Raw genomic sequence first — 144,179 nt, forward strand, 5'->3', positions numbered from 1 at the left:
CCAACAAAGTGGCGTAGTGAAAGAAGAATGTTTCCGTCAAATTTTGAGTTGCATGTAGGCAAGAGAAAGATTTTCTGCCTGCAGTCACCATTTCTTTTTCTCAATTTAGACATCCACGATTTTTTACTCTTTTTGATAGCGCACCTGTATATCACGAAAATATTTCTTGGTCAACTTTCGGTATGACAGGAGGATGGCATGTAACTTCTTAGTGTTTAGATTAAGAGCTTGAGTCCATGAGCATACAGGCCAAACGTCGTCGCTCTTACCTGAGACGGCAGCAGTAATATACCCTCATATCCATAAATTAAGGATGATGCTGATACATGGTGAAACAACTCTCTGGCGAGCGGTTTTCTGGTTTAAATCCCCTCGGGATATGTCCATGCGGTGAATTTGACCTGCGGTCGTCGCACCGTGGAGCTGACAGCAGTCCACATACGCAGAGGTGTGTTGATGCATGCAGCTAGTAAGTGTGCAGACGTTTCCAGACATGCTAATGGTGACTGTGTGTTGAAAATGGCTCAAAGAACACACACTGATGACGTTTAGAGGGGTAGAATACTATGGCGACTGGAGGCTGGTCAAACACATAAGATCGTAGCACGGGCCCTCCGTGTGTCATAAAGTGTGATCTCAAGATTATGGCAACGATTCCAGCAGACAGGAAACGTGTCCAGGCGCTACAGTACAGGATGTCCACGTGTACACCACAAAAAGACCGATATCTCATCATCAGTGTCCGCAGACGGCCACGGAGTACTGCAGGTAGCCTTTCTCGGGAACTTACCGCAGCCACTGAAACAGTTAGCTCCAGACACACAGTCTACAGACGACTGAACAGACGTTATTTTTACGCCCGCAGACCTGCAAGGTGTATTCCACTGACCCCTGGTCACAGGAGAGCCCGTAAAGCTTGGTGTCAAGAACACAGTACATGGTCATTGGGAGAGTGGTGCCAGGTTATGTTCACAGACAAGTCCAGCTATAGTCTGAACAGTGATTCTCGCCGGGTTTTCAACTGGCGTGAACCTCGAACCAGATACCAACCTCTTAACGTCCTTGAAAGGAGCCTGTATGGAGGTAGCGGTTTGATGGTGTGGGGTGGGATTATGATTGGTGCACGTAAACCCCTTCATGTCTCTGGCAGTAGAACTGTAACACGTCAGGTGTATCGGAACGTGATTTTGCACAAGTATGTCCACCTTTTCAGTGGTGCAGTGGGTCCCACCTTCCTCTTGATGGATGATAACGCACGGCCCCAGCGAGCTGCCATCGTGGAGGAGTACCTTAAAACAGAAGATATCAGGCGAATGGAGTGGCCTGCCTGTTCTCCAGACCTAAACCCCATCGAGCACGTCTGGAATGCTCTTGGACTACGTATCGCTGCACGTCTTCAAACCCCTAGGACACTTCAGGAACGCCGGCAGGCACTGGTGCAAGAATGGGAGGCTATACCCCAACAACTGCTCGACCACCTGATCCAGAATATGCCAACCCGTTGTGCGCCCTGTGTACGTGTGCATGGTGATCATGTACTATATTGATGTCCGGGTACATGCGCAGGAAACAGTGGCGTTTTTGTAGCACATGTGTTTAGGGACGGTTTTCTCAACTTATCATCAATACCGTGGTCTTACAAGTCTGTGTCGTGTGTGTTCCCTATGTGCCTATGCTATTAACGCCAGTTTTGTGTAGTGCCACGTTGTGTGCAATTATCCTTAATTTATGAGCATGAATGTACTTTGGGCTGTTGCTGGTTCTTAGAAACGTCTGGTTATTCTCAGCACATACGTCGTAGTTAGGTTGCATGTATGAAACATCATTAATGAGTGTTGTTATAGACTGTCGTATGCGTTTGACGGCGGTCTTAAGTTCGAAATCTGCAACATTTCTTTCCGAAAGGAAAAGCTCTCTTGTGTACGTCACTACTGCGATTAGTAGGCGGCTCTCGTTTGAACGCCGGAGATGCAGTAACAGAGGATAGGAGAGTGGCGAGAAAAACAGCACATTCGCCGGTGAAAGAGAAAGGTGAAAACACGGGACCGGGTGCGAGAAGTAGGACGCAGTTGCACGCCAGGAGCGGCCGGTCGGCGCAGAGCATCCGCGGGAGCCGGCGAGAGCGCTGCCAGACAACCAGGTGAGTGTCTGCACCACTGCTGTACTCGCGAGGACCGCCGTTCGCCCGCCCTCTGGTGGTACACCTCTGTTATAGGGCGAGCATCAACTTGTAAATGACCCACGGACTTACATCTGCATCTACATGATTACTCCGCGGTTCACAGTTAAGTCTTGATCACAATTTATTTATTACGGTGACCGGTTTCGACCACTACGGTGGTCATCTTTAGACCTACAAGTCGTATACAAAGCTTTAATTAGAGGGGTACATACATTCAAGAAAATTCATACAGTTATAAAGTTATAAAACGATGAATTACCAATGATAAAGGACCTCCTTCTGCTGGAGAATCACTACTGGAGAAAACAATGCACGTCTTGCTATATATATAATGGAGGCTCCGCCCACTTCTGACGGAATGATGTCATTACTAACCGATGGGTTATAGGTCGAATAACAATGTAAAATTTCTTAGTTAAAAGAACATTGTCAAGAAAGGGAAATAAATACACACTAAACTTAGCTTATTGTCAATTAAGAAGCGTTAAAATATTTATGCATGTAGGATAAATGAACTTCGTTTTGATAGTATATGGGTTGCCCCCTCAAGGCCTGTTAGTGAACCATTTTGAACCACCGGTTGCCATGGTGAAGTTGGATGCTGTTCCAAAGATGTGGCAGCAGACTTCTTTTCACTGGTCAGACCAGTGGTTGCCATGGTGTGGCTAAACGCCAGTGCAAACATGTGGCAGCAGGCTTCTTTCTAATGAAGTTGTTGCGAAAGTGGAATGGCAAAGACTGTCACGTCAGAAGATGTACTATTGAGCAGCAACATGTCTTTATTGAAAGGATTTTCAATGAGTAGGCTGCAATAATCGTTAACTGACATGTATAGTACATGCTGCACAGATACGATTTACTGGTGTAATAAGAGACTTCCATGTACATAGATTACAAAATAATTCATTCAGATCAATACTAAGGGAGAAAAGTCGAGAGGGCACAGTAGTTGTGCATATTTATCAAATATTGTCTATGAAGTTCATATGTAGATTCCTTTTTTTTTACATGTGACAATTTTTAAAAGGCATTGTTATGTCTTATGTTGCATGCCAGTCTTATAAACAAATAAAAATAATGGAAATGGAAGGAATTTAAAATTATGATACTTTGAACCGTAATGTCAAAAATAAAGGGATGTGAATTAGCAATATGCAGTGTTAAAGCATATAAGCAAACATTCTAAAAAGAGATAGCCAGTCATAAAATAATGTTTGGCGGAATAAAATTACAAAGTAAAGATAAAAATTTCCTAAGGGTCTTAATAATTTTAAAAACGAAGGACAGAAGAGTGAACATTCTAAAGCAGATCGTCGAACAGCGCAAAGAAATGTTTTTCTTTGAATTCAAGTTGTTCGTTTAAAACAGTTAACGGATTACTTTTGTGAAATGAATAGATTTCAATTTATTCTAAAGTATTTAGCAGTAATCCTTTTGGCACAGTATGTAATATTTTCAAATTGTTAGAAATGCAGCCGTCAGAATGCTTGTATCCATCAAGATGTTGACCAAATATTGATTTGGTATTTGCAGTAACAGTAGTATGTTCCTTAAAACGTGTTAGGAAGTTACGACCAGTTTGGCCAATATGCTGTTTCTCACAGTCATTACATAGTATTTTGTAAACGCCAGACTTTTGGTATATATTTCATTCCCCAATTGTGCGTTTCAGTTTCATCTGTAGTGGGTTTGCTTATATGCTTTAAGACTGCATATTGCCCCTTTACAACAAGATATTCAAAAGTAATCACAGTTAAGCCATTGGCCCTTTCAGACTACAGAGGCTGACGGAAGTACTCAAATGTCACCTGTAGACAACTAGAAGAAAACTTTTAACTACCAAAACATACACAGTAAAATAAATAATATTCTTCTCTGCTTCTAACACATTTGTATTTCGTTCGTATTTACTTAAGTTGAACATAACTACAATTTCGTAATGAAAATCAGAAAATGTTCTCCCAACAGTAGGACGTGAGTACTCAAACAAGCGAAACATCCTTGTACGTGTATATCATGCCTTTCCTACGAATAATTGCAGGCAAACGATTTGGCACAGAATATGCGTGGTTGCTGGTTACGTCCGAGTCGGTATTATTGCATTCCTGCGGAATAAAGTCTATCAATCATGTTTTACTTGTGTTGTCGTGTTTTCTGATCCTCCCGTGCAATTTTCTTTTCCATATTGCCATCAATAATAGCTAGCTCACTCTCACCAGGTGACTCCATAAACTAGCGTACTACTACGCTGCCGCCCCCACATCGGCGTATATTGCCCTTGCTTTCATGTGACCATGATACACGATTCCAAAACTCATTTTTCTTCGTCAGTTATTCATTGGAAAATACTAAACACTTGTCCTTGTTTACTTTATGTACATATGGTTTTCTTCCCGGTCTTTTGGAATCGTATCGAGTACTATTCTTTCATTAACGAGCTTCTCAAGACGTTCATCCAGAAGTGCTCCAATTTGTGTTACTGTTATTCAGGGGTTGTGTTTCACCATTCTCAGCATTTGACTATTATCCTTAGAAGTAAATTTTGGCGGAACACATGTCGTAAACTCATTCACTAAGGTATTCCTCGTTTTATAGTGTTTTATGAACCCCACACAGTGGATGGACGTCTGTGAACAGCTTCTCCAATGAATTGACGTGTCTTATTTTGTTCATGCATATTGTAGTTGAATGTTCTCTCCCTTTAACACAGCTTTGGGCAGTCCGGCTCTCTCCGGGTCCCAACATTGAGCTATTCAGAATTATTAAATAGTAAATTACGACGGTTGCGTTATACGTTATTCGACAGTGGAGCGAAAGAGAAATACAGAGGCGGACCGAAATATTCATCGATGTACAGCAATAAATGCTGAATTAGTTGGCACAGAAGGGGGAATTATTTATTATTTCGTGATCCCATTGACGCGTAATCTTATCTTTCATAAACAGAGGTAGTACGTAAATGATAAGGGTACTTGCTTCTTGCCGGCCGGGGTGGCCGAGCGGTTCTAGGCGCTTTAGTCCGGAACCGCGCTGCTGCTACGGTAGCAGGTCCGAATCCTGCCTCGGTCATGGATGTATGTGCTGTCCTTAGGTTAGTTACGTTTAAGTAGTACTAAGTCTAGGGGATTGCCCAAAGCTGTGTTAAAATGAAAACGCTGCAGGAATACACAAGCGTAGAATCATACCTTTGCGTGTGTGTGCAGATATAAATTGTTTAAAGAAAAAGAAAAATTGATTATCGCTGACGTGACAAATGGACACTTGTACTACAAAACATAACAACATGGAAAAATATAATTACATGGCAAATAATAATAATAATAGAAAATTCATGCACACACGTATTCACTTTCACAACAGTTACTTCTTTTCTCACAACAGGTTCTGAGAAGAAATGTTACAAGAGGAACTCCATTTTCATTGAAATTACTTTTAAAGTCAAGATATGATATAAAAATCATAGGTGCACTGCACTTTGCAACAAACTTCTTTGTAAATTATCAGGCCGATGCATTGTTGACAGACGTCGCGAATTTTGTGACAGCTCTGTGAGTGTCTTATACATCTCGTCGAAGAGGGCGACTGACTACTCCTTGCCTCCTTAATATATCATCACCGCTATTATGAAAAGCAATGCTTTTCTTCCACGTAACATGTTTGCACACCACTGAATTACAGGCATATACACCGCCACCTTTCCAGCCATCCAGCCACAGACTGGTATTAATCGATGCCGCCGCTGTTAGAGTGTACCAAACATGGCAAAATGGCGGTAGACAAACCGTGCTCCGGAGCAACTGTGGCGCACCAAGCGCCATAGATGACAGGGGTGACGCTCCTGGTGTTCTTGCGCGGTTCGAAGAGCGCCAGGATGATCTTACCGTATTCTCCTGGCCACCAATATCACCGGATCTAAACCCAGTCGTGGGTCTGTGAGACAACATTGATCGGACTGCTTGCGTCATGGACCCTCAACTGAGAAACCTAGCATAGCTGGTCACGGCAGTGGATTCGACATGGCTCCCCATCCCTGTCAGTAGCTTCCAGAACGTCACTCACTCTCTTTCTGCACGTCTCGCGCAGTGTAACGTGGTTATTCGGGCGGCTTCTAACAGGTTATCACATTAATATGACTGGACACTATAATAACGCGTAGCCCACTCTATCAGAAACATATGCCGAAGGTTTCGCAGGTAAATTTATTAAATTTACCAATTTGAAACATGAATAAATTTCTGCTTCAATAAAACAGTAACAAAAAGCTACATTTTGTAACTAGTAATGAAGTGTTATAGAGTACATGAGGTTAAAACTAAGATACGTTATACCAATAAACTACGGTTAAGCGTATCATAGATCTGCGATAACAGGTGTTTGGGAAGTTGAGCACCTACAACACATGGTGTTAGGATAATCCCAAAAGTAAGGTCTCCTATGTTTTTATAAGTACATTGACCTTTTTATTTCTACAGTAGTTTACGTCAGTTTAAAGCTTGAACATTTAGCTATTTTTCGACATAATCACCTTTTCTGCAGATGCATTTTTGTAGACGCTGTGGCAGTTTTTGTATGCCCATGTCGTACCAGCTCGCCGCCATGCTGTTCAGAAAGTTATGAACCTCTTCTTTCACCTCGTTGTCGGAGCTGAATCGCTTTCCGGCCAAATGTTCTTTTATCCTAGGGAACAGGTGATAGTCACAGGGCGCCAAGTCAGGACTATAGTGTGGGTGGGTGAGTATTTTCCAGTGTAACTGTGGCAGGAGAACAACGTTTTGTGAGCGAGCGTTGTCATGGAGAATGTGTACGCCCCTGCTCAACATTTCCCTTCTCCGGTTCTCAGTTGCCCATTTGAGTTTTTTGAGTCTCACAGAACCTGTCAGTGTTGTCGTCCCAGTGAACATAAAGTCGACCAACAATACCTCTTTCCGATCACAAAAAACGGTTGTCATGAGTTTATCGGCAGACTACAAACTCTCTACACAACTTAAGAACATTTTTGACATCCATGCACGACTGACCACACACTTCCGTCAATTGACTATGGATTTCAGTCGCGCAGTGCCCTTTGCGTTCAAAAACCGAATAACTGCCGCGCAATTCACACTTGGCGGTAACATCCAACGGGAACTCCATTCTCAACAGCTGCCAAGCCAAGACTAAGCTCCTCAGCGAAGCGTACGCATGTTTACACAGAGCGCTTGAAGCACTCTTCATAACAGTGTGACCAACTGCCACACAAAGCTCTGTACTTATAAAAAAAAACAGGAGACCTTACTTTTGGGATTACCCTCGTATATTTATTGAACTTACTTGGTTAAAAATGATAAGTACATGTTGACATATATTATGAATGTTTATGTATAACGCAATATAGCCTTATTCGTGAAACTCTAGGAAATAGTTTATTCTCTTGTTTAGGTAAGTTACACTTACTATACATGAATATTTTCTGTACAACTTGGTCTTTTACATCTTTGCCTTGTGTCTCTAACCTGAGGCCAATGAGGTATGGCAACAGTACTGGTAGATTTTTCTGGAGCGGCGTTTGTTAGACCCTGATGCTTCTTGCACAGTAGTTCTGCCTCTGTTCTGGCCTGTCTGCCTCATTATTCGTCATGTCTTTTTTTGCTTGCAGAGTGTTCTGATATTCCGGATTTCAGTTCTAGTAGACCATTTTGTTTATTATGGCGTAGTCTGTAATGTGTCAGTGTTCGTATGCGAGCTCTGAATGATCGATTTGCATTCTGTAGAGCATAAAACCGCAGGGACACATCGCTAAAAAAATAAAAGCTTCGGAGAATTAGTAATTCAGAAGAATCTCTACATCGCAGTAAAAGTGAACTGTAATCACCAAAAACAGTGTAGAGGTAGAATGTTCGTAAGAACTACTGGAAACGTGTACGGAAACTTGTTTTTTTATATTAAAATGTGATTTACGTCAGCTCACGGATAGTATAGAAGCAGCAAAAAATTTTCAGAACTGAACTTACCTCTGTATCTAGCTGTAGTTTTCCAAATAATGACGATAACTTTCAGTGTGTGCGTTGTGAACAAAGGCGCAAACAGAAAGTCGTTACAGAAATACCGAAACCACTCAGGAGCCAGAGGCACATGTCAGAGTCGTTGGCAGTTTCGTGTAGAATCTGCACCTATTGTCATAGGTACTCATAATGATTCACCTTCCATTTATTAGCATCGTTTTGGTATGATACGAATTTGCGACGCTTGAGATTAAGAGGGTAAAAGAAGTAACGCAAGAGGTGGAGACGAGTAAGGTGTTAATATTTATAGGCAGCTCTCCTAAATTGCACTGTTGGTGTTATAAATCGTACCACCAAAATATTACCAACTGTAGCAAGAAACACAGAAATTTGGTATGACCAATATTTATTTTAATTTGTAAGACATTAGCAAACAAATCTGGATCCTCAATACATGTTTACTGTATAAAATATTGGCTATTTATGGACTTACACTGAACGGTTTCGACATTAGCTACCGTATTTACTCGAATCTAAGACGCACTTTTTTTCCCCTTTTTGTAATCCAAAAAACCGCCTGCGGCTTAGAATCGAGTGCAGAGTAAACGGAAGTTCTGAAAAATGTTGGCAGGTGCCGCCACAACTAACTTCTGCCGTCAAATATATGTAGCGCTACACACGCAAGCTTGTGCAGACTCAAAGATAAATACTGGCGCCAAAACCTCTGCGCCAGTAAATAAATTAAAAGAAAAGTTAGAAGAATGTAAACATTATGCCATATATTCTCTCGTGTTTGCTGCTATCTCATTTAAATCCTGTCTGCCTAACAACTTACGAAACTAGAGTGAGACAACAGCAAACGCGGAAGAATATACGTATCGGGTCATGTTTATATTCGTATTATTCTTATGCCTAATAGTGATACAGTCAGAAGTGAAGCACGGCAACTGACTAGATTTTTAAATCTAAGATGACTCTAATTTCTGTGCAGAATGTTATGTACTAAAGAGGCCTCTACAAGGATTTTCAAACGGAGCAAACTTTTCGCTAAACTCTCGTTCAGAACATCTATGGTATGCACTCTATTATTTGGTTCTTGTTGATCATTATCAAAGAAAGCACCAGTGTAAGTAACAACAAATAACAGTCTCTTGTCATTGTTTCGCTTATGAGACAATTCCTCTCTTCTATTTATTGTTAAGTGGAGGTAGCGCGCACAAAAGCAAGCCATGCCTCGAGCGGCGATAGGTCGTAATCACTCATTATAAGAATGCGACAAACAATGCATGACACAGTACAATAATGCATTTTCACGTGACGTAAACACCTATAACAAAGAGAACAGCACTGATCAGATTAAAGCAAAATAAGAAATCGATTCAAACCAGACAAAACATGTGAAAAAGGAACGCCATCCTATAAATACGGACTGAGCGCCTGACACATAGCAATGGCTACTTGGTAAAGCTTAAATGTTAGGCTTACGGCTCCAACCAAACTACTGTAGCTGTATCTTCATCCATTCGACCTAAATTGCGTCTCATGTTACAATGGACCAACTATGTTTCGATTTGGAGGTACGGTCTAATACTTTTTTCTCCCCTTGAATTTCGAGTCTCAAATTTCAGGTGCGGCTTAGATTCGGGAAAAAAAATTTTCCTTGATTTCGAGTCTCATTTTTCAGGTGCGGCTTATATTCGAGTGCGGCTTAGATTCGAGTAAATACGGCCATTCAGATTTGCAGCTATCACAACAGACTACCTTTTTCTTCCCATTCAAGTTTCGCAACCGGGTATGGAACAACACAAAACGTGGGAGGTAGTCATTTCTTCGTCCTTCTCAATATCTTGAAGGTTCAGCTTGAAGACGTGTCGCCAGTTTTAGTTTTGTTGGGCATACTTTAGATTTTCTCTGATTATTTCTGAAGGAAGAGCCTATTGTAAGGACTACCGGTGATCCCAACAGCAGATGACATTGCTCTGCTTCTTATTCTTATATGTAGATCTTCAATAGGAGAGGTTCCTTGTGTTCCTATTGACTCACTCATACTAAAGGTTTGTTTTGTAGAGTTGAAAGAGCCAGTAGAGCATACTTTCTATTAGTTTGTCTAGATTTTCCTGGGAGTTTGTGTCTTGTCTGTTTACTCATTTCCTCTTCCTCGTTTCTATCTTCTGATTATGATTTGAATTTAGTCACCAAGAAGTCTGAATGCTGAAAAACATGTGGACCCAATGGACAGATTCCATTTTTGAGAAGTCACTGATAGCATTCATACGGTCACAGCACTGCCATGTGACACTCCTAACAGCAAAACAATCCTTGTGTGTCTGATATTGCTATCAGGGTTCGTGTGAAGACATTTGCCAGCTAGTTGGTTGTAATAAGCTGCAAGTGACTTAAAAAATGCAACGTCTTGTGGCTGTAGTTTATGAGTGGTGTGTGGAGGCCGGCAAAGTATGATTACAGCATTATCTCTAGCTTAAGTTATAGCAGGCAACACATACAGCAGTAAAACTATTAGATCAATTATTACAGCAAATCAGACATTAAAATATGTCTAACCGCACTGGCACAATATATGTGAAAGGGAGCTGTACAATTTACAGGACGACGCCCTGTTTATTAAACTATTTACTGCAATGATGCTAGAGTGATTTTAAATTTTTACTCTAAATTACCACTGAATAACTATAGTTACACGCTTGCTTCACAAGCAAATATTTACGTCCTGCAAATCACAAAATAAATTTGAATTACAGCAGCCAAAGACTATCGACAGTCTGTCGAATGTCCTCGACAACAGATATGTACAACCGAGTACACATTTTGGATCTTCAAAGCTGGCATAGGGCTGATCTACGAGAACGCTCGCTCGTATCATTTTTGGCTCAGCACACATACATTTTGTGCAGACGTTTTCCTGTGCCTTGGTTCCTGTAGCGTTGATCCTACGGACACTAAATTGTTTTTGATACTGTGAAAGGAATTTATGTCCAGGTAACACTTTCACAGTTACGAAAAGTTGCCGAATAACTCATCGGATGCTATCTCAGAGTGCAGATTTCAATGACACAGTGGTATTAAATGATTATGTATACATTAGAGAATGATAAACTTTTTGACTTAGGCAGACATGACATCGGTCACTTGAAAACGAGACTAAGGCGGTTATTGCGATTTTGGTGCAATAACGAGAAACATGTTGTCCTTCAAGAGGGAATAGCATGGTGATTTCTCTTTGACAAGCACCCCATTCCTGATGGTAAAATTTTGTTGACAAGTAAATTAGCGACTTCAGTATATGTTTAGCGTCTGTTTCCAAGCAATTTTTTTCTGTCTGCAAGCACACGGAAACATATTTTCAGGATTCCTTTTCTGTAAAATAATATAAATGTTTGCAAACTCTGTACAGTGTCCTTCGTTCTCAGTTAAAGTACGCCATCATCTGAGAAGTGCCTATATACCTGCTGATGAAAGGTTGTGTTTTTTTTATCTTTTCTTCAATGTGTTCATCACACTTGTGACAGTTTTGCACTATGGTTGCCGTTCAAATGGTTGTGAAGCGACCACACAGTAAAAACGGAAGAGTCAATGCGTAAAATACGTCATATCGTCTATAGTCGCGGCGTTATGCAGGAATATCGGTTGATAATCACCTTATAAAGGCTAAGACCTGTTCTGAAATATCCCTTTCCTATTTTATGCTGTCCTCATAATTTTTTATACTTCTGTCGTTTTGGTACCATCAATAGATCTTCAATTATTTTCTTTCCTGGCATCACCTTGTTTCTAATGTGTTAAAATGTTACTGTGTCTAAGTAAATGCCCAAAAAGTTTGGTTTTCCTTTCTTGGATACCTGCTATGAGGTTTCTCTGCTCATTTACCTATTTCTGAAAGCCTTCAGGGGATTTTCCTTTTGTTCATTTACGCCTCGTCAGTGTTCTTCAAAGCCAAATTCCCATTGCTTTCAAACGTTTTCTGTTTGTCTTCAAGATTGTCCGTCTTTCACATCCATTTTCTTTGGAGTTATTAGTCTTCTTACTGGTTCGAAGTGGGCCGCCACGTATCCCTCTCTGGTGCCTACCTCGTCCATTATTTCTTGAATTTATTCCAATCTGCCTTGCCCTAAATTTTGTACCCTCTGCTCCTATTAGTACCACAGCCGTTATTCCCTGATGTCCTAACACTTGTTCTGTCACCTGTCATTTTTCTTGTCGCTGTTTTCGGTAAGGTCCTTTCTTGGCCGATTTCTCGGACAGCCACCTCATTCCTTATCGTATCAGTCCACCGAGTTTTCAACACATCCTTCTACAGCATCACGTGTCAAATGCTTCGATTCTCTTCTTTTACGATTTTCATACGGACCATGGTACACTACCATCTAAACTGTGCAGCTATCTTACATTCTCAGAAACTTCTTCCTCAGATTAAGACTGATGACTGATGCTGATGTATTTGGCCATTAATGCCCTCTTTGCCTAGACTGCTCTGCTTTTTCTGTTCTCCTTTCTTAGGCTATTATGTGTTATTTGGCTTCCAAGATCGAGGAATTCCTTATCTTCGCCTACATCGTGGCCCTCAGTTTTGATATTGGTTTATGGGCAATATCATTTGTTCTGCTCATAATTACTTTCGTCTTTTTCGGTTTTTTAGCGCTCGATAGTGATTCGGACTCCACGCCAGTCTTGATTTTTGATACGGAGAACATGCCGACCATACTCAGGCTATAGTGTGTGCAAAATACCGTGGCTGCTAGATATTAAGTGGGGCCCCTCCACGTCCACACTTGCATGGCGCCGGCCGCGGTGGTCTCGCGGTTCTAGGCGCGCAGTCCGGAACCGTGCGACTGCTACGGTCGCAGGTTCGAATCCTGCCTCGGGCATGGATGTGTGTGATGTCCTTAGGTTAGTTAGGTTTAAGTAGTTCTAAGTTCTAGGGGACTAATGACCACAGCAGTTGAGTCCCATAGTGCTCAGAGCCATTTGAACCATTTGAACTTGCATGGCGACCATTCAAAACAATCTACCATCACTTCTGGTTCCTCTATTATCTAAAAAAGAATTCCGCCGAAAATGCATCGATTTATTTTCGACTGGTCTGTTAACCATTTGTAAATTTGAGAGAAGCGTCATGAGTGGCGAATTTTGAGTAAAACTTACACGTTTCTCTGGTTGCCACGTCAAAATTTGCTTCTTTTGCCGAAACACAGCGGAGTTTACACTGCCGCACTTCACTAACAGGTTGTGAAGCCACAATTGCCAGAGAATTCTGAAACAGTGGTTCATTAGGTTTGTTAGGTGAGGAACTGAGGAAAAGTAAAGTCACCAGCTTATAAAAAAACATATCCTTGGTACAAAGAACATATGTTGTTCCAAAAGCCATAGCATTTCTCGTTTCACTAGCTATCGAGGCCCTTGAAAATGAAATTCTTTCACCGGAAAAGTCTGTAGTTATTGGAATAACACGGTAGATAATGAAGTTTTACGTAGTAACGTTATGGTAAAATATTCTCCTCTTTGCATGCTATTGATTGCCAAAATCTAATTTCGATATCCGGAACTGGTTATGAAATATGAGGAACGTTGTGAATATTTCACTCTGGATTTATTGCTGGCGCGGCGCGATTGCAAATAAGAGTTCTACATCAGTTCAATTTTCTCGAGATTGGATACCTCTACCTCAGGTCTAAAGAAAAATTCAATATTTTAGCTAAATTTCATACGCAACAATATATTACGTAATATGCGGCAAACAAAAAATCATAGCGACCTCTATTTTTCATTGTGCACTTTTCCTAATCTCGCGCAGTGCCCTACTTTCACGTGAATATCACAACAATTATGATCATTAGCGAAATGATGTGAACATCACCACGAAAATAATATATAAACATGTAAGTAAAGCAAAAGTTATTTTTTTCACCGAATAGTTTCTGTAAAATCTTTTGAGAAAGACTGCAGAGTGCGCACCTCGATTACGTCATCGCTGACCGACCGTAAGGTGGAAAACAGTCACCGAGCACTCCTACCGAACAAACGAATGAACTCGTCCAGCGCTTTGGTTGAAAACTGGTCACTGAGCATCGGCCGTCGTATCCCGCGGGAGCTGTGTGTGTTCCAGCCACAGCTTGCTCCAGCGAGAGACTGCCCTGCAGCAACCATGAGCACTCCTACCGAACAAACGAATGAACTCGTCCAGCGCTTTGGTTGAAAACTGGTCACTGAGCATCGGCCGTCGTATCCCGTGGGAGCTGTGTATGTTCCAGCCACAGCTTGCTCCAGCGAGAGACTGCCCTGCAGCAACCATGAGCACTCCTACCGAACAAACGAATGACCTCGTCCAGCGCTTTGGTTGAAAACTGGTCACTGAGCATCGGCCGTCGTATCCCGTGGGAGCTGTGTATGTTCCAGCCACAGCTTGCTCCAGCGAGAGACTGCGCTGCAGCAACCATGAGCACTCCTACCGAACAAACGAATGAACTCGTCCAGCGCTTTGGTTGAAAACTGGTCACTGAGCATCGGCCGTCGTATCCCACGGGAGCTGTGTATGTTCCAGCCACAGCTTGCTCCAGCGAGAGACTGCCCTGCAGCAACCATGAGCACTCCTACCGAACAAACGAATGAACTCGTCCAGCGCTTTGGTTGAAAACTGGTCACTGAGCATCGGCCGTCGTATCCCGCGGGAGCTGTGTATGTTCCAGCCACAGCTTGCTCCAGCGAGAGACTGCGCTGCAGCAACCATGAGCACTCCTACCGAACAAACGAATGAACTCGTCCAGCGCAATGGTTGAAAACTGGTCACTGAGCATCGGCCGTCGTATCCCGTGGGAGCTGTGTATGTTCCAGCCACAGCTTGCTCCAGCGAGAGACTGCGCTGCAGCAACCATGAGCACTCCTACCGAACAAACGAATAAATTCGTCCAGCGCTTTGGTTGAAAACTGGTCACTGAGCATCGGCCGTCGTATCCCGCGGGAGCTGTGTGTGTTCCAGCCACAGCTTGCTCCAGCGAGAGACTGCTGTGCAGCAACCATGAGCACTCCTACCGAACAAACGAATGAACTCGTCCAGCGCTTTGGTTGAAAACTGGTCACTGAGCATAGGCCGTCGTATCCCGTGGGAGCTGTGTATGTTCCAGCCACAGCTTGCTCCAGCGAGAGACTGCGCTGCAGCAACCATGAGCACTCCTACCGAACAAACGAATGAACTCGTCCAGCGCTTTGGTTGAAAACTGGTCACTGAGCATCGGCCGTCGTATCCCACGGGAGCTGTGTATGTTCCAGCCACAGCTTGCTCCAGCGAGAGACTGCCCTGCAGCAACCATGAGCACTTCTACCGAACAAACGAATGAACTCGTCCAGCGCTTTGGTTGAAAACTGGTCACTGAGCATCGGCCGTCGTATCCCGTGGGAGCTGTGTATGTTCCAGCCACAGCTTGCTCCAGCGAGAGACTGCGCTGCAGCAACCATGAGCACTCCTACCGAACAAACGAATGAACTCGTCCAGCGCTTTGGTTGAAAACTGGTCACTGAGCATCGGCCGTCGTATCCCGCGGGAGCTGTGTGTGTTCCAGCCACAACTTGCTCCAGCGAGAGACTGCCCTGCAGCAACCATGAGCACTCCTACCGAACAAACGAATGAACTCGTCCAGCGCTTTGGTTGAAAACTGGTCACTGAGCATCGGCCGTCGTATCCCGTGGGAGCTGTGTATGTTCCAGCCACAGCTTGCTCCAGCGAGAGACTGCGCTGCAGCAACCATGAGCACTCCTACCGAACAAACGAATGAACTCGTCCAGCGCTTTGGTTGAACACTGGTCACTGAGCATCGGCCGTCGTATCCCGCGGGAGCTGTGTGTGTTCCAGCCACAGCTTGCTCCAGCGAGAGACTGCGCTGCAGCAACCATGAGCACTCCTACCGAACAAACGAATGAACTCGTCCAGCGCTTTGGTTGAAAACTGGTCACTGAGCATCGGCCGTCGTATCCCGTGGGAGCTGTGTATGTTCCAGCCACAGCTTGCTCCAGCGAGAGACTGCGCTGCAGCAACCATGAGCACTCCTACCGAACAAACGAATGAACTCGTCCAGCGCTTTGGTTGAAAACTGGTCTCTGAGCATCGGCCGTCGTATCCCACGGGAGCTGTGTATGTTCCAGCCACAGCTTGCTCCAGCGAGAGACTGCCCTGCAGCAACCATGAGCACTCCTACCGAACAAACGAATGAACTCGTCCAGCGCTTTGGTTGAAAACTGGTCACTGAGCATCGGCCCTCGTATCCCGCGGGAGCTGTGTATGTTCCAGCCACAGCTTGCTCCAGCGAGAGACTGCGCTGCAGCAACCATGAGCACTCCTACCGAACAAACGAATGAACTCGTCCAGCGCTTTGGTTGAAAACTGGTCACTGAGCATCGGCCGTCGTATTCCCGCGAGAGCTGTGTATGTTCCAGCCACAGCTTGCTCCAGCGAGAGACTGCGCTGCAGCAACCATGAGCACTCCTACCGAACAAACGAAGGAACTCGTCCAGCGCTTTGGTAGAAAACTGGTCACTGAGCATCGGCCGTAGTATCCCGTGGGAGCTGTGTATGTTCAAGCCACAGCTTGCTCCAGCGAGAGACTGCGCGCCAGCAAGCATGAGCAGTCCTACCGAACAAACAAATGAACTCGTCCAGCGCTTTGGTTGATAACTGGTCACTGAGCATCGGCCGTCGTATCCCGCGGGAGCTGTGTATGTTCCAGCCACAGCTTGCTCCAGCGAGAGACTGCGCTGCAGCAAGCATGAGCACTCCTACCAAACAAACGAATGAACTCGTCCAGCGCTTTGGTTGAAAACTGGTCACCGAGCATCGGCCGTCGTATCCCGCGGGAGCTGTGTATGTTCCAGCCACAGCTTGCTCCAGCGAGAGACTGCGCTGCAGCCAGCATGAGCACTCCTACCGAACAAACGAATGAACTCGTCCAGCGCTTTGGTTGAAAACTGGTCACTGAGCATCGGCCGTCGTATCCCGCGGGAGCTGTGTATGTTCCAGCCACAGCTTGCTCCAGCGAGAGACTGCGCTGCAGCAAGCATGTACTTGGAACCGTCCACTCATGCGAGACTGCCTTCAAATATCGCGGCCTAATACTTGCCATTCTCTCTAGTTCACTGTAGCTTGAAGTAAGCCCCATTAATCGGTAGTGTTTTGACCTTGTTTGGCTCACGTTTCTCATGCTAGCAGCTCCCTGGACATTTTGTATACGCTCAAGATGACTTCGTTGCGTTCCGTACGTGTTTTCGGCCAACCGTTCACTTTGTGAACTGCTCGGTCACTGACCTCAGGAACCTTTTTTTATCAACCAGTCTCTGCGTTACCGTATGGCAAGTAATGGTAAACAGTGTTGAGTATTCTCAGAGTAGGACAGAAAAGGTTTGCTCTCAACCAGTTCCGTACTTATTAACCTATTTATTAAATTTAACAGGTCCTGAAATTCTTCATTTTCACTAAGGTTAGCCTTGTTATCAGCGCAGTTTATCTTTGATCCTTTCATCCTGAATTTTAATCCCACTTTTGAACCTTCCTTCCCGTCATTACTTATTCTACGTTTCGACTGAGCAGTAGGAGTGCAGGACCACACCTCTCTCTTACACCTTTTTTAATTCAAGCACTTTGTTCTTAATTTTTCATTCTTACTGTTCCCCCTTCTTTCTGGTACATGTTGTATCTTATCCGTCTTTCCCTATAGTTTGCCCCTATTTATCTCTGAATTTAGAACACCTTGTTGCATTGCATATTGTCCAAAGCTTATTATAGGTCGACAAGTGTTTTGTATGTTACTCCATTGTTCATTAGTCTTGCTTCGATTACCAATGCGAACATCCTCAATTTTTCAAAAGGCAAACTGATAGTCATCTAACAGATTCTCAGTTTTCTTTTCCATTCTTCTGTACTCTATTTTTGTCAACCGCTTACAGGCGTGAGCTGTTAAGCTGATCCTGTCCATTACTGGCTCCCCTATTTCTCTCCATCACCTCGGCCTCTCTTCTCTCTCCACGTTATCACACTCACAAACAGGAGGCTGATGGTGCGAATATTGTTTGAAAAATGTGTCACAAATTCATTCTGTAGTAAATAAGTAATAAATTAAAACGCCATGCTTCACGTGACAGTCTTACTGCACCAACATATTAAACGTAGTCAGCGACAGCCTTTAATCATTTTGTGGAGGTCATGGTTCTGCGAGAAAAAGTGCCGCATAGTTTGTCGCAAGTGCTCACATTCTCAAATACTAGATAACTAACGCATGGGTATTCTCTCGGCCTGGGCTATACTGCTTTTTACCGCCAACCCCCTTACTTACCCCTTCTTACCTTCACAGCGATTTTTTACAGACAGCAAACGAGATGTGTATCAAGTTTGGTTAAAACCTGTCCAGTGCTGGAAGATATGCACATACGTAGATACATTCTTTTTCATTTGTATGGACATAATTTGTGTTTAACTGTTAAATTATTTTATATTTGGAAGAGCCGAGGTTTTGCGTTAAACTACATGAAAATTAATTTGGGAGATTAAGATATTGGCAGTCGGAAAATTGGCGGCTTTAATCCCCATTCGGACGTCGAAGGTTTAGATTTCGTTTGATATCCCTAAATCACTGTATGCAGATGCTGGAATGGTTTCTTTGAGAACGGCAAGTCTGATCGCCCATCCTCTCCTCCACTTCAAGTTGAGCCCCATCTCTAATGACCTTGTTGTCGATGGGACGTTAAAAACTGATCCCAAATGACTTAAAAATCTATTTGCACTTTGCATGTCATTACGTGTTTATCAGATGGTACACAACTTTTGTGGAAAGTACGTGAGAAGAACGAATGGTGTAATTACTTATAATTACAGGCCCAATTTATGTGATTGTATCGTCGTGGTCATTACGCAAGTCTTGTGTGAGAGAAAGTAGTACGTCTCCCGAGTCGTCTCGGAACGCGAGCTCTTGGAATCTTAACAGCAGGTATTTCCGTGAGAGATGTGAGATTTCTTGTATGAGCTATCGCTCAAGCTTTTTCAGCACTTCAGTGATGTTCTCGTGCTAATAACGCAACTCTGTTGTGAACGTTTTATCATCATCATCTTCTTCTTCTTCTTCTTTTGCACTTCATGGATTAGGCGTCCTTCCCTGTTTCAAATTCACAGTTTTTTCCAGCTTGGACGGTGTTGTTCTTGGTCTCTTCTTCCCCCGCTTTGGAAATTCTGGTATTTTCCAGTCTTTGTAAGTGATCGGTCCATCTTTGTCTATTATTTATTTATTTATTGTGTGCAGATTCCGTATTAAGTTTTTCCTAAGATCTTCATTTCTTATCCTACTCATCCTCGTATATCCTTTAACAGTCCTTAAAAATTTCATTTCTGCATCTACATCTACATCATACTCCAAATGCCAGTTACCACTGTCCGGCACCACTACCTGATGCCCCCTTCACTGTTCCACATGCGAATGGCGCAATGGTCGTTTCGCGAGATATGTGTGGCAGAAACCTTACCGGAAGATGCTCTCTCCAAATTTCAATGATGAATCTCTCCATCATGCACAACGCCTCTCTTTTAACTCTTGTACAATCTACCACTGAATTTTGTTGACCATCTCTGTAACGCTCTCGCACCGACCAAACGACCCAGTGACGAAAGGCACCATTCTTCGTTGGATTTTCTCTATCTGTTTTATCAGTCCTACTTGATAAGACAGGGCTGTAGTTTTGCGCCCCTACTGTTCAATCTGTACATCGAAGAAGAAATGATGGAAATAAAAATTGCTATCATAAGCGAAAGTGAAGGAGAATTACATAATCTGCTGAACGGAATGAAAAATTTAATGAATACGGAACACGCATTGAGAGTAAATTGAAGAAAGACGAAAGTTATGAGAGGTAGCAGAAATGAGAACAATGAAAAACTTAACATCAGGACTGATGGTCTCGAAGCAGATGAAGTTAAGGAATTCTGATAAAATAACCAATGACGAACGGAGCAAGGAGGACATCAAAAGCAGACTAGCAATGGCAAAAAGGGCATTCCTCGCCAAGAGAAGTCTACTAATATCAAATATCGGCCTTAATTTGGGGAAGAAATTTCTGAGAATGTACGTCTGGAGTACAGCTATTGTATAGTAGTGAAACGTGGACTGTGGGAAAAATGGAACAGAAGAGAATCGAAGCATTTGAGATGTGCTGTTACAGGATAATGTTGAAAATTAGGTGGACTGATAAGGTACGGAATGAAGAGGTTCTGCGCAGAATCGGAAAGAAACATGTGGAAACCACTGATAAAGAGAAGGGAAAGGATTATAGGACATCTGTTGAGACATGAGGGAATGACTTAAAAAAGTGTTCCAAAGTTCTACAACAGACTGACGTCAACAATATAGTACTGTAATTATGTTCATCTATCCTGTGGCCTTTCTTGAATACGGGATCGACTTGCGCTTTTTTCCAGTGGATAGGACCCGTTAGTTGCTTAAGCGATCTGCGATAAACTGCTGCTAAAAGGGAGCAGTTTCTTTTACAGTCTTATAGGTATCTCATCTGGTCCTGCTATCTTTCCACTACTACTTAATAATATTTACTTTCCTATTCCGCTATCTGTTTTCTCAATATATGCCATTTAGACGTTCCGAGTGTCTGTGTTACGAGGTTTCGCGGTGTGATAATTTCAGAAGACCTAATTGAGTATTTCGGCCTTCTGTTATCTTCTCTTTTGGTGTCAGTACGGTTATTGAGTGAGTGAATAGATGATATAGAACCCCTTACTGATTTACACAAGACAAAAAACTCTCAGGGTTTTTACTCGGATCGGTTGACAGAAATGTACCTTACCTCATAGCGCTTGTTGACCCCATGTGCACACCGAACGTACTCTGCTACCCTAATAACCGCTTCCTGCATGTAGTGCACGCCTGATCTATTAAGGGGAACCCTACAGCTTTGCAGACTATAGGAGGTCGAGAAATACCGTCTGAAAGTCGCCCGAGTCTCTGGGTTAGACACTGCACTCAGCTCCAAACCACAGGTCCAGGATCGACACTGGGTACAATGCTCCAAATAGTCGGCTTAGACTGCACCGCAAATGCTACGGTAGTTGCCTTCACCAAATCAGCCTCCCTCCGAGAGCAACCGAGGATAGTTTTAGAACTCCGGCGGCAGGCGTCGTTAGTGCTGACATGTGCCACTATTTACAGCTGGTTGCATCCAGTGCGCTCGGTAGCCACCGGGAGAACCTCCTCCACGTCGCGGACGAAATCCCCCGCCAAATATATCGAGTGGAAACTGTCATTCTGAAACGCCCTGCATGCTATATCACTGGAGAGTCTCCGTTACCCACCTAACGTTGGAGCTCCACGTGACTAACATACCTGCACTTGCCCAAACTGGGCAGAAAAATCGGCCGCTGGCTCAGAAGTAGTGCCGGTCGATGTGGCCGAGCGGTTCTAGGCACTTCAGTCTGGAACCGCGCGACCCCTATGGTCGCAGGTTCGAATCTTGCCTCGGGCATGGGTGTGTGTGATGTCCTTAGGTTAGTTAGTTTAAGTAGTTGTAAGTTCTAGCTGACTGATTACGTCAGATGTTAAGTCCCATAGTGCTCAGAGCCATTTGAACCATTTTCAGAAGTACTATCAAGACTGGCTGCCACCTCGCAGCTGCTGATAATGTGTAAGGAGACAACCATGTACCCCATTCCATTTTTCGTCTTCTGGCCAGTGATATGCCAGTCTACCACTGCCCGTCACTCACTCTCCAGTGAAGACAAAACTGTTCCCATGTTGAATATCAGAAGACACAGCGTCAGTGATGTCACCAGAGGATTTCAACGGCACCAAGAGTCTTGCAGGCCTTGTCACTAGCGCCCTGGTGTCGCTTCAGCTTTGAGTAGGAGACAGAAGTATGAAGACCGTGGCCAACAGCGCCTTCACGTGCTTACAGACGTCAGCCAGACCTCCTTGTCTTAGCTCAAACCAAACACGGTCCCTATCCTTAATGAACTATGTAAAAACCTGAATAACGTCTCAAAAATACAAACAAAGCAGTGGGTATCAATTGGAAAAATACACTGGTGTCCAAAATTAAAGCAACAAATAGCTATTTGCCCGTCCTGTGTCTAATTCACGAATAATCACACAAAAGATGGCATTACAATCAACTGACAAGTATGCCAACAATGACGTCAGGGCACCTATTGAAGGTAGCAGTGTTTTCCGGGTAGTCGTACATCCATAATCACCGTGTACACAGGCACAAACGCCTACCAGACCCTCTGCGGTGGAGAGCCATAGGAAGAATGGAAGCAGGACAGTCACAAACTGATATGGCCTTATGGCTTAACGTGAGTCGTTCTATTGGCTCTTCGGATGTGGAGACAATTTATAGAGACCGAAACTCTATCCTAAAAATCACCTCATAGCTACCAGTATGAAATCAGAAAGAGATGGCCCTTGTTTGGCTGTAAGATCACGATGGTACCGTAATAGTACTGCACGGCAACTGGCATCTGACCTAACAGCATCCACTGGACGTGTTGTATCCAAATGGTGTACAGAAGACTTCAGCAGAGTGGCCTTTGTTGTTGGAGTCATGCTTTGTGTCACGGATTGCGCGGCCATTCTGCCGGAGGTTCGAGTCCTCCCTCAAGTATGGTTGTGTGTGTGTCGTTCTTAGCATAAGTTAGTTTAAGTAGTGTGTACGCCAAGAGACCGATGTCCTCTGCAGTTTGGTTCCTTAGGCATTCACACAGATTTGAGCATTTGACATGGTTTATGTGTACTCCTGCCGCGTCTTCTCAGAAGGAAACGTCTAGAGTACAGTCGTCAACATAGTACTTTGATGGTCGAATATTGGGCCAATCTTCTTTTCACAGATGAGTCCCGATTTGGTCTGGATAATGATTCTAGACAGAGGGAACTTCGAACATGAGTTCAGTACTCAAACTTTGTGGAAAGTGACTAATATCGAGGAGAATCTCTAATGGTGCAGTCAGCGATTACGTTGACTATTCGAACACCTCCTCATGAAATTGTGCAGGTGAATCGGTAAGGTTTAACTGCTGTCAGGTATCGTGACGAGCTTTTGGGACCTGATGTGCGGTTGTTGCGAGGCCGAACTTCGTATTGGTTGACGATAACGCTCACTTTGTTGAAGACTCGTGGTTGACGTTTTCTTGAAAACGGAAGATATTGCACTCATGGTGTGGCCTGCTCGCTCTCGCGATATGAATCCCATAGAGCATATTTGGGATGCATTAGAGAGATTGACTGCACCAAGTCAGCATCCATCAACCACTATCCAAGACTTGCGAGCAGCTCTGGCCGAAGAATTGGCGTTATTGCCTTAACATGAGAATGATGCCATCATTCACAGCGTTCCCCGTAGTTGTCGGGCCTGTTCTGCTGCCACAGCAGGACATATCCCGTAATGAGTACATTAACCAGTTGTCGGTATATGTGTGCAAATCCTTAAGTCGGAGAAAACGAAGAAGATTTTTGTCTACCGTTATGCACGTTGCAGTGGTTTACGTTCCGTATCCTTTACATTGTTTCTACTTTATTATCACCTGTTTATTCTGTTTTGTGGCAAAATGAACTAGAACTTGCAAAATTTTCGTTTGTTGCTTTAATGCTGGACACCAGCCTACAAACAGACCTACACAAAAAAGGAAATTAACCAACTGTAACATTTATGAGGTGAAAAGCTTAAACTGCTATATAAACAGTAACTCGCTGCATACAACGGCGCAGTACACAGGAGGACAACAACCCCCCCCCCCCCAAACATATCTATTGTATAAACTAGCACTCTAAACCTTCAAACTCCTCGACTGTGGCGCTGCAGGCGGAGTGAATCTATACTAATAAAACTACAATACACACAACAATATATGCAAGAAAACAAAGGCTATCTCTGGCATCTCTTAAACGGCACTGAAGGCAGTGTTAATAATTAAAGTCAGAAAATGAAAAGTTCAGGCTGCTGTAAAACACTAACTCACCAAACACAACTGCACAGTACACAGGAAGACAAGAAACTGATGATAGTATTTTACTCACTCGCTACTGAGTTGACAACCAGGCTTCACCGTGTATAAAATCAATACTTTATAAAATTTCACTTTCGTTTCTTTCCTAACTTTTAAAAATGAAGTTCTCTAAATGGTCTCACATACATCCTGAAGTTTACTCAATGTATCTGAGTTACAAAACCACCCGAGGTATTTAAAATTCGGTACTTATTCTAAAATGCTACTTTATAGCATAACTTTTCATCGGAGTGTATCGTTTCCATTAAAAACCTTAATTTTCGTTTCATTTACTGATTTTTTTGAAGTTATAAACTTCACATTGATTATTCAAAATATAGATGGATTTCTGTACCTGTGTCTCATTTACTTTAATCATGATTTGATCGTCTGAAAATAGACGTTGTTTAATAATTTAATTCCTTGATCTATTAAGAATTTCCATTTCTTTTAGATATCGTCAATATACAGTGTTTTAGGGGTGTAAGTGCAGATATTTTTATTGATGACTAAGGACGGAGGAGAGTGACAGAGAGAGGGGAGGGGAAGGAGGAGAATTGCTAATGGAAGTGAAATAAATACATGTCCAGGCAATGCCGGGTACCCAGCTAGTATTTCATAAGTTCCATATCCACTCCATCTAATGCAGGTGCCTTCCTACATTTTACACATTTTAACACTGTTCCTAATTCTTGTCACAGGGCCACAGCTGGAACTTCATTTCCATGAGAGACGTTTATTTCTGTTTAATTCACTTACTCATTATCCTATAATTGTTTGTAATGTTTTCCACTGTTATTCGCTTATTAGGATATATTTCGCACTATTTATTTCTTATTTATTTAAGTGCTTAGTTAGTTTATATGCAATTAACTGCTTCCAGTTTACATCATGCTCTACCTTATAAACGTATTCTACGCTCCCAGTTAGCCTTTCTGATGACTTCTCTTTTCTTTAGATATGTAATTGGCATGTATTGCACAGTAGGGAATGATATTTGGGATTTCGCTGGACGAGAGTTCTCCAAATAATTTAATGGCTTTCTTCCAATATACCTTTGACTGTCACTCACATTACTACAGATAAAATAATTTATTTATTTCACCTCAAACTTTTTAATCTGTAATTTGCACGTAAATATAAAGGAAAAGTAAGATAATGATTTGTGAAGTAGGTGAACATAATGGATGGCTAAACTTGGAGAAGAGACTCTTGGTGAAGAGGACGCTTTCTGCAGTCTAGAAAACAGAATATATAAAGAAGGTGTAAGTAAGACAGTGTCAAAGAAGTGCAGATGTTGAAATGGCTTTCTGTGAAAAGAAACAGCTGCTAATGTACCTGACTATAGTATTTGTAATTAGGAAAAGGTAAAAGAAAAGAGCAGCTGTGTAAGGAAGAATGTAAAATGTGAATTTCACGTTTCGTCGACGACGAGTTCATTGTAGATGAAACAGAAAGTCGGTCAGCTGAAGGTTATGGATGGAAATTGGTCATGTCCTTTCAAAATAGCCATTGTGGTATTCATCGTAAACGCTTTATCCAAACAGCGAAAAACTTATCTAAACGGCCGGGCGGCCACCTGAGCCGCCGTTCTCCCGAATATCAGTTCCATTCGTTGCCTCGACTTTGCTAGGTAAGTGTGGGGGTGTGAAAAACGGACAGTGGGAAAGATAGGCACGAAACATTGAGAAGCCTATTTAACATGGTTTTGCAGGAGACTAATTAAGATCGGATATGTCGATAAATTAACGAATTAATATACTCTCAAACAATATAACGAAAAAAATGCTAGTAAAAAGCTCGACGTATAGAAAAGGCAGAATGATCAGAAACATGTTACGTCAGTACGTTTTTGCTGATAAGTGTATTTGAAGAGATTGCGGATGGGAAGAACCGCAGAGACGGCCATGTATAAAGCAAACTGTTCATGATATGGGATCTGTGATTATGCTGAATCGAGAGGACTGGAGATCCCCATGAAAGACACAGTAGTGTTGGTGAGTGAAGGAAAAACAACCAAACACCAACCTAGATCTGTTCAGATAGCTACCCTTAGATATCCACTCTTGTGTGACGGATTCTGACGATTGGTCTTCACTGGCTTAATGAGTGATTGACACAAACAAGTACGCTTCAACTACTTGTGGAAGTTTATTACCAAATTTAAATCTTAATGAGAGCAGGAATTGGCGGCAGAAGAAACAGCGACTTTTGAAATACAGTTTTTAGGGCAGCCACAGGTCCCACTCAGTTCGTTTTATTGACTGGTTTAGTTCAGCTTAACTGGAGAATCACCAGGAACTCTGGAATTAAACAGCAGAACAGTTCCAGAAATTCAGCAATTTAACACACACTCACTGACTCAACTTCACTGTCATGATTATTTGTAAACAATATTTTTGCACAGTAGAATCCAGTAAATTCCATTTCCTTCTCTTCATGGGGACCTGGCAGTCGTTGAACCGAATACGGATTAGTTTGATAGTTTTGTGTCATTTGCGTACAACCTTTCAACTATTCCGTAACTGCAGCTGAGATAGACCTTCGAACATGATTTAACACTTTCACTTATATCTTGCCCTATCACACTTTTTTTATGCACGACCTACGCTATTTGCACACGAGGCTACATCTTGTCAGTGAGAATAATGTACTACGTTCAATACATTCATAACAGAACATGGTCCAACATTCTGTCAGCATACATTCCCATTACACTTTGATAGTGTGGGACCAACGGTTAGCGCTCTAGTCTCCACTATCTAATCTTTGTGGATCTGGGAAAAGGAAAAGGGCTGAGTTGGTTTCACTGATTCTGTCATCATACTTAAAAAGAATTATCTTGATCTACGAAAATGCAAGCATTGTGTACAGTCCACAATTTTACAAGAAACTGGCAGGAATTTCAATATCAAGTACGAATGCACACTTCCGTGGCTACTGTTCACTCTACACATCGACGAAACACTGACGGAAATAAAAGAAAGTTTCAACAGTAGGATTAAAATTCAGGGTGAAAGAATATTCATGAAAATATTTCCTGACGACATTTCTTTGTGGCAGCATAGTTCCTTTCTGTGACAATGTCAGATTTAAACCAGAATAGCGAAGATCATCCTTTCTTCTAGTGTTGTAGCTATGCACTTCGCTGTTATTTTTGAACTGGTATGTGTTACTACTAATAAATTCATAACTGAAAATATATATATATATATATATATATATGAAGGTCCTGCGAATATTCCTAGTTTCTTAAATAAATGTCTGTATTCTAATTACACGCATTTGTGCAATGAATATTTTTGCTCTTAATGATGAAAACCCCAAAATATGATTGCCATGTGAAAGAAGCAACCAAAAAGGCACGGTAGGCTAATTTAATGATATTTTTATCACCAAAATTTGCAAAAACCGTAATAACATAAGCCTCTGAATTCCAAAGTTTCAGGGGATCGTCAGCCTGCTTCTTCCAGTTTAATTTCTTATCAGTGCACAAATTCGGAAATTTTGAATATTCTGCCATAGCAACAGACTTCTGTTCAGAATCTATATTTACCAATAGTGTTATGCCGTTTGCTATACTGAACGGTATATACTGCGTTTTCTCAAAATTTAGTGAGAGTCAATTTGCAGAGAACAACTTAGTTTTCTGAAAGGGATTATTCACAATTTCCTCACCTAATTCTTGTTCGTTGGGTGTGCTTACTATGCTTGTATCATCAGGATAAACAACTAGCTTTGCACCTTCATGAATATGGAGTGGTAAGAACGTAAGGTACGATGACTGAACCCTTTGCGGTACCATTCTTGATAACTACTCAGTTAGAGGAACCTACTGATTATTGTAGACTCTCTTTATGGTTAATTTCAACCTTCTGCATTATTCCAGTTAAATATGAGTTAAATCATTTGTGTACTGTCCCACTCAATGCCACAATACTTAATTAAGGTTCCCTAGAAAAATTTCATGATGCACACAGTGAAAATCCTTTGCGAGACCACAAAAAATCCCAATGGGTGATGCTCGGTTATCCAAAGCATTTAATGTTTCACCAGTGAAAGCATATATAACATTTTCTGTTGAAAAGCCTTTCGGAAAATCAAACTGGTCTTTTGTTAGTACTTCATTTTTACAAATATGTGAAGTTACTATTGAATACATAACTCTTCCAAGAATTTTGTATAAAACTGTCAGAAGTGAGATTGGGCAGTAGTTATTAGCATCAGACCTATCTACCTACTTAAATTATGATTTAACAATAGCATATTTCAATCTCTCCAGACAAATGCCTCGTTTCAGTAAGCTTTTACATATGTGGCTGAGAATCCTAGCAAAAGCTTTTAGTTCTTGTTGGAAATGCCACCAGTTCGATGCCAGTGAAACCTGGTAATTAAGGAAGGCAGGATTTGGTTACGATTGTAGACGGGGCCCGAATCAATTACTATTGGTTTGTTTAGCAATTTCACTCATTTATTTTAATAAATAACTTTGGAAAACAAGCCAATGACGTCACAATCAAACTCTTAGGACACGTAACCAAAATGACGGCTGAAGGCGTTTAACGTGAAAAATTTCAATTATTAAAAATTTAACAAATACATAAAATACAGACAGCCAATAATTTCGAAGACAAGCCAGAGTGGTCGCAATCAGAATTTTAAGGCAAGTAACCGCAATCACGGTTGAAGGCCTTTAACGCCAAAATAACAATTTAAAAAAAAAATTACACTTATACTGTCAAATGGTGAATACCATAGCAAAAGATAATTTTAAGAAAACAAACAACAGATCACCAAACAGGTGAGACAAATGATGGTAACTTAAAAATACAATAATAAAGTTAAACACAAGGGTCAGTGACAGACGGTGCTCCAGGACTCGACCTCTGAGTAGGTCACATCAAAAACGCTTTCGCGAGCGAGGAGAAAGGGAGCCAAGAGTTGCATTCAGATCACGAGCTGGTAACAGCCGCTTACCGCAAGTCGCTAGAGAAACAGAAGGTTCCAAATGATTGGAAAAGAGCACAGGTAGTTCCAGTTTTCAAGAAGGGTCCTCGAACAGATGCGCAAAACTATACGCCTATATCTCTGACATCGATCTGCTGGAGAATTTTAGATGTGTTTTGCTCGCGTATCATGTCATTTCTGGAAACCCAGAATCTACTATGTAGGAATCAACATGCATTCCGGGAACAGCGGCCGTGTGAGACCCAACTCCCTTTATTTGTTCATGAGATCCAGAAAATATTAGATACAGGCTCTCAGGTAGATGCCATTTTCGTTGACTTCCGGAAGGCGTTCGATACAGTTCCGCACTGTTCTGCTACCTAGGCAGTGAAATAACCAATGATGGACGGAGCAAGGAATACATCAAACGCAGACTCGCTATGGCAAAAAAGGCATTTCTGGCCAAGAGAAGTCTACTAATATCAAATACCGGCCTTAATTTGAGGAAGAAATTTCTGAGTATGTACGTCTGGAGTACAGCGTTGTATGGTAGTGAAACATGAACTGTGGGAAAACCGGAACAGAAGAGAATCGAAGCATTTGAGATGTGGTGCTATAGACGAATATTGAAAATTAGGTGGACTGATAAGGTAAGGAATGAGGAGGTTCTACGCAGAATCGGAGAGGAAAGGAATATGTGGAAAACACTGATAAGGAGAAGGGACAGGATGATAGGATATCTGCTAAGACATGAGGGAATAACATCCATGGTACTAGAGGGAGCTGTAGAGGGCAAAAACTGTAGAGGAAGACAGAGATTGAGAGATTGGAATACGTCAAGCGAATAATTGAGGACGTAGGTTGCAAGTGCTACTCTGAGATGAAGAGGTTGAGGTTGGCACAGGAAAGGAAATCGTGGCGGGCCGCATCAAACCAGTCATTAGACTGGCGAAAAAAGAAAAAAAAACTCAAGAAAAACTGCAGCCAGTGACAATTGACAATTATTGGATGATTTATTACGCAGTCCCCAGCGTGTGCCTGATCATATCATCGCAGTGAAGTTTTGTTGTACAGATTTTCACATTTTTGTCCCATAATGTAAACAAATGTTTGGTTTTTGTTGTTTACAAAGGTTTTTACATTACATACCAGGTCTTTACATTTTACTTACTTAAGGGAAGTTTTTGATTTCCGCATTACTACATAGGAGTCTGCATAACTGATATGTGATATGTTGCACATAAGTTAAACTAAAGGCAAGATGGTGGACACGTGTGTTCACATGTGACGACGTGTCAGTTATTGATTTGGTTGGCTGTGTCAAAGAACAGACTGGTTCAATAATGGAGTACTTCTACAACTACGACGAATACTATTTCAGCGATTCTTGTTCTTAAAATAGATCCTGGAGCTTTACATTTTATTTCTTTTGCAACAACCCTTTTTAGCTGAGTAAACTACGTCAGGATAAATAGTTCCACTATCAGTAAAATATTATGGAAATTGGATGAAATTTTATGAGTACCCTTCGTTTCTTAACTCTACATGGCACTTCCAGATGCAGATGGATTTGTTGTGAATGTGGGTGTATATTTCCATTTCTTCGAATAAAATCATCTGTACAGCCATCTCAATCAAATGTATTATTTCTAATTCAAATGACTGGAGGAATAAGTAAGCACAAATATGTTCAGGTAAAGACAGAAGTACGCCAAGCTGTGTCACTTAGGAAAAAAATCAGTAGAATGTTCTGTGGAGCCAAGCTGAAATTTCTGCATAAAAAATACGAAGAAACAGAAGTACGAGTGGTCGTCCTAAGGTCTGTTTCACCATACAGAACATTCAGAGGTGAATTTAAAAGCAAAGTCGTCAACAATAAAAGAGAGCTTTCACTGTTAAAGGCAAAGGAGAGAGCGGGTAGGTGGGAAGAGTACGCTGAAGGTCTCTATGAAGGAAAGGAACTGTCTGATGATTTTATAGAAGAAACTGGTGACAACTTGCAAGACAAACGGGATGCATTATTAGAGGCAGTCTTCAACAGCGATTTAGAAGGCTTACGATCAAAGAAGGCGGAAGGCATGGATAACATTCCTTGGAATTTCTAAAATCACTCGGGGAAACGGCAATCAAACGACTCCTCAAGTTCAAGTTTAAACATCTACGAATCGTATTGTCGAAGTTGGTATTAAGTATGATAGGAGATAAGCTACATCCTTACCTATCTCCTTCGTCTGTTGCTACAAAGTTAGTCGGTTTTCCACCTGGATACAACAAAAATCAGTTGTTTTTCTACAATCTCTATATTACTGATATCATTATGTAAACGGTATCATGTATACGTTAGTACAATGCTCCAAAATTCTCTTAGAAATTATCGAAATCTTCTTTCTGTTAAATTATAGTTCTTTGTAAGTAAGTTGTATGCTAAGCGTTCTGCAGTTATTGCGTACGTGGTACATGACCTGAAAAAGAAGGAAGACAGCTCCAAGTAGTTTGTCTTGACATGCGAACTGTGTCCTTGAACTATTAAAATTTTCATAAATTCGATTATCCAAATAAAAGTGTAGTTGAGCTTCAACGAAAGGCAAACGTCAATCTCACCGAAATGACGCACAGGAAATATTTTGGCTGCTGGAAATAATGAATACAGTTGATTGATGAGTCAGGGCCTGCCTCCACGAGAATGTGGTAGTGTACCATTATAAGTGGCTGAGACAATATTTTTATGGCAAGAGTAGAATTATGTCTATGTCAAATAAAACATTGAAAAGTTTCAGAGATAGGAACAAGAGTGAAACGGAATCAGCAAGAACAGAAGTTGTAGAGGAAGGTGGTTTGCTTAAGTGTTACAAAGGCCTGAGATGACAGCAGAGAGAACTGGACGACTTCTTGGAAGACTACGAAGTGAACTCCGGAACGAACTTTGTAACCTTAATAGAATATGAAAACTGGTAGCCAACTGAAATGAATAAAGTAAATGGGATATCATTCAATTACGGAGTCATGATGCAGTACTAGCTAACACAAAACTGGAGAACTGTGAGATAAGTGTTGTATGTACAATGCAAACGTGATCAATGCAGACACGTTATTAATGCGTTTCTGTATGCAGACACCACTTGATAATGCTATCAAAAGCGATGCAGGCCTGTAGTACATGTTAATACAGAAATATTTTTAATTTAAGGAAAAAGTACACAGCCTTGGTTGGAATGTAGTTTCAACGTTTAGTAAATTCTTAGCGTCTGTGGAATCCAATATAAAAAATTACTTAAATCATATTTTTACTGATTTGCTACTCATAAGCTAAATAAGCAAGTGCGACAATAGAAACAGAAACAGGAAGACTGTTTTACGTGATTTATTGTGTCTGACTAGTCGAACAATAAATAAATCCGATAGCAACCTGTAAATAATCTGAATGTAGAGAAAAAAGTTAGGAAATATCGCGACAGACATACAGATGTCTAATACTTCACCGTGGACCAAGAAGAAGCAGGAGTATAGGCTTGGAAGGAGGCAAATACAATTCCGTGGCTTTCTTGGTTAAGTGAAAACGAGGGAAATAAGTCAAACATCAACGGGAGCTTTAATTTTCGTTCGCTTCCATTTAGACATTTCATTTGTTAAGTATGTGTATTATTTGTTACGTATAAATTTTTAGTGTAGAACGAAAAGGGTTGTTATACAAGTGTTTCGTCTATGTTGTGACGGAGGTAGGAGGACGGGCAGTCGTACAGGCAAACTGCTACTCGTCTTACATAGCATCATTGAATGAGATGACGGTATGGTAAGATACTGGAAAGGAATACAGAATATAGATACGCCCGGCGTACATTATGTTGGAACTAATGCTCCTTTTCATGACTGACTGAAATCGTTCTTTATTTCAGAGCCTCCCTTTCACGAATCAAATTGTTTGTGCCCTTTAGAAAATATTCAGATATGTGTGAAATCTTATGGGACTTAACTGCTAAGGTCATCAGTCCCTAAGCTTACACACTACTTAACCTAAATTATCCTAAGGACAAACACACACCCATGCCCCAGGGGGGACTCGAACCTCAGCCGGGACCAGCCGCACAGTCCATGACTGCTGCGCCTTAGTCCGCTCGGCTAATCCCGAGCGGCTAGTACTTCTTCTACTTTGGCCACAGTGACCCTGGAATCTCCGTCCATGATTACCTTTTAATGTATATGGTCATCCGAACAAGGGTATGAAAGTAAAAGTAACAGTATTTGCGTCTTTTAACTGCCATCAGTCTTATTCATTACCGGAAGGACTTTTGTCGATACAATGCGAGTCACGTCTTGTCTGATAGCCCATCTAATGCACAATGTTATTGGCTACCGTTTAATCTACACCTATACCACCGCGGAACAAAGTTTACAGTCACGCTACACACCATTGTGTAAACCTAAATGGTTCAAATGGCTATGGGACTTAACATCTGAGATCAGCAGCCCCCTAGAACTTAGAAATACTTAAACCGAACAAATCTAAGGACATCACACACATCCATGCCCGACGCAGGATTCGAACCTGCGACCGTAGCAGCAGCACGATTCCGGACAGAAGCCCCTAGAACCACTCGGCCACAGCGGCCGGCTGTGTAGACCTAAAAGCTGATGAAACAGTAACTACAGGAAGCTGTACAACTCAAGATGGATGTTTTATGACTGAAACTGGGTTTGTGTTTAATACATTTTGTGTGCTTGAAGGGGTTGTTTGATTTGGAATACTAAAAGTCTGAAAACTCCCACACTGTACTCATACTTACGCTCTCTTTTGGATGCGAAGTGTTCATGCAGCCTTCCCGGACTGTTTACATCTGTTTCCGCGTCCTTCATGTCAACAACTTACATCCGCGGTCAGAACGGATCACCGCAGGCGCGTCGCCAAGAGAACCTTTCGTAACACAGAACTGCGCGGCAACTTACAGACCTACTACAGCGACGATGGTAAATCCCCTTCCAGTGCACACCATTGTCTCCTTGTGCGAGGCTGTAAACAGTATAAAGCTTCCTCCGCGATTCACAGTTTGCTCTACAGATTTAAGTTAAAACAAAAGGCTGTCCGCCACGTCCAAAGTTCGTAGGCAGTAGATCAGTACCCGTTACAATAGAGGGCAGGTGGAAGTTAGCACAGTATCAGAGTGGCCGGAACACTGGGCTGGCGGTCAGGAGAAGCGAGTTTGTATGTAATCTTGGTCGCACTATTCTGCTGTGATTTCACTTCAGGCAAATGCCGGGATGGTCCCAAAAATGTTCAAATGTGTGTGAATTCCTACTGAGGTCATCGGTCCCTACATTTACATACAACTCGAACTAACTTATGCTAAGAACAACACACATCCATGCCTGAGGGAGGACTCGAATCTTCGGATGTATGGTCCTCGGAATCCGTGACATGGCGCCTCTAACCGCGCGGCTACTCCGTCCGGTGGGATGGTTCCTTTGAAAGGGCACGTCCGACTTTCTTCCCCATTCTTCCCCAATCCGATGGGCCTGATGATCTCGCTGTTTGGTACCCTCTCTCAAATAAATCAAACAACTATTCTGGTTCACATATCACTCGGAACGAGGGGCAACTACAGCTGTGGTGAAATGTTTCCAGTGCTGAAAACCGCAACAGCTGCGTCAAGATGATTTATTAATCAGTAATAGCCACATCATCGGGCAAAAACATCATGTATTGAAAAATCAACATGGCACCTAAATATATAGCTATGATGTGAAACTAGTCCTGTTGCGGTTTCCATCAGTGTAAATATTCTAATTCAGTTTTTTCATGGTTCTTTTAAACCGCAGATGGTGAACGTCTGAGTGGTTCTTTGGATTTAAAAAAATGGTTCAAAGACAGCAAAAGAATTGGAGTAGCAATTGAATGAAATGGACACTGTCTTGGAAGCAGGATATAAGATGAGCATCTAAAAAAGCGGAACAAGGATAACGTACACAACGGTGAGGAGAGGTGTGGGAACTGCCGTCGTAAGAAAGCTGGTTCAAATGGCTCTGAGCACTATGGGAGTTAACACCTGAGGTCATCAGTCTCCTAGACCTATAACTAACCTAAGGACATCACACATATTCTTTTACGAGGCAGGATTCGAACCTGAGACCGTAGCGGTCGCGCAGTTCCAGACTGAAGCGCCTAGAACCCCTCGAGCACAACGGTCAGCGAGAAGGTATTCTGACACAAATCAGAAAATAGACCGCGCCGCTCGAATTGTCAACACAACTGCACTGCTAAGAGTATCCTACGACTTCCACATCGCTGGCAACGAGTTATACACAATGCTGGTGACTACTTTGAAGGTCAGTAAAACTTTGAAATACGTATCTGTTTTGTACGAGCAGTAAATAAATAGTGTCCACTATTAAAGTTCCAACCCTCGTAGAAGGCAATGACCTGGCTTATCATTACCCAGTTCCAGCCATTACGGACAGAAACTTGAAATTTGGAGAGGTTATTGATCTTATACTCCAGACATCGTTTAAGAAGCGATTTTTCAAAGTTCCATCCCTAACGGGGTGCAATAGCAGATTAAAAGTTTTTTTGAAAACATATCGCTGCTAATGCATTTTTGAAACTAGAACAACGGAAACTGGTATTTGGTTTCTCAGTCAGAAATAAAGAAAAACATGTTTCAGCATTTTTGGAAGTTTAACTCCAGTGGAGATGAAATAATTAGTCAAAGCTTTTTGGTAAAAAATCATTGTTAAAGAACTACTAAACGATTTTTAAAGCTTCTTCTACGAAAATTGGTATTTTACTTGTTGGTTAGAAACAAAAGAGATATGTGTTCAAATCACTTAAGAGAATGCAGCCGTGCGACGACGCTGACAATCGCGAATTTCGTGAGAAGATTCCGCCGCAACTAAAAATGCCTTTCTTTTAATGACGTCCAGCCCAAATCCTATATCATTTCTGTGACATTTTCTCCAATATTTCGCGATAATACAAAACGTGTTGCCTTTCTTTGAACTTTTTCGATGTACTCCGTCAGTCCTGCCTGGTTAGAATCGCACACCGCGCAGCAGTATGTTAAAAGAGGACGGACATACGTAGTGTAGGCAGTTTCCTTAGTAGGTCTCTTACATTTTTTAAGTGTCCTGCCAACAAAAGGCAGCCTTTGGTTAGCCTTCCCCACAACATTTTCTATGTGTTCTTTCTAATTTAAGTTGTTCGCAATTGTAATACCCAGGTATTTAGTTGAATTTACGGCTTTTAGATTAGACTGATTTATCGTTAAACCGAAGTTTAACGACTTCCTTTTAGCACTTATGTGGATGACCTCACACTTTTCGTTATTTAGAGTCAACTGCACCCTTTCGCACCATTCAGATTTTTTTTCTAAATCGTTTAGCAGTTTGTTTTGATCTTCTGATGACTTTATTAGTCGATAAACGACAGCGTCATCTGCAACCAACCGAAGGCGGCTGCTCAGATTGTCTCCCAAATCGTTTATATAGATAAGGAACAGCAAAGGGCCAATAAAACTAGCTCTGCGAACGCCAGAAATCACTTCTGTCTTACTCGATGACATTCCGTCAGTTACTACATTCTGTGACCTCTCTGAGAGGAAATCACAATTCCTGTCATATAACTGAGACGATAATCCACAAGCACGCAAGCACCTTTCTTGGATATTGGTGTGACCTGTGCAACTTTTTAGTCTTTGGGTATGGATCTTTCGTCGAGCGATCGGTTGTTCAAATGGTTCAGATGGCTCTGAGCGCTATGGGACTTAACATCTTAGGTCATCAGTCCCCTAGAACTTAGAACTACTTAAACCTAACTAACCTAAGGACATCACACACATCCATGCCCTAGGCAGGATTAGAACCTGTGACCGTAGCAGTACCGCGGTTCGGACTGCAGCGCCTAGAACCGCACGGCCACCTCGGCCGGTAGTGAACGGTTGTATATGATTGTTAAGTATGGAGCTAATGCATCAGCATACGTCGAAAGGAACCTAACTGGTATATAGTCTGGACCAGAAGACTTTCTTTCATTAAGTGGTTTAAGTTGCTTCACTACTCCGAGGATATTTACTTCTTCGTTACTCCTGTTGGCAGCTGTTGTCGATTCGAATTCTGGAATATTTAGTTCGTCTTCTTTTGTGAAAGCATTTCGAAAGGCTGTGTTTGGTAACTCTGCTTTGGCAGAGCTGTCGCTCTGTAGTATACTGTATCAGTTCTTTCTATAGATAATGTCGGAACTTCCATGCACAGTTTCGCGGATGATGCTGTAGTATACAGAGAAGTTGCAGCATTAGAAAATTGCAGCGAAATACAGGAAGATCTGCATCGGATAGGCACTTGGTGCATGGAATAGCAACTGAACGTTAACATAGACAAATGTAATGTATTGCGAATACAAAGAAAGAAGGATTCTTTATTGAATGATTATATGATAGCGGAACAAACAATGGTAGCAGTTACTTATGTAAAATATCTGGGAGTATGCGTGCGGAGCGATTTGAAGTGGAATTATCGTATAAAATTAATTGTTGGTAAGGAGGTTGCCAGGTTAAGATTAATTGGAAGAGTCCTTGGAAAATGTAGTCCATCAACAAAGGAGGTGGCTTACAAGACACTCGTTCGACCTATACTTGAGTATTGCCCATCAGTGTGGGATCCGTACCAGGTCGGGTTGACAGAGGAGATAGAGAAGATCCAAAGAAGAGAGGCGCGTTTCGTCACAGGGTTATTTGGTAACAGTGGTAGCGTTACGCAGATGTTTAGCAAGCTCAAGTGGCAGACTCTGCAAGAGAGGCGCTCTGCATCGCTATGTAGCTTGCTGTCCAGTTTTAGAGAGGGTGCGTTTCTGGATGAGGTATCGAATATATTGCTTCCCCTACTTATACCTCCAGAGTAGATCACGAATCTAAAATGAGAGAGATTCGAGCGCGCACGGAGGCTTTCCGGCAGACGTTCTTCCCGCGAACCATACGCGACTGGGACAGGAAGGGGAGGTAATGACAGTGGCACGTAAAGTGCCCTCCACCACACACCGTTGGGTGGCTTGCGGAGTGTAAATGTAGATGTATGTATGCTCCAAGTTTCATCGAGTTATGTTACTTGGCATTGAGACGTCACACGAAGGCCACATTCATATTTAAATTCTCCACACCGCTGTACAAGCTAGAGCATCCGTTATAGAATTAGCAATGTGTAGTCTCTTATCGAATTTTGTAACCTACGTAGGTGCGCCACCATGGCAGTACGAGCAGACTGGAGGTGCCTCGCAGCGTCTGTTTTAATCCTGGCGTCAGCAGCTTCACCAGTGGCCGCCAGCTCAGAAGCCGCGACGGCCGCCCGCAGCCCGGCCATAGCGACAGCCGCAGAGGCGACGCCCCGCCCCGGCGGCAAGCCGACGCCGCTGGCATCCGCTGCACAGTGGGCCACGGCGCGCCTCTCGTGGCTGGCGGACGCAGCACAGGATGCTGCCGACGCCGTGCTGGAACTGCCGCGGCAGCTGCTGCTGCTGCCCATCCGGCTCGGCTACTACCCCGGCCTCAAGGTGCGTGAACGCCACTGCACCGCATCCGCGTGGCGAAGCTCACAAGAGGGTCATCAGACCTCGTAGCCACGGACTTATAAATCTTTCGTATGTTGTAGAGCAGGGGAATGCGGCCCGCGAGCCATGTTCTGGTTCGCGATGCATAGTGCTCTAGTGCTCAGCTAGGCTGCACACTCCTCCCACCACCAAACCACGCTGTCTGAGTGACAGGGGGGGGGGGGGGGTGCGGAAAGGAGTGTCGGAACATCAGTGCTGTCGATGACCTTCCCGAATGTTTGTTATCAGCTCAGCAATGGTTCTGGGGTTATTGCTACACGCCTTGTCTTTAATATAGTCCCTCAAGAAGGAGTCGCATATGTTCAAATCCTGAGAATACGACAGCCAGTAGAGGTCCATGCCAGTGACTTCTGGGTATCCTAGAGCCAGAATGTGGTCCCCAGAGTGCTCCTACAGGACATCAAACACTCTCTTGCTTCGGTAGGGTCCACCTCGGTCTTGCATGAACCACATCTTGTCGAAATCAGCATCACTTTGGATAATCGAGGTGAAATCATCTTCCAAAACCTTCACGTGCTGCTCGGTACTCCACCATGTCGTAAAGGAATACCGTGACTGGACATTGCACACCACAAAGTCACCTGTTGAGGTTGAAGAGACTTGTTATCGCGAAATGTGGATTCTCAGTCCCCAAAATCCACCAATTTTGCTTATTGACGAACCCATCCAAATGAAAGTTGGTTTCGTCGTTAAGTCAAACCATATTCATATCAAAGTCATGTTCGTCAGTTCTGTGGCCCTGGAGCTTAATGGTCAATGGGTTTGAGTTTCGTATGGGAAGAGATACAGGTCTTCAACAACAATCTGTTGCAGTGTCTCCCAGTTTATTCCCACCTCTTGCGCAGCTCATCTGATCGATTTCCTGAGGTTGGTTTGAAAGACAGCGCGTGTCTTCTCGATGTTTTCAGGTGTTTTGACCCATTCTGGACGACCGATACTGCCTATACTGCCATCATGAACACTACCTGTTCTCTCAAACTTGTTAATCAAATTCCTGGTTGTTAGCACTCTTGCACCGGCTGTCTTCAACTTCAACTTGGTCGCAAACTTCCTTTGAGCCGAAGCTGGGCTGTTATTGTTCGCATAGTAGGCCTTCACAAGCGCTATATTCTCAGGCACGATGTGCCGTGACATTTTCAAATGCCAATTGGTGACAACATCAAGACGCTTGCGCATGTGGATGCTAGATCCCATTATGCCCCGCGGCCAACCATGCAGTTTGAACGATCTAACGCAAACCATTCAGAAGTTATGGCGGTTTTATTTCGTGTAACTTAGTAATTGTCACCCTGTATGAATTAATATTTTTGTAGTCATAGATTGTAAACTGCAGCTACGATACGTTAATCAGTTGTGCGTCTAGCCATTCACATGGGTTTTTGATCGCAAACAAATATTAAATTATAAATTGCACATGTTGCTGGATGCGATCTGATCTTTATTGATGAATATGAAATTTGGTAGCCAAGGTAGAGTGTTCAAATATTTTTATTACCTCAATGACATGTTTCGACGGGTCTATGTGTCATTTTCGGGTCTTCTGCAAATAATATTACTCTGCGTAACTCGTACAATCATGAAAAGAGCTCACTGGACATTGATATCAGCAAAAGGAGCTACAAAGGTAAATATCCAACATGTAGACATGACGATAACATACATAGACTTCCGATTTTTAACTTTTGATTTGTACTGAAGCACGATTTTCGTGGTACTCCGCTTGATAATGGCAACCCAGCGAAATAAAATAGTGGATTTTATTAATAAGTAGTTTTACCTTCAAAGATTAGAATGGTATACTTCAACAATATCTTTTGACTCTGAACCACCGGTACGAAAAGTTAATACACAACCGAGTTGCAAGCCCAGATGTTTCTTATATGCAGTGTTTCCATGTGTACTCTCTAGTAGTCGTAGTAGTAGTAGTAACCGTAGTGGTAGTAGTAGTTTTATTTATCTATTGTTCTCTTTTACAAGGGTGCAGGTTATGTCCTGTTACTACAATTTAAGTTCAACGAAAATAAAGTAATTCACAGATGAAAATATTTACATAGTTGCAGCGGAGTAAGTTTTTACAGAAAAGAAAAAAAATGATGGAAAAATATACTGTGAAGGTGTTATTTATAACGATGAATGTTTTACTATCATTATTTATTTGTGTTACATTTCTAACCAATTATTTACTCTGCGCCATATAAGTAATTCTTCAAGTATAGGCTGTATTGCCTATCAGTGCTTTTCAACTCCCATTTTAAATAAGTTTATTTTAGAAATTTCTTTACTGTCTTTTGGTAATTTAGTGTCAAGTTTTATTCCTTGGTGGAAAATGCTGTTTGTGATTTAAGTTTATTCTTTCTTGGTAAATATAAGTTCAGCATAGAGCTCGTTCTGTTGTAGTGGACGTAATAACTGTATGGGCAGCAATTATCAATGTTATTTTTAATGTGTACAACTGATTGGTAAATGTAGTCGCATAGAGCATTTAAAATCCCCACTGTTTTTAGAAGATCTTTAAAATCTACTCGACTTCTATTTTTCGTTAACTACTTTTATGGGTCTTCCCTGCAGTTTGGAAATTATATTTATGTTCTGTGCATTTGTTCCTCAGAAAAGGATGCCATAGCTAAGAACTGAAAGTACAGTTGGTACTATGTAACTAAAAGACAGTGGCTGCTACACAGTGATGACACGTCTCTAAGGCCGTCACGTACTTTTGTCATTCGGTTTGCAAGTATTTTTGTGTTTCCACACCGCTGAGAACCCTAGAAATGTTTCATTTGCTACACCGTCTACAGAGGTATTATCGGAAGTCATTATCTAATCTTCTTATTCTTAATTCTTCTAGCTTATATGATAGAATCTTACAGTGAACAACCAAAAAACTTTAGAAAAATTTAAAAATATCCCTGTGACACACTCAGCCTTGTAAGAAGCTTAAGGTGCCACTATTCTGAATTCTACAATGGAGAATCCTGTGGTTCCACCACTTCAGAAAGCAAACTGTGATTACTTAAAAGGTTGTATTTATTGAAGTAATTCATTACGGTGTCTTTCGTTACTGAGTCTATTACTTTTAAGAATGGTGACACAAAATAAATAGGCCGGTGATTTTCTATGTATTCTGTATTACCTTTCCTTACCAGAGGTGCAACTGTCTCCTGTTTTAAATATTATGAAATTTACCTGATGTGGATGATTCATTTATTTTGTTTGTTGAGGGAGCTTGTGTAATCTATATTCATTGTGCCAGTATACACATTGGTATTTCATCTCAATTTTTTATCATTTGCAGTGCTTTACTGATTTCATACAGTATGGTCAGTAGTAATTTCATTGTACGTAGTGTATAATTACCTACAGGTATTTTTGGGAATTTTTCTTGTAATTTTCTGTAATATTTGGAACTGTTCTTTTATACAGTTTGCTGCATAGAGTGCATTATTTATTACTTTAAATTCCCTCTTTTATCAACGTATTATTATGTCTTTGCTTGTCTCTCCTTGCGTGCTGTTTTATAACATCTCAAACTGCTTTTCATTTATTCTCTGCAGTCTGTATTATTTATGGCATTAAATGACTTTTTTGCAGCAGTTAGCATCTTTCTATAAAGCTTTTTGTACCTGTGATAGAATTTTATGAACTCTGAATGATTATGATCCTTTTTCTTAGAACGTAATTACTTAAGGCTTTGGGAGGACTTCTTAATCTCCGCTGTTATCCATTTATTTTTGTGAGACATTCCACTGCCTTTGATACATTTCAAAATGTATTCCCAAAGTTCAGCTTAAATAATATAGATAATTCAGAGAATTTCACACTTACATTGGTTTTTCTATACACTTCACCCAATTTGTGTTTGCTAGTTCTTTCGAAAAATGTTGTATTTTTATTTGTGATATAGGTCTTTCTTCGGTCTGTGGTGTAGTAGATTCTACTATACCTTTACTGCTGCCCCTTACCAGGGCAACTTAAAGAAAACTGCACATCATCTAGCGCACAACAGCCTCAAGGACTAAGTTTATTTACGTTTAATGAGACTCGCGTCGACTTATTCGGTGTCATCCCCTTCGTCTGTGAGAAACAACTGCAAACATTTTTTTTTTTTTTTTTTTTCGGTCATCAGTCTACTTACTGGTTTGATGCGGCCCGCCACGAATTCCATACCTGTGTCAACCTCTTCATCTCAGAGTATCACTTGCAACCTACGTCCTCAATTATTTGCTTGACGTATTTCAATCTCTGTTTTCCTCTACAGCTTTTGCCCTCTACAGCTCCCTCTAGTACCATGGATGTCATTCCCTCATGTCTTAGCAGATGTCCTATCATCCTGTCCCTTCTCCTTATCAGTGTTTTCCACATATTCCTTTCCTCTCCGATTCTGCGTAGAACCTCCTCATTCCTTACCTTATCAGTCCACCTAATTTTCAACATTCGTCTATAGCACCACATCTCAAATGCTTCGATTCTCTTCTGTTCCGGTTTTCCCACAGTCCATGTTTCACTACCATACAATGCTGTACTCCAGACGTACATCCGCAGCAATTTCTTCCTCAAATTAAGGCCGGTATTTTATATTAGTAGACTTCTCTTGGCCAGAAATGCCTTTTTTGCCATAGCGAGTCTGCTTTTGATGTCTTCCTTGCTCCGTCCGTCATTGGTTATTTTACTGCCTAGATAGCAGAATTCCTTAACTTCATTGACTTCGTGACCATCAATCCTGATGTTAAGTTTCTCGCTGTTCTCATTTCTACTACTTCTCATTACCTTCGTCTTTCTCCGATTTACTCTCAAACCATACTGTGTACTCATTAGACTGTTCATTCCGTTCAGCAGATCATTTAATTCTTCTTCACTTTCACTCAGGATAGCAATGTCATCAGCGAATCGTATGACTGATATCCTTTCACCTTGTATTTTAGTTCCTCTCCTGAACCTTTCTTTTATTTCCATCATTGCTTCCTCGATGTACAGATTGAAGAGTAGGGGCGAAAGGATACATCTTGTCTTACACCCTTCTTAACACGAGCACTTCGTTCTTGATCGTCCACTCTTATTATTCCCTCTTGGTTGTTGCACATATTGTACATGACCCATCTCTCCCTATAGCTTACCCCTACTTTTTTCAGTATCTCGAACAGCTTGCACCATTTTATATTGTCGAACGCTTTTTCCAGGTCGACAAATCCTATGAACGTGTCTTGATTTTTCTTTAGCCTTGCTTCCATTATTAGCCGTAGCGTCAGAATTGCCTCTCTCATGCCGTTACTTTTCCTAAAGCCAAACTGATCGTCACCTAGCGCATTCTCAATTTTCTTTTCAATTCATCTGTATATTATTCTTGTAAGCAGCTTCGATGCATGAGCTGTTAAGCTGACTGTGCGATAATTCTCGCACTTGTCAGCTCTTGCCGTCTTCGGAATTGTGTGGCTGATGCTTTTCCGAAAGTCAGATGGTATGTCGCCAGGTTCATATATTCTACACACCAACGTGAACAGGCGTTATGTTGCCACTTCCCCTAATGGTTTTATAAATTCAGATGGAATGTTATCTATCCCTTCTGCCTTATTTGACCGTAAGTCCTCGAAAGCTCTTTTAAATTCCGATTCTAATACTGGATCCCCTATCTCTTCTAAATCGACTCCTGTTTCTTCTTCTATCACATCAGACAAATCTTCACAGTCATAGAGGCTTTCAATGTATTCTTCCCACCTATCTGCTCTCTCGTCTGCATTTAACAGTGGAATCCCCGTTGCACTCTTAATGTTACCACCGTTGCTTTTAATGTCACCAAAGGTTGTTTTGACTTTCCTGTATGCTGAGTCTGTCCTTCCGACAATCATATCTTTCTCGATGTCTTCACATTTTTCCTGCAGCCATTTAGTCTTAGCTTCCCTGCACTTCCTATTTATTTCATTCCTCAGCGACTTGTATTTCTGTATTCCTGATGTTCCCGGAACATGTTTGTACTTCCTCCTTTCATCAATCAATTGAAGTATTTCTTCTGTTACCCATGGTTTCTTCGCAGCTACCTTCTTTGTACCTATGTTTTCCTTCCCAACTTCTGTGATGGCCCTTTTCAGAGACGTCCATTCCTCTTCAACTGTACTGCCTACTGCGCTATTCCTTATTGCTGTATCTATAGAGTTAGAGAGCTTCAAACGTATCTCGTCATCCCTTAGAACTTCTGCATCCCACTTCTTTGCGTATTGATTCTTCCTGACTAATGTCTTGAATTTCAGCCTACTCTTCATTACTACTATATTGTGATCTGAGTCTATATCTGCTCCTGGGTACACCTTACAATCCAATATCTGATTTCGGAATCTCTGTCTGACCATGATGTAATCTAATTGAAATCTTCCCGTATCTCCAAGACTTTTCCAAGTATACCTCCTCCTCTTGTGATTCTTGGACAGGGTATTCGCTATTACTAGCTGAAACTTGTTACAGAACTCAATTAGTCTTTCTCCTCTTTCATTCCTTGTCCCAAGCCCATATTCTCTTGTAACCTTTTCTTCTACTCCTTCCCCTACAAGGGCATTCCAGTCGCCCATGACTATTAGATTTTCGTCTCCCTTTACATACTGCATTACCCTTTCAGTATCCTCATACACTTTCTCTATCTGTTCATCTTCAGCTTGCGACGTCGGCATGTATACCTGAACTATCGTTGTCGGTGTTGGTCTGCTGTCGATTCTGATTAGAACAACCTGGTCACTGAACTGTTCACAGTAACACACCCTATGCCCTACCTTCCTATTCATAACGAATCCTACACCTTTTATACCATTTCCTGCTGCTGTTGATATTACCCGATACTCATCTGACCAGAAATCCTTCTCTTCCTTCCACTGACCCCTACTATATCTAGATTGAGCCTTTGCATTTCCCTTTTCAGATTTTCTAGTTTCCCTACCACGTTCAAGCTTCTGACATTCCACGCCCCGACTCGTAGAAAGTTATCCTTTCGTTGATTATTCAATCTTTTTATCTTGGTAACCACCCCTTGGCAGTCCCCTCCCGGAGATCCGAATGGCGGACTATTCCGGAATCTTTTGCCAATGGAGAGATCATCATGACACTTCTTCAGCTACAGGCCACATGTCCTGTGGATACATGTTACGTGTCTTTAATGCAGTGGTTTCCATTGCCTTCTGCATCCTCATGTCGTTTATCGTTGGGGCAATTTCCCACCCCTAGGACAAGAGAGTGCGCTGAACCTCTATCCGCTCCTCCGCCCTCTTTGACAAGACCATTGGCAGAATGAGGCTGACTTCTTATGCCGGAAGTCTTCTGCCGCCAATGCTGATTATTTATCAAAATTTAGGCAGTGGCGGGGATCGAACCCGGGATCGAAGATATTTTTGATTATGAATCAAAGACGCAACCCCTAGACCACGGGTGCAATAACAAGTAGAGATTATTGAATTCAAAAATGGTTCAAATGTGTCTGAGCACTACGGGAATTAACATCCGAGGTCATCAGTCCCCTATAACTTAAAACTACCTAAACCTAACTAACCTAAGGACATCACACACATCCAAGCCCGAGGCAGGATTCGAACCCGCGACTGTAGCAGTCGCGCGGTTCCGGACTGAAGCGCCTAGAACCGCTCAGTCACCGCGGCCGGCTGCAAACTACATCCACAATCATTTTTAGCATATACTAGTATGCCATTCTCTGTCTTCCCCAACAGTTTTTACGCTCTAGAGCTGCCTCAAGTACCATGGAAGTTACTCTGTGATGTCTTAACGTAAGTTCCATCATCTTGCCCCTTCTTCTTACCTTGTTTCCACATGTTCCTCTCCTCATCGATTTTGTAGGTAACTTCATCATTTCTTGTCTTATATAACTAACTTTACATCCGTCTATACCGCAACATATGAAACGATTCAGTTGTTTCCTAATTCTCCCACAATTCATGATTAACATTCATACGATGTTGTGTTCCAAAATTACATTTACAGATGTTTCTTCTTCAGATTGAAGCCGATATTTGATACTAACACAATTCTTTTGGCCAGCAATGTCTTCTTCGTCTTTGCCACTCAGCTTTTAATGTCGTTTTCGTCCATGAATCTTTGTATTGTTACGTTTTCGCTCTGAATTTTAATTCTGCTTCTGAACTATTTTTTTGTTTTTTTTTGTTTCAGTCATTACTTCTTCGATGTATGGTTTGCACACTAACGGTGAAAGACTACATCTCTGTCTGTCTAAGTTTTTAATGCAAGTACTTCATACTTGGGCCGGCCTAGGTGGCTGAGCGGTTCTAGGCGCTTCAGTCTGGAACCACGCGACTGCTACGGTCCCAGTTTCGAATCCTGCCTCGGGCATGGATGTGTGTGATGTCCTTAGGTTGGTTAGGTTTAAGTAGTTCTACGTTCTAGGGGACTGATGACCTCAGCTGTTAAGTCCCATAGTGCTCAGAGCCATTTGAACTTCATACTTGGTCTTACATTCATATTATCTTTTATCATTGGTTTGCATTTCCTGAATCCAGAGCCGCGCGGGATTAGCCGAGCGGTCTAGGGCGCTCGCTGCAGTCATGGACTGTGCGGCTGGTCCCGGCGGAGGTTCTAGTTCTCCCTTGGTCATGAGTGTGTGCGTTTTTCCTTAGGATAATGTAGGTTAAGTAGTGTGTAAACTTAGGGACTGCTGACCTTAGCAGTTAAGTCCCATAAGATTTCACATACATTTCAACATTTTGAAGCCAGACTTATCGTCATCTAGGAGATGCTCAATTTTCTTTTCGATTCTAGTTCATTTTATTCTTGTCAGCTACTTCGATGAGAAGTTAAACTGATTGTGCGATAATTCTCGTTTTTATATGCACTTGTTATCCTACTGATTACATAGATAATAGTCTTTTAGAAGTCTGATGGTATGTTACACGATTCACAGGTTTTAGGTAGCAGCTTACACAGACGTTCAGACGTTTGGCTGCAGTTTCTTCGATGATTTTAGAAATTCAGATGGAAAATTATTTGTGATTTCTGCGAGCCTTCCGACGTCCTGTTGAATTTTGACTCTAATACTGGATCTCCTATATCTTGCATTTCGACACCTGTTACTTCCATAACGTCACCAGATGATGTCTCCCTCTAGTAAGGACTTTTAATGTGGTTTTTCCACCTGTCCGCTCTCTCTCCTCTGTGTTTAACAGCAGAATTCCGCTCTTACGCTTAATGTTGAAGTATTGCTTTTCACTTCACGGAATGCTGGTTTCGCTTTTCTATATGCTGAAATGGTAATTTAGACTATCACTTCTGTTTCGATTTCCTTGCACTTTTGTGCAGCAATTTCACCTTTCAAATTTACGTGACTTACATTGTTACATTCCTGTCTTTCCCTGAACATATTTGTACTTACTTCTTCAGTCGATCAGTTGATTTATTTAGTTATCCTTGATTTACTCACTGTTATATTTCTTGCATATATGTATTTGTTTGTCCAGTAGCTGTGATATCCCATTTTACAGATTCCCATTCCCGTTCAACTGCACTGCCTGTCGTAATATTCGCTCTCGCAGTGTCTACAGTTTTACGCAACTTCAAACGTACCTCCCTATTCGTCACTAATTCACTATCCCACTTCCTTCCACAGTGATTATTCCAGACGATTCTCTTAAACTTTAATCTACTGCTCATCATTACTGCATTGTGATTTGAGTTGTGTCTGATCCTGGGTGCACCTTACAATTCAATATTTTAATTACGGAATCTATGTATGACCGTCTTGTAATCCAGCTGGTATCTCCTGTGTAGCCTTATCTTTTCCGAGTACAACTCCTCGTCATTTAAGTTCCGGACAGGAGATAGAATCTGTACAGAATAGCAGCCAGTCAAGGAATATTGTAGGGAATTAGTTTAAAGAAATTTATTTCAAAGGCCTAGTGGAATCTTTACAAGTTTTCTCCCAAAGTAATTCACGCCGTGTCTACGTGACACAAGTCGCTTACCTTTCAAAACCGAGGTGGTTGTGTCCAGTTAAAGCTGCTGACAGGAGACGCCGTGAGCCCTCTGCTGAAACAGCTAGCGAATTCACGCCATTGATTTTAGCCAGTAGCGTGCGCGGGATACCGATCACGTGTGTGGACTGTGGAGTGTTCCGCGGTGCAGAACACACTTGCTTCTCTCACTTGTAATCCAGACCTCGAGCAGAACAGACATACGACCGGCCATCAACGTAAGTCAACATGAACCGCTTCCCCTTCCGTTGCCCATTTTAATTAATTGTTCGACCTGCTAGACTGGCCCAAACATGCTAACTTCCGACCCTAGGCGCACCTGTTATACTCCGTATATCGAAATAAATCCTCTTTATTGTACTTAATTTCTTGTTTTGTCACTTAAATGCAGCCCTGGATGCCTACTATCAAACCCTGACCGCTCGACCCCCAGCACACTGCCGCCACGAGACATATTTAACAACCTTCTTCCCCCTTCCCCCCTTCCCTGCCATTTTACACATTAAAATTGGTGGCAGAAGTCTCTCTCCCCATCCGCAAACCACGTACTCTTTCACAGTTGGTGTCGAGAAGTGGCATGTAACAATTATATCCCCACTTCCTGGCACGAACACTTTTACAAAGCTGTTGCTCTCGGAAACTCGAAATTTTTTTGTAATCTCCGACCCGTCTTGCATCGAGTATCACACGACATTCAGATTCGATTAACTCTTGTGGTTGAACCGTGGTAAAAAATTTGCTCTTTTGAAGAGCGCGCCGCAGCGCGTTGTGTGAAGCATCGCCCAACGTTTCTGGCGGTAGCGACGCTGTGGTAATCGCAGGTTTGGTGTCTCCCTATGGTGGGAAAGCGGAAAAGTTGCCTGTTCATGCGCATCTAAGGGGCGCTATGAGCTTTGTAGACGAGAGTCGGTCAGTTGAGGCGAGTCTAAGCAGTTGGTCAGCCGGCTCAGTGTGTGGCACTCAGTGTCTGTCTGTCGTCGGAGTGCGAGTATGTCTGTCGTCTGGATCAAACTTTAAGCCAGAAAATGAGAGTCTTGCCGCTCCGCCAGTAACAGAACTCAGCTAGTGGTCGTCCGGTCGACGCTTAGTTCCTGCATCTGAGTCTGCGCGTTAGGCCGCCAGTCGGCTCGAGTTGCTCGGGCAACGGTCATTGGCGGCTGGATTGGTCGGTTGGTTGGTCGCGCACTGAGAGATGAGATGACTTGTCCGCCTTGAGCGTCGGCGCATGTGAGGTCTCCACGTGAGTCCAGTGGGCCGCGCCGTATAGCGAGGGGTAGTGGCTTCGCGGTTCACAAGAGAGCAACAGGAGCGGAACCGCGACACCGGGCTGGCCGAGGCGGGCTGCGACGCCGTGCGACGGGAGATCGGGACGACTTCCTGCGTCCGTTGAAGCGGCTGGCGGCGGACGATTCAGGAGAGCGTTGGGGATGCTGCGCCAGGTCCTCGCCTGAAATCGCAGTTTATTAGAAGTTAAGCGGCTGGAGATATGTTGTTTCATTTACTTGTTAAATTCTACTTGTTTTCTTGGTGAGGTCACCAGCCGCTTTGTTTTGGGGTCGTCCCACCATTCTTCTCCGTTTGCCCACGGTGGTTATTGTGAATTGGGTGGTCCGTTTTTCCCTTGTGGAATTGGGGAGGTCTAGAGCAATCTGCGGTTCGGTTTGTTTAGTAACCCGCCCCCCCCCCCCCCCTCCCCCATCAATCTGCCATACGTTAGTAGCTGACTCTGTCATGTTTGTCGGATTCGGTGTAACGAATTTATAGAATTAAGGTAAGGGCTGAATAACTGAAATAGTTTTTATCTTGCCTATCATCTTGCGAGGTGGTATATGTGTAATGTAGAGCATGTTGTACACTTTATGTAAGTCTGAATTTCATGGGTTTTATTTAAATAGTCATTCTTTTATAATGTTGCCACCCTTCCACCGTAAGAGCCCTTTTAAAAAATAAATTGCACTTTTGGTGGAAAATAAGTTGTTAGTGTGTGTGTTTGTACTATTTCCATCCCTCTTACGGGGAGCATAATTAATGTGTTTGTGTGAGTTGTTAAAAATTTTAGTTTAAAGTAATCTGGTGTGTTGCAGATTTGCACCAGTGTAGGTTTTCAGAGATCGTTGTGAGCGGTCGTGACTACGGCCGTGTAGAAAGGGAGCGGAAGCTTCTCAGCCAGGAGGATCCTACTGTAATTTTTTTTTAAATTCTGCTTCTGCATAATTGTAACTTGATATTTCGAAGGTGCTTTTCTGTTTATAATTTAAAACTGATTTGAAAAAGCTTTCAGGAATAAAACTCACATTTGCGTTAAATTGTAACTTGATATGTCGAGGGTGCTTTTCTGCTTATAAATTTTAAATCTGTTTTGAAAAGGCCTTTATTAACAAAATTTCCATTGGTTGAAATTTCATTTGTTTCCATCAGTTACTCCTTGGCTACTACTTCCACGCTCACATAGTGTGTTAATGTTCTTGATGAAGCGCTAGTAAATAAAGTAAATTCTTTAAGGAAAGATTTTGAAAGTAAATTTTCGCGGTTCAGTGGTGCTGTCAACTAATGGTAAAGATCTGTCTGAAACAAACCGCCAAGCCGCCACAAAAGCCACATGTAGCTGTAACGTCCGTTCGTCTTACACGGCGCGTCTCCATATGGAACGACCCTTCCCGTGACTTCCGGCCACTCAGTCTAACGGCAGCGTGCGCTTTTACAGAGGGAGCAGGACGAGATTCCGGAGCTGGTGCGGTTCCCCTGCTGGCGGGAGGTGGCGGCGGCGAGGAATTCCTCCGGCGGCGATGTAGCGGGCAGCGTACACCGGCTGCGGCCGCAGGACATCGCCGTCATCGCCGCGCTGGGGGACAGCATCACCGCCGCCAACGGCGCCATGGCCTACACCGAGGACGAGACGCGCCTTAACTACAGGGGCGTCTCCGCCATGGGAGGTATTGTACAGTGAGGAAGAGCCTCCTCCGTAGCAGGGCAGTCAGTTCATAGGTAGCCGCTTCGAATCTTGGTGGGGAAGACTTCATCACAAGTCTTCTTCTTTCTTCTTTCACTGGTGCCATGTCCCGCGCTGCCGCAGGGTCGGCATTGTTAGGAACGGATTTTGCAAAGTTAGTGGAAGGGGATGGCCGGATGCCCTTCCTGCCACCACCCCGTACCCCCCGGGACGGAATTAGTGTACCCCTGCTGTCTGCGACTACTGTAAGTCCTGGAATAGTGCGAACGTGTTCAGATGTCGGCGAATCGTGTAACTGACTCTGAACGTGGGAACCAGCCCGGTATTCACCTAGCGGGATGTGGAAAACCGCCTAAAACCATATCCAGGCTCCAGGCTGGCCAGCACACCTCGTTGTTAATCTGGCGGGCGGATTCGATCCGGGGCCGGCGCGCCTACCCGAGTCCAGGAAGCAGCGCGTTAGCGCGCTCGGCTACCCTGGCGGGTCGTAGACTTCTCATCACTAGTATTTGCCTAAAATAACGGAAAAATGATCGGGTCTTGTTAGTTACATGCTCAACATATCGTATTGACAGCAAAAGTCACAATGTGGAAAGTGTCAACAGAACAAACTTGGAACACATATAAAAGAAGTGCTAGCCATTTAGAGATTTTTTTTCAGTATAAGTGACTAATTATTTCTGTTTGAGGAATCAGTGGTACAGAAGTAGTAGAGGAGAAAAATCTTCAATCGACATTTGGAAACGCTTATCCTGAGTAGATTATCAAAATGATCCATAGGCATATACAGTGAAGCGCCAAAAAGACTGGTATAGGCATGCACATTCGGAAATAGGCTATGTGATGAAAAGCATCCGGACACCCCCTAAATCATACTTTTTAATTTTAGGTGCATTGTGCTGCCACCTTCTGCCAGGTACTCCATATCAACGACCTCGGTCTTCATTAGACATTGTGAGAGAGTAGAATGGGGCGCTCCGCAGAACTCACGGACTTCGAACGTGGTCAGGTGATCGGGTGTCACTTGCGTCAGACGCCTGTACGCGAGATTTCCCCACCCCTAAACATACCTAGGTCCACTGTTTCCGATGTGATAGTGAAGTGGAAACGTGAAGGGACACGTACAGCACAGAAACGTACAGGCCGACCTCTTCTGGTGACTGACAGACTGCCAACAGTTGAAGAGGGTCGTAATGTGTAATTTGCACACATCTATCCAGACCATCAGAGAGGAATTCCAAAATACATCAGGGTCCACTGCAAGCACTATGACAGTTAGGCAGGACGTGAGAAAACTTGGATTTCATGCTCGAGCGGCGGCTCATAAGCCACTGATCACATCGGTAAATGCCAAACGACGCCTCGCTGGGCGTACGGAGCGTAAACATTGCACGACTGAACAGTGGAAAAACGTTGTGTGGAGTGACGAATCACGGTACACAATGTGGCGATCCGATGGCAAAGTGTGGGTATGGCGAATGACGTGTGAATGTCATCTGCCAGCGTGTGTTGTGCCAACAGTAAAATTCGGAAGTGGTGGTGTTATGGTGTGGCCGTGTTTTTTCATCCAGGGGGCTTGCACACTTTGTTGTTTTGCGTGGCACTATCACAGCACAGACCTACATTGATGTTTTAATCACCTTCTTGTAACCCACTATTGAAGAGCAATTAGGGGATGGCGATTGCATCTTTCAATACGATCGAGCACCTGTTCATAATGCACGGAATGTGGCGGAGTGGTTACACGACAATAACATCCCTGTAATGGATTGGCCTGCATAGAGTCCTGACCTGAATCCTATAGAACGCCTTTGAGATGTTTTGGAACGCCGACTTCGTGCCAGGCCTCACCGCCAGACATCGATACCTCTCCTCAGTGCAGTACTCCTTGAAAAATGGGCTGTCATTCGCCATGAAACTTTCCAGCACATGATTGAACGTATGCCTGCGAGCGTAGAAGCTGTCATCAAGGTTAAGGCTGGGCCAACACCATATTGAATTCCAGGATTACCCATGGAGAGCACCACGAACTTGTCAGTCATTTTCAGCCAGATGTCCGGATACGTTTGATCACATAGTGTATGTAAACAGGCAGAATACGGCACTGCGGTCAGCAACGCCTATGTAAGACGACACATGTCTGGAGCAGTTGTTAGATCGGTTACTGCTGCTACAATGGCAGGCCATCAAGATATAAGAGAGTTTGAACGTGGTGCTATAGTCGGCGCACAAGCGACCGGACGCAGCATATTCAAAGTAGCGATGAAGTGGGGATTTTCCCGTACGATCATTTCACAAGTTTACCTTGAATTTCAGGAATCCGGTAAAACATAAAATCTCCGACATCACTGCGGCTGGAGAAAGATCCGGCAAGAATGGGACAAACGACGACTGAAGACATTCGTTCAGCGTGATAGAAGAGCAACCGTTTCGCAGATTATAGCAGATTTCAGTGCTGGATCATCAACAAGTGTCAGCGTGCGAACTGTTCAACAAACACCATCGATATGGGCTTTCGCAGCCGAAGGCACACTCGTGTGCCCTCGATGACTGCACGACACAAAGCTTTTACGCCTCGCCAATGCCCGTCAACACAGACATTGGATTGTTGATGACTCTAAATAAGTTGCGTGGTCGGACGAGTCTCGTTCCACATTGTATCGAGCGGATGGACGTGTGTAGGTAAGGCGACAACCTCATGAATCCATGGACTCTGCATGTCAGCAGAGGATTCTTCAAGCTGGTAGAGGCTCCGTAATGGCGTGCGGCGTGTGTAGTTGTAGTGATAAGGGACCCCTTATTCGTCTAGATACGACTCTGACAGGTGACACGTACGTAAGCATCCTGTCTGATCACATGCATCCATTCATGTCCATTGTGAATTTCGACGGGCGATTCCAGTAGGACGGTGCGACACCCCACACGTCCAGAATTGCTACAGAGTGGCTCCAGGAACATTCTTCTGAGTTTAAACACTTCCGCTGACCACCAAACTCCCCAGACATGAACATTATTGAGCATATCTGGATATTGGGCATGGCTCTCTCTGCCGGCCGGTGCGGACGGGATTGCTGTAGAAGGGGAACGGCGCGCTCCTCGCGATCCCTATCTTATGTGATCGGTAGAATGTTTTTTTCACCAGATGTGTTTAGTGGAACATTGTGATGGAGGAGGAGGGCGTTCGAGCCCTCAAATATTATACATTATACCCCCCGAGGACAGCACAAATGTAGAATTAGAGATATTCGAATGCGCACGGGGGCTTTCCGGCAGTCGTTCTTCCCGCGAACCATACGCGAGTGGAACAGAAAAAGAAAGGTAATGACAGTGGCACGTAAAGTGCCTTCCACCACACACCGTTTGGTGGCTTGGGGAGTATAAATGTAGATGTAGATGTTAACGGCTATGAGGGAAAATGAACACAATGTCATACACCTAATAGTAATGATGGAACAATGTACATCTGATAATGGTACTATAATTACGTAAATGCATAGCTGAGACGGTTTTTGGATCCGATGATGGTCTGGTAATAGATCTAAATCGGCTATGTGTTATAAAATATACCATTACAGATGTTTTCGGTATCTTCAGCCTTTATGAGATACTGTGGATGTTATGAATAGTTCTTTAAATTAGAATTGGATGCCCCTGGAGGCAGAAGCGAGTGCACCACGTTCATTCTCTCCGGATTGGAGGTATATAGAAATGTCTCGTAAGTTTAAAGAAAAAATTAGAATGGTAACTACATTTCACATCTAGCAATGCATAATTTAACATGCACGAAATCTAACTCATAGCAACTCCCATTATTTATTACAAACTAGTCGAATTTCGTGCGGTGGCTTACTTAATTTCGTAATATCATTATAAATATAGCCGTTAACGGAAAGATAGGCAGTTCACTGTGAATCTGATAAATTACTCTATAAAATGTGAAAAACATTTTTTTCATCGAATAAAGTCTTTACAGTTGTGTGAGAAAGATTGCAGAGCGGCCAGTGCGTGTGTTACTTTCTTCTAATGCTGGTGCGTTAAAAGATCCCTGATAGTTGTTATGGGTAGGACGCGGCAGCTTTGCGCACCTATCTCAACCAGCCATTTACGCATCGAAGTTGAAAGCTGTGAGGGATCACCTTACATCATCTTGACTAACTGAGTATCATTTTCCTTCTGGTGTTGTATTTATGACTATCTATGTTACGTTCTAACTCATCTGGATTGTTGACAGCAAATTTATAAACAAATGTACTGAGTGACTTTGCTTAATTCTTCCAGCCGCTTAAGGATAAGCCTGCAGAATAATGACTATTTAATGTCATATTATCACATTCGAATCATTTTCTTTTGTTCGATGATTACACTTTCCTTAACTAAAATGTTATCCCAGAATATTATTTCGTAATGTACCATGAATGAAAATATGGGAAATATGTTAACTGACTTCTACATAATCGAAGTTGGCAATTGTCCTTCTTTTGGCAGAAGTATCCGAATCCACACACTTTAGCAGGTCTACTGTGTGATTTTTCCATCAATGAACACACCTAAGACCTTAGAAATTTCTAACCCGTTGTTTCTTGTTCGTATATTAGGTTAATAGCAGGTGGGATACGTTCCACATTGTAAAACTGGACGAGCTATGTTTTTTCAAGTTTTAATAGTAGCACTCTTGCGCGAAACCATCCAGTAACTTTAACAAAAACATCATGTGTTAGATCTACAACTTAACTTCTGCCTTTTTTTTCTTGAAGTTCGAGGCCTTATGGTAAGAAACCTACGAGAAGTTTACCATTCAAAGTATTCGCCATCGCTAGTCACTACGTTTTCTCATATTTCCGGTAGCATGCGAATCCCGCGACGGAAGAACCGGGCGTCTTTGAAGAGTCCATGTACAGATTCAATTCTGCACTTGTTAATATGACCGTAAGTGCTGGTCAGTTGGGCCGTGTGTGTCAACGATTGATAAAGGTGGTAGGAAGAGGTAGCAATGTCTGGATAATATGGTGGATGGGATAGGACTTCTCATTCAAGGTTTCCAAGTATGTTTTGAGGGTTTTGAGAGACGGGGTCCAGCTTTGTCATACTGCGAAATCAACTTTTTATGTTAGTCGCTGTATTGTGGCCGTTTGTCTTTCAGTGTTAGGCTCAAACGCATAAGTTGCTTTCATGTCAGTCGCTGTATTGTGGCCATTTCTCTTTCAGTGCTTGGCTCAAACGCATAAATTGCTTTCGATAACGATCTCTTGTGTTTCAGTAGCTTCGGAAACCGTTCTCATGCCGGTCTTCTACGCCAGAATTACCGTTAGTGAACCGTTTAAAATATTCTCTGCACGTTCTTTTAATAATAGTTGCCTCACCATTGGTCTTACCCAGTAATTTATTAGCCCCACCTGCAGGTTTCCTCATGTTAAACAACAAAATTAAAACTTCCTGCAAATGACGCTAGAATTGGGCTCGTAAGTTGACATACTCAATCGAGAATAGCTTCATTATGAAGTCATAAATCGACTAATACTTCGATGGAGCTATGTTTAAAAATGTATGACACTTATGATCTACCAGTTGAACCACCACTTGCCGCTACTGCCATTTATCGGAAAACGGCAGAAGAGAAGTTGTAGACCAAATACTACCTTCACTATTGATTCTTCATTGCTTGACTACACCACAATGCGCCTGTCATCGATGGAGAGCAAACAGGACTAATTCTACCTCGTCATTCAAATAAAATGGAAAATTATTAATGTAAAGCAAGAACGCTAGCGATCCAGTGATCGAACTCTTTGCGACTCTCATTGTAATATGCCCCCTTTTTTGTGTTTCTCGAATAACCTACGACAACTTTCCGTATTCTGTTTCTGAAATAATTCATAGACAATGCCTATGCTGAACTATATATTCCATAAAAACTTAACGTATTTGATAGAATATTATTTCCAACACAAAAGTCTTCGGTAAACCACATAAAGTCTCAACTGGTAATGTATTATCATTTGAAGATAGTATTATGTGCTCAGCAAATTTACTGTTGTCTCAGTAGAGTGACTACTTTAAAACACAGATGATCAACACACTTCGTGCAATTGTCCAGCATTAAGACCGAAAGACATGTGTAGAATCTTGTAGAGAAGGCACGTAACACTGTCGATGATGATCCTAATTGTTGGGTGGGGACGTTAAGGTCGGCAATTCCTTTGATAGAATTCGAGATGCATAGGCTACGTGCGGGCACAGTATTTCACAAACACAACACTAGAATGTCTGAACACAGATAATAGCCGCCAACACAGATAAACAGTTGATACTTCTTAATACATTGGTAGAAGGCTAAGGCAAATCACCCAGGACGCACCAACGCCCATTTGCCGAGTACAGGACTGACGTGGCTTTAAAAGCACCTGTTATGCGAATATGTAGTCAATGGTTTCTGGAAGGTTTACAGCCACGAAAGAGCTCGATGGTTCCCTGCGTCTTGCTCCGAAGGGGACACAGACATCGTTCGCTAAGCCGTGCAATATAGTGTACTCACTTTTAATGCTTTGACTTAGCGAAATTGCTAAGACGTTGCAGTTCTGCGTGCAGCGTCAGGATGGACATATGTACGTGGAGTCTTTAAGAACGAACGTTGCGGATTTGGCTTTGTCCTCATCGTACGAGCCCAATATCTCACGTAATGATACAGGTGCTACTGGACACGTGTTACGGTAACATACAATTTATGTAGCCGGTAATGTGGACAGCTGCCATTACGTTTCTCACTTAACAAGGACGGCGGCTATGTGTTGCCCATGGGGTCTCCATGACGATGCCTTTCAGCAAGACATCCGGAGAGCACATGTTGCCCGTGCTGCCCTGCCTAACATAGATACAGAGTGTGTTCGACTACTGTTGTGGCCAGGACGTACTGCAGATCTCCCAGCAACTATAAGCACTTAGACACGCCATCAGTCACCATCTAGTATGACTTATGAACTTTGACATGAATCTGAAACAGCACTGAAAGAAGTATCCAAGCTCAATTTCACATGATGCTCAGCGCGGTTAAAGCTATTTCGCTCTCTCTACTGAATTTCGCTAGGTTTGTCCAACAGTCATCTCAAAATTAAGTGATGGATTCTTCCTACTGTACTGTGTACAGAACAAGAAAAATGGTTAATATTACCCTTCCTGGTGTTTTAATGGTCAGCAGAGACAATATTTTAAAGCACTTCATTGCTGAGAAACCCAGACTAAAGTACGAGCAATGAGCTTGAAAAACCCCAATGTACAGAGATTCTAGAAGCAGTTTCAAAATATTGTAAACTTTGGTTGATTGGGGGGGGGGGGATGTAACAGCAAGGTCATCGGTTCCATCGGATTGGGGAGGGATGGGACGGAAGTCGGCCGTGCCCTCACAAAGGAACCAACCAGGCGTTTGCCTGATGATATTTAGGGAAATCACGGATAACTTGAATCAGGATGGCCGGACGCGGATTTGAACCATCGTCCTCCCGAATGCGAGGCCAGCGTGCTAACCACTGCGGCGTCTCGCTCTGTCCTTGTAAAGATAATGCAGGGTATGTTATGCTGAAAAACAATTGTTAAGAAAAAACATCTTTTCGTTTCCGAGCTAATTACCACTGAAGTTAACAAATTCAAGTGTCAGTCGTTCTCATAGTATAGAAGACAACTCACCAGACTGTTCAGCCTTTGGCTCTGGTTCAGTCCATACTACCGTCCCATGTCTAATTTTTTTGTTCGGTTTTCGGAAACCAAAGGAAGAACACGTTTGGAGACACCGTCTCTGGCGGGCCGCTTGAACTTAAGCGCGCAGCGTCCTGAAGTATAAATGGCTCTGAGCACTATGGGACTTAACACTTGTAGTCATCAGTCCCCTACACTAAGAACTGCTTAAACCTAACTAACCTAAGAATATCACACACATCCATGTCCGAGGCAGGATTCGAACCTACGACCGTAGCAGCTGCGCGGTTCCGGACTGAAGTGCCTAGAACCGCTCGGCTACATCGGTCGGCCAACGTCCTGAATGGCTGACTTTCAATGCTAATTAACTCCGAAACCGCGCAACGTACCAATATTTTTTCTTAACCTGCAACACCTTACAAACTTTCCAGACTGTTTCTGACCACCCTGTATATAGGATGTTTCAAAGTTTTGGATGAAACGTCTAAGAGTGATGGATTACATCATGGGCAACAACTTTTGTCAGAGATAAAAATGTTAGCTGACGCTCGCCCGAAACGCTATGTGTCCTTAGGTATTCATCGGCCTGAGGCGACGAGATTCGCCGAACTAGCAAAATCAACTATTTAGGTGTGCTACATAATACCAACCCCTGTAAACCCATACTGTGATTTTCAGCAAGAAAACCTTAAGAATAATTGTTTATAAGCAGAAAAAGATATTGTAGTAGCGAATCAGGAACTGTATATTTTTAATAAGCCTACTCCCTTACATAATGAGCAGAAGACTGGACTAAAGGCAACACACGAGGTATACGAACACCGCAGAATCCCTACGCCCTGCCGCCTCTCAGGGGCATTACATTACACAGGGCCACCTAGTCTCAGCGGCAAGTGTCAGGTACCACTTTGTCTCTGATAAAAATTGTTGCCCGTGGCATTATCCATCACCCCCAGGCGTTTGTGGCAAAGACTTTGGAACAAACTATTCACATCACCAGGAAGGATAGTAAATAACGTTGGAGGTAAACATGCAGATATTTTTAGATGTTGTACCTTAATACACATATCCGCGCTAGTTGTCTTTATCTGCATCTAAAAGTCTTCCCACAAACACGTCACAGTTTACCACCTGATGTTTGCTGCACAGTAGTAACTACACCAGTAAGTGGACTACGCCTGTCAGTATAGACACCTCAACATCTGACCACCTGTCCAGGGGAAGATGAACGTTAATAACTTTCCCCTGCCACGTGTAACTGGAGATGCTGAAGTGTTGACATGTAGTCACAAAACGGTTGTCTATACTGACAGGCGTACTCCACTTACTGGCGCCATTACGACTATGCAGGCAACATCAGACTGTTCGATGAGGAGAAAATACAAACAGCACAGTGACGTGTGTAGCTATTAAGGTACACCATCCGAACACATCTGCACTTACACATTCAACACCATGCATATTAGTGCATTTTTGTACTGTTTTCAGAACACGCCTTGTACGGGGTACTTGCTGTTCATTTATTTGTTTTTACTCATTTAAATGCACAATTTCTATACTTTTTTCACTATAGTTTCTATCAATCTTCTTCTTTTTCCAAGACTTATCCCCAGATCTTGATGGCTCAGAATTTGTTTTATTTGCCGAAGTTAGGTGGAAACTTGCATCTGTCTGCTGCACACACCCCATCTCCCCTCCCCCTCCCTCCCCCTCCCCCCTTCCGAGCACCTGACTAATAATATACGAGTAGTGCTTATTCAATTAATCGTCACACTTCCACGTTTTCATTCAAATACACTCATGAAATAAATCCTGCCATGGAACAAACTTGAACATATATTCTTGAATTCCACGTTACGGACACTGTGCCTAGGAATTCACTGCCTTCTCCTTCTTCTTCTTCTTCTTCTCCTTCTTCTTCTCCTCTCATCATGATCTTGGCCATGGGCCTGTTCCGTCTTCTAAGTATGCAGCCATCTTTTTTTGGTCTTCCCACTGATCTTGTACCTATAGGTCTGAAACTTAAGGCTTGTTTTGATAGGTTTGAATCTCGCATTCTTTGTAGATGTTCTAGCCAGGTTTGTCGATTACACTTCATCTTCTCGTTTACAACACATGTCCCATGCCTTATTCTTACGTTTTCGTTTCTTAGTCTATCTAACTTCGTACAGATCTTAACTCCTCTTCGAAATCTCACTTCTTCCGTTTTGATTCTACTTTCTTTCGATAGCTATGCTTCAAATATTTCCGTGAATATTAAAATGAAGTGCATTCAAATAAACTAGTCTGGCTCAATTAATATCTTTACGGAATATTATTACGTCAGTCCGTTGAGTATATGAAGCAGTGACTGCGTTTTACAAAGTTTAACTCAAGTCTTCAATAAACGGACGCTCCATGCCCTTAGACCAATTGTGATGCTGTTGTCTCCACGAACGCTGCTGCGGCTAGGAACTTTTTCCCTCAGCGAGTCGAATTACTGCGTGGCGACGCGTTAATTTATTAAAATAGGTTTGCAAAAATACAGTGCTCAAAAAAATCTATCCCTTTTTCGAAACCCTGTCATTGTCTCCCGTTGGGACGCATAGGTTTGAGATTTGGCTTAAATACTCCCACAACCGTCCTCTGCTGTGGTGCGTAGGCGTAACTTTCTGTGACGTCACCTTCGGGCTCGGCGTCGTTTAAAACAGCATGGTGTCGGCACATCCGCAAAAACGCCCGTAGCACAGATGTTCATGAGATATTTAAGGCGTGTTGGGGATGTCGTATCGGCAACAAATATCCACAATTCTGCACACAGTATGGCGGATGTGTTACGCGATGAGAAAGTCGTCACACCCCTTCTTACCCACGTTTCAGCAGCACATAAGGGGTGTCGAAGGGGCTACCTGCCCTCAGGCGCTAGAACAGCGGCGACGCACCACTAAGCTGAAAGCATGTCGACGTCTCTGGCAAGAAAATTTTTGATGTGATCAAGAAAGATACGTGGGTGGCACCGAGGGTGTTGCCGAACTGCTGGGTATCCTTCGCTTTTTATTCATGCAAATGTCAATGTTGCACCCCACCGTGATCACGCCACAGGTGGAAGCGAAACGGGAGGGATTAAAGGATATAAAATCCCTTTGCTGTTTCGGATCACTTTCAAATTTCGTAGAATGATTTTGAACGATTCCTTTTGGGTCTACTACGCTCCAAAGGACTCAGACCCCGATAAATAGGTGTTGCAGTCCCACGATGTCCTTAGAATGGGGCTGAATCGTCCGGGGGGCTGTCAGCAGTGTCGAACGTTGTCAAGAACGTCGGCGCGTTGCTCTTCACACTGCGAACTGTCATTTTGGAGCTCGAAATATGTGGAAATCAACGCCCCAAGGCAAGGAGCAGTGTCAATGACGCGATGGTTTTGGCCTCTGTCGCAGAAGCGTCAAACCAAAGGGTGAAATGTGGGTATGAGAAGGTGTGGCGATCTTTCGATCGTACGACTCGTCCACCATGGCGTTGGACAGAGTTGTGGTGAAATTTAGTGCCAATGTGACATCATTAACGCACATTACAACTGACATAATCTTCTGGACTCTGGCCTTTCTTTCGCATCTTGGTGATTGAAGCACCACACAAATCGAGGGTGACGTCACAGGGCGCTTTGCACCATTATAGAGTAAGGTTGTAAGCATCTTCGATCCAAATTTCAAAGTTTTGCATCATAATGGGAGACAATCACGTGGTTTTGAAAGGGTGATACTTTTTTTCATCGGTGTATTAATAGATGTTTTACCCACCGTCTTTAGCCTAATTCTGTTACTCGCAAGATTTCTCCAAACCACCTTGGCCTTATAACACAGAGGAAAGAAAACAGGAGAACGGAGAGCCGATATGAGTGGACAGCCACACTGGCATGTCTATTTGGATTCGGCGCATTTTCATTTTTGGCCTCTCTTGTCACTATCCTTCCCCCCTCTTCCTCCCAGTCATGACCGGAATTTGTGTACCCACATTTGTGCTCTAGAGTCATCACATGAAAAATAGTATGAACGTTTTAGCAGTACAGCTATGGGGAGACGTGGTGACCAACCTGTTGTTCGCCTAAAAACCACATCCAGTCTGGTCGCAACACCGGCTCTGCTGGACGGATTCGATCTGGGGATGGCATCTCAGAAGTGGCGTGGTAAGCCGCTCGGCTATACGGACGGGTCAAAATAATTGATCTCAGTATCTGGTTACAAACGTCTCTTAGCACTTAAGGATAATGTACGGGGCAGAGAAATGAAAAAGAGATGGATGGGGAAAAGCAACCAGACGGTCACGAATGTCTTTCTTCATGGGTCGAAAGAACCTGAGCAAAATGTGGATGGAGTATTAAGTTACCAAGGTTTTTTCGACTGCTCTCCTTAAGATTCAATGGAAACGCTTACATATCTTAATACAGTCCCGATTTCTCCCTACACGATTACCATATTACTGGGGCCCTGTAGAAATACATGCGTGGCTGTCGATTTACTTCGAAGAGATGGATGCCTGGGTTCATTGACGGTTCCGCAGGCTACCGTAAACATTTTTCCATGAAGGGATGGACTGTCTTGTCTCTCAATGGACTAATTACTTTTGAAATACTAGATAGCTTACTTACTTTTTGTCCGTCTGTCTCGTACTCATTTAGCTGCCCATTGTAATTTTCGTGTCAGTTTTCTTTTATAAATAGTACGTAACAGTACGAGTCACAGTTAATTTTTGTTCTGCTAGAGGTGACAACCGCTAAAATGTAAAATAATATTAACGCCAGTCCGAGATAGCAAAGAACATGAGGAACCAGTGAATGGAGCTACTTCGTAATGACATTACGTTTCCGTCACGAACAGCGGAAACATTTTACCCTTCAGTAGAAACGTAAATAAATTGTGATTTGTGCTATTTTTATTTCAATAACTCAAGCAACAACAAGATGCTAAAAATTCTTAATACGCCTCTATCTGTAGATACTTGTGGGAGAAGATTTCTGTTCACTTTTCTGACACCTGCTGCTGTCATGTTCAGGAGGTCGCGGCACTTGGAGGCGCTACCTGACGCTGGCCAACATCCTGCGCGAGTTCAACCCGCGTCTGAGGGGCTTCGCGCTGCGGCCGGCCGAGACTGGCACCCCGCTGGCGGGGCTCAACCTGGCCGAGAACGGCGCCCTGGACGACTCGCTGATCCACCAGGCGCGCCGGCTCGTGCTCATGCTGCGCAGGGACCCGTTCGTCGACATGGGCAGACACTGGAAGGTACCTCCAACACCGCAGCGCGGCACTTGCTGTGCAACGCAGCGAAACGACTGAGTGTCTCTGCAGCCCTCTATAAATACTAGTAAACACTATGTTTCCCTCTACACGACACTGATTTAGGATCTATGTCTACCTTGGTGGTTTGCATGGTGACCTCATACTACCACTTAGAATGCGCTCTTTAGTATATCAATTGGACTGATATGAGAATCTTTTACTGTCCTAAATACTCATATTTGCTGTCTTGTTTGATAAGAATGCATGCGAGTGGAAGGTTTTAATACGGTAGAGTGCAACAGCTGCTCCACTTTCTGTTCAACTGGTCGGTGTCCAGCTTCGATAAATGATCCTGCTCACTGAATCGGAGGTTGAGAATTACCGTTGCCAGACCAGTTTCAGTTTATGTTACTATAAAAATTGGGAACTTAGTTTTAGCACTGATAAATTACCTGCATAAGTACATTAAGGCACTTTATGCTTTCAGTTTCCTAAATCAAACCGATCAGAGCCGACACAATTAATTGTTTTTGCACCCGTCAGTCTTCGGGTAGGTTCCTGTGCCAGCCTATCCACCTAAATTGCCAGCTTCACCGAATCTTCGCAATTATTTGTTTCATACAAACTGCGAGCGAAAAAAGAAAATGCAACAGCCTCAAGGCCAAGGTCATTTCATTGGCAAGTGAAGTGACAGGTAGTTGATCATTGTAGGGGTACCTGATAATAAATTCCGACCAACTGAGAAACACATACCACAGTAAAGAGTTACTAAACGGCCGCATCATTACAGTGTATCGCCCTTTGGCAGCAACCCATGTAAACGATCATGAAGGTGCGGAACGGTGCCCTTCGATAGATCCTCCAACACATCTCCCGTCTTTTGTTGCAATGAGGCACTGGTTCTTCCAAGCCCTAGAGAACGGATAAGTAATGTCCCATACCTGTTCAATTGGCGAGACAGCTGTTAACCTTGGTGGCCAGGGCGGTTGTTGTACACCACGAAAAGCAAATTGCGTCATAGCAGCACTATTTTGACGTGCATTGTCTTGCTGAAAAAGCATATCACCTTCCTGTCGAAAAAGTAGTAGTGGCGCCTTTGCATTCTACCGGGCACTGGTAACTTCACTCCGCAGAAACACCAACAGTGACCGCGAGACGTAACTGGTGACCCTCTCCCACCACCAGCCATGAAGACTATGCATGACACCTTTGTGTCGTGCCCATTGTACTCTGGAATAGGCAGCTCGTTACGTCCACGCCGTTATGTATCTATCACTCACTTACAAACAGAATGTATTGGTTCAAATAGCTCTGAGCACTATGGGACTTAACTACTGAGGTCATCAGTCCCCTAGAAATTAGAACTACTTAAACCTAACTAACCAAAGGACATCACACACATCCATGCCCGAGGAAGGATTCGAACCTGCGACCGTAGCAGTCGCGCGGTTCCAGACTGTAGCGCCTAGAACCGCTCGGCCACCCCGGCCGGCAAACAGAAAATATTCTCATCACTGAAGGCAACAGGGCGCCATTTCACTCTTCATTCAATTCCTTCGTTGGTTCTGTGATAGCCTGGCCAGACTCACATGAGTTCTTCGTCCTAATGCAATTAAACAGTTTCCAGTGGTCCATGATGACACAGGAGGCGCGACATGTGAGCAGATTTTGTCCCTGGATGTTGTTCTATCGACTAACGCTGTTCGTACATTGCACCGATCTTGGCGTCTGTCTGCACGACACGGACTGCAGAACCTGTTCTACAGATGTGGGACTGTGCCACTGACCACTGTTGAAAGCAGTGACACACCACCGATACACTGTGCCCAACATGTACAGCAATCCGTCGATACGACCATTCACCTTTCCACAGGCCCACAGTACGACCTCTTTCAAATGCCTGAAGCTATTCAGTAGTAATATGTACTCGTCGTTGGGGCATGGTTGTACGCTAAAATGAACGTTGTAAACACAGTTCACTTCTAATCTCATCACAGTTACTGCCTGTAGAGTTGAAACAGAGAATGCACAGACATTCCCATCAGTTGCGCCTCATCGCGAATGACCATGAAAGATAAATAACTAACACTACTACTCTTCAGTACGTATAACACTTTGATGAAGCTGTACACTGTTCTTGAGGATGTTGCTTTTTTCCGACAGTATGTTACAATATCTGTCCTCCCCTACAGATTTTATCCGCTAGAACTCTCTTACGTAAGAGGGATGTTACTCACTGATGTCTCAAAACATCAATCAGCCTGTTCCATTTTCTTGTCAAAGTTTTCTATAAGCTCTTCTCCTCGCCTATTCTGTGTGGAGGCTCCTCTTCTCTCGTATAAGATTCCGTTTGTAGGCGTTGTTGCAGCGTATATGCAATGTAGTGAGACTCCAATGCGGGTATAAAAGCACCAACAGATGGGTAAGCGATTAGTGTGGCATATTACTTTTCAACTTTTCTGTATATTATTTTGCCACAAATCTGACTCACATAAACTGATTGTACAAGAGTTATCAAACTTTTACCTTCCCTTTCTATCTTGTGGATGATATACTCGTATTTACGATCATCTGGCGCTATGTTTCAAGTCTGTTTACATACCGACTTAAATAGTCGTTTCGTTGACCCTTTCGTCATTGATTTTAGAAATTCTGAAGGTGTCAATGCATTCTGCCGTGTTTAATCGCCAGTACTAGCTTACCTATATTTTCAACTATCATTTATTCTTCTGTCATGTCATCAGACAGTTCCTCTCACTCCCAAGTGTCTCCCATGTATTGTTTCCACCTATTCGCTCTCTCCTCTGCCTTTAACAGTGGAATTGTTCACCTAGTCTTAATTTAGACGGCTTCGGTTTCAGTTTCACCGAACGTTGTTTTGACTGTTCTGCACAATGGCTTGGTTCTTCGATGAAAGTTTCCTTTTCGATATCTTCATATTTTTATTTCAGTCGTTTTACCTTAGCTTCGCTGTGCTTCCTTCTTATTTTATTCTCAATTTGCTTATATTTTTCCCCTCCCGTTTATTTTTCCTGAACGATTTTGTACTTCTTTCTTAGATAAGTGAATTATGTATTATTTTATTCAACCTTTCTTCGCATTATCTTTCTTGTACCTATTAAGTCTGCTCAATTTGACCTATTGTCCTTTTTAGAGATATCGATTTCTCATCAACTGAACTGCCTACAAAGTATTCACTAACGCAATATCTACAGCCAAACAAACCTTAAGAAACCGATCATATATCAGTAATACAGTATCCCACTTCCTTCCACGTTGATACTTCCTATTTATTCTCATACGATTATCAAATTGTAATCACAGTCAATACCTATTCCTGGGTACACTACAATCCAGAATGTCTCTGTGTCATAGCGCCGTAATCCAGCTGGAATGTTCTCTTGTCGCCAGGCTTTTTCCAAGTATTCCCCCTCTTCTTGTAACTTCTGAATAATATATTTACTATTAGTCGGTAAAATGCTTGCTGAATTCAATTAGCTGCTCATTCCTGCTTTCTAACGCATATTACTCTTGGCGCTATCTTCTGTTTCAACTCGTAGTAAAGGATTCCATTCGCCCACTATAATGTTTTCATCTCCTGTTACATACTGCTACACAATCAATATTCTCAAATATTATCTTTTCCTTTCCTCATTATAGTTGTGACCTAAACTACTTTTTTAAGTGTTATAATCTTGCCAGGTAAAATAAATGCATAAAAATAAATATAATTGAACTATTTACAGGAACTCACTCTTTGCCCTAAGTCGCTATTCATGACGAAACCTACTCCGTTACATCATTTTCTGTAGCTGTTGATGATACCCCATATTTGTCTGATCAGGAATCCTTGTCTTCTTTCCATTTAATTTCACTAACCCTCATTATATCCAGTCCGAGTTTTTGCATTTATCTTTTCAAATTTTCATGTCTCTACCACAAAGTATGGTACGTAACGAATAAGAAAAGGGGGGGGGGTAGCGCAGAGAATGAGTTAGTGTGTGTGGTTCAGGGAGTTAAGTGATAGGAATAGTATTATTCTCATTGAAATCGACAGCTAACCATCGCCACAAAAATACGTCACGCATAATTGCCAACGTGAGAAGCAAAAGACGAAGAGATTGCAGGTGTGGGAATAACTCAGGATGCAAAGGGAAATTAAAATCTAATAATTATGTGAAAGAATCGCTGTAATTGGAAAATGAATTAAGAGAGAGTTGCGGGAGTATATGGGCTCAACAACAGTAGTAAGAAAGGCTAATGGAATTCTCTCAAAATTTCAGCATTTGTAAGTTAATACATTCGAAAGACGTGTATGACTGACTACCCATACGTAGTGATAATTGAGACCTGTTACCTCCAAGATACACAAAAAGTAGAACTCTCATGCCAGAAAATGACCTGAAAACGCTGTCTGACACATAAAATTTGATACAATGAGTCACTCGCTTACTCACTCACACACACACACACACACACACACACACACACACACACACGTTCATAATACAGCAGAACTGAGAAAGATGGACTTCCGTGGTGTTGTTTGAATACTAAAGGCTATTTGAACTATCTCAACCAAAATGTAATTAATGAAAATCATTTTTACATAAGACTACAGTAGTGTGCAAGATTATGCTGCATGTTATCCGATAACAGCAACGGTGAAATAGAACGTGTCCACCTACCTTATCAGCACCTATAACCTGATAGTATGCAAAGAGGAACTACTTATTACTAATGTCTCGTGGCTGCAACCCAGTATGTGTGTGACTGTAAATGCATCACAGTTTTTATGGATCGTGAGGATGACTCACAACATATAACAGATGCTTGCTGTGCAGCGTGGTACGATACTGTGTCTTAAAATCAGAGAATGATGAGGTGTATATCGAGATAGATACGAAACAAGTGTATTGATAAACAATTGTATTGTAAATGAATATAAGGACATGATTTTACAAGTTTTCACGGCTACACAAACCTATAAGATTCAGATTCATGACAATCAGTCGCAACATAGGGTCTCATCTCACATTTTTGGATGAAGCAAGAACTATTTAATACTACAGGGAAGGGTGACAACTTTGATTTACAGCATGACGCAGCGGAAATATAATGTACAGCGCTATAATCAGCTTCCAATCAGTATGAGCATCCTATGAGCTTCGATTTTACTGTTTGCAAGCACGAGTCCCCACCTCTGCTCGCAGATTAAACGTGGCCAATCATTGCCGATACAGCCTCGCCTCTTTAACTAAGCCACCTTGCTGGGTGCCTTGCGTCCGTTATTGCCTGTAGAAACATTGGACAGTATTAATAAAACAATACATAATCACGAAATGTTTAAGTTTCTAGCAAGAATAGCACAGACTCTTCGCTTTTTGTTAAGGTAGAAAATTCTTCTCAGCAGGACTCTGCAACAAAAACTGAGTTGAAAAATTTTTTTAGTTTCATCATTTTTTTCTGTCCTGCAACTCTCCTCCGCTTCTGGAACCCTTAATAAGTGGAACAAGCATATCGTCTGCAATAAAGTACTGAAAAATACAAAACTCGTAATACATTCAATACTGAAACAACATAAACTTTACATACAAAATCATTTAAAATGCCACATACATACATATGTTCCAAACAACATATGAAAAAAGATAAACAAATTAGCATTTTAATAATGGTCAGATTCATGTGTCTTCTTTCTCAATGATTTGTGATTTTTTTAGCTTGTATGACGATTTAATTTCCTCACGGTCTTGTCCAAGTTTCTCCTCTTAACATCCTACTCTACCTCCTTTTTATCCTTTCCTTCCTCCTAATTCCATCTTCCACACCCATAAGTTTTCCACAGTTTCTCCTTCACTTATTCAGATGTAAAACATGAACATAGATTTACTGATCTGCAAATATCAAGATGCATTAATCAACAGTTCATATGACAATAACCGTGATTCCAAAGTCACTTCATTTCAGACAAATTATCATTCTACATGTGTGTGTCTGTGTGTGTGTGTGCGTGCGTGTGTGTGTGTGTGTGTGTGTGTGTGTGTGTGTGTGTGTGTGTGTGTGTGAGCTACTTATTTCTTGACCCTTCTTCCACCAGATGTTTTAGGCATCCATTGAGTTTAGGTGGACAACACGCTTCACTTCACTCTGTATGGTCCTAGGTACGCAGCAATAACACTTGTACATGAATGAGTGCCTTTTGCCCAATTCTTTATTTGATCTCAGTAACACACTCTCACTCGCTCTGAAAGATTTCACTAAACTTTTATTTTATGACTTTTTTGCATGTCTCCTGATGTCTTCCTGATACTTCTCAATGCTAATCTCACTACATTACCATGCCTCACTTCGTTGGAAGCTGGCAGTGATGAATTTTCCTGTATGTTGCCCGTTGAAGCTGATTGTTAAATACTAAAACTGGTAGCAAAGATTTCAAATCATTTGGCAGTTTATTCATGACTTCTTCAAACAAACACATATATTAATCTCAAGATCTATAACAACTACAGTCTACACAGTTTACCAAGCACTTTACGACTCACTCAGAGGTACTGGATGCTGCATGGTATTATGACATGTAAATTGTCTTTATCCTTCCATTGTATAAAGCGCATGCCGAAACTACTGACGTACCATTAACGCTTGTGGAACATTATCCGATATTAATTTGTCAACATGACTAACCTTATTTAGAAACTGATTTAGAAATGTCTGTACAACTGCCTGACCAGTAGCTCTTCCTAATAGTGTGAGTGCTATAAATTTGGAAGTCAACTAAACAGCAGCAAAGTTCTTGGAAGAGGACCAAAAATCATCTGCTGCAAGTTGTCTCAGTGTCGATGGAATGATCGAAAATGAAGGCGCATGATTGGACAATGTGAGCAGTTTTACCTTTTGACAATGCTTTCATAGAGCCAAAACCTTGTAGATGCATTTCTCCATATTCAGAAAATAGCACATCTCATAAAGATTGTGAAAACATTTCCTTGCCTCAAAGTGTGCATAACTCAAGAAAGAGGGCCAAACCAATTTGTTAACTAGTTCGTCAGGAATGCAAACGTCCCAGTGCAAATTATCTCCACCTCTTTTTCTAGACGAAAAATCATCTTTTACCAAATAAAACTATCTAATGTCAATGTTGTTTAAATTTATCCTCTTCTCCTCTACCTCATACCATGATGGATCTTTATCCTGGTGCTTAGCAATATCATCGTAATGAAATGATCAAATACATGACACTGAAATTATTTTCCCCAAAACAATCCGCAGTCACATGATTCAACCATGGATGAAATCTTGAAACAAAATGAGCAAAGACGTTATCTTCACCAGGAACATACAGAATCCTCAAATTTGACTGTTGGAGATAAAACGACCATCTGGCTAAACGACCATGAGTCAACTCTGCACTCATCAAAAATTCCAATGCTCGATGACCTGTATAAAATTTCGTTACCCATCCAAGGAAAAAACATTTGAATTTTACAAAACTTCAAATGACAGCTAGAGCTTCAAGTTCAAAAACCAAATAGTTAACATTCGCTTCACAAAATAATGGCGTGATTCTTCATCGTGTCATAAGTACTAAGCGCTTAGAAGAGGCCAGTACATGTCTACATCTTAGAACTGTCTCATCTTAAACTAAAACCTTTACTGAAATTAGAATGTTACAGGAGAGGGACTATACAAAACAGCTTGTTTTGCACCCTCAGATCCTGGCTGTGCTTGGGCATCCCAGTTACATGTAGTTTCCTTATCAGTCAATTAACATAGTCATGGCATAGTCAAAATATTCAATTTCATATATTTTTTATAAAAGTTAGTTATTTTCAAGAATGCATAAATCATTTTAAATTGTTTTTAGGAACAAGAAGTCCAGTCACCCCAGTTTTCTTTGGATCAGATAAAATTCCTAATGCAGTCACAATGTGTCCCAGAAATCTCACTGACGCCTTCCTGACTCTCATTTTCCCAGAGTCATAATAGCACCATCTCTCGAAAAATACTCATTAATCCACCCAAAACCTCTTATGTTTATTCCACCTATGTGCATCCCTACTGATCACTGCAATCAATATCTCGTCAACGTAGATGGTCACTTTCTTTCTCAAATTTGCTGAAACATTCTATTAAAACCTCTGATAAATGCAATTGAATCGACATTGAACCAGAATTGTAGCTTAACAGTCACAAAACTCGCAGGAAAGCTATTACCTAGGCGAATAAATTCAGCAACCAATTGTCTCTTCACCACTTGTCCCCTTCACCATAGTCCACTTTAGTTGAAGAAGAGGCCATAAACCTACAACTTTACTCTTTTAAAATACCTAATCACTCATTACAGACACCTGGCCACCAATATCCCTAACACAAGGCAAAACAAGCCCATTAAAATAAACCTGAAGCCCAAGGTGAACCAAACCATTTGCTTTTTCATATATCCCACTAAGCAGCAGTTCCCTCTCATATTCACTTGTTCATAACTATTGATTTTTTTGAGTCATCTATCTTTTGACTGGCTTGATGCGGTCCGCTAAGAATTCCTCATCTCTGCTGACCGTTTCATCCCAGAATAGCACTTGCAACGTACACCTTCAATTATTTGCTGGACGTAATCTGGTCTCTGTTTTCCTCTACAGCTGTTTCATTCTACAGCCCCCTCTAGTACAATAGAAGTTACTCTCTGACATCTTAACAGATGTCTTATTTTTGTCCCTTCTCCTTGTCAGTGTTTTCTAAAGATTCCTTTTCTTGGAATGTCTGCGGAGCACTTCTTCATTTCTTACGGTATCAGACCACCTGATGCTCAACATTCTTCTGTAGCACCATTCTCTTCAGTTCCGATTCTCGCACAGTTCATGTTTCGCTAACATACAATACTGTTCTCCAAATGTACATTCTCAGAAATTTCTTCCTCAAATTAAGGCCAGTGCCTGGGACTATCAGACTTCTCTTAGCCGGAAAAACCCTTTTGCCAGTCTAGTCCGCTTTTTATATCCTTCCTTCTCTGGCCATCGTGGGTTATTTTGCTGCCTGGGTAGCAGAATTCCTTAAATTCGTCTGCTTCATGATCCCTTATACTGATGTTCAGTTTCTCGCTATTCTCATTGCTTTCGTCTTTCTTCGATTTACTGTCAATCCATGTTCTATTCCCACTGGGGCTAATGATTAGGCTTTTCATTCCATTCCTATAATTTTCCTTCACTTTCACTGGGGTTATCAATGTCATCAGCAAATCTTATAGTTTAAATCTTTTCACCCTACATTTTAATTCCATTACTGAATCTTTCCTTTATCGTCTTCATTGCCTCTTCTGTGTGTAGACTGAAGAGTAGGGGTGAAAGACTACATCCTTATCTTCCACCCTTTTCATTATAGCTCTGAGCACTATGCGACTTAATTTCATCAGTCCTTTTTAATACTTCATTCTGGGTCTTCCAGTCTCATAATTCCCTCTTGCTTCTTGTGCATATTGAATATTACCCTTCCTTCTCCATAGCTTACACCTATTTTTGTCAGAATTTTGAACATCTTGGATAAGTTTACATTGTCGAACGCTTTTTCCAGATCGATAAATCCTATGAACGTGTCTTGCTTTTTCTTACTCTTGATTTCGTTATCAACCGCAATGTCGTAATTGCTTCTCTGGTGCCTTTACCTTCCCTACAGCCAAAGTGATCCTCATCGAACAGATCCCAGATTTGTTTTCCATTCTTATATATTTCATTCTTGTCAGCAAACTGGATGCGTGACCTATCAATCTGTTTGCGAATTAATTATCGTATTTTTTGGCTCTTTCTATCATCTGAATTGTGTTGATGACTTCTTGCGAAAATTTTAGTGGTATTTCGCCTGTCTGACGGATTCTCTCGCCTTTATTTCAGAAATTGTGATGGAATATTATCAATCCCAACTGTCTTATCTGATCTTAAGTCTTGCAAATCTCAAAGTCTAACTCTAATACTGGATCCCTGTCTCTATTCTGCCGACTCCTGTTTCTGCTTTTATCATATCATCAGACGAATCCTCCCCCTCAGCGAGTTCTTCAATATACTATCTCTACCAATCCGGTCTCTCCTGTGCGTTCAACAACGGAATTTCCATTGCACTCTTAATTTCACCGGCCTTGCTTTTAATTTCACAGAAGGTTATTTTGGCTGTTATGTTTGATGGGCCAGTCCTTCGGACTATCATCTCTTTTTCAATTTCAACACATTTTTCATGTAGCCATTTGGCCTTATCTCCTCTGCGTTTATTATTTATTTCATTCCTAAGTGACTTGCATTTCTGTGTTCTTGAATTTCCCTGAACAATTTTGTACTTCCTTCTTTCATGGGACAGATGAAGTACTTCTTGTGTTACCCATTGTTTCTTCACACTTCTGTCCTTGTACCTACTGTTTTCCTTTCCAACTTCTGTAACTGCACCTTTTTAGAGATGTTCATCCACTTTCGACTGAATTTCCAGCTGAGCTATACGTTAATGCCGTATCCAAGGCCTTATAGAGCGTCAACTACATCTCTTCATTCCTTAGTCCTTCCATATCCCACTTCTTTGCGCACTGATTCTTCCTGACTAGTCTTTTAAACTTCAGCCTACTCTTCATCAGTCGTAACTAGGTGCGCCTTACAATCTGCCATCTGACTTCAGAATCTTTGCCCACCCATACTCCCGACCTTTCCAATTACACCCCCTCCTCTTGTGTTTCTTGAACGGAGTATTTTCTGTTATTATCTGAAATTTACTGCGAAACTTGTTCAGTCTTTCTCCTCTCTCATTCCTATAGCCAAGCTCATAGTCTGCCGTAACCCTTAATTCTACTCCTCCGCCTACAACCGCACTGCAATCGCCCACGACTATTAGATTTTCAGTCCCTTTTATTTACTGACTTATACTTTCAGTATCCTGATACACTAATCCTGTCTCTTCATATTGTGCTTGACATTGGCAGTCACCTGAACTGTCGTTGTCATCATTGGTTTGCTGTCGATTCCGATGAGAACACACTTATCACCGAACTGTTCACTGTAATTCACTCTGTATCCTACATTCCTGTTCATAATGCTTTCTACTGCTGTTACATCATTTTCTGCCCTATACGCTTCTTACCATATATTCTTGTCTTCTTTCTATTTCACTTCAGTGACCCTTACTATATCTAGACTGAGCCTTAGCATTTCCTTTTCAGATTTTCTGGCTTCCTTGCCACGCTCAAACTTCTTTCGTTCCACGCCTCACTCGTAGGATCCTACCCTTTCGTTGTTTCGTCAATCTTTTTCTCATGGTCTATCCCCTACCCGTCCCATAGCGGTATCCTCACGAAGATTGAAATGGAAGACTAGTCCAGAATCTTTTGCCAATGGAGAAACCATCACAATGCTTTCGACAGCAAGCCAGATGCCCTCTCGACGTACATTACATGTCTTTAATGCAGTGGTTTCCACTGCCTTCTGCAGGCTCATGCCTTTAATCGTAGCTGATTCTTCCACCTTTTAGGGGCAGTTTGCAGTTCCAAAGGAAAGAGTGTGCCCTGAACATCTGTCCGCTTCTCTGTCCTCTTTGGCAAGGCCTTTGGCAGAACAAGGGAGTCTTCTGATGCTAGAAGTCTTCAGCCGCCATTGCTAGTGATTTTTATTCAAAATTTAAGCTGAAGTTCGAATCCAGGACCCAGGACATTCTGATCAATTATCAAAGACGTCACCCATGGACCACCTGAATTGGCTGCTGACAGCAACTGTTTATCACGTGGCTGTGGGCTTTACACACACTTACACACACTGTTCCTTGGATCAGCGGATTGCACCTCCACAATGTGAGTTTCAGAACCTCTGTTTTCTCAGTGACCATCTCGATCATTTCTCCTATTTCCTCATTTATGACTAAAACGTCTGCTATTCCAACATATCTGCCTCATACAAAAAAATTAATTTAACTCCATTCGGATTCCTCTTCCGGATTCCTCCATATAACTTGTCCATATCAGGTGACATGAATCAAATCATCCAGGATCATAATTCCAGCTTCTTTGTGGCCTCCAGTCACGATAATCAAAGTAATTGTCGTTCCTACCATGACTCTTTACACCACTACTATCACATTCTGACTCTGTTTGTAACCTTTGGGCACTGCTGAATCACCCTTAACGTGACCTACAAGTTTATTTTGATATAAACGCGAAAGAATTTCATAAGATCAATGTGACTGTACTCAGCAGTGCTTTAACGATTGTACAAGAATTGATTTTTCAACAACATATGTTTGAAGAATCGAGCAGGACCGGAATTTTGCCTCATCAAAATACCAAGTTTGACTCTGTCTTGGGGTGCCCCAGACCAATATGCACACAACTCATAATTAACACATGTACGTGCACAACAAACTCACTTTCCAAATAACAACACACAAATTCAATTTTATGACCAGTGGCAATGTTGAAGGCAGTGAAAAATCAAACTACTGAAACCAAGCATGAGTATGATTATTCTTTGGTGTATTTCTGAAACCTAAAACTCTTTAATAGATAACAAACGTTCGTAATCCCTTGTAATGGCTTCACGGTGTGTATTTTCATGATCGAAATGACCACTTCTCGTCTGATAATGAGATGTAGTATCTGAGTCATCCTCATGACCTGAACCCACATCATCGGCAGGTACATGACCTGTGTCACAACAGCGACAATACACACAAACTTCACTTAACTTTTCGTCAGTCTTAGACACTCTATTCCTCACCTGTTCTCATGCTAATTCCCATGTGACATTCTTTAAACCCTAACAAGGACATTACCTCTTCAGACACACCGACACCTACTAGTATAGCACCTCTGGAAAAACATTCAAGATTAACGACTATTTGTACCACAGCAGTACTAAATAATCAATTTTCATAAATGTTTGTTTAATCTGCCCTTTACTCTCTGATGTATGACTTTCAGAGCTAACCTTCAACTCCTGAAAATTCATTTATAAATCCAGTAATAATACAGCATGATATACAATTTGTTCTTGAATTTGAGTAACAACTTCCTGGGTAGGTACCATCTCAAAACTCGGACATTCCTGTTATATTCTTAACACATTCCTTCCTTAAATTTAGTAATTCTCCTTGCAGCTATTTAGTTTTTTCATTAATAATCTCCTGAATTTTACTTTGATCATAATCAACAGTGGTAAAAATGATTCAAATGGCTCTGAGAACTATGGGACTTAACATCTGTGGTCATCAGTCCCCTAGAACTTAGAACTACTTAAACCTAACTTACCTAAGGACATCACGCACAACCATGCCCGAGGCAGGATTCGAACCTGAGCGCCTAGAACCGCTAGACCACTGCGGCCGGCCAACAGTGGCATGCTCACTTTCAACATTAGGAATCCTCTCATCGACATGAGAATGCCACTGTACCCATAAATGTGCGGTTGTGTATTACATTTCCTTACAACATCTTCACTGCAAGATTCACATATTTTGCCTGAACTACGTACCTGTTTCTGCAAAGTAATGACAGTAGCTTCTAATTTCTCTGTTAATTCCCTTGTATTGATTCCTAATTTTTCTCCTGATTTCTCACCCTGTTCCTTATTATTATCCTTATATATGCTCTCTAATTAAGTCTCTTCACATCAGCTTTTAATTCATTTTTTGCTTGCTTCTAGCTTTTCAGCAAGCCTTTTTGTATTAGCCTCTAACTTTCTTATGGATGGCAACAAAATATTATGAAACAGACTGACCAATCGTAAGTGTAGGAACTGAGATGTTACTCTGCTATTCAGTTCGAACAGGATAAGCTACAGAGGTTCCAGAGGCACCTACTGATGTATCATAACTAGTAGATTCAGTTGACAGAACCACACCAGATTCAAATGCTCCATCACTTAAGACAACGCCATTAACCTCTTAATTCACTAAAGTAACTTTTCTGTCATAAAAACTTCCTGGTTGATTAACTGACATCTTAACTGAGTCACTTGAGAACAACTGGCACTTTCTGGTATAGCATCAGTATGGAAAATACCTCAATCAGGAATTTACATCACCTAAGATTTATCATCTTTATGTTGATGTTTCCCAAAATGTACCCTTGTTGTCTCACTCTGGCTTATTGTAGGCTCCGACAAGTAAATAAATCCAGGTAAACTACAGTAAGTTCAATGTCTTGAACATCTCTTAATCAACTTGAAATGCCTCCTCAAAGGAGTATATATCTCAATTCCTTCAACAGAAAATCCATGGGGTAGCGAGGGGGAAGATGGATTTCTCAGACCTACACCTCAAGTCACAAAACTGATTGTTAAAGAAAGATTCCACCACTGACTCACAACACTATTAATTTCTGCATGACGCCCATACAGTTCTGCACATGGCTCCTCATACTAATACTTGAATAATGAATAAATAAATTCCAAATTTTTGCTCAGCTAAAACATATGGTTATAATTAGTCAACATCAGTCTGGGAAAGGAGACCTCACAGACAGCTAGGTACATGAAGGAAAAACAAACAAATCTTCTACGCATTACAAACTGAACTTTCTTGTATTTTAAAAATATATAACAAGTCTCCACAGCATAAAGTTGAACAAAATTTTAATTACAACCCAAGTCCACCATACTCCATAAGAGCCCCACTTTGAGTTGCTTTATCACCAGTAAAACAGCAATAAATAATTACATATGGTCTGCACTCTTTTTCTAAACAAGTTACAGAAATTTCTTCTCTTCATCTGTGCTTAATCTACACAACACATTTAACTACACAAATTTCACACCCCAAAGAACAGATAAAAGGTAAATTTCATTTCAAAACACAGATGTAAATGTGAAATTGTATGTTCTCATCACAAGTAACACAACCACGCAGTGAAAGACGTAAAGTACTAATAAACATCACAGTTAAGAATTTGTATCTGATAATTAATCAGAAAAAATTCATAGCAGAAAAAGGTGCTGGCAGGAAACCCAACATTGAAAAAAAGGGCACATTTGATAAGAAACACATTAAATGAAAAAAACTGTAGGTAGTAAATGACCAGCAAATTCATAGGAATGAAAAATTCTGGATGGGTCAACAAAATTGAGTTATGATAAAAAGCAATGACTAGACTCATAAGTAGTGATGAGTAAGTCATGCATCATGTGTTGCAAAGAGTATAATTCTTATACCCAGATCATAATTTGGAAACGCTGTATGACTCGTAAAATTTGGTAGAAATAATCACATATATTCGCACTTTGATAATATAGCATAACTGAGAGAAATGTGCATCCATAGTTAGTATCTGAGTACCTCAATAATGATTCAATAAACAGTGCTCCGAAAGTGAACATGTTTTAGTTTTTGAATTTAGCGTCCATCTGTGCAATGAGGGTATCTCCCCACTTTTATAATTTTTGACTTGAAGTACAACATCAGAGCAAAAATTTAATTCATAGATATCATTTATACATAAGATCAAGACCGTGTGTGAGATTACTTTGCACTAGATTTGATAAACTGCAATTGCTGAACAGTACCAGTTGACCTGCGTTATGAGCACCTGAACTTGACAGCATGGAAAGAAGAACTGAATATTACTAATGTCACATGACGATAAGGCAGTATGTGATTGTCAATATATTATACTCATGGGTCTTGAGGCCAGCTCACGACTTGTAATATGATGTCTGCCTTGCATTGTGCCTTGATCTTGTATCTTAATAACCGATATATATCTAGAACAGATGGGTACTCAAACCTAAAAGTATTAGATTCATATTAACGGCAAGCTATCGAAACATCACGTTCTCAGTTTACGGTTTTGATTACAGCAAAACTACTTTATGCTTCAGGACATCAGGAGAGGGTAGCAACTTTGAATTTACAGTACAGTGAAATGAAAGCTTCCGTTCAACGAAGTTGGAGCGACCTATGAGCCTCCATTTTACTACACGCAAGCATGTGGCCCCATTCTTGCTCACGGAATAATGACGAACAAGCAATGGTAATATAACTCCAGCATTTTAACTAAGCTCCCCCACAGCAAGTAAACTGAAATGGTCTCATCCAGTTCTTTATTCAATGAAGAATCTTCATAACATTATGGACCTCAATCAAACAAAACTCGGATCTCCCATAGCACAGATATCCTCCAAACACAGCACCAGAAACTAGTGCCCAACGAAAGCCATACAATGACCTCCTGGCCTGAAGTCCACTGACGATTCGCTTTGGTCGAAAACAAAATATACACAATTCCTTCAGTGACCATGCAGTAATTTGGGAAAGGAACATGAAGTTGGGTTACGATCGTATTCTTGCATACATTTTAGCGAAGTAAAACTTATAAAATTTAACTGTTCTGTTACGTTCCAGCAAGTTAAGAAAAGAGTATCCTTTTGTTCGTTAACTTTTATTTTGCGAAAGACAGCGTAAATTTTAAGTTCCGCTGTCTGGAAACTTTGCACATACGGTAGTAGCATTGTTTACATACTGTTGCGACTACGCCCAATTTTTGTAAACGTCTTTTTCTTCTTTTTCGGCAATCTAACTTATTGTCGCTAAAGTAAGTTTGTTTACATACAATTGAGACTAGAACTAATCTTTAGTAAACGAGTTTTCTTGTTCTTCAGTAATTTAATTTGACTTATTCTCGCTGAAGTAAGATTTTTACCATGAGTGAAAAGTACCTGACGTGCCGTAAATTGTTAGATCCGAGGTTTGTTGTGATGGCTGTAGTAGTTTTTTCCATTGGGGTGACTGTAGCGGCGTGGGAAATGGGGAAGTGGATCAATGTCATCAGTGGCTCTGTAGGATATGTAGTAGAGATAGGAAAATAGTGGAACTGGAAGGGAAAATTGCTGCCCTCCAGACACAGTTAGAGTAGGATAGGGAAGATCTGAACAGTTTAAGGAGGGAAAAGGGTAAAGAGAGGTGGGAAGTGGCAACAGGTAACAGGAGGAACAGACCTATAACTTTGTAAGGCAGCTTTGTGGTGAATATGAAGAATAAGATTGACCTGTTGCTTCAGTTAGAAACTGATGAGCTTCAGACAGAGGTAAGTGTAGAGAGGGCACAACAAACGTTTAATAGAAAATTGAATAAGAATGTAGGGAAGACAGCAAAGAGAAAGAAAGTTTTGTTGTTAGGTAGTTTACATGCCAGAGGTGTAGGCCAACTTTTGCAGGACCAGTTAGGATCAGAATACCAGATCACAAATTTTTTAAAACCTAGTGCTGGTCTGGGTCAGGTGACAGATGATGTAGGTTCACTCTGTAAAGATTTTACCAAGGAAGACACAATGGTTATTGTGGGTAGGCCAGGCAATAGTATTGACAGAGATCCTGGGTACAATATAGAGTGAGACCTGCCAAAGATTGCATCAGCGTCTAGACATACCAGTGTTGAGTCTGTGTCTGTTCTGAGACGCTATGACCGACCTCATTTAAACTCTTCTGTCGGGAGAGCTAATTTGGAGTTGGAACAGTTACTTGGGTCGGGTGTGGGGTCACATTTTGATTTGGTTCCTGTTGATTCTCTCAGTAGGTGAGATTATAATAGACATGGCCTACACCTCAACAGCAAAGGGAAGGGTGAACTGGCTGGGCTAATAGCAGGAAATGTAAGGGAGGCAGGCACAGCCATGAGTGGTAACATACCAGTGGTCATAGGTGTTGGAACAGCACCTCTATTGGGATAGGTAGGACAGAACAAAGTCAAGTTCTGAGAGAAGTAAAGATTGAAACAAACCTTCAGTTTGAGGAAGAAATCAAACAGCACAATCCTGGCACATTGGATCAGCAAACACAGTTGTTGGTTTAAAATTTACAGCAATCAGCAGAAACTTAATTTGCACCCAATTTCATCTTGGTAAATGTGAAATGCCAGCTATCTAGTGTATGAAAATATTCGAGGGCTAAGAAGTAAAATTAATGAACTACTTATGTGCATTGATGAATTAGAGTCATTGAACCCAGTTGATATAATCGGCCATTCTCAACATCATGTGACCACTGGTATAGATATGTTAAGCCTTACAGAAGTTAGCCTCTTACTTCTGTAGACAAAATATGGAGAAAACAGTTTCAAATTTAAGAATATTGACATTAATCATTTTTGCTTACAGCAGCACTTAGAATCATGTGCAACAGAGATAGAATTTCATAATAAGTCCTTTATAATAGTAACCATATACAGAGAACCTTCAGGAAATTTCAACCTCTTTATAAACTGGTTTGAAGATTGATTATCTCATCTAAAATTAAAAAACAAAGAACTAGTGGTTGCTGGTTATTTTAATATAGATGTCCTGAAAAACACTGTCAGTGAACAGTTACTGAAATCAGTTACATTGTCATTCAATTTAATTTCTACTGTAAAGTTCCCAGCTAGGGTATGCAAATGTTCTAAGACTGCCATTGATAATATCTTTATAGACAATTCTAGGCAACTAAGCCACATTCCGAAACAAGTAGAGAATCGGGTGTCTGACTTGACTTGCAACACCTAACATTAAATTTTTAAATTTGTCAAGATAAAACATCTATCAGAACTCAGTACAAAAGGCCAATAAAACAATCAAAAACTGAGAAATTTAGAAGATTGCTCAAAGAAATTAATTGGATGGATGTTTACAACATCCAAGACACACATGGAAAATGCAAAACACTGATTAATAAAGTTAGCACCTTATTTGAAAATTGTTTTCCCCTGGAGGCAACTCAAATTGAGCAGAAGCCTAATAAGAAATCATGGATGACACTAGGGATAAAGATGTCATGTGAGACAAAAAGGAAACTCTATCTGATATGTAGGGACACCTTTGATACTAGCATTATAGATCATTACAAAAATTACTGCAAAATACTGAAGAAGGTTATCCAGAAATTTAAACACCTGCATCATGAGAAGAAGATAAATACATCCAGCAATAAAATAAAAACAATATGGGATATAGTTAAGTAATAGACAGGTAGGAACAGAAAGAGGAGGAACAAATAGCTCTAAAAATAAATGAAACCCTGGTAACAAATGCATGTGGTGTTGCAAACCATTTAAACAAGTATTTTGTCTCTCTTATTGATAGCATGGGGTTGTCAAATGCAGTAAATAATGCAATGGACTATTTGAGACCAGTGCACACAAACAGTCTCAGTAAAATGGAATTGACACTTACTGCACCCAGAGAAATAGAATCCATCATAATGTTCTTGAAATCAAAGCATTCTAGTGGTTATGATAACATATCAATAAAGTTAATAAAAGAGTGTTCATGTCAGCTTAGTCATACCTTATTTGTGTAATCAATCACTTATCACAGGAACATTCCCATACTGGCTTAAATATGCTGAAGTTATACCTCTCCACAAGAAAAAGGACAAAGAAATGCCGTCAAATTACTGACTGATGTCACTTTTGCCAGCTTTTTCGAAAATATTTGAAAAGGTTATGTTCAAGTGTCTACTTAAGCACCTTAGTGAAAATAGCACACTGTCATAGTCACAGTTTGGGATTCTTAAGGGTTCTGATATTGAGAAGGCTATTTATACTTACAGTGAAAATGTCCTTAATTCATTAGCCAACAAATTAGAGGCAACTGGCAAATTCTGTTATCAGTCAAAGGTTTTAACTGTGTGAATCACAGCATTCTTTTAAGTAAATTAAAATATTAGGGCATCACTGGTAGTGCTGCAAAGTGTTTTCAGTCATATCTTACTAATAGAAAACAAAGGATGTCACTATCTAACACTTCAGCAATAGGCAGTCAGACATCATCTGACTGGGAAGAAATTACATGTAATAGTAAATAACGAGGTTGTCCGTAGAATCGTCGAGGAGAGTGTGTCAAGAGCTTTTATAGGGCAGGTTGATAGGTCAGGTGTTGAGATATAAAAGATTGATTACATGATACTTTCGGGAGTTGAAGAGAGAAAAAACTGTAGGGGCAGACAGAGACTGGAGTAGTTCAGCGTGCTGGGTGCAGACGCTTCTCGGAGGTTAACGGGGTGGCACAGGAGAGGAATTAGTGGTGACCTCCATCAATCCAGTGAGGAGACGTCGAAAAATAAATTTGACTTAGTAATTTTTTTTATTTTCATATCATACAATATCGTACCATGTATATTAATTAAATAAGTTCCCTAGACGTCTTTCTGCACCACCATATTAGACGGAGGGAAGATTAGAATTTAACACCCTGTCGGCGATGTAGTCATTAAAGGTGGAGTGCTAGCTCGGATTAGGATACGATGACAAAGGAAATCAGCAGTGCCTTTTTCAAAGGAACTATTGTTTACTTGTAGCGATCTAGGAAAATCACAATATCGATGGTCATAAGGGGATTTGAACTGTTGTCCAACACAATGCGAGCCTGATGTCCTAAGCTCTGGGCCATCTCGCTCGGTCACAAAATCAGGACATGAGTATATTGATAATTTATATTTATGGACCGTCTGACAGCAACTGAATGAAACACAATTTTAGTGCCATACGCGTTTCGCCTTTATTTTGTGCAAGGCATCATCAGTGGTATGGAATATGTAGAAATGTTTGCTATTTAATTTTTACATTTTTGTCGCTGTACCTATAGCTTGCAGACAGTTCTTGTGGTTGGTATTTTCTTTTAAGTGGTAATGTTTTGAACAGTACTTACAGGTTGCGTGGACAATTTCTTACATATTACGCTCCTGTTGTATTTGTGTCGATGTTCTTCTTGTTATGAATACCAATTTGCGGTTTCTTTCCCACTTTCCACAGCACTAGGAACTGAACGCTTGTTTCAATGGAATGTTTTGGTTTCTGTTGCCGACTGTCAAATGTTTTTGTCAAAGATTGAATGTTATTGCCAAACTTTCGAGTGTAATTATTGAAGTATCTGTGATCTGTTCGTGTATATATTTGTATATATATATATATATATATATATATATATATATATATATATGTATGTATATTTGGGCTCTGTGTGTGTGTGTGTGTGTGTCCAGAAGGTGAAGGCGCAAGAGTTTTTTTGTTTTATGTTATCATTTCCTTAATTAAGTGTAGTAGGGAGCCTGTACTGATGTGTGTTTGTTCATTTATCACATGTTTGTTTTCTGCTAGGGCTTTCTGGATGTGGAAGTTTTCTTGCGTTTGTATAAGATGTTTGCCATGGTTGCTTATTCTCATTATTTTCATTTCTTGTTCCATAACCCATAACCACCTAGATCAATGTTTTGTGTTTCTTTTTTTTTTAAGGGAATTAAGGAAAGGAGATAAGGATCTTTATTGTCTATAATATATCATACAATCACCGTTGATCTTTATTTTACAATTGCCATTACCAACTTTGGCCCATATAAACAAGTACTCATCAGCGTTTAATTTCTTCTTCTTTCTTGTACTCAAAACAAATGGCATGCTTGGAACTAGAGTACCATAAGGCTGCTTAGCCAACAGTCCTGCAGTCTCAGATATACTCCATGTCTTCCAAGTCAGAATATTAGCATCTGGAAAAGCTTCAAGCCCACCATAATCTGCTTGATTGCCCCACACAACAGCAAGTGTGAGCCAAGTACTACCTCGAAGCGGACTTAACCGCTGGCGAGGCTGCTGGGCGCAACACGGGCCCCAGTATTACTAGGCCCGTGTTGCTCGAAAATTCACTTCCGTTTGCGCAATGGCGCTGATAAGGCCGCTCGCTCGCTGCGCGGCGGCCGGAAGTTGTTTGATAAGGCGTGCTGGCTTACACTGCGCCGCAGCACGGAGCGTCATTCGCTCTGCGAACATCGAGGAGTGCGGACCCTTAGCGCTGGGTGTCTCGCTGGGCGTTGGCTTGCTACGTTCACTTGTGTTAACGTGCCACAGCAATGCCTCTGCGACGTGCATGGCGTCGTCGCTGGCGGCGCAGTGTACCTGTCTATCGCAGCTTGAAGGCTATTGATATTGACCTTGCTGGTCAATTTAATAAGCAGCAGTTAATTGGAGGCCCCAATGTATTTCGTGGACTACATCTGAACTTTACCTGTGATGTACAGGCAGTGTTTGGAGGAAATACTTGGCTCACACTTGCTGTTGTGTGGGGCAATCAAGCAGATTATGGTGGGCTTGAAGCTTTTCCAGATGCTAATATTCTGACTTGGAAGACATGGAGTTCATAGTGCTGTGGACTGTGGGAAAAAAACCACAAATTGGCATTCATAAGAAGAAGAACATCGCCAAAAATGCAACAGGAGCGTAATATGTAAGAAATTGTCCACGCAATCTGAAAGTACAGTTCAAAACATTACTACTTAATAGGAAATACCAACCACCAGAACTGTTTATAACCTATAGGTTCAGTGACAAAAATGTGAATTAAATAGCAAATATTTGTACATACTCCAGGCCACTGATGATGCCCTGCAGGAAATAAAGGCGGAACGCGTATGGCACTAAAATTGTGTTTTAGTCAACTGCTGACAGACGGTCCATAAGTAAAAATTATCAATATACCGTAATATTAGGCGCAACTGTGGAAGACAGGACTACAAAAGTTGAAGATGTCAGGACATGAGGCTTGCTTTGCAGCTGGGACATATTCTGTGTTACACGACTGCTGTTACTTGTAAACTGTCGCTGTGTCTTCGTTTGGAAGTCATGTTTCGGTCTTTGGCAGCTCGTGAACATCCTGATCGGCGGCAACGACCTGTGCAACGAGTACTGCCACGTGGACGACGGCAAGGACTCGGCAGACGGGCACCGGCAGCAGCTGGAGGCGGCCCTGCTCTACCTCAGGCGGCACCTGCCGCGCACCCTCGTCAACATCATACACATCCCCAGTAAGCGTCCCAACCACTGCATCCCACAGCTTGTTAGCCTGTGTGATCGCTTCCGACTGACTGAATTTATAGAAGGTAGAAAAAATATATTTATGCACTACTGGCCATCAAAATTGCTACACCAACAAGATGACGTGCTACAGACGCGACATTTAATCGACAGGAAGAAGATGCTGTGTTATGCAAATGATTAACTTTTCACAGCATTCACACAAGGTTGGCGCCGGTCATGACACCTACAACGTGCTGGCATGAGGAAAGTTTCCAACCGATTTCTCATACACAAACAGCAGGTGACGGGCGTTGCCTGGTGAAACGTTGTTGTGATGCCTCCTGTAAGGAGTAGAAATGCCTACCATCACGTTTCTGACTTTGATAAAGGTCGGATTGAAGGCCACCGCGATTGCGGTTTACCGTATAGCGACATTGCTGCTCCCGCTGGTCGAGATCCAATGACTATTAGCAGAATATGGAACCTATTGGTTTAGGAGGGTAATACGGAACGCCGCGATGGATACCAACGGCCTCGTATCAATAGCAGTCGGGATGACAGGCATTTTATCCACATGGCTATAACAGATCATGTAGGCACGTCTCGATCCATGAGTCAACAGATGGGGACGTTTGCAAGGCAACAACCATCTGCGAACAGATCGACGACGTTTGTAGCAGCACGGACTATCAGCTTGGAGACCATGGCTGCGGTTACGCTTGATCCTGCATCACAGACAGGAGCGCCTGCGATGGTGAACTCAATGACGAATCTGTGTGCACGAATGGCAAAACGTCATTTTTTCTGATGAATCCAGGTTCTGTTTACAGCATCATTATGGTCGCATCCGTGTTTGGCAACATCGCGGTGAACGCACATTGGAAGCGTGTATTACCCGGCGTGATGGTATGGTGTGCCATTGCTTACACGTCTCGGTCACCTCTTGTTCGCATTGACGGCACTTTGAACAGTGGACGTTACATTTCAGATGTGTTACGACCCGTGGCTCTACCCTTCATTCGATCCCTGCGAAACCCTACATTTCAGCAGGATAATGCACAACCGAATGTTGCAGGTCCTTCACGGTCCTTTCTGGATACAGAAAACCACTTCTGCCCTGGCCAGCACATTCTCCAGATCTCTCACCAATTGGAAACGTCTGGTCAATGGTGACAGAGCAGCTGGCTCGTCACAGTACGCCAGTCACTACTCTCGATGAACTGTGGTATCGTGTTGAAGCTGCATGGGCAGCTGTACCTGTACACGCCATCCAAGCTGTGTTTGACTCAATGACCAGGCGTATCAAGGCCGTTATTACGGCCAGAGGTTCTGGGTACCGATTTCTCAGGATGTATGCACCCAAATTGTATGAAAATGTAATCACATGTCAGTTTTAGTATAATATATTTGTCCAATGAATACCCGTTTATCATCTGCATTTCTTCTTGTTATAGCAATTTTAATGGCCAGTAGTGTATATTTGTAACAAAAATAATAAGAACTGTCAGTACTATGCCCAAAGTGACTTGAGGAGGAAAACTTCAGTAGATTCGATTCTGCATGGGCATGTATCTATGGGAAAGATACAAGGAGCACTGGGTATAAGTGCAGACCATTTTATTGTTGACTGACCAGAGTGTACTAAACAACATTACAGCAGTGTACATTTCATTTTCAGATTAATAAATATAAATATTACAACTCCCATGTTCATATTCTGGGTAGTGCCTCCAAGTATACAGGGTGGTGAATTAATAATGACCGTGCCAAATATCTCATGAAATAACATCAAACGAAAAAACTACAAATAACGAAACTAGTCTAGCTTGAACAGGGAAACCAGATGGCACTATGGTTGGCCCACTAGATGGCGCTGCCATAGGTCAAACGGATATAAAAAAAAAATGGTTCAAACGGCTCTGAGCAATATGCGACTTAACTTCTAAGGTCATCAGTCGCCTAGAACTTAGAACTAATTAAACCTAACTAACCTAAGGGCATCACACACATCCATGCCCGAGGCAGGATTCGAACCTGCGACCGGAGCGGTCGCTCGGCTCCAGACTGTAGCGCCCAGAATCGCACGGCCACTCCAGCCGGCCCAAATGGATATAAACTGCGTTTTTAAAAAATAGGAACCCCCACTTTTATTACATATTTGTGTAGTACCTAAAGAAATATGAATGTTCGAGTTGGACCACTTTTTTCGCTTGTAATAGTCACAAACGTATAAGTACGTGGTATCCCGTAACATTCCGTCAGTGCGGACGGTATTTGCTTCGTAATACATTATCCGCGTTAAAATGGACCATTTACCAACTGTGGAAAAGATCGATATCGTGTTGATGTATGGCTATTGTGATCAAAATGTCCAACGGGCGTGTGCTTCTATGCTGCTCGGTATCCTGGACGACATCATCCAAGTGTCCGCACCGTTCGCCGGATAGTTACATTATTTAAGGAAACAGGAAGTGTTCAGACACATGTGAAACGTCAACCACGACCAGCAACAAATGATGATGCCCAAGTATGTGTTTTAGCTGCTGTAGCGGCTAATCCGCACATCAGTAGCAGACAAATTGCGCGAGAATCGTGAATCTCAAAAACGTCGGTGTTGAGAATGCTACATCACCATCGATACACCCGTACCATATTTTTATGCACCAGGAATTACATGGCGACGACTTTTAACATCGTATACAGTTCTGACACTGGGCACAAGAGAAATTACGGGACGACGACCGATTTTTTGCACGCGTTCTATTTAGCGACGAAGCGTCATTCACCAACAGCGGTAACGTAAACCGGCATACTATGCACTATTGGCAACGGAAAATCCACGATGGCTGCAACAAATGGAACATCAGCGCCAAGTCGAGTGAATATATGGTGTGGCATTATGGGAGGAAGGTTAATTGCCCCCCCCCCCCATTTTATCGATGGTAATCTAAATGATGCAATGTATGCTGATTTCCTACGTAATGTTCTACCGATGTTACTATAAGATGTTTCACTGCATGACAGAATGGCGATGTACTTCCAACATGATGGATGTGCGGCACATAGCTCGCACGCGGTTGAAGCGGTATTGAGTAGCATATTTCATGACAGGTGGATTGGTCGTCGAAGCACCATATCATGCTCCGCACGTTCATAGCCTCTGACGTCCCCCGGATTTATTTCTGTCGGGAAAGTTGAACGATATTTGCTATCGTGATCCACCGACAACGCCTGACAACATGCGTCAGCGCATTGTCAAAGCATGTGCGAACATTACGGAAGGCGAACTACTCACTGTTGAGAGGAATGTCGTCACACGTATTGCCAAATGCATTGAGGTTGACGGACATCATTTAAGGCATTTATTGCATTAATGTGGTATTTACAGGTAATCACGCTGTAAGAGCACGCGCTCTCAGAAATGATAAGTTGGCAAAGATACATGTATCACATTGGAGCAATCGAAATAAAATGTTCAAACGTACCTAAGTTCTGTATTTTAATTTAAGAAACCTACCTGTTACCATCTGGTAGTCTAAAATTATGAGCCATATGCTTCTGACTATTACAGCGCCATCTATCACAAAGCGAAAAAAGTGGTCCAACTAAAACACTGATATTTCTTCACGTACTACACGAGTATGTAATAAAAAATGGGGGTTCCTATTTTTTTAAAAACGCAGTCGATATTCGATTGGCCTATGGCAGCGCGATCTAGCGGGCCAACCATACCACCATCTGGTTTCCTCCTTCAAGCTAGACGAGTTTCGTTCTTTGTAGTTTTTTTGTTTGACGCCTATTTCGTGAGATATTTGGCCCGGTCACGATCAATGGACCACCCTGTATATGCAAGAGCAAGCCATTAATATTTACTTTCCCCTGGCCAGCAAGTCAGGTGTTGAACTGTAAACACATGGACACAACACGGTTAATCTACACTGACAGGCGCAGTTTACTAAAAGGTGCAGCTACGACCGTGCAGAAAACATCAGTCTGTAAAGTTTGTGACATATCTGTGGGAACAGTGTTCGACGCAGAGAAGAAACAACCAACACACTGGTGTATGCACGTACTAAGGTACCACATGTAAAAACATCTGCCCTTATACCCGTTACATTCCTGTATACTCCTGACAGGCTCTGTACAATTTAGCTGAAGCTCAAAATAGAGTTCGTTTCGAGTGGTGTAAGGAAATACTCAAAAAATTCGACCGAGAAAACAGATAATGTGTATACAACATGGTAAAAGGCTACCGAACATTGATATTTTCTTACGAACTCAAACCTACTAAAGTAATCCACGAAAATGATTGCTTGTTTCTTTAGGTACAGTGTGCATATCGCAACCATTGCTTTACTGCAGGCTGCTCCAACGTTGCCTCACAGGGCATAGGTAGTCCTGGGCGATCATCAGCTCGCCCGCAGGCAGGCGCCATTAGTAGGCGCTACCTGCCAGCAGCTCAGTTGCACGGCCTATGCGCACGCACGAGGTAATTAATTGGCTGCCCCTGCCAGCGTGCTCCCGGTCTGTGCAGTAGGATGCCGTTCGCTAGTGCCACCTGACACACTGCTCGTGTTTCGTGTTTCCTCATCCCTGCCCGTCAGAGCGCGTGGGTGCAAGGCTGTCCGTTGACAGGCACTCGAGTAGGATCAACGCACTTTAGAGGATCGAAGAGCAATTATTACTTAATTGTGAACCGTAAAATTACTACTGGTTCACCAAAGGTTATTAATCTCAATCAGTACAAAAAATGTAAAGTGAAAGTAGATGCCAAGGAATAACTGGTGAAATTACACACTCTTTATTCAAATTTAGTGCAAGACTTTAAGATATTAAAAAAAGCCAACAACCATTTAACAAATAAGTCACAATTTACGATAGGAAAACACTTTTAAATTATTAAATAATAAAAAATTTCACGCCATTAAAAGGCAAGTACAGGCAAGCAATTTAACGTGTACAACGCGACGCTGTATAATATTTTCAAGCTGAGCTAAATTACAGGTGAATTTCACTCCATTCATTAAAAAGGTGCAGAATGTAACTTGTCTGCAACATATAACGACAATCCTGTTTACAAAAGTTCTCAAAACAGAAAAAACCAAAACGCATGAGTCATGCACACGGGGGGACATTCACAGTTAATAACATTAACATTTCCCAAATATATAAAAAAACAAATTTTACTAATTTTTGCCAGTTAACTTACGGCAGACACACATACTCGCCAGGTAGGACTTGCCAACTTTTACAACATTCTCCTTTCAAGGAAACAATTTCTACCCGTAATGAAATGCCAAACTTTTACATGGCAAGAAAACACACTAATAACCAACTACCTGTATAATACACAGAAGCACGTTGAGTAAAACCCTTAAAATGTATTCAATTGGAAAAACCAACAAAGCATTTTTCTGACTAGAAACAATATAAAAAATCCACTACGGCGTACGTTAACTTTGCTTGATTATAGCCAAATAAACATTAACACAAATTTACGTAAGTTACAGCTTCCAGATGAGCAGGAATTCGTTATGCAATTGACTAGTTCTTACCACGAGGCAAAAGGAATTCTTCTTCTTTCTTAACCTTTTACACGTGAGTCTAGTAATACTAGTTATGGCAGGCGAGAATGGATCAGGTCTTAGTGCCTCGCATTTTAAACGGTACAGTCATTGGTGCCTCAGACTTTCACAGAAATGGCAGAGGTTAACAGTCGAATAAACCCGTAGGTAATCTGGGAGGGGAAAGAAGCAATACGAACCACAGATTTACTCTGACTCCCCCCCCCCCTTTTGTCCTCAAAAGGGGACAAACGGACCACCCTTTCTAGTATTATCATCTTCCCGCTGGTGGGCAGACGAGAAAGAATGGCGAGAACCCCCCTTCCTCCCCTCTCCCCCCAAAAAATAGGGCTGGTATAATTAACAAGAATAAGTAAATTGAATCAATTAAACTTCATAAAATCTGTAAACAATCAATACTCAACTTCTGGTGCGTTACGACTCCCAGGACTGAACCAATGCAGCACCTCCAAATGCTTTGCCGAGCCGCCCGCTGCCAGCCGTTTCAACGGACGCAGGAAGGCGCGCCGATTTTCAAAACCTCTTCGCCGGTCCACCGCTTATGGCCGAATTGCAGATTAAGCCCCTTGCAGACCCACACTCAGGAAGATTCCTTTCGCGACGAGCAGTTAACGCCCCATACCACGGGGCGGCTGCTCGCGTCGCTTACGCCGATGCCGCGGTCTGCGTGCTGTCCCTCTAGCACCGGCAGAGAAGTCGCTTCTTGATGCGCCGACTGCCAACTCTCCTAGAGAGCCCATACAGTTCTAAACATCCATGGTGGTGTCTGTTTGTTCTATATCGTGTCTCCCTACCACTTTCGCGCAACGACGCTCTGAGCGTGTTTTTTAGGGAATTAACTAGTTTGAACCTGGGAACTGTTGCTGGTAAGGAGACGCCAGACCACACATGACATGTAGAATTCAGAAGAGTTCAGTGAGACTAGCGATTATATAACCAAATACTTAAAGATCTCAGCATCAGCTCCACTGCACTTCCTGTAAAAGAATCTTAATACTAACTAAATTTAGTGGAAGGGGTTCAAGGCTTTCCTATTTTTAGGTAGCTGGTAAAATAACATCGAAAAAGCAGTTAAGTTTACCATTGATAATTTTATTCTACTCTTAAAACATCGTTTATAAATTGCAATATTGATAAAAGGAAATGTTTCAATACAGGATGGTAAAAACCAACTGCGTTCAACAAAAATGTCAACGAATATTCCCTGAATGGGTTTCCAAGTTCTACAATCGATCGAAGGATGACCTATGCCATATCACATCTATAATCTAGGTTTAATTTAAGTTTCACAAAAGAGAAAACTATCAAAATAGTCTACAGTGACCCTCAATTATCTTTAATTACTTATCTAACTTGTAGTAAATTACAGTGGCTGATGTGGCTTCTCAATAACTATATAAAAGAAAAATCATCGCGTTTCAGATCTGTTCTTCAAGTGGCAAATGTGAACACCATGAGTTGTAATTAACGATCGACACTAGTATTACGCAAAAAGGGGTGTAACAGATGAGTCTTCTGCAGTTCTGAGTGAAGCCTTATGCGCTCAAAAATGCGGCATCGCGTGCGTTGATTACCTTGTCGGTGTTTAGGCAGCGTCAGGGCAGCGGCCGGCAGCACAGCTCCGCTCACATCGCCGTCTCGGAAGCAACTCTCCTCTTTTCCTTACTACAATTATCGAAGTTAGTTTAAAAAAAAACTATCTGGCTATGTTTTTATCTGACCAATCAGGGTCTCAATGTTAACCTTAAGCTCCGCCTACAAAAATTCTGTCTATCCAATGAGAAACGTTATACTTTTCGTGGTGGGGCAATGTTTTAAAGTTTGCAACGTAACAGAGACGCTAAAAAGTCTCACGCTAAAACCTGCAGCTGGTGTGGTCCTTTTAGCGTTATCGTAAGATCTATACTGTTGTTCTGGAGGGCTCTATCTTTTAACATGGGATGGAGGATTGTCCTAATGTAACAGACACGCGAAAAAGTCTCACGCTAAAACTTGCGGGTGGTAGTGGGCCTTTTTGTGTTATCGTAAGATCTATACTGCTTTTCTGGAGGGCTCTAGCTTTTAACATGGGCTGGGGGTGGTCCTTGACGTACCTGAGACGCGAAAAAGTCTCATGCTAAAACGTGCGGGTGGTAGTCGTACAGGTAGGCTGGCCCGTCCGTCCCTTATCGTAGGGCCTTCTAGCTTAACACGGTTCTGCTCTCGGCTTCTGTCCTCGTTTCTCCCCTCGGAACTGCGTCTGCCTCACGGTGGGAAGGTACGACATGCATTTAGGCATTCTTGTGTTAGTCTGTGGCATTCCATTTGCTCACTTGTTACTTGTATTACTTTGGTTAATTTAATGTCACGATTTATTCGGAGCTATGTGACATACTAGTAGATTTGCTTATTATGTCAGGGTTTTCATGGAAGGTGTTGGATTTGCCTGACACCTTACACAGTCAATTCCTAAACCCACGCGAACAGCCTACTTTTCCCCTTTTCCGATAGAGGGAGACACCGAAGCCTTCTATTGCGACAAAGGCGCTACCTCCAGAAAACGGAAGGCGACTGCTTCACGCTACGCGGTGCGGCGCGCTTTTCAAAGCTAACTATACTACGGCTCAAATTGTATATAGCTATTTCTTTGCCACAAGTCACGCGATTAAACTAGGAAAAAATGTAGCATCACTCTTGATGCGATGAAAGAAGGGAACCAAAAGGGGAAACGTACATTAAAAGGGAAGGTAGAGGAAAGTTCTAAAATCATATAGCAGATGGCATGGGATGGCTGATCATAAGGATAAAAAAGGATGAGCCAGCCCCTCTGCAACACACTAAGATCGTCACTCTGAACGACAAGGCGAGAAGAACACACATAGGAAAAAGACGAACACCAAGGAAAACAAACAGGAAAGAAAGAGTGACGAAGAGATAAAAGGGAGGGAGGGTGGAGGCCTGGGAGAGAAGCCCAGACGCCCATCCTTAGATGGTACGATAAAAACCGTCCTCACAAATAAAACGTAAAACCAAATTGGCCATTGAGGCATTGTCACCCAACACCGTAGGTAGGGTGCTGGGAAGGTTACAAATTCACCGCAGAGCGGCTAAAATTGTGCAGTCCAACAACACGTGGACGACAGTAATACGGGAGCCACAGCGACACCGAGGTGCGTCCTCGCGACGGAGGAGGTGACCATGTGTTGGCTAAGTATGGCCTATGCGGAGCTGGCAAAGGAGAGGTGTCCCTGTGAGTGGCTCGCATGGATGACCGCCTCACATCCTTGTCTCCGTGATTAGACGGAGTTCGTTTGGGATACCGATCGGAGATCAGTCTTCGGGAGGGCGATCTCCACAGTTCGTTTACCGCTAGCCTGTTTAAGCCAGCTGTCATATGACACGCCAAATATTAATTGACAGAAGAAGCAAGGAATTCTTTTCTCACTGCCCATAATAATCTTATTTATTGCCTAATGATTTATCTTTGTTTCCTCATCTCAAACAGGAAACGCATATAAACCGATTTGAATCATCTCAAGGAGTTGCTGAATCGTTACAAAATTTCTAGAATTGGTTTTAACTGTTGAGAGAGTGTGAAATTTTAATGTCGAATATTTTTAAAAACAGTAAAACCCGCTAGGTTAGCCGAGAGCGCTAATGCGCTGCTTCCTGGATTAACGACGAGGGCCGGTGTGCTGGCCAGCCTGCATGTGGTTTTTAGGCTGTTTTCCACATGACACTACGTGAATACCGGGCTGGTCCCCATGTCTCGCCACAGTTACACGACTCGTAGACTCTTGAAACACTTTCGCACTATTTCATTATTTACGCTAGAAGCAGACAGCTGGATGCACTGTTTCTGTCCTGGAGGTGGGGGTACGGGGTGGTGGCATCCCTTCAAACTAACCAGGCCAAAACCGATTGTAACCTTGCTAACCCTGCGGGATAAAAGCCCAAGCAAAAGAAGAAAAGACTTTTAAAAACAATAAAACGTTTTGTCCGAAAATACTTCTCTTCATTTTTTTAACTTCAAAAAGATAACAGCACAAATACACCATTTGCTAACACGTAACAGATGCATTATGTAGAATAAATGAAATACTTCATCTGATCTGTACAGGAAACAGTGCCATATTTGAAAATGTCGATTGACTGATTCCATATTCGACTTTTCTCTCTACGTACAGGTTTAGGTTCAGTTGCAGTGTCATATTATAATAAACATACTCTGATGAGCTACAAAATTATAAACACTGCCCACGAGACCACGAGACTGAACGCCACCTGGTGACTTTATGGACGTTTCATTATTCACAATTACCTCTGCGTTCTTCGATGGTAACTGTGTGAAAAATACAAGATATAAAGAAAAAATTACACCCGTCAGTGGACGGAGTAAATCTCCAAGTTTCCATTTGTAATACGCACCATGGCTACTTGCGTTAAGGGGAAATATGTGAAAACATGCATAGATCATTCTCTCCATGTTGTTGCATTAGTTCCATAATGCAGGTAGGCAACACAAGGAACCTCTTTCCGAAGCAGGCTACTGTCCCGTCTTTCTGGGCAACTGCTGGCAGCGGCTTCAATAAACTGCACGTGTGTACTGAAGTTTTCCTCATCACGAACTGTCTGTATTGAGCACCTGTAATGTAGTAGTAATACTTCTAGTGTTAGTAGAAGTATTAGTACTGTAATAGTAGCACAAGTAGCTGTTTTATTCATCCGTCTATCTCTTTTACAAGGAGATGGAATATATCCTTGTGGAACAAAATGTATGCCGGGAGAGTTTTAAATCTCATATGTAACATATCTTGGTATTATGCAATGAGGTGACAAAAATCATGGGATAGCAACATGCACATATACAGATGGCGGTAGTAGAACGAACACCAGGTATAAAAATGTGGAGCTGTCATTTGCACACGGGTGATTCATATGACAAGATTTCCGACGTGATTAGGGCGACCAGGCGGGAATTCACAGACTTTCAACGCGAAGTGGTAGGTGGAGCTAGACGCAAGGGACCATTCCATTTCCTCTGCCTCGTGATGACTGGGTGTTGTGTGATGTCTTTAGATTAGTTAGGTTTAAGTAGTTCTAAGTTCTAGGGGACTGATGACCATAGATGTTAAGTCGCATGGTGCTCAGAGCCGTTTGAACAATTCCATTTCGGAAATCGTTACGGAATTCATTATTCCTAGATCCACGGTGTAAAGTGTTTGCCAAGAATACCAAATTTGAGGCATTACCTCTCACCACGGACAACGCAGTGGCTGGTAACCTTCACTTAACGACTGAGAGCAGCGGCGTTTGCGTAGAGCTCTCAGTGCTGACAGACAAACGGCACTGCATGAAATAACGGTAGAAATCAATGTGGGATGCACGACGAACCTACGAGTATCTGTTACGGCAGTGTTGCGAAATTTGGCGTTGTTGGGCTATGGCAGGATACGACCGATGTGAGTGCCTTTGCTGAGGTGTGCACAGAAATATATGACCGGTAGAACAGCAATTGACAGGACACACATGGGGAGAGCAGTAGTGGTGGCAGTTGTGGCCTGGTGCTGTAGGCCAAATGCCGCGTGCTCAAGGGGAAGTGCCGTTCTAAACACAGGCCTGCGCTCTCATTCTCTGTAGATATTAAGCGGTGCCCCTCCACGCCCACACTTCCATGGTAACCATTCAAAAAAGTCTACTGCGACATCTGCTTTGGTTAGTATCCAAAAAGAATTCCACTACAATTGCATCAAAACTAGCGATTTATTTTCACCTGGCCATTTGTAACTTTCAGAGAAGTGTTGTAAGAGGTCCATGATTAAGGAATTTGTTGCTAGCGCACTGGAGCAGATGTAATTTCGATGGATTGCTCACGCGCTGCTTGCGATATGTAAGGTATAAGACAATCTCAGACCAAAGAGCAGTGTTGACTGCAGTAGGAACTGTGTAGCAGTTGTAGTAGTAGTTGCTAGCGAGCAGTCTGGTGTATCGTGTTGGCTGGGCCGGTCTTAAAATTCATATTTTGTGCGTCTGGTATAATACGTATGGAGCAAATAGTCGATCGTAGCCCTACAGTAAAAACCATCCCAGCATTTGCCGAAGTAATTTAGGGAAACCACAGAAAACCTAAATCAGGATGGCCCGATGAAGTGCTGCTTCATTCGGTTTATCCCTAGTGTACAATACTGTTTTACAAATAAGTCATTTAATATTAAAAGGCTAGTGTTAAAACATTCATTCATTTCTCAGTCTCAGTCACTACACACATTACAAACATATCACACACATCGCTGCGTAACACTACACATACTAACAGAAGGACCACATTATGCTCAGCAGCTTCCCATCTGCTAGCAAGAAAAAAAGAGTCAATATCCCTCTATAACGTGTGAAATGCTGAGCTAAGAAAGAGGATAATCTGTATTATACATTGCATTGTTTTGGAGTAAGTTTTTCAAGGAAAATAAAAAGAATGAAAAAATACAGTTAGAGGATAAGCCGTTACTATTATAATTTTCATAGTTTGGGTGTAAGTTTTTCAAGGAAAAAGAATATAGTTTTGAAAATGGAACGACAGATGTTTTATAATCGTTATTATTATTTATCTATATTACGCTTTTTTTCCACACCCGTCCTCTGTGTTACCTAAGTAATCAATCAAATTGTAGAAGATATTGCTTAACAGGTTCTTTTTAACGGCCTTTTTTAACTAAGATTGCTTTGGCAATAATTGTACAGTTTTATTCCTTGATATAAAATTCTGTTCTGAGTTTTATGTCTGTTCTTTCAGGGTAAAATTAAGTTGAAACCAAATCTTGTTCCATAGTCATGTACAGAGTTCTTTCTGTAGTAATTATTAATGCTATTTTTCATGTGTACAGCTGATTGGTAAATATTCTCACTCGGTGCAGTTAAAATCCCCAATGTTGTAAGCCGATCCTTAGAGTGAGATTCAGTACTCTTTTCGGTTAATGTTCGTAAGGCCGTTTTCTGGAAGTTGAAAAATTCATGTTTTGTACATTTGCTCACCGGATGAGAATGCCATAGCTAAGCACTAAGAGTACATACGAATTGTAACTAAATGACACTGGTCACTAAGCACTGGTGACTCTTACAGCATAGCATCCTGATGACATTCTATCTCCGCTATTTTTGTGTGTTCGCACCTCTTCAGCTGAGAATCAACATTCATTCTCAGAAATTTTGCATTTCTTACACAGACCAGAGAGGTATCATGTACTATTTAAATGTGAAATTTTCCTTCTTCAAATTCATCATATCAGTGTTCCTAATATTCAGTGTCATTTTACTGCTTATAGATCAGTTGTAAACTTCTTTCAGTATTTCATATATTTTTTTTTTGTGAAAGTGGTTATGTTGATTTATCAGTGACTATAATATTGCTGTTATCAGCGGAGATAATTTTTCCCTGCCCTCATCTCATGGTCGTGCGGCAGCGTTCTCGCTTCCCACGCCCGGGTTCCCGGGTTCGATTCCCGGCGGGGTCAGGGATTTTCTCTGCCTCGTGATGGCTGGGTGTTGTGTGATGTCCTTAGGTTAGTTTGGTTTAAGTAGTTCTAAGTTCTAGGGGACTGATGACCATAGATGTTAAGTCCCATAGTGCTCAGAGCCATTTGAACCATAATTTCCCCCCCCCCCCCCCGACTGACACTGCTGTGAACGTCATAGTATTAGGAACAGTACTGCTCCTAATATTCTATTAGGTAATTGCTATCTGTGCTCTTTGTACCTTGTTTGCTAAGTACGAGCGGAAGCAGTCATTAGCTTCTCTCTTATACCTAATGTTTCAAGCTTATTAATAGAATTTTCTGGACAACAATATCAAAAGCGTTAGTACTAAAAGTATGCCTGTGATATACTTATCATTGTCAAGAGCATCAAGTACCACTTTTGTTAAATCTACTATGGCTGGTTACGTACTTTTACCATTTCAGAAACAAAGTTCTGATTGATTGAAAAGGGTGTATTTATTCAAGTAATTCATTAATCCGTCTTTCAATTCGATTGTATTGTATAGTATGCAGGGATACTATACCCACTTACAAGCGTCTCTTTCCTGTATGTCTAATAGTAGTTTTCATGCAGTCGTTCTCTGAAACTACGGAGGTACCTGGGTCAGTTGTAGGTACTTTTGGTTAACCCGGTATACAAGCAGAGCTGAGACGAATGGGGAATCGTTGCAGCAATAGAAGCCGTAAAATGGCAAATCCACTGATATAAAAGACTTAGACAAAGGCAAACTTTTTATAGCTCAGGGCCCGGAAACAAGCATGTGGGACACGGCGAAGCTGTCTGGCTCTCCGTGTGCTACTATCGAGAAAATATATCCAGAGTAGCTGAAGAACGATCAAACCAAGAGTAGGTGACGAGATGTTGGATATCCACGTCTCATTACAAAATTTAGAGGTCGGAGGCTTGTCCCATCTGTAAAACGGAGTAGGTGGCGATTAGTGGCAGATCGGACGCCAGAATGCAAAGCTGTTGCAATTGCGAATAAGAAGTAGCATCAGCTATATAATGGAATGACAACAACGAAAATTTGTGCCAGACTTGGACTCGAAACCGGATTCCCCGCTTATCTCGTGCGTTCGCCTTACCATCTGGCTATACGTGCACGACTCAAGGCCAAACCTAAACTTAAAAAAATGGTTCAAATGGCTCTGAGCACTATGGGACTAAACATCTGAGGTCATCAGTCCCCTAGAACTTTAGAACTACTTAAACCTAACTAACCTAAGCACGTCACACACATCCATGCCCGAGACAGGATTCGAACCTGCGACCGTAGCAGTCACGCGGTAATGGACTGAAGCGCCTAAACCGCACGGCCACCGCGGCCGGCACCTAAACTTCCATAAATCGTCAACCTTGCGTCTATGACCTATACTCGTACATCCATTATGCATGTTCCCGTACAAGTCCGACGTTGTACTTCAAAGTCGCGTGCCCGGTATCAGTAGATAAATACGATACTGCAGTGCCTATGTGAATCTGATAACGACGCAGCGGACATGCATGCATGGTAAGGCGACTACTCGCGATAAGCGGTAAATCCGGGTTCGAGCTCTGGTCCTACACAAATTTTCACTGTCGTCATTCCATTCTACAGCTGACTGGTAGTCCTTAATCGCAACTGCGAGTTCATTTGATGAATTCAATGTTAAGCAAGTTGTCATAATGTTTCATTTTACCAGTGTATCTAAGGCTTTCATGTTTAGTGCTAGTTCAAAGCTGTTGATAGCCTACGCGCTGTGGTGTAGCCGGTCCGCTTTCACGACTCTTACGTTACTCCGGTGTCCGCAGACCTGCTGCAGCTGCGCGACATGCAGAACGTGCCGGTGGTGTGCCACGTGAAGCAGCTGGTGCTGTGCTCCTGCCTGTTCGGTGGCGCCGAGCGCGTCAAGGCCACGTCCGTCGCGGCGCTGCTGGAGGGCTACTGGGACGCCGAGCGACAACTGGTCCGTCCCGCTAGCCCACAAGGTTCCTCTCCTCTCTCCGTCATACACTGCATGTGCTGGACCACCTGCTGCTGTCAGATCACTCACCGCTTGCCACTGCCCACCTTCAGCTGAGGATGTTGTACTTTTGGCTTGTGACTTGTTTTACCAACAACCAAGCCACACGTCCTAGTTATAGCTTTTACATCCGAATTTAAATTATCATCTTCCTAATTTTACTTTAATTCAAATGATCCTTTATTTTCAATGATTTGGAGCGTCCTGGCATACTGCGTGCTGAACTAGCATTCAAATTTCGGGCCTTTACCTTACGTGGGTAAGTGTTCAATGGACTGAGCTATCCAAGCACGAGTCACGACTTCCCATCACAACTTATCCTAGCCTGTAGCTAAGTAGTTTCTTCACAATACTCTTTCTTCCGCATACGCAGCAGAATTTCTGTGAAGTTTTAAAGATATGAGAAAACAGAAGGAAAGGCAAGTTACTGTTCTGGCCATAGAATCCCCTAGTCGGTTACGACTGACAGCCACTTAATCCTCCACCAATTTTCACATCGAGATGAGGTGTGGAAAGGCGTGGGACAAACACACTGCTCCCTGGACTGTTATCGTGTTAGCAGACATGAAACCGCTACTACTCGATCAAGTAGAGCCTCAATTTTCATCACAAGATGGAATGTATCCATTTCCCACCGAGCAAAAATGCATGGTAGTACTGGGAATCGAACATGGGGACTTCACATGACTGCCAACCATGCTGAAGTTTCGACAAGCTAACGAAGCAGCTACGTAGGTACTGCTGCAAATGAAGCTCTGAGGGCCCGTCCTGTCTCATGCTTGCCTAACTCAATGGGACGCCAGCGTGTTCGGTCAGGGGGTTAGTCGCCCTTTGTAACAAAAAAACTGAGTAAATGAATCAACAATGAACTTCAAGTGGTGACATGTGACGTCCTCCCCGAGCAAATGGAACGAACAATAACGAACAGAACGAGATTTTTTAAAAAAAACGGGGTAGAGCAACTGCTCGAAAAATACAAAGTCCCAGGTTCGAAGCTTGCTCTGGCCCACAATTGTAATTTGCCGCAAAACTTCATAACATTCACATAATTTTAAACTGAGATGAACGCTAATTTCAATCAGTATTCATTGGAGCATAATAAAAATGAACGTTCGAGACAGATTGCCGGTTACGTTCATATGTAAATAGAGTTTATACTACGTCCACTGAACCGGATTGGGTTGATGGTGGTATAGCTAAAATGTACAAAAAGTAAATCTCTATAAAAGTGCCAAAATAAAAATAGAGTGTTATCGGTATATGTGTCAATAACTAAGTTTGATTACAGTTCTGAAATCGAATAGTGTGAAGGCAAAATATTTCGTAAGTTATCGATGTATTTTTATCCATATTTAACTGATTAAAATCGTTGAAACTACTAATCAGAATTGGCGTAATTCGACCTTCTGCTTCTACACAGAAATCTCATTTATGTTACAAGGCTTTCTTGTTTGAAGCAAAATATGAAAAAAAACTGAACATCCTTCTAGTATCATGTTTGATGACACTAGTTCAAGGAAGGTACCTCCTGCGATACTTATTATGCTACTATGATTAAGGAGTGCACAGGACATACAGTGAAACCTATGTTAAGCATAAATACTGGAAAGAAAACGAAGCACAAAATTTTGACTCATCTGATGAAACTGATAAACGTAAGTAAAATGATTATTAAACCAATCACACTATAGTACACGACTATCTTCTCCTAAATGAAACTTACTTATCTGTCCGTCCCTTACGATTGTGGTCTACAGGATATTCGTATGACGTGGTGCTCATGCTGAAATACGAATTGATCACACAGTCCATTCATTTCGTTCTATAATTCAATTTATATGCAACTCTGAAAATGCCATACGGATTCAGTGGCCAAAATCATGCAGATCATAGCATTCTCGTTACTACTGATGTACCATCTGAAGTTAATAGGTCACTGTGACGTTTCAGTGCGGGCATGCTAATTCACTTACATAAGATAGATGTTTCCGACGGTTAGTAGTGTTTTTCCAGTTCGACAACACTTTACATCTCAGGAGAAACGGTGAAAATGAACAGCATAAGACCTAAGACCTGAAATGAAATAATCTAATGGCACTGTTGGCCGGGAGGCCCCATGCGAGGAAGTTCGGCTGCCGTATTGCAAGTCCTTTTTAGTTAACGCCACTTCTGCGACTTGCGAGTCAATGATGATGAAATGATCATGAAAGACACACAATACCCAGTCATCACGAGGCGGAGAAAATCCCTGACCCCGCCAGGTATCGAACCTGGGACCCCATACGTTGGAAGCGAGAGTGCTACCGCAAGACCACGAGCTTCGTACACCTAAGATCTAATGGCCAGCTAATGATGAAAATGTACAAATAAAAGATTATGTCTTCTCTTTTATGCCAAAAAAAGATACTGAAGTAAGACACATTGTTTCCGTCGAATTGTCATGAACGTCATCGAAGGACGAATAGCATGTTACGTCCCATTAAAGACAAATCCATTATAGAGAGATGCAAACTTCGATATGACCAGGACGAGGCAGGGCACCAGAAGGAGCCTCATGAAAGCGGTCATTCAGTCAGACTGTAGCAGCTGAGGGTTTTAAATTGTGAGACAAATGTGACAGAAGTGTATTTTCGATCATATTTAATGCTCACCTTTAGATAAAACGTTCGTCAACGGTAATCCGTCAGAAGTTTCTGGCAGACGTCCTGGAGGTACACGATAAAAAAAGTGGTTCAAATGACTCTGAGCACTATGGGACTTAACGTCTGAGGTCATCAGTCATCTAGAAGTTAGAACTACTTAAACCTAACTAACCTAAGGACATTACACACATCAATGCCCGAGGCAGGATTCGAAACTGCCACCGTAGCAGCAGCGCCGTTCCAGACTGTAGCGCCTAGAACCGCTCGGCCACTCCGGCCAGCGATACTCGATTACTTCTTGGTTTTACACACATGGTGTTCTGCAGCTCGCATGAAATTCAAGGGCTTCACTGTTGCTGTCTAAGTGCAAAAATCGGATGCTTGAAATTTATTTTTATTTTTTATTCCGGCCATATATGAAGCCAAATTCCATCTTCAGCGTGACACTGGCATGTGTCGTTATGTCACATGAACTGTCTATAAGACATTTACCACAAACAGGCATAGATGTATGGCAGCACATGCCCCATGTCGTCATAACAAACAGCGAATGATCACACGAACGTCATGAAAGTAACTGAACTCAATTATAATCCGGTTCCAGTCCAAGATTATAGAAGTACGAGAGATATTGAGTACGCCGCACCTGTAGAAAGCATTGGCAATATTGCAGATCATCAGATTACCGGTATATATTTACAAAATAAAATAAAGGAAAGGAGACACGAAATTGATGAACAACAAATACATGCTTGTGTCCTTACATGAACATCCAACAAACTTAATTTAGCTCTACCGGTTAATATTACTCTTAATATAAGCCGAAAAGTTCCAAGAATTGACAAATAAAAGCTCTGTGTTTTGAATTTAACGTCATTGTATTTTCATTGTGATAACAAGCCTGCAATTGTAAGTGTATCCATGCAGCTGAGTATCAACAACAGCCTCAAATATATGGCCAGAGCTATAACGTTGAAAACAATAAATTGTAGGCTTGCCATCTGCACGTACCTGGTTAATGTCGTTTTTGCTTTTGTTGTGGTCTTCAGTCGGACGACTGCTCTGGTGCGACACTCCATGCTGACTTGTCCTTTGCAAACCTCGTCATCTCTGCACAGCTACTGCAACCTGCGTCCACTTTAAGCTGCTGACTACAGTCAAGCTTTGGACTCCTTCTTAAAAATTTTAACCCCTCCCCCCCAAACTTCCCTCCCACTATCAAATCGAGCCAGGTGGTGCAGTGGTCGGACGAGGTGGCCGAGCGGTTCTAGGCGCTACAGTCTGGAACCGCGCGACCGCTACGGTCGCAGGTTCGAATACTGCCTCGAGCATGGATGTGTGTGATGCCCTTAGGTTAGTTAAGTTTAAGTAGTTCTAAGTTCTAGGGGACTGATAACCTTAGAAGTTAAGTCCCATAATGCTCAAAAAGTGCAGTGGTTGGCACACTGGACTTCCATTCGCAGTGGTTCAGTTCCCCATCCGGCCATCCACAGTTAGATTTTCCGTGATTCCCCTAAAACGCTTAAGTCAAATATCGCGATGGTTCCTTTAAAAGGGTATGGAAGATTTCCTTCCCATATTTCCTTACTCCTTGCTTGTGCTCTCTCTCTAATGAGCTCGTTGTCGACGGGACGTTACGCTATAATCGTCCTTAATTTCTTGACTCGTACCACTGCCAAACTGACTATTCATTGATAATTCCGAATGTCTCTTCCCCAGAAAACCTTTCTTTGGTCTAATTATGACACACGAATGTGGAATTCATTAGATATATTTTATAATACTGTCCTTTTGACATGTCAACTCATACAAATTGCCGAACTTGTTTAAGTGTGTATGTAATGACATTTGTGGCAATGTTTCGATATTGTTTCACGTAAGCTGTTTTCGTTGCTTTTTAATATCCATGTGCGCTTTTGTTTATTTTGTGATAGTCAAATGGTTCAAATGGCTCTGAGCACTCTGCGAGCACTATGGGACTAAACGTCCTAGGTCATCAGTCCCCTAGAAATAAGAACTGCTTAAACGTAACTAATCTAAGGACATCACACACATCCATGCCCGAGGCAGGATTCTAACCTGCGACCGAGCGAGGTGGCGCAGTGGTTAGCACACTGGACTCGCATTCAGGAGGACGACGGTTCAATCCCGCTTCCGGCCATCCTGATTCAGGTTTTCCGTGATTTCCCTATACCGCTGCAGGCAATTGCCGGGATGGTTCCTTTCAAAGGGCACGGCCGAATTTCTTCCGCCGGCCGCGGTGGCCGAGCGGTTCTAGGCGTGCAGTCCGGAACCGCGCGACTGCTACGGTCGCAGGTTCGAATCCTGCCTCGGGCATGGATGTATGTAATGTCCTTAGGTTAGTTAGGTTTAATTAGTTCTAAGTTCTAGGGGACTGATGACCACAGATGTCAAGTCCCATAGTGCTCAGAACCATTTGAACCATTTTGAATTTCTTCCTCATTCTTCCCTAATCCGATGAGACCGATGACCTCGCTGTTTGGTCTTGTCTCCCAAACAACCCAACCCAACTCGAACCTGCGATCTTGGCGGTCGCACGGTTCCAGACTGAAGCGCCTAGAACCACTCGGCCACACCGGCCGGCTTTGTGATTGTCGATTCAAACTCATAGTGGTTGTGTAATAAGCATTACTTTGCCTTAGCAGCTGAATGATGGAATCACGACAAAAACTAACATATTTTATTTGTATTTTAATGTATTTATAATGTTACTGTTTAGCAAATATTCCTTAGACAACTACTGCTTACCTCATTGTATGATAATCACACAGGTTTATCGACCTGGACTACGAAAACTATAATTGAATTTAAGGTTTATAAGAATATCCATTTCTGTTAAATTTATATACCACTTGCGAATCATGTATAGGATTTATTTAGAATTGTACCATATTTAATATAATATGTACTGGTACTGTGTGTGTGTGTATGAGAGAGAGAGAGAGAGAGAGAGAGAGAGAGGGAGAGAGAGAGAGAGAGAAAGAGAGAGAGAGAGAGAGCGATGAAGCAGGCACACGAGACTCAGCAATTGCGTCGATCTCAACAGGCGCTGGATGATCGCTTCGAGAGCGAAGAGTTCGCGGTGGTGCTGCAGCCGTTCTTCCTGGGAGTGGAGAGTCCCGCTGACGTGAACACGTGGTTCGGCGCGGCGCCAGACCTCAGCTACTTCGCGCCTGACTGCTTCCACTTTAGCCAGAAAGCTCACGCCCTCAGTGAGTACTCGAGAGTATTAGTCTTAAGGAGTTAAGTCCTTTCATCTGTACACTTTAATAATCGCGAACTAACATTGGGATCTTACCCCTTAGTATTTACCGGTTAATCTTGTCTCCAAAATATTTTGTGATCTATTAATTCAGGAATCATATCAGTGGTAACAAAAAGCTATCGCAGAAAGGCAGTGCTCCTTTCCTGAAGCACATCGCCTTTGCATGATGGTTTGGTATGGAATGGGATCTTGTCTCTGAAGTGCACCTTCTTTATTACCTCACACACGCGGTATTTCAAATAGGTGCCATAAAACTTCGAGGTATTTCTTGACGGTGTCTGTAGGAAAACATCAAGAATAAGGACTCACGTCCGAATAAGGCAACAAATCTAGTGGAACAAAAATGAGGGAACTAACTTCTGCTGGTTCCTACTCGAACAGCACTTGCAGTCTGATTTTCTGCATTAGACACCACTGGACGTCAATAGTTAAACATACATTATCTGATCAAAGTATTCGAACACGTGTTAGGGAATATTAATATGATGTGCGACCACGCTTCACCTTCACGGCGGCTTGAACTCTGATGCGGATGCTTTCAATTATGTATCTATATGCCTGTGGGAGGGCTGGCAGTCCATTCTTCCTCAACATCTGGAACCAGAGAAGGTAGTGGTGTTGAACATTGTGGTTTGGAGGGCAGGTGACATTCCAATCGATCCCAAAAGAGTTTCATTGGGTTCTGCAACTCAGGCCTCTGGCCAGACCAGTCCATTACAGCAATTCTATTTTCCCCAAGGAACTGGCTGACAAATGATGCTTTATGTTACGGTGTAATGTCCTTGACATACTGTTATTCCAGGGCGTGGTCGCCAAGCTTTGATAAACCATTACCCCTTAGTGAAATCAGATATTAGCTAGTATCTTCATCACCCTACCTTTGCCCCCATACCACCACCACTATCAACCACCAACATAAGCGCGTAACTAATCTTCCTTGGAGCAATTCCATTTCGAAATGACGAAAGATAAACGTTATTTAATGCTTGTAGTTGCATTAAAACATGAACTAATGAGTCAATGAGACAACTGGTGCCGCGCGGAATGGCCGCGCAGTTCGAGGCGCCATGACACGGACTGCGCGGCCCCTCCCGCCGAAGGTTCGAGTCCTCCCTCGGGCATTGGTGTGTGTGTTACTCTTACCATAAGTTAGTTTAAGTAGTGTCTACGTCTAGGGACCGATGAATTCGGCAGTTTGGTCCCTTAGGAATTAACCCACAGTTTAACATTTTTAGACAATTGGTACTGTTATTTCTAACACCGCTTTTTTATAGAACAATGAAACAATTTTCAGTTCATCGCGATTGCTACCTAAAATTTCATCTCGGGAAAGAAAGCTAACTATCCTCATTGGCAGTAGACACTTGTTACAAAACATGCTTGCTGTGCACTTGCTTCACCCACATCCTGCACCCCCTTCAAAATAAACCAAATTAAAACACGTGCACTAAACATAATGCTTGAAAATCACTTGATTGCTGAACTCCTTGGCAGATATCGGACAACTTCAGATTGTGAATGCTTTGTGTCTGAAGACTGCCGCTAATAATAATATAGTAATAATAAAGTGTAGGTCTTACAGTAGTGGAGTAGCCATTACGTAATTATTGTTGTCGCACTGCCAGTCAGTTCGTTTATTGCTTCGAAGTGAACAATGAAGGAATTTCTGGTATATTGCGGGACTTATCAACAACTCAGAAAAGGCATTTTAATGAGATATCTAAGTATATATGATGTATAAGTCTCCATTTTGCTGTTGTAGATCCATAGCAAGAAGTATGCATGTAGTCGGTGGACTAGGTGAGGAAATTTTCGTTCATAAGTTCGTTTCACCACATTGTGTCACACGTTAATGCTAATATTTAAAAATGTACTTTTGTCGACTTACGTAATAAGAATTACAGTCTCAGGAAATAGCGATAACAGAAATAGCTTTCAAAATTATTTCGTTTCGTTACCGAAACTAAAATGAACAATTCTGTTTTTATCCCTCAGAAATTTTCATTTTACCCCTTAGGGTGTAATTATACCCAGGCTGGAAACCAATGCTGTACGGTAAGCAAACGTGTTCATATCCCGTACAGAGCGTTTTGTTAGCACAATAAGGGGAGCACACCCTAACCAAGCAAAACACCCCATTAGGCGACACCACCTCCTCCGCACTTCCCTTTCGCCCTTGCACCTGATGTCAGGTAAAGTTCTCCAGGCCTACGCCAAACCCAGACCCTTCCATCGGATTCCCACAAGGTACAGCGTGATTCATCACTCCAGATCACCCGTTTCCTGTCATCCTCTGTCCAGTTCCATCGCTCTTTAGACCACCTCGAGCATCGCTTTGCAGTGACACCAGGAATGTGTGGTTTGTAAGAAGCTGCAAGAGTAGTGTAACTCATGCTTTTAACTCTATATGCCGGCCGCGGTGGTCTAGCTGTTCTAGGCGCTCAGTCCGGAACTGCGCGACTGCTACGGTCGCAGGTTCGAATCCTGCCTCGGGGATGGACGTGTGTGATGTCCTTAGGTTAGTTAGGTTTAAGTAGTTCTAAGTTCTAGGGGACTGATGACCACAGCAGTTGAGTCCCATAGTGCTCGGAGCCATTTTTTAACTCTATACACACAGCCACTGTGCTAGCTGGACAGTTCGTAGCACTTTGGAGCTCAATGGTAATTCTTTCCACTGATTTCATACGCTTTTTTTTACAACAACCCTCCACAATGCTCGACGATCCCTGATCATTAGCTCATTAGGTATGGCTGGTCTTGATTTACTTGTGGTTGTTTCTACACGTTCCACTTTCACAATTACAACAGTCGACTTGGGCTGCTTCAGAAGGGTTGAAATGTCCATGACGAATTAGTTACTTAAGTGACAGCCACTGAATTGTGCGCGTTTGAAGACACCGAGCCCGACTGCCCGACCCGCTTTGCTGTTATTGCCCCCTTTTATACTGACAGACCCGCCTCTCGTGTCATCTTATGGCCAGTTCCTCCGTACATAGGCGTGTCCAGACACTTTTGATCTGAAGGTGTAAGCCGTGTTGGAGAGTAACTGATGTTAGATCTTTCCTTGAAATTCCTGGTGAACTGCCAGGTGTCAAGTAACTTGATGCCACGGCATTTCGGCGCAGTCTTCTGCCATTTTCAGGTGTATTCCGGCAACAGTGTTCTGAGCTCCCCTATGTAAAAGCACGCAGGCACCCAGTTTCGTTAAGCATACATTGCTTGAGCACTGGAGCTCTATGCTCTGTTGCTGATGTTATATTGTTAATACTTGAGTTTTTTGAATCTATCTCAACGTACTCAATTACTTTCTATGTTAGCAGTTTGCTGTTATATTTCTTTCGTATACTGACAAATGTCTACATGACTGTACGCTCCGTAGTCTCTCTTATTTTATTCTCAAGATCACTGTGAGAAATATACGACCACAGTTGCGAAAATGTCGCACATTCTTTCTCTAATACAAGGTGCCTCGAGTACAATGCAGTTTTTCCAGTCATTCCAGTTTAAATTCCCTTAAATTATTTTCATATTGGCTACACCATCAGTGCATTTCTTAAATCCTTCCATGTCTGCTGTTGTACTGTCACGTCTATTTGATAGGGTGTCAAAGCACAGCCATTCATGAAATCAAGTGGAAATTTTGTCCAGATCTTTCTGCATTTCACTGGGAGCGTCCAATGTCGATAATGCCCTGCAGAAAGCAGCGTAGTTAACGAACAATCGGAGAACATTGTTGCTCTTATCTGCATGTTCACTGAGAACATTAGAAATCCTATCATGCTCATCGGGACAACCACGTTGTTTCTTTGATTTATGCTGAAAGTTTCGCGACAAACATAAACGTACTGCGTTCTGTTAGTCACTCGTATATCAAGTCAGCTGATACATGTTTCTAGGTCCAGCAGTTGTCTTTAACTTCTATTGGGTAATAGAGTTCTATGTTCTGTATTTTTGTATTTATAAAACCAACACCTATTTGTCCTATTAATTGACATAAATTCACCTGATGATGGAGGGCGAAACCTCCGAAACATGTGGCTGAGATCCCTAACGGTCATCGCAAAACTTAGCCTAAAATGTTCACATTTAAAATTATCCTGAATATATATGGCATGAAACATAAAAGTGAACATCAAATAAAAGGAACTAAAAGATATCTACTACATTCCGTAAAACCTGGAAAATAGGTTTGAAAAATTGACACTATTACCGAATCTAACGCTAAACGTAAACGAACAAAATTATTTGTATGTTCCAAACGACTGACGACTGCCTCCAGCATTACAGAATACCTATCAACTGTATCCAGTGGACTGCCGCCCTTGATCAAAAATGTTTGGGATGATGTGAATGTCTTCACACACTGCAGTTTGCACTGATATTAAAGCCAGTACTATACAATTCACAACAAAACTAAAAACAAAAAAATCATCTTTGAAGATTAGAAGATTTCCGAGCGCTCTTATGTGCGGAAGATTGCTAGCTTATTAGCGTGTATGTAAGTAACCCAGTACGTGCTATAATAGGTTTTCTGATGGTGAAATCACTGATGCCAATGTCTCTAGCACAAATATGTACTTTAGTTTTACGTAAATTCCACATTTATCAAAAATGGGAAATATTAATTGACAAGTACAGAATATTAGTTTTTAATAAAAGTCAGATTTTTTTCATCACAGGACACACGAAAATAAATTAAAATTTCAACGGGCGTGCGAAGAGCATTCTTGTTAAATACATCTATGTACATGAGTAAATACTGTTCTGTTTTGATGTTTTTTACTTTTGCACCAAATTTCAATTTAATGTTTTCCACACTTTCAAGAGAATGCGAATAGTAATCCAAGATAAGAAAAGATGTTATTCTCTTTAAAAAATTGAAGACAGTCGACAGAATGAAGAAAATCATTTATGACTAGTTATGGATAAGAATTTGGTTTTTAACATTTGTTGGTGTTTAGCTACTATTAGAATCCCCACGTGTGTGTGTGTGTGACGTCCGCTAGTGATCCAGAGCTTCGTGCATGGTGGCATGTAGCCTATTTTTGTCAGACCGTATCAGGACGTTCAGACAGCGATACATATTGGTGTCTTTCAATTGTTCACACTGTGTGGAGGTCGACTGCCGGTAGTGATGTGGTTATCCTTTGTTTGCAGTCGCCAACGCGCTGTGGAACAACATGCTGGAGCCCGTGGGCAACAAGACGGAGGGCTGGCGGCCTCTGATGCAGCGCTTCCTCTGCCCCTCTGCGGAGGCGCCTTACTTCTTCACCCGCAACAACTCCAACAAGTTCTTTGATACCGGGCGGCAGTAGCACCTTGTAAAGGCCATGTATCACTTAGGGAGGGAAAAGGTCAAGCACTTAGAGGTTTAACTGAGATTTATAAGACTGCCTATCTTACTACTGCCAGCTGCAGACATCTCGTGGAATTCACTTTCACCACAACATTCTTCTAGCGAACAAAAGACGTAATTGTGGCTGACACAGCAGGGGGAAACCAGCATAATTTATTCTGCAATAAAGGCTGCAGGTAAAGAATGGGAAACCAAACGATGATCATTGCAGTCATATTATCCACTGTGTATGTAATGACACAAAGGCTAACAGCTTCTCATCTATATTGGGCAGTCCGTGCAAGCGTCAGCTCACTTAAAAAATGATCGTTATTTCACTCTGTCATTCCTTAATACCATTTTCACAATCTCCGGTCTTAGAACTCGTTGTAAAGTGCTCCATTTGAACCACAATTAACGATCTGTTCTTTTCTGTTTCTCTTTATCGAAACCTGATTCTATCAGATTCATTGTTGCCGGAACATCAAGCTTGGAAGTTAAAGTTATCTGCTACACAGATTGACTCATTTCTCAAGCCAAAGGAGTTTGATTCAAAATAGAAGCGTTTTTTTGTTAAAAAAGTGAGAATGAATTTTTATTAACATTGTTGTTTTGGTTGTAATAACTATACCTCACGAATGTACATATGAATGCGGAATGTAATTTTTAAATTTGAAATCTTGATTTTTGCGTGGAGGTGTAATTAATGGTTTTTAATATAGCTATTTACAGTTAAGTTTATAAATAATTTTGTATGCCTTAATGAACTGAACTCTTCATGTTATTAATCACATCACTAAATAATGGAACTATATAGTTGCATTTTATACCGGATGGGAAAAATGAAACCGACCTAGAAAATATTTCATGTGTCTTAAGATAACGTTCGTCATCCACGTCCAGAGCGGATGACGTTAGATGTTACTTGTTTTACCTATCACATAACATATTTTACGGCCCAGTTTTATTTTACGCATCATATTATAATGGATTTCTTTACACTTTTCCGCTCGGGTTTCATTTTAGCTTAACCATTGTTCCTTTTTTTTCATTTATATGTGACTTGTACCGCTGTGTTACTGTCCTTTCTAGATTTTTCTATTTGTTACTGTCGTCCTTCGTTGATAAGTAGAAGAATTTCTGCTGGTACCCAATGTTTCTTAGCAGTTACCTTCTTGAGTGTCCACCTTATGTGACTGCCATTCCTTAACATGTCCATTTCTAGTGAGGTGAACTATTACGCTATTCATTATTACGAATATCTATATAATCAGTGGCTGTGATATTCTAGCGTATATATTCGTAGCGTTGGACAACAGCCTTCGAGATACAGGGTTCACTCCCGGTCCCGGATAGCCGCCCGCTGTGGCGGAGCGATTCTAGGAGCTTCAGTCGGGAACCACGCTGCTGCTAAGGTCGCAGGTTCGAATCCTGCCTCTGGCAGGGATGTGCGTGATGTCCTTAGGTTAGTTAGGTTTCTACGCCTAGGGGACTGATGACCTCAGATGTTAAGTCCCATAGTGCTTAGAGCTTTTTGAACCATTTTTTCACTCCTGGATAGGGGACTCCTGGATAGGGGCAGGAACTTTTCCACTTTCCAGTCCGTCCGAGACGGCCGAAGATCCACAAAGCTTTCTGTCAAACTGAGTACGGGTGACCCTTCATTGGAGTAAAAGGAGGCTTAAGCGATGGGCCCAGCAGTCTCCTCTCCTAATGCTACGCCGTCGAAAGGTTGTGCTTTATTTATTCAGGCCAGTAGCCCAGCTAAGAGCTGTAGCGTACAGAGTTACTTACTTGCCATCTCTATCTGCACCACTATTCCAAGTGACTGAGTACCTCGCTTCTTTACACATTGATTCTTCCTAATGATTCTCATAAGGCACCACTTACTTTTCATCACCACTAAATTATGATCTAAGTATCTATCTGCTGCTGGTAACGCATTACTATCCGGTGTTATTTGAAAATCTCTGTTTCACCTTGATGTAATCCAGCTGTTATGTTTCGCACTCTCTAGACCTTTTATAAGAATACCTCATCCTTTTTTCTATATTGAAAATCATGGTCGCTGTTACTGGGTGAAATTTATTGTAGAACGCAAAGGGTTTCTCTCCTCTATCATTCTTTCTACCTATTTCCTATTCGCCCGTAATTTTGTCGTCTGTTCCTATCCCTAGTATAGTGTCCCATTGTCCCACGATCATTAATTCTTCATCTTCGTTTACATACTGAATTACAGCCTCATATTCTTCTCTGATCTTACGACTTATCTTAGAAGAAAGATTAAGGAAAGGCAAACCTACGTTTCTAGCATTTGTAGACTTAGAGAAAGCTTTTGACAATGTTGACTGGAATACTCTCTTTCAACTTCTAAAGGTGGCAGGGGTAAAATACAGGGAGCGAAAGGCTATTTACAATTTGTACAGAAACCAGATGGCAGTTATAAGAGTCGAGGGACATGAAAGGGAGGCAGTGGTTGGGAAGGGAGTGAGACAGGGTTGTAACCTCTCCCCGATGTTATTCAATCTGTATATTGAGCAAGCAGTAAAGGAAACAAAAGAAAATTTCGGAGTAGGTATCAAAGTCCATGGAGAAGAAATAAAAACTTTGAGGTTCGCCGATGACATTGTAATTCTGTCAGGGACAGCAAAGGACTTGGAAGAGCAGTTGAATGGAATGGACAGTGTCCTGAAAGTAGGATATAAGATGAACATTAACAAAAGCAAAACGAGGATAATGGAATGTAGTCGAATTAAGTCGGGTGATGCTGAGGGAATTAGATTAGGAAATGAGACACTTAAAGTAGTAAAGGAGTTTTGCTATTTGGGGAGCAAAATAACTGATGATGGTCGAAGTAGAGAGGATATAAAATGTAGACTGGCAATGGGAAGGAAAGCGTCTCTGAAGAAGAGAAATTTGTTAACATCGAGTATAGATTTAAGTGTCAGGAAGTCGTTTCTGAAAGTATTTGTATGGAGTGTAGCCATGTATGGAAGTGAAACGCGGACGATAAATAGTTTGGACAAGAAGAGAATAGAAGCTTTCGAAATGTGGTGCTACAGAAAAATGCTAAAGATTAGATGGGTAGATCACATAACTAATGAGGAGGTATTGAATAGGATTGGGGAGAAGAGGAGCTTGTGGCACAACTTGACCAGAAGAAGGGATCGGTTGGTAGGACATATTCTGAGGCATCAAGGGATCACCAATTTAGCATTGGAGGGCAGTGTGGAGGGTAAAAATCGTAGAGGGAGACCACGAGATGACTACACTAAGCAGATTCAGAAGGATGTAGGTTGCAGTAGGTACTGGGAGATGAAGAAGCTTGCACAGGATAGAGTAGCATCGAGAGCTGCATCAAACCAGTCTCAGGACTGAAGACCACAACAACAACAACATTCTTCTTCTGTCTCTTGATATTGGGCTTGTGACGTCGACATATATAATCGAACTCTTGTTGATGTTGGTGTTGGTTTGGGATAGATTCTAATGAGCATATATTATCACTGTAGCGTAACTCACTCTGTGTGCTGACATCTTATTAGTTATAAATTTTCTACTATTGTTGATATCTTGGATGATGAAATCTTGAAAGCCACTTCACTTCACTAATACTCACTATGTCTATATAGAACCTCTGTATATCTTTTTATCAAATTTAAAGATATTCACCCGCATTTATGCTCAAGACCTTCTACGCTTCAAAATGCTACAGTGCTTTTTCATGAATACATATGTTGTTTTAATTCATTGCCTTCTGCATGTTCATGTCGTTGCAATGCTGATTCTTCCTTCTTAACGGTAGTTTCTCATCCCAAATGTACGAGGGTAGCCTGAACCTCTGTCGACTTCTCCAGCCTCTTTCACGCGTGCAGTGTGAGGGTGAATGCTGATGCCGTAAGTCTTCGACTTTCGCTGATGATGAGTTTTATTCAAAATTAAAGTAATTGTTGGATCAAACACAGTACTCATGACGCTGAGATTAGTAGTCAAAGACGTCATCTCTAGACCAAGGGACTCCTCACAAGCACACACATTGCATCTCACTTCAGAGAACGTAAATACCAGTATTACCGATGGAAAAACGTCATTGAAAGCTCGAGATGTACCTCACGGTACGTACAGGTACACGCCGAATAGTGGGCTAAGAGTATATCGAAAGTCACACTAGACGATGCTGCACCTCGCACCTATCAGGGCGACGTATAGGCAATACAATAAATAGTCGTGTGACGTAGTTGACCTATCATAAAGTGCTTTCTTCCTTCGTACTACATTGGCATCTTTCCACAAAGTGCATGCAATAATAGAAGTAGAATTCAGTTGAAGAAGCAAGATAACATATTAAAAACGTTATTCCATAAAACTTTAAGCAGCTATAAGTAACACCAACACCATTTACTGAAATTAACAGAGTCATAAAGATACTGAAAAACGAAATCTCATCTGGTGTTGATGGAATTTCAGATAGAATGCTGAAAAGTCGTTCCACTTTAATAATTAATGCCCTCAGTGATATATGCAATGCGTCAGGAGCACAGGGAATTTTCCAGACAGCTTAAAATAAGGAACTATTAAACCTCTTCAAAAGAAAGGTAGAGATAAAGACTTAGAGTACCATCACCCAAAATCTTATTCACATCTTTTCCTCTAATATTCGAAAAAGTAATATGTTGAAGGGCAGTCTCACCGGAAGTAGAAACAATTTACTGAGTATATCACAGTTTGAATTCCAGAAGGGTTGCTCGACAGGCAATGTTCTTAAAACGTTCACTCATCAGACAGCACAAGCCTCACATAATAAAATGTCGCCAGTTTGAAATTTTTGTGATCTTTCCAAGGCGTTTGATTGTGTATGTCATGTTTCTCTTTTAGAAAAATTCAAGTTCTATTGAATAGATGGCTTTACACACACCTTATTTGAATTATACTCAACAAACAGAGTGCAAAAAATTTCGGAAGGTTAGAAAACTTTTGTAACTACTGAGAAACCACATACCGAGTCCAAGTGCGACAAATTTTGGGTATACTACTATTCCCTAGAAATGTGAATGACTTTCCACTTAACATTCAACAAGCAGAATTGGTACTTTTTTGCAGGAAATAGTGGGGTTATATTAAATCCAACTAGAGAGAAAGTAGCAGACGAGATGGTAGATGATATTTTACAGATATTAATTAAGAGTTTCTGAGAAAATGGACTAGTCCTAAATTTTGAAAAACACACTATATTCAATTCTGTACAACAAATAGAGTCGTACCAGCAACTGACGTAGTGCATGAGCAGAAATCAGTAAAGAGAGTAGAATGCTCTAAATTTTTGGGTGTACGTATTAATGAAAACCTGAACTGGAAACAGCTTGTTACGGAGCTTCTCAAACAGTTAAGTTCAGCAACTTCTGCTCTTCGTAAAATTGCTTACCTTGGAAGCAGACGAATAAACCTCCTGACATATTTTGCATATTTTCACTCAGTAATGTCTTATGGAATGATTTCCTGGAATAACTCATCACCTAGAAAGGAAGTCCTGATAGCACGAAAGCTATCAGCAAGAAAGACGTGTAGTGTTAAACCACGGACGACATGTAGGTACTTCTTTAGTAATGTCTTATGCAATGATTTCCTGGAATAACTCATCACCTAGAAAGGAAGTCCTGATAGCACGAAAGCTATCAGCAAGAAAGACGTGTAGTGTTAAACCACGGACGACATGTAGGTACTTCTTCAATGGATCTAGGAATTTCAACTGCGTCGACACAATACATTCACATATTCGCTAATGAAATTTGTCATAAATCCATGAAAAATTGAGAATAGCTGTGAAGACTACACCTGAAAAACTAGAAGGAAAATTGACTTTTATTACACAATATTGAAGCTGTCAGTGGTTCAGAAATGAGATCAATATGCAGCAAACAAAATTCGTTGACAGTCTGGCCAGTAACGTAAATTTCTGAGAGGTAGAAAATCAAGTTGAAAATCTAACTTAAATTCATTTCCCCTGGACAACTTCTACTGCATTGATGTATTTCTACTTGAAACTGGTTGACAGGAACACTGATAAGTCTCCTGTTGTCGTCGGCAAACGAATCTACTGTCGTCAGCGATATGACACCTTGCACTAATTGTACTTTCTACAAAACGTCCGTCGCAATAACAGTCACAAGTACTAGCTATGCATTTATTAATTAGAAAACAGCACCAATATGATGCTTCCTCCCTTTTCATCAGCGTGCACGATGATACTGCATATAAAATTTAATATAATTTTTTCAACACATTACAACATTTATTAGAGCACAATAATACTGTTCGCTGACGAATTGAATGTTTATTGGAATGTATTGTCGTTGGCGGTCGTAAAGAAAGATTGAAAGATTTTATGAAATTTACATGTGCTCTAATGAAACGAAGCTCTCTTTAAACGCAAATAAACGCAACACAATGTCTAAATCAGAGACAAGGAATCGGATAGCATTCGATTACAAGATTAACGATGAATCTGTTAAGGACGTCACACACCATCATTATTAAGGACAATACTAAATATCTCCTATACAGTGACAAAATTAATAGCAGAACATAGCAAACGGGAACTGACACTGCTCAATAAGCTACAACATTGAAACACGGAAATGCAGTCGGTAGATGATAGAATATCAGACAGCGTAACCAACGCTAATTGTCAAAGTTGTGAATACCTTAGTAATATAATTAATAAAGACGGAACATGTGAAGATGACCTTATAACACTCCTACAACGTTTGTTACACTGGCACAACATGTATTACCAAATACGGCATTACGTTGCAGTAAATGTTACCCTGTGGGAGGATTTAAGTAAATTGACCATGTGTTACCTAACGGATTTGGATTATCGAACCCGTATTTAATATAACAGAAGAAACCAGAAAGCTAGAGATTGAAATTTGGAAAGTGTTTTGAATAAGGAAGTTTACTCAAAATGAAATAAAATACGGTCGCAAGCCTAATTAGTAATGTGAAACATTATATTTAAAAGAAAGCTGTACAGAAATTTAGTAAGGGAATGCTTTCTTTCCTTCTTTCTCAGAAGTGCAATGAAGTTTCCCATAACGAAGCGAGAGATGCAGTGAATGCTAGCAGTTATAAACAATATGAGCCAGCTGCCACAGGAACAATTAACACTTCATCTCTTCTCAACAGTAATTATTTTGTCATATGTAAATTATTATATTGCCAAATGTTATGAAGAACACTACTAAACCCCAAATGGACATGGACATAGTCATGTTTCACTAGTTACTTTTCATGGAGTACAAATATAATTAAAAGTGACTTGCAATTGGATTTTTACACTCACAAGTAAGTAAGGTAGTGTCTGTTCTATGAATAAAAGCAATTACAGTAACTTTATCTTTCATAGGCAAAGACCAAGATGAGTCCCTCAAATTGTATTTCCAATTTTTTTTTATACAAAGCACTAGAAATTATATAACTTCTTCAAAATGCAATTAGTAAATTCATTGTTCAAGAATGTTTCTTCATATTAAGCAACAGGAAAGTGAGGACCCTTAGACTGTCCATTACCATAAAGCAAACTAAATACACTTTCTGAGATAAATTGTGAGATGCAAATTTTGGTATTACTCTTTCATTAATTTTTCTCACCTTGCAGGACTTTTAGAGCAGTTAATGCCGATGATCTTTGATAAAGGTTCTTAAGTATGACTTTAAATGCATTTTACTCTAACTAACCTCAAAACAACGTGCATCCTTTTCTCATTAACACAACCAGTAATCTCCACTGACAGATTTAAATGCAGTTAATTTTTGAAGCACAAATACTTTGAATTAAAACAAATCAAACAAACTACCTCCCTTGATTTGAGTGAGACCCACAGTATTTCTATGTATCTTGTTGCATTCAGTATCAAGAAACACCAACAATCACTTATTTTCAATCGTTTTTCACATACCGATTACTCGGATGTTAGTAATTAAGTGGAATGGATCCTAAGAGGTATGGTGAGATGAAGCAATTCAAGCGTCAGACACACAGTTTAACTTAATTTGCCTTATTATTCTGCATCTATATCTACATTTATACTCCGCAAGCCATCCAACGGTGTGTGGCGGAGGGCACTTTACGTGCCGCTGTCCTTACCTCCCTTTTCCGTTTCAGTCGCGTATGGTTCACGGGAAGAATGACTGTCGGAAAGCCTCCGTGCTCGCTCGAATCTCTCTAATTTTACATTCGTGATGTCTTCGGGAGGTATAAGTGGGAGGAAGCAATATATTCGATACCTCATCCAGAAACGCACCCTCTCGAAACCTGGACAGCAAGCTACACCGCGATGCAGAGCGCCTCTCTTGCAGAGTCTGCCACTTGTGTTTGCAAAACATCTCCGTAACGCTATCACGGTTACCAAATAACCCTGTGACGAAACGCGCCGCTCTTCTTTGGATCTTCTCTATATTCTCTGTCATCCCGATCTGGTACGGATCCCACACTGATGAGCACTACTCCAGTATAGGTCGAACGATTGTTTTGTAAGCCACCTCCTTTGTTGATGGACTACCTTTTCTAAGGACTCTCCCAATGAGTGCCCGCCTTACCAACAATTAGTTTTATGTGATCATTCCAGTTCAAATCGTTCCGCACGCATACTCCCAGATATTTTACAGAAGTAACTGCTATCAGTGTTTGTTCCGCTATCATATAATCATACAATAAAGGATCCTTCTTTCTATGTATTCGCAACACAGTACGTTTGTCTATGTTCAGGGACAGTTGGCACTCGCAGCACCAAGTGCCTATCCGCTGCAGATTTTCCTGCATTTCGCTGCAATTTTCTAATGCTGCAACTTCTCTGTATACTACAGCATAATCCGCCAAAAGCCGCATGGAACTTCCGACACTATCTACTTACTAGGTCATTTATATATATTGTGAAAAGCAATGGTCCAATAACACTCCCCTGTGGCACGCCAGAGGTTACTTTAACGTCTGTAGACGTATCTCCATTGATAACAACATGCTGTGTTCTGTTTGCTAAAAGCTCATCAATCCAGCCACACAATTGGTCTGATATTCCGTAAGCTCTTACTTTGTTTATCAGGCGATAGTGCGGAACTGTATCGAACGTATTCCGGAAGTCAAGAAAAATAGCATCTACCTGGGAGCCTGTATCTAATATTTTCTGTGTCTCATGAACAAATAAAGAGAGTTGGGTCTCACACGATCGCTGTTTTTTTGCGGAATCTATGTTGATTCCTACAGAGTAGATTCTGGGTTTCCAGAAACGACATGATACGCGAGCAAAAAACATGTTCTAAAATTCTACAACAGATCGACGTCACAGATATAGGTCTATAGTTTTGTGCACCTGCTCGACGACCCTTCTTGAGGACTGGGATTAACTGTGCTCTTTTCCAATCATTTGGAACCTTCCGTTCCTCTAGAGACTTGCGGTACACGGCTGTTAGAAGGGGGGCAAGTTCTTTCGCGTACTCTGTGTAGAATCGAATTGGTATCCCGTCATGTCCAGTGCACTTTCCCCTGTTGAGTGATTCCAGTTGCTTTTCTGTTCCTTGGACACTTATTTCGATGTGAGCCTTTTTTTCGTTTGTGCGAGGATTTAGAGAAAAGAACTTCAGTGCGTTCTTCCTCTGTGAAACAGCTTTGGAAAAAGGTGTTTAGTATTTCAGTTTTACGCGTGTCATCCTCTGTTTCAATGCCATCATCATCCCGGATTGTGTGGATATGCTGTTTCGATCCAATCACTGATTTAACGTAAGACCAGAACTTCCTAGGATTTCTGTCAAGTCGGTACATAGAACTGCACTTTCAAATTCTCTGAACGCTTCACGCATAGCCCTCCTTACGCTAACTTTGACATCGTTTAGCTTCTGTTTGTCTGAGAGGTTTTGGCTGCGTTTGAACTTGAAGTGAAGCTCTCTTTGGTTTCGCAGTAGTTTCCTAACTTTGTTTTTGAACCACGGTGGGTTTTTCCCGTCCCTCACAGTTTTACTCGGCACGTACCTGTCTGAAACGCATTTCACGATTGCCTTGAACTTTTTCCATAAACACTCAACACTGTCAGTGGCGGAACAGAAATTTTCGTTTTGATCTATTAGGTAGTCTGAAATCTGCCTTCTATTACTCTTGCTTTTTTTTTATATTCCTATTAATTTCCATATTCAGGGAAACGGCAACGACAAATTAATCAACACTTACAACTACTGGTCCATACCTTGACATATATATGACCTCTTAGATTAGTTGAAGTGATGGCGTAATATTGGTGGCGAGTACATGGTGACTACCTGGTCTTTACTCTGGATGCAGTTTGCTCTATTATTTTCTTCTTAGTGGCGATACTACCGACTTTAGAGCCTTCTACAATAATACAGAACCATTTTAGAGTCGTACACACATCCGAAGCCTTTCCATATTAATCCAGGTACTGAATGCCACGCTCGGCACTTGCGCTGTTCCTTCAATTGCTGCTCAGACCAGAGCAGACTTTTCAGTAGCTAACTGCCGACTGACTGTGCTCTCTCACTTGGCGCCCAGATTGAGCGCCACATAGACATTTTAATAGCACGCCAACTCACTTCTGTTGCCGTTGGGAAGTAGTGTTGCTTTTCACTTTATACAATGCAAGTGTCTAGGTATGTACCAGTATATACATAGTTGTAAACAAAAATCTTTTAAAAAAATCTTAAATTTAAATACATTAACACGTCAACACAAAAGTCACATAAATAATAATCATTTCCCTCCAATTCATACAAAGAATTTAGATAATAAAGAGAAAACAATTTACACTTCCTTACAACAGGTCAAAGACATCATATAGTGAAAAATACATACTTAACAATGAACAGAATTAATCAGTACAAAATTGTTTGCAGAATTAATTATGGTGTTACAACATGAGAAACAGTTTCAGCTCAGGAAGGAGAGAAATATCAAAAATCAACTCCCTTTTGCGGTCAACAAAATCTGGACTAAAAACCAAACTTAATACAGTATATATAAAGCCATTACTGAGCCAATTACCATCTACATGGGTTGGACAGTAGTATGCAGACACTGCGAGAAACGCGTGTTTGAACTTAAATCCAGATGCTAGTCAAGCCTTCGGTGTTGCGTTGTTGTGTGTGACTAGGAACGGCACTTTCACAATATCCTTGTAGTGGATCGGTCGTCAGGAACTTGATGGTAGAATACTGAGTGGCCAAATCAGTTAATAAACACATAGTACTGCAAAACACATTGGGTACAGATGAAATTTTCCAGAGGATAAGTAGGATATTAATGACACCTTTAATTGATCTTTTCCACAGTGGACTTAAATAAGCTATCATTAAAGAAGAAAATTGAATCATAACTTCTCATTTAACACTGAGAAGTTCAAGTAACAGTAAACTCCACAATATTGCTACGGCTAAAAGCCAAAGAGACCTAACAGTGACAAAATTTGCTACTGACCGATGTAAAAGTGCAAGACACTAATAAAGTTTAGAAACAGTTGAAAGCTTACACAGCATTCTAATAAGTGAATTACTTTCTGAACCACTTAAAGTAATGCCACACATCAGGTAACTGCACAGTTTAACAGTAATAACGAACTTATACGTCACTCCCAGAACCAGCAGGCGTAGCTACTGGCATCAGTTGATGGAATAATTACACGTAGCAGTAACAAGCTATCACTAAGCCATGACATACATAACGCTCGTCAGCCATCAGTACATACTCTAGTATTTACGAGTACAGTTATTAAGCTACCTGGACAAGTGAAAGAAATATAAGCACAGGCTTTGAACACAGTTGAAAAGGAACCCATTCAGATTATAATCTTCCCCTTCGTACTCGGCCTATTGAGTTGCGATACAAATGACCGTTGTCATGTATGCCTAATGAAATTTTACAATAAATAAGGCTATCGTTACCGAAGGAATATAATACCGATTAGTAGGAGGAAAGTACACAACAGACCCTTCCGAAGGAAAAATCTATTCTAAAGATAATCTAAATACTGATAATAATTTTGAAATGGGTGGAATATAGTGCATCGGTCGTGAATCGTACAGGGGGAAAAAGGGTAACATGTAATATTTAATATAAAAATAATGAGTACCCCACAAGGGATAATTAAATGGTCGCCAGACCACTAGGGCAATGAATATCCAAATCCTAAGAAAGGTAATGGCAAAGATAATTAAGCAAGTAATCACTGCCATGGCGACAGAAAGATGTCATGCTTTTCCACAACACAACAATTCACGAGAAAATTAATGAATCAGAGTACTGAGTTCGCAGTTACTTATTCTGAAATACTAAATTTTTAAAGCAAAGTTAAATGCTGGTTAAATAAATGACTGACTGTAACTGAAACTAGGTTACGTAAAAATGACTTTCAGTAACCTCAGCGTGCTGTGATGGAAAATTTAGAGACATCCAAGAAATTTACTTTTAATTATTGAAATATTGAATTGAATTTACTGTAGCAAATGAGCAAATAATTTACTTTTAGCATAAGAACAATAAAACAACTATCAAGCCACCAGAAGCCACTCGCCTTGAGTGAAGTTAATACACAAAATAGCAAATTAGTTAATCCTCCGTTATACAATACAAGAATGAACAGTTACTGAAACAGCAAAATTTAGACTGAAATCGGTCATTATCAAACAAACAAAACTGGGAGCCAATGTTGTTTTCACAGATGAGTCCTGATTTGGTCTGGAGAATGATTCTCAAAGGATTCGCTTCTGGAAGGAACATGGAACACGATTTCGGGACCCAAACACTGTTGAAAGAGACCGGTATCGAGTATCACTCCTAATTGTTTGGGCGGGGATTATGTTGAACAGTTACACCTTTTCATTAAATTGTAATGATTAATTGGCATAGTTTAATTGCTGTCAGGCGTCTTGACGAGATCTTGGGACGTCATTTGTGGCTGTTGCGTGGTGCTGTGGACGCAGAGTTCGTGCTGATGGACGATAATGCTCGACCTCATACAGTACAGGCGGTTGAAGTTTTCTTGGAAACGGAAGATATTGCACGTATGGTGTGGCCTGCTCGTTCTCCCGATTTTAATCCCACTGAGCATGTCCGGGAAGCATTAGGCACACAGGTTGTATCCCGTCAGCACACACAAACCATTCTCCACGACTTGCGAGCGGTTGTGCACGAAGAATGGTCGTTATTGCCTGCAAATGAGATTGATGACAATGTTCACAGCTTGTCCCGTCGTTGTCAGACCTGTACTGCTGCCAGAGGTGGATGCACGTCATACTGATCACGTAACGAATTGTTGAACGAAACAAGAAAGTACTCACACACGCTATTTATAAAATAGTAACGTTGAACATTGTCCTGTAGCCACTCTCCACCATTCACGTCCAATATAGTATCATCTGGTGAGAGCGACAGTTAAAATTTAAAATCTTTTTTAAAAAAATTTAAAATGATGAGAGTGGCAATGACCTTGAATATAAAAATGAAACACGATGTTGATAAAACTCCCCTAAACAGGAACGACGAAGAACGGAGCATTAGCATTAACAAACAGTGGATTTAAAGCACTGTAAACATATCATAAACATACGTGGTGCAGGTTGAGAGGAGCCGCCGGCCGTAGTTTGATTGTGTTAGGGCAGCAACCAGCCACAAATTTACTTTCAGTTCCTTTATTGGAAAGTTACCGTTAACGATTTGGAATCGTTCCAATCATCTTCAGACGGTTTACACGCTTTTCTTATGACATGTGGTGCGATTTTTACAGATTAATTTTCCTAAAATGTAGATAATACTTAATTATAAGCACGCCACACCCACAGATGGTTGCATGTGACTAACGTGAAATGTCGGTTTGGAGTGTTTGTTTTCATAACATTCGTCCAACAGATGTGAATACATTCCCACTGCATTGTTATTGTTGCACACGGTAATTTTTCTCACTGAACACGTTATATTTGTTACTGAGAAGATTTCTACCACACAGCACATGTTCTGATACATACGAAGAGATTAGATACATATGAATATGAAAGATGGTATGATATATCGTAACATTTGAATATGTCCTATGTTTGCAAAGAATCATATATTCACTTATGCATCTGAAATGCCTTTTACACTAGTTCAGAGATATTGATTATTTGAGTTGAAATTATTGCATTAATTATAAACTTGTTCCTGTTTTTTAGGTAAAATGGTACATTATTTAATTAAATTTAGCATCATGAGAATTATAGTAACAAATAAAATTGCTACTTGATCTGCAGATATGCGTACTAATATTATTTTCTTTGTACGTTGGGAAATAATTTTTGGAAATTATTCAGGAAAGGGGTTTTGGCTAACACTGCTCATTAAGGATATGGTCTGGGGTGCTGTTTTTGTGTGTGTGTATTTCTGTTTCTTCTATTATATTCATAGTGGCTCCTTTTCCTGCTAGATGTAAAATTTTTAAGCTGTTCTCAATGTTTCTCACTGAATGATTTTGTTCAGCAAAATGGGCTTCAAATGCAGAGATGACCACGCTGTTTAGCGCCCGTAAACCTCAAACACACAACACACTCTGTTCAAGTTACCAAGTCTTAAAGCATCAATGTGTTTTTTTTATCTAATTTCAAAACGTCTGCCTGTCTGTCCAGTGTAGAATTTTGGGCATGTATTACATTTGAAATTGTATATTCCTGATTTACAGTAGATACTCTTGGAAGTATTTACATCAAGGATTACTTTTTGTTGTAATTTATTATTTGTGGGAAAGCTGATTGTGATATTTTTCTTTTTAAATAAGTTTGTTGTTTGGTATGATAGTGGGCCTATGTATGGGAGAGTAGCATATTTAAGTTTGACGTCTGTGGCGTACTGATTTGGCTTGAAGTGACTGCTGTGAAGTGTATCTGTGGTTTCTGTCTGCATTTTGTTGTGTAGTTTCTCTATTATTATGGGTTTATATCCATTATTATGAGAAACTGTTTTAATTATATTGATTTCATTTTGTTGGTCTGTGTCTCTCATTGGTAATTTTTTAATTCGGTGTAGCATCGTTCAGAAATATGCTATTTTTTGTTGGCGGGGGTGTCAAGATGAGTTGTCAATATTGACATCTGTGGTAGTAGGTTTTCTGTAAATACTAAATTGATGTTTGTTGTTACTATTGAAAATCGTCAGGTCAACAACGTTATGCTCTCAATAGTTTCATGTTCAACTGTGAATTTAATATTTTTGTGGATTTTGCTTAGATCTGCTGCTACTGTATCTATTTCATTGCTTGTACCATCAAAAAGCAGGATTGTATCATCAACATATCTTCTGTAGTAGATTATTTTGTTTGAGATGTGCTGGTTGGTTGAGAAGAATTTTTGTTCTAGAGGGTTGACATAAATGTCGTCCAATATCCCAGCTAAGCTAGTTCCCATTGCCAAACCATCTTGTTGTTGGTACAGTTTGTTGTTGAAGCTAAAGTAATTATGCTCTAGAATAAGTGAAAGTATTTCTGTAAGTTCACAGATCTCGGCAATACTAATTTTCTTATATTTAAGCAGATTGTTTCTTATAATGTTAATAGTCTCTTTGACAGGGATGTTTGTGCACAGGTTGACTATGTCTAGTGATATTAATTGAGTTGTTGGTGGGATGTGGATGTCTTTAATTCAGTTTATGAGTTCATGTGTGTCATGTATGGTGTAGTTATTTTCAAATGTATAGTATCTGGTAATGAGGTCTTTTACTTTACGGCTTATGATGTATGCAGGGCTGTTTCTTGAGTTAACAACCGGGCGAATGTGACAATTTTCTTTATGAACATTTGGCTGTGCACACAGTTTTGTTGATGAGGGATTCACTGCTATGCAATTACGTATTTCATATTTGTTCAGTAAAAAGTTACAATTTTGTAGTAGCTTTCGGAGTTTAGTTTGGAATTTTACTGTAGGATCTGTAATATTGTTGCTATGGAAAAATTCCAAGGTTTTCTCTACGTATTCTCTTTTATGCATTACGATTACAGAATTTCCTTTGTCAGCTTTTACTATGAGTGCTTCACTTTCAGACAGTTCGCTGTTAATATTTTTCAAATTTTTCAATTCAGTGTTTTTGTGTGTATTATTTTTTTGTAGTTGTTTCATTACCAGTTTATTTGTCTTGTATGCAAGTGCATTTTTCTCACATGTGTCTAGTTCTGCTGTGTGTAAACCGTCTGAAGAGGAATGACAACGATTCGAAACTGGTAACGGTACCCATTGAATAAAGGTACTGAAAGTAAATTTGTGTCTGGTTGCTGTCCCAACACCATCAAAATTTGTCTTAAAATAACAGCAATGGTCTCCAACCACGTCATCGTATGACAAAATTGCACTTTCTCGTTTCATTCAAAAAACTAGCTATTTAAAAGTTTTATTTACACCTCAGAATTGGGGGATCGAATAGTTTATATGAGCTCTTATTATATCATTTTTTGTACAGATTGCCTGAGGATGCACCGATAGGTGGTGCGAAACCGGTCGCAGATTCAATAAAAATCATTCATACAGCCTGCGCGGAAATTGGTTGTGGTTGCCCGCCCTACAAAACAACATAACCAGTTGTCGAAAATTGTGTGTAATTCTTTAACAGATTTAACACACTTTTCGACAACTGCTATTCTCTAACATATTTACACACACTTTTCGACAACTGGTTATGTGCTCAATATCGCATGCGACCACCTCTGTCGTTGGACAAAGCAAGGAATATTTTTGTCTACCGTTTTGCATGTTGTAGTTGTTCACGTTCTGGAGTCTCTACATTGTTCCCACTTCACTATCACGCATTTACTCTGTTCTGTGGAAAAATGAACTCAATCTTGCAAAATTTCCGTGTGTTGCTTTAATTTTTGACATGAGCGTACATTTGTAGGAAGGCTACTAGTAAAATTCGGTGCACTTGTAAGGGAAATCGCATAAAAAACAGTGTGACGAATTTTATTGTTCCAGTGTTTGCTGTCTTTATAAAGTAGGTGTCATAACATATAACGAACGAGTTCAAAGGCACGCTGATCGTAACAAGACGCTACTGTTCTTAAAAAAGTGTAACAGATATCCTCCGGACTTAAGTGGTAATCCTTGGAGGAAAGGTAACGTATTTCTCGCGAAAAACTGTTGGGTAAATTAAGAGGACCTCAATTCGAAGAATAGCGCCACTATTTTGATGCCACTATCGTGTATCTCGTGTGAGGAAAGCAAGAATAAGGTAAGAGAGTCGATACAGTCATTTTTCCCTCGCTCATTATGCGAAGGGAGCAGGGCAGAAAATTGCTTATGTCCATGCGAAGGATACTGCGCCATGGACTGAAGAGTAGATTGCGGGATCTATACTTTGATGCAGATGTGACATTTATGTTATAGTTATTTTGCTTGTTTAACCTTGGAAAGCATGGAAAGGGTATAGCTAGCGATGAAAAGTACCAGATGGGTGGCTTAGTCCAATGCACTGAGTATACGTATCTGCTTTGGTTTCACTGTTGCATAACGAGTTCACTCTGCGCTGTCCAAACGCGTTCAGCCTCACAGCTTTTGGGAACCGGCTGCCGTTTTCCCTTCTGCTTTCATGACCGGTTTTTGCGACTGGCTGATCGCCTGATGTCGGCCTTATGGAAAGCACTGCTGCCAGTTACTAAGAACCAAAACTGGATTAAAGATTGCCCTTTTCTGTTCTTGACGTACTGTAGAAATGAGTCTCTTCTATTATTAATGGCCGACCCTGTGGCCGAGCGGTTCTCGGTGTTTCAGTCCCGAACCGCGCGACTGCTACGGTCGTTGTTCGAATCCTGCCTCGGGCTTGGATGTGTCTGATGTACTTAGGTTAGTTAGGTTTAAGTAGTTCTACGTTCTAGGGGACTGATGTCTTCCGAAGTTAAGTTCCATAGTGCTCAGATAACTGAACCAGTTTTGATATTATTAATAAGGTTACACTCAAAGCTGCGAAATCAATAAAACTGTGTGGCTCCAGTCGTAGGAAAGGTGAATGTACCATTCTAGATATATGAACGTGTTGTGAAACGAAACGTAAGGAAATTTCTGAGCGATGTTAGACTGAATTAGGAAAAGGCAGCCTTACTATTCGTTAACGAAGATAATCATAAGTAAACACCACCATGCTAAAAATCCAAAAGCCAAAATGTCTAGTCGACATCATCTATCCTAACAGGAAATTATCAGATTGCACCGTAATTATAATGAAGCACTTCGGCCATTTATTTTAAAACATGTTATGTTATGTCGCCTTATACCGAGCGAGGGGGTGCAGTCCTTAGGACACTGGACTCTCATTCTGGAGGATGAAGCTTCAAACCCGCGTTCTGTCATTCTGATTTAGGTTTTTCGCGATTTCCGTAAATGGCTCAAGGCAAATACAAGATAGGGTTCCTTTGAAAGGACACAGCCAAATCCTTCTTCGTCCTTGTGCTCTGTGTATGATGACCTCGATGTCGACTGAAGGTTAAAGCCTTATCTTCCTTCCTTTCTTTAATGGTTCAAATGGCTCTAAGCACTATGAGACTTAACATCTGAGGTCACATGTCCCCTAGAACTTAGATCTACTTAAACCTAACTAGCCTAAGGACACCACAAACATGAATGTCCAAGGCAGGATTCGAACCTGTGACCGTAGGAGCAGCGCGGTTCCGGACTGAAGTGCCTAGAACCAGTCTTCCTTCCCTTACTTCGAACTATTTCCTACAGAACTGCAGTCAAATTCTTTTATCTTGGCGATTCGCCCATGCTCGCCCAGACGCGGGAAATTGCTGCGTTGCCAGCTGCGCGGCAAGCAAACTTACGTACAGGGGTGAGCGTGCAGTTTGAAGTAAAGCCACCACGGCCGCATTAACCCTTTCGCTGCTACAGAGACGTGCTCCCCACATTCCGCGCAGTGCGCGATTTTGTCGTCACTGCACTGCTCCACAAAAACTACACTCCTGGAAATTGAAATAAGAACACCGTGAATTCATTGTCCCAGGAAGGGGAAACTTTATTGACACATTCCTGGGGTCAGATACATCACATGATCACACTGACAGAACCACAAGCACATAGACACAGGCAACAGAGCATGCACAATGTCGGCACTAGTACAGTGTATATCCACCTTTCGCAGCAATGCAGGCTGCTATTCTCCCATGGAGACGATCGTAGAGATGCTGAATGTAGTCCTGTGGAACAGCTTGCCATGCCATTTCCACCTGGCGCCTCAGTTGGACCAGCGTTCGTGCTGGACGTGCAGACCGCGTGAGACGACGCTTCATCCAGTCCGAAACATGCTCAATGGGGGACAGATCCGGAGATCTTGCTGGCCAGGGTAGTTGACTTACACCTTCTATTTCACGTTGGGTGGCACGGGATACATGCGGACGTGCATTGTCCTGTTGGAACAGCAAGTTCCCTTGCCGGTCTAGGAATGGTAGAACGATGGGTTCGATGACGGTTTGGATGTACCGTGCACTATTCAGTGTCCCCTCGACGATCACCAGAGGTGTACGGCCAGTGTAGGAGATCGCTCCCCACACCATGATGCCGGGCGTTGGCCCTGTGTGCCTCGGTCGTATGCAGTCCTGATTGTGGCGCTCACCTGCACGGCGCCAAACACGCATACGACCATCATTGGCACCAAGGCAGAAGCGACTCTCATCGCTGAAGACGACACGTCTCCATTCGTCCCTCCATTCACGCCTGTTGCGACACCACTGGAGGCGGGCTGCACGATGTTGGGGCGTGAGCGGGAGACGGCCTAACGGTGTGCGGGACCGTAGCCCAGCTTCATGGAGACGGTTGCGAATGGTCCTCGCCGATACCCCAGGAGCAACAGTGTCCCTAATTTGCTGGGAAGTGGCGGTGCGGTCCCCTACGGCACTGCGTACGATCCTACGGTCTTGGCGTGCATCCGTGCGTCGCTGCGGTCAGGTCCCAGGTCGACGGGCACGTGCACCTTCCGCCGACCACTGGCGACAACATCGATGTACTGTGGAGACCTCACGCCCCACGTGTTGAGCAATTCGGCGGTACGTCCACCCGGCCTCCCGCATGCCCACTATACGCCCTCGCTCAAAGTCCGTCAACTGCACATACGGTTGACGTCACGTCCACATTGCAAAACACAGTACTCTAATATGATGTTATGAATAGACAAGACGGGGTGCTGACATAACTATTTATGTTCATTCTACATGTACGTATTTTTTACCTTTGGTCTTCATATCTTAAAATATTAGACGACGTTATTTCATACTTCTTTGTATTAGATCTGAAGACCCTACGTGGTAGAAAAATGTCATATAATCAGAAATGTGCAACTGAGACTGAACAATAAATGAGAATTATCTTAAATTATGAATAGAATTTCCATATATAAGGACCACACCGGTGGCTGAAACAAATCGTTTTCTTATTCTCTGCCAAATGCGATAAGGTCCTCCATTTGTTAAGCGTCAGACGCTAGAGCCAAATAGCATAACCAGAAGCAACATGCTTGCTGTCGAAACACAGGTACAAATGCCTCCAATGAAACATGCTTCCTACGAGTTAGTTTCTATGTATAGACATTCTTTCATATTTCAGATAAACTGAGGAGATAGTGGTAGTAACTTTCTGGGACGTTGTGGTAGTGTCAGTAAGGTTATATTATCAGAGGACAACGAAGGGTGATGCTTGCAGGAAGCCGCATCTTGTACGCGCAATTACATTTAACCCAGAGCAGAGACGGTGCTATCTTAAAACACACAGTGTACAGTGCCACGTAGATCCCTCATGTGTTCACTGTGAAGGATCTCACAATTTCAAGGATGAAACAAGCCCTAAGTACTTCGCAACAAAGAGAAATTAGACACAGAAAGGATTACAGTAACATCAGCTGTCTAGATGCTGCTGCGTAATACAAAAACAGACAGTATGCAAAAAAGACGGCAACGCAGTGAATCAACGGACAGGACTCTCAATGTTTTCTCCTTGCCAGTGCCCTTAGCCGTCCCGCCACGCCCGTCTGCCCAGAAACCGCCGGAAGCCCGGCAGCGCGTGTTTACATTAACAGTGATTACGAGCAATGCAGTGGTGCGCCAATCCCATGATCACGAAAAACTACACTCATGCTCATAAATTAAGGATAACTGCAGAATGTGGTGCCACACAACGTGGCACTACACAAAAATGGGGCTAATAGCATAAGGACATAGGGAACACGCAGGACACAGATATGTGAGTCAATTGTATTGGTGATAAGTTGAGAAAACAGTCCCGAAACACATGTGCTACAAAACACTACCCCGACATCAATATGGGATATGATCATCATGCACACGAACACAGGCCGCACAACGGGTTGGCACAGTCTCGATCATGTGGTCGAGCAACTGCTGGGTTATAGCCTCCCATTCTTACACCAGTGCCTGACGGAGCTCCTGAAGTGTCGTAGAGGTTTCTACAGCGATACGTCGACCGAGAGCATCCCAGACGTGCTCGATGGGGTTTAGGTCTGGAGAACAGGCAGGCCACTCCATTCGCCTGATATCTTGTGTTTCAAGGTACTCTCCCACTATGGCAGCCCGAGGAGGCCGTGATTTATCATTCATCAGGAGGAAGGTGGGACCCACTGCACTCCTGAAAAGGCGGACATACTGGTGCAAAATGACGTCCCGATACACCTGACCTGTTACAGTTCCTCTGTCAGAACCATGTAGGGGTTTACGTGCAGCAATCATAATGCTACCCCACACCATCAAACAACGACCTCCATACAGGTCCCTTTCAAGGACATTAAGGGGTTGGTATCTGGCTCCTGGTTCACGCCAGATGAAAACCCGGCGAGAATCACTGTTCAGGCTATACCTGGACTCGTCTGTGAACATAATCTGGGACCACTGTTTAAATGACCATGTACTGTTTTCTTGACACCAAGCTTTACGGGCTCTCCTGTGACCAAGGGTTAGTGGAATGCACCTTGCAGGTCTCCGGGCGAATGAACCATGTCTGTTCAGTCGCTGTAGACTGTGTCAGGATACAACTGTTCCAGTGGCTGCGGTAAGGTCTCGAGTAAGGCTACCTGCAGTACTCCGTGGCCGTCTGCGGGCACTGATGGTGAGATATCGGTCTTCTTGTGGTGTTTTACACTGTGGACGTCCCGTACTATAGCGCTTGGACACGTTTCCTGTCTGCTGGAATCGTTGCCATAACCTTGAGATCACACTTTGTGGCACATGGAGGGCCCGTGCTACGACTCGCTGTGTTTGACCAGCCTCCAGTCGCCCTAGTATTCTACCCCTTATAACGTCATCAATATGTGTTTTTTGAGCCATTTTCAACACACAGCCAGCATTAGCACGTCTGAAAACGTCTGCACACTTACTTGCTGCTCCGTACTCTGACAAGCACCAACACACCTCTGCGCATGTGGACTGCTGCCAGTGCCACCGTGCAGGTTAAACGCACCGCATGGTCATACTTCGACGTGATTGAAACCCGCAAACCGCCCATCCGAACATTGTTTCACCATGTATCAGCATTATCCTTACTTTATGAGCATGAGTGTAGGACAGTGTACGGCCACCGATGAGACACACACAGGACGTACAACCTCCCAGCGTGCACGCCTAAAAGCAACAAGAAACGCAACAGTTGTTATGACGGACAAATTAATATCGAGCAATTCCTTTAAAGAGATATGAATATCCTCCCCAAATCAGGTAGTATTGAATCTGCTCTCTTCAGTTCCTTTAAATGATGACGAAATTTTATCAAGACCGTGCTGCATTCATAGATCAATCAAGGGGAGATCGTACCTTATATAATTACAATGTTAAATTTATCAATTTTAGGTACATTTATCTTGTGAACGGTTCATAGTAATGTTATTAAATTTTAATTGCTGGTGGAGGAAGAGTCTCTCTGCATTGACCTAGTTTTGTAGATAAGTCGCTTGTATGCTTAATTTTTTAGAGAATTTTTTGCAAGTTGTAAATTTTTTTCCACATATTTAAGATTTATTAATTCATAATTTCTACAACATTAAACTAAACTTCTTTTAAAAATGCATCGTTGATGTTCAGCCCAGTTTCTGTAAGTTGTGTAAGTTTCACTGTTCTATGATGGTAAGTTCCTGAAAAAATGTGCCTAACCATTAAAAAAATAAAATCTCAGTAATCCGGCTTTAAAGATGAACATCGTTTGTTGCTGGTATTAGAACACCCGTGCACCATATGAGGGATCATATGCATTTTTTTCATTGTCCCTGGCTCTCTATGCATTCTTTGAGTGCATTCTTGCCTTCCTAGCTATCATAGTCGCCTCATAATAGGCTTTCTTCACACGGACAGCATCTAATTAGGAACATGCCATCACCATATTTTCCCCAGGGGGTATGACTAACTTTTGAAGCAGCCTGTCTCTCCCCACATTGCCATCATTAAATGAAATAACTGCATCATAAACACCCAGATTCAATGTATCTTTACCTACAAATACTGTTTTAGGAATTTTTGACCTTATGACACTGTTAAATGATTTATTTAGGTTCTGGAAGGACGAGGAACAAGTGAATGTAATGCGCGAACAGGCCAGCCAACTGTAAGTACTAAATACTTTCACAAATCAGAAAATTAGATTTCCGAAGTTCAAGAAGTTGACAGAAGGCAAAAGGGGGCGTGTGAACATGTGTTCCCCTTAACGTAATGGTTAATATGCCCTTAGGAAAGATATTTCTCTAGTAAAATACGTTCCAAGGAATGTTTATGAGCAAAAATTTTTTTTTAAATATTTTGTCCCTTTCGAAGGTAAAATCTCCCCTCAAAGACGTCTCACCACTACACCAAAATATACAAATGCTCAGTCTGGGCCATTTCTGTAACGTGATTTGAGCTGATAGAGGATTTCCACTTTCCTTACTTCCACGTTATTAGGAGCGACAGAGATGACGAATACGGAAGGGTACTCGTGAGAAAAATACTTCTTTGGATATTCTTAAACTGCGAGAATATCCACACGTAGCTCAGAATACGACCTGAATATGTAGGCTACATCCAAGCCAACTAACACGCTTCTTTCAAGCGCCGGTATTCCATTGTTTTTACAGCAAGTTGCTTTGGGTGGGGGACTTTAACACCCAACAAAAATCATTTTGATCCAAATATGACGAAGTCGATGACGATCTGTTAATGACAATCGTGGAAGACGAGGACCATGTGCTACTGAATGATGGAATACTCACAAGAATAGCCCGACCGTTAAAGACAAGATGAGCAATAGCCCTCAGCTTTGCATAGCCACTTGCGGCACTAGTGACCAACTGGACGGTACAACTAGATCCTTTGTGTACTGATAAACTGACAATTGTTCCGAAATTCCCTGCTACACAAGAAGAACCATACTCTATCTATCTTGCGTAGAGATGGAAAATAGGAGAAAGATGATTGTCATAAGTATGCTGACAGTTTAAATGTGAGCCTTCATCATTAGATACATTCGAAAATTAGATTTCAACTACCTCACGTTAACAAAGTGCATTAATGCAGATTCCGTAGCCGCAGTTTCTCTATGGGACCCATTCATTACATGGTCACGCCTGTGTAATGAGGTAACAAATTCCAGAGAAGCATCAACGAACCTACGGAAGCACTGAGGAAACATAACAGACATAGTGTGCATCAAAACTGCGTAATCCTGTAAAAACTACAAGCACAAACCAACAGGGTTTTGCAAAATAAGAAGAGGACGAGATGGAGAAAGCTCTGAAACTCCATCTACAAGAAATCAAGATGTGTCATGTAGTCACGCAACAGTAGGCGCACATTTTACAAATCTTAAAATGTTGAACAGTGCTGAAACGGACGCTCAATAAATATGTAGTAGTCACTAGATGCCAATCAACTACTTTACTGACGCATTTCGCACACACTCATCTTCGGAATATCTGTTTAAAAAACAAAATTATGTGACATTTAACCTTAATTTTAGTGCACGTTTTATACAAGATAGTTTAGTTTTTTAAATATGTTTTTCCTTTTTTACTTTGTTTTTATCATCTATGTAACAAAAATAATTTGAAATGATGTTTCGCCCCCTCCCTGCTCTCTCCTCCCCTGTCCCTACTTTTAGTTACATATAATTTTTTACTTTAGCAATATTATATTAGTAGCGGTATTTTTCTTGTATTTCTACACTTTACCTGCGTTCCTGTGGCTTATCATATACGCGACCACTTCCGTTTTTTCCTGTATTTTAATTTTTTTTTCTCGGGCGTTCAACGCTACGACATGGTATCACTAACGCCAACTGTTGGCCACTTTTTTATCTTAGGGGATATGTCATGGCTTGTGGAATCAGCTACTTTTTGGAATGCGTCGTATTCACTTCACCCTATTCTATACGTATGAAGTTCTTATCACTAAATTGGTAGGTGATTTTCATTGTACTTTCTTCATTGTCCTTTAGCTACCATCACTACCCTACTCTTGATTTTGTAACGTTGTCCATATATTCTGAAGATGAGAGTGAACTCGAAGCGTGTCAGTAAAGCCGTTGCCTTACATCTAGTGAGTATTAAATGCTTATCCACCGTCCTTATCAGCAAGGTTCAACATTTAAACTGCGTGGTCAAGGATATTACAATGTGTGGAAGAAGGCGATATCTTAAATAAGCACTTAATATTTCTTCACTACAATTCGCTGCCTGCGATTTGTGTTTGGATCAGACGTTACAACAGTGAACAACTGCCTTCGTAAAACACCCGAAAAACAAAAAGGATCGAAATTCGAATTACATTCACCCACTCCTACAGCACTTCACTGTCGTCGAAATGCAGAGAGCTATCTTCTCTTGTAACAATACGGACCATGGCCAAGATAATATTCACCACAATAACCTATCACTTCTGCAACATTAAGGAGAGCAGCACCTACTCCATATTTATACAAAATGTGGACTGAACGTTATACAGGTGGTCCATAGATCGTGACCGGAATAAATATCACACGAAATTAGCGTCAACAGAAAAAACTACAAAGAACGAAACTTGTCTAGCTTGAAGAGGGAAATCAGATGGCGCTTTGGTTGGCCTGCTAGATGGCGCTGCGATAGGTCAAACGGATATCAACTTCCGTAAAGTTCGCACATGCATTAACAATGCGCTGACGCATGTTGTCAGGCGTTGTCGCTGGATTACGGTAGCAAATATCCTTCAACTTTCCCCACAGAAAGAAATCCGAGGACGTCATATCCGGTGCACGTGCGGGCCATCGTATGGTGCTTCGACGACCAATCCACCTGTCATGAAATATGCTGTTCAGTACCGCCTCAACCGCACGCGAGCTATGTGCTGGACGTCCATCATGTTGGAAGTACATCGCTATTGTGTCATGCAGTGAAACATCTTGTAGTAACGTCGGTAGAGCATTACGTAGGAAATCAGCATACATTGCACCATTTAGATTGCCATCGCTAAAATGGGGGCCAATTATCCTTCCTTCCACAATGCCGCACCATGCATTAACCCAACAAGGTCGCTGATGTCCCACTTGTCGCAGCCATCGTGGATTTTCCGTTGCCCAATAGTGCATATTATGCCGGTTTACGTTACCGATGTTGGTGAATGACGCTTCGTCGCTAAATAGAACGCGTGCAAAAACTCTGTCATCGTCCCGTAATTTCTATTGTGCCCAGGGGCAGAACTGTACACGACATTCCGAGTCGTCGCAATGTAATTCCTGGTGCATAGACGTATGGTACGGGTGTAATCGATGTTGATGTAGCATTGTCAACACCGACGTTTCCGAGATTCGCGATTCTCGCGCAATTTGTCTGCTACTGATGTGCGGATTAGCCCGGACTGCAGCTATAACAACTACTTGGGCATCGTCATTTGTTGCAGGTCGTGGTTGACGTTTCACATGTCGCTGAACCCTTCCTGTTTCCTTAAATAATGTAACTATCCGGCGAACGGTGCGGACACTTGGATGATGTCGTCCAGGATACCGAGCAGCATACATAGCACACGCCCGTTGGGCATTTTGATCACAATAGCCATACATCGACACGATATCGACCTTTTCCTCAATTTGTAAATGGTCCATTTTAACACGGATAATGTATCATGAAGCAAATACCGTCCGCTCTGGCGGAATGTTACGTGATACCACGTACTTATACGTTTGTGACAATTACAGCCACATCTATTACAAGCGAAAAAAGTGGTCCAACTAAAACATTCGTATTTCCTTACGTACTACCCGAATATGTAATAAAAATTTGGATTCCTATTTTTAAAAAAACGCAGTTAATAACCGTTTGACCTATGGCAGCGCCATTATGCGGGCCAACCTTAGCGCCATTTGGTTTCCTCCTTCAAGCTAGACGAGTTTCGTTCAGTGTAGTTTTTGCGTTTGATGGTTATTTCGTGAGATATTTTGCCCGGTCACTACCAATAGACTACCCCGTTTATACAGGGTGAGTCAACTAACGTTACCTGCTGGATATATTTCGTAAACCACATCAAATACTGACGAACCGATTCCACAGACCGAACGTGAGGAGAGGGGCTAGTGTAATTGTTTAATACAAACCATACAAAAATGCACGGAAGTATGTTTTTCAACACAAACCTACGTTTTTTTAAATGGAACCCCTTTAGTTTTGTTAGCACATCAGAACATATAAACAAATACGTAATCAGTACTGTTTGTTGCATTGTAAAATGTTAATTACATCCAGAGATATTGTAACCTAAAGTTGACGCTTGAAACCTCCGACGTTCAGTTGCGTGTTGTAGCAAACACGGGCCACGGTCGGCGAGGAGCATCTGCAGAGACATGTTTACGATGACGACCGTGTTTACGAGTGTGGCTGTAGTTCACTGTTGTGTTTTGGTCTAGCTCTCGAAGTGTCCGCATGTACCGCTTGCTGCTGTTGTTATTCTGCATTCGTCTTCGCACGCAGACCAACTGTAGTACACCGTGTTATCAGACGTCTGTGGTAGTGTAGTGTTGTAAGAACTGTGACCATGGTATATTCGAACTCTGAAAAGGCGGGGGTGATACTCATCTATGGCGAGTGTCGACGAAATGCACCTGAAGCCTGCAGGGTGTATGCAGAACGATACCCGGACAGAGAGCATCCAACGTGCCGCACATTGCAAAACACCTACCGCCAACTGTATGCAACAGGTATGGTCGTAGCACGCAAACGGGTGCGTAAGAGGCCCGTCACAGGAGAAGCGGGTACAGTTGGTGTGTCAGCTGCTGTTGCCATGAACCCACACATGAGTACACGGGACATTGCGAGAGCCGGTGGACTGAGTCAAAGTAGTGCCATGCGCATACTGCAACGTCACCGCTTTCACCCGTTTCATGTGTCGTTGCATCAGCAATTACATGGTGATGACTTTAATCATCGAGTGCAATTCTGTCAGTGGGCATTAACAGAGAATGCGTTGCAGTACTACCTGTTTACCGATGAAGCGGGTTTCACAAACCACGGGGCAGTGAATCTACGGAACATGCATTACTGGTCTGTGGAGAATCCTCGCTGGCTCAGCCAGGTAGAGCGACAGCGACCGTGGACTGTAAATGTATGGTGCGGGATCATTGGCGACCACCTCATTGGTCCTCACTTCATTACAGGGGCTCAAACAGCTGCAACATACATCGCGTTTCTACATAATGATCTGCCAACGATGCTCGAAATTGTCCCACTGGAAACGCGTCGACGTATGTGGTATCAGCATGATGGTGCACCTGCACATTCCGCAATTAACACTAGGCACACCCTTGACAGGATGTTCGACGGGCGTTTCATAGGACGTGGAGGACGCATAAATTGGCCAGCCAGTTCTCCTGATCTTACACCTCTGGACTTCTTTCTGTCGGGTACGTTAAAAGAGAATGTATACCGTGATGTGCCTACAACCCCAGAGGATATGAAACAACGTATTGTGGCAGCGGCGACATTACACCAGATGTACTGAGGCGTGTACGACATCCATTAGTCCAGAGATTGCAATTGTTTGCAGCAAATGGTGGCCGCCACATTGCACATCTATTGGCCTGACATGTCGGGACACACTATTCCACTCCGTAATTGAAAACGGAAACCACCTGTGTACGTGTACCTCACCCCTCATGGTAATATACATGTGCGTCAGTGAAAAAGACCAATAAAATGGTGTTAGCATGTGGACATAATGTGCTGTTCCACTCTCTTCTGTACCTGAGGTCCATCACCGTTCCATTTGGATCTCTAAGTAATTCGGTGCTGTCCGATACACACGATCAAACAGCGGAGGATTAGTACTCAACCGTCAAATTTGGGTTACAATATCAACCAATTACTTTAGCCCCTCTCCTCACGTTCGGTCTGTGGAATCGATTCGTCAGTATTTGAGGTGGTTTACGAAATACACTCCTGGAAATTGAAATAAGAACACAGTGAATTCATTGTCCCAGGAAGGGGAAACTTTATTGACACATTCCTGGGGTCAGATACATCACATGATCACACTGACAGAATCACAGGCACATAGACACAGGCAACAGAGCATACACAATGTCGGCACTAGTACAGTGTATATCCACCTTTCGCAGCAATGCAGGCTGCTATTCTCCCATGGAGACGATCGTAGAGATGCTGGATGTAGTCCTGTGGAACGGTTTGACATGCCATTTCCACCTGGTGCCTCAGTTGGGCCAGCGTTCGTGCTGGACGTGCAGACCGCGTGAGACGACGCTTCATCCAGTCCCAAACATGCTCAATGGGGGACAGATCCGGAGATCTTGCTGGCCAGGGTAGTTGACTTACACCTTCTACAGCACGTTGGGTGGCACGGCATACATGCGGACGTGCATTGTCCTGTTGGAACAGCAAGTTCCCTTGCCGGTCTAGGAATGGTAGAACGATGGGTCCGATGACGGTTTGGATGTACCGTGCACTTTTCAGTGTCCCCTCGACGATCACCAGAGGTGTACGGCCAGTGTAGGAGGTCGCTCCCCACACCATGATGCCGGGTGTTGGCCCTGTGTGCCTCGGTCGTGTTCTTTTTTCCATTTCCAGGAGTGTATATCCAGCGGTAATGTTAGGCGACTCACCCTGTATATATACACTACTGGCCATTAAAATTGCTACATCACGAAGTTGACGTGCTACAGACGCGAAATTTAACCGAGAGGAAGAAGATGCTGTGATATGCAAATGATTAGCTTTTCAGAGCATTCACACGAGGTAGGCGCCGGTGGCAACACCAACAATGTGCTGACATGAGGAAACTTTCCAACAGATTTCTCATACACAAACAGCAGTTGACCGGCGTTGCCTGGTGAAACGTTGTTGTGATGCCTCGTGTAAGGAGGAGAAATGCGTACCATCACGTTTCCGACTTCGATAAATGTCGGATTGTAGCCTATCGCGATTGAGGTTTATCGTATCGGGACATTGCTGCTCGCGTTGG

General features: G+C 41.9%; 1 protein-coding gene across 1 annotated transcript; it reads left to right on the forward strand.

Moving 5' to 3' along the window:
• Positions 1 to 2,095: 2,095 nt before the first annotated feature.
• On the forward strand, positions 2,096 to 114,720 carry LOC126278504 (phospholipase B1, membrane-associated-like). Its single transcript, XM_049978666.1, has 8 exons — positions 2,096 to 2,140; positions 38,354 to 38,669; positions 51,399 to 51,627; positions 64,359 to 64,585; positions 87,198 to 87,360; positions 102,241 to 102,395; positions 108,162 to 108,327; positions 113,538 to 114,720. The coding sequence occupies exons 2-8, from the start codon at positions 38,364 to 38,366 to the stop codon at positions 113,693 to 113,695; spliced, it is 1,404 nt and encodes a 467-aa protein (XP_049834623.1). The 5' UTR covers positions 2,096 to 2,140; positions 38,354 to 38,363; the 3' UTR covers positions 113,696 to 114,720.
• Positions 114,721 to 144,179: the final 29,459 nt, after the last annotated feature.

Source organism: Schistocerca gregaria, chromosome 1, assembly GCF_023897955.1.
Source record: "Schistocerca gregaria isolate iqSchGreg1 chromosome 1, iqSchGreg1.2, whole genome shotgun sequence".
In the NCBI taxonomy this organism is placed as follows: domain Eukaryota; kingdom Metazoa; phylum Arthropoda; class Insecta; order Orthoptera; family Acrididae; genus Schistocerca; species Schistocerca gregaria.

Coding starts and splice junctions, on each gene's coding strand:
- LOC126278504 (XM_049978666.1), top strand. CDS start 38,364: ATGGCAGTACGAGCAGACTGGAGGTGCCTCGCAGCGTCTGTTTTAATC. Junction 51,628..64,358: donor GGGCGTCTCCGCCATGGGAG/GTATTGTACAGT, acceptor TGTCATGTTCAG/GAGGTCGCGGCACTTGGAGG. Junction 108,328..113,537: donor CCAGAAAGCTCACGCCCTCA/GTGAGTACTCGA, acceptor CTTTGTTTGCAG/TCGCCAACGCGCTGTGGAAC.